Source organism: Mustelus asterias, chromosome 4, assembly GCF_964213995.1.
Source record: "Mustelus asterias chromosome 4, sMusAst1.hap1.1, whole genome shotgun sequence".
NCBI classification, from domain to species: Eukaryota; Metazoa; Chordata; class Chondrichthyes; order Carcharhiniformes; family Triakidae; genus Mustelus; species Mustelus asterias.
Window position 1 is genome coordinate 18,619,225 of NC_135804.1, and position 144,179 is coordinate 18,763,403.

Consider the following 144,179-nt stretch of genomic DNA (forward strand, 5'->3'; position numbering starts at 1 on the left):
AGATTAAATGCAAAGTAATGTGAGACCTTGAGCTCTGCAATGATAATGCTGAAAGCAAATTTTCTGGGTTATTTTGCTATTTTGTGGACCTGGCTTCACTTGCAATAAAACTGGATGGGGCTCAAACATAAGCCTTTAGAAAAAAATGACATGCTCACTGATTGAACTTTGGCTGTGGAAAGTTGCAGTGGGCAGTGACAGTCTAATTTGATCAAAGCTTTAGCTTTGATCAGCTAAAGCCCTGAGTGCTCATTCTTTCAAGCTTGTTTCCTTGCTGAACTTGATGCGAAGGAGAAACAAGGCTCATGGTGGAGAATACCAACAAAGTTAAAGATAGCAGGACGGAACATAAAGCAAATCAAGAGCAATGATTAGGTAACAATGGGTTTGAATTTTAATCTTAATTATAGGATGAAAGGGACAGTTAATGGGCTGAATTTTTGTTTTGGAGTTGGAACCCCGATGTTTAATGAATATCTGGGTGTGGGAGCTGCGCAATATCAATGTCCAAGACTGGAGCAATTTTTGGTGGCCGGAGTGCATGCTTACTGTCCAATTAAAGATGCCAGGTGGTCAACAAAGCCTTTATTGAATCATAGAATCCCTACATTGCAGAAGGAGGCCATTCGGCCCAGCGAGACTGCACCGACCACAATACCACCCAGGACCTATTCCCGTAACCTCACATATTTACCCTGCTAATCCCCCCGACACTAGGGTTAATTTAGCATGGCCAACCAACCAAACCTACATATCTTTGGACTGTGAGAGGAAACTCACGCAGACACGGGGTGAATGTGCAGACACCACACGGTGACCCGAGGCCAGAATTAAACCCGGGTCCCTGGCGCTGTGAGGCAACAGTGCTAACCATTGTGCCACTGTGCTTCCAGCAATATCACATCAGAGATTAGAACTGCCAATGTATGTTGGAGAACGAGAGGGTGCCTTCGGATGGCAGTGCCTGTGAAGAGACTTTTAAAATGTTGTTCAGTAAAGAAGGCTGCAGTTTCCAAGAGTGGTACCTTGTTCTCTGGACAGTCAATGGTGCAGATGTAGTCCACTGGCTATGGCAGTGGGATGCGGGGTTGGAGTATGGGTGTGGGGGTTGTTGCTAAGGTGGATGGAGTGCTGGCTTCATGCGACTGCGTCTGGAAAGTTGCCTCCATCCTTGGCTTGTGTTTTGGCCTCAGTGGTGGTGGTGGGGGGGCGGAGGGGTGGGGGGTGGTTTGGGATGGGGGCATACCACCTGGACAATTCTTCTTTAGCTTCCGGTGTTATTTTTGGGAAGCGTGCTTTTTGCAGTTCCCTTGTCCTGCTTCAGCTTCTGGCAGAGCTGAGAGAGCTGGCCTCACTCTAGCTTCCTCGCTCCATCTGCTATGAATGCAGTTAAACAAAAGCACAAGGTCTGTCTTTTCTAAAGTGGCCCCTGGTTGCTAAGCAACATCACATTCTTTTTCCAAGCTCATGTTTACTTTTCACGTCATAAAACTCTCTCAACGCGATATAGACACAGTTTGCACTTAAACCAAACTCCCCATGCATGCAAACACCTTTGTTTAAGATTAATTTTACCCTTTCTTACACAGCCTCATTAAAGTAAACTCACTTAAATCTATACCTTATTTCTAATATCCAACAATACAACCATCGATCACTTAAAACCACCTCTGCTTCTTGATACTATCTATTGGTTTCAGGTATCCACCTCACTACCCCCCAAATTCCAGAATGAAAATGACCTGCAGGCAGGATCATGATGGGAGACAGCCAGATTGTGCCTCTGTGGCCATTTTAAAAATATTGCCGAATTACTTCCACAATTTTGAGATATTGGGATAGAATAAATTAGAATATGAGATAACGTAATTTGATGTCAACACAATGAGAATGCAGAGAAGAGCAAGAGCTTGTGTGACAAGATTTGCAGAGTTGGAAGAACAAGATGAAAAAGTAAAAGACATGAAAGGGGGCAGAAGATGATGATAAATCCTGAGACAGTTCGGTTTAGACAGCCAGTGATGACTCCAGCTGCTGGAGGCTGAAACAGATACAGTACAGTGTCCAGAAAGAAAGACAGAGTGGAGTCTCCCCAGTAAATGGAGCCTAATTAAATTGAGCAAACTGTTTTCAATACAAAGCTACTGATATGGATGAATACAAAAGCAAAGTCATTGATTGAAGAGTAGGAAGACTATGCGAAATGAAGGAGCAGCAGATTGCACCAGACATCAGAATAAAGCAGCAGTATTAATAAAACATGGCACAGCAAACTAATTTAATTAAGAATAAAAGTGTAAGTCTTAAAGCCTTGTCTGTACCACTTGGATGTGGGAGACACGATTTGCAACCTGCCCATGCTGTCTCCATTGGAGGTAGGCAGCACCCAAACTCATAGAATATCATAGAATCCCCACAGTGCAGAAGGAGGCCATTCGGCCCATTGTGTCTGCACCGACCACAATCCCACCCAGGCCCCACTCCCATAACCCCACACATTTATCCTGCTAATCCCCCTGACATTAGGGTCAATTTAGCATGGCCAATCAACCTTACCCGCACATCTTTGGAGTGTGGGAGGAGACCGGAGCACCTGGAGTGAACCCACGCAGACATGGGGAGAATTCCACACAGACAGTGACCCGAGGCCGGAATTGAACCCAGGTTCCTGGCACTGTGAGGCAACAGTGCTAACCACATGCCGGCAACTCTTTGCTGCCCTCTTAACACCATGATTGTGAAATGCAGTCCTGCATGGCCCATACTGCCGACTGACTACACAGTGAATAAGGGGTCTCATTGCATGCAAGTCTAGTGTGTGTTTCAGCTAATCTCCAGCTCCTAAAGACAGACTGTTCCTCTTAAAGGGAAATTGCATTGGAGCTTGCAAGGCTGGAAACAACAGGAAAGGCAAAGGTAAATGAAACATCAGGTCAGGGAGAAGGCTCCAATATTCACTGATGCTGCTATGGAGGCACTAGCAAATGAGATGGATATAAAGAGGGAAACCATATTGCCTCAGGGAGATGAGTGGGGGTAAGGAACAGGAGGCCCTCAGGCATGTCTTCAGAAGGGATTGGGAACATATAACCAGTGAGGCCAATGCCTGGAATCTGGCCTGGAGGATCTGACAACAGTGCAGAAAGGAGTTTAAATATCTCATGCCCATGATCACTGAATGCATCTTCACATCACATTCCATACCCACCAAATCACTAGCCTTTCACTGGCCTTATGCACTACACCCCTTCACTCATCCCTTCACTGAAATAGTTCAGAACTACTCATGTGCATCCTATAAAGCCATTCTCGTTCAGCGAAAGTTATTAGTCTCCTACTAGCCATTCATGTTCTCACCAACTGGAATTGGTGGATGGCTGATGGGAGAAAGGACCTTCAGAAAGAGTGGAAATGCTGACCTGCTTGATGTTTTGTGAGGCTTCATTATCAAATCATGGGATGCTATTAGTGCACAGAGTGTCATTAGATGGGTCAAAGAATGCAGAAAATCATGTTCTATAGGTGGAGAGGAAGATGATTTGTTGTACAGGGATGAAAGCAAAAGCACCAAATCTGATCCAGAGTTAAATGATGCCATTGGCAAAATGATTCTGAATGAATTCAATCAATTCTTTAGGGAAGGGTTTTACGGTCTCGCTTGGGCGAGACTGGAAATTCTCGTCCGAGGCCAACAGATTTCTGTTGTCGGATGCTCGCCGGCTCCGATTCCATGGCAGGCAAGGTGGTAGAGTTCCGGACATTGCATTGAACGCTGAATATAATGTGTCAGATCTCTGGTGGGTCATACCACAGGTACCTCAGCAGATGCATTGGGGATCCCTCGGAAATCATGCTCATTGGCAGCACTTCATCAGACAGGAGGCAGGTAGACTCCTCCACATCATTTGCCACTCTGTTGAGGGCCTCTGACATCTCGGCCTGATGTTCCCCTGCCTCTGCTTCACCTCAAGCATCCGGTCTCGAACTGCTCCCAAAGGCTCATCACCTAACTTGGACTTTGCAGCAGCCTCTTCCCTAGCAGTCCTCCGAGTGTCAGTCAGCTTGGTTATTGCTGCCTCCTCCTTCTGTGGAAATGTCTCCATGCAGTAGCCATTAGAAAGTGAGACCCTGCTTGAACTAGATCTTATACCCACTGAGATATGTGTCTCTGGGCTGGTGGAGGGTGACGCTTCTGATGGATCTACAGTTGAAATCTTGTTATCACACCCATATCTTCACTCCCAGTGGACTGAAGCTGGTGGTGGAGTCGGGGTCAAGGTTTGCCCTCACTCTCTTCTGGCTGGTACCTGCAATTGCCAGAATGAGTGACTGCATGGTATCCGTCCTTCATGGTACCATGCATGAACCTGAGGTTTCTAGGTAGAGACACCAAGGATTGTTCCTTCCGAATGGAGGACAGATGCCTAACTCGCTGTCTCCACATGCCCAATCCTGATCTTCCCCTGCCAGCTCAGCAGCCCTAACTTTGTATAGTGTGAGCTGTCTGGGTTGAGTCATGCCCCCTTCCGTTTTCTCTCTCTCTCAAACACGATTGTTGTGCACCAACTTGTTATGCATAAGGAGAGAAGATGGTTTGATAGCAGGTGGTGTATACATGCTAAAAATCAACAGCAGCTACCCACTGGCTACTGGTGTGCCATATGAAAGATGCATTGCAGCTAGTCCACTCCATTCTTTGGCAGCACTCTCCAAAGCGGTGGGCTCATGCAGATAGAAGGATAAGGCATGAGGAGGCATGGTGTCAGCTATGTTTGCTGGTTCCCTCTACACTAGACACGCCCCCCTCTCCCCACCCCCACCTTCTACAATGCGAGCTTTCTATGTGGTAGGTTCAAGGACCCGCAATCTACCTGTCAACTACATGGACTGAGTTATGGCAATGAGGCATCAACACATCTTGTTGAGAAGCCCTCTGTGCATGGACAGCACAGCTGATGGCCTGGCCACTGAGGCCCATGTCCCAATTTCCTCTCAGTGAGATGACTTTGTGCAGTGGAGGGTTCACTTATCCAGGCACCGTAGATAACAGGTCGTTCATCCTTGTCCTGAGCTGCAGGGCTGCCCTCTGGTGTGTACTGTTCACCCTGGTGAATGCCTCTCATACAAGGTTGGTGAGTTGAGTGGGCCTCATACTTCCATCCCTCCACTGCCTTCGGTAATATTTCCAGGGATGCATCGTTGAATCTTGGTGCCAGTGCTGCCAGTGTTCTCCGAGCCAATTGCTGGACTGTAGCTGAGAGTGGGATAAAGCTGCAGTTGTCTGGGTGCCTAATTAATGAGCTCAGCATTGCACAATTAGGCATGGGCCCCCAACTTCCAATTCGCAGCGGAAAGCCATGGGCTGCCAAAAATAGAAGAGTTTTTTGCCGATTTACCGGCGCTGAAAAATTGCATTCCAACTCCCGATGGGAGCAGCAGCCTACGGCCTTCAGCAGGACAATCTTTGCAAACACCAGAGTGGTGCAGGAGGACTCTAACCACAGCCCCTTATGATGGGGTCAGACTAGGAACACCCATTGAGGTCTTACTTGGAAAGAGCAGTTTCAGGTGGAGGCAGAGCAGAGGAATTTCCCTGCTATTATAAAACGTATGCTGAAGCTTTTTTATTGTTTGTTTTGCTATTTCTTTTAAATAGTTAATCCTATTATTATTGGCTCATTTAAAGTGTAAGTTTTAATTTTATCTTTATGATTGAAGATGAGTATTATTGAATGCGTATAAATGTTGTTTGTTTTGAATCTGCGAAGCTCCTATTTAAATCTGCATTATATTAATATATAACTTAACGTGCTGCATGCTTATCATGTTCATATGTTCTCATTTTGAAATGGAAATTGAAAATGTAATTGGGAAGAGAGGTCAGGACTTCTCGGACGATGATTTGAATACCTTATTGCATGAGGCTGAGCAAAGGAGAGTTCACATTTTGGACTGTGGAAAAATCTAAATGGTTATCATTAGTATTCTTCTGCCTTGCTTACTTCATTTATAATTGTCTCTATTTAACTGTTATGTTTTGATATTTCAATGAAGCATTTGTATCATTTCATATTTGAATGTTTTGTTTTAATATTTCAATAAGGCATTAGTAGCATTTTGTAAAGTTTAATGGAAAATAATTAACAAAAATAATGTTCTCAATACAAAACCATAATAACATTTAACTAAATATTTTATTTGAGCAGCTGACTGTGACATTTTGTTTAATTGCCTCATCTTTTCAAATTTCTTACAAAATAACGCGACAGTTCTGTTGTCCCTAAACAAGGAGGTAAGGGTGGGAGCGGGGAAGGGAGAGGGGGAAGGGAGGGAGGGAAGGAGGGGCGGGAAGGGGAAGGGAGGGAGGGGAAGGGAGGGAGGGGGAGGAAGGGGAAGGGGGAAGGGAGGATGGGGAAAGGAGGATGGGGAAGGGAGGGAGGGGATGGGGGAAGGGGGGATGGGGGAATGGGGAGTCGGAGGGGATGGGGAAGGGAGGGATGGGGGAAGGGGGGAAGGGGAGAAGGGAGGGAGGGGGATGGGGGAAGGGGGGAAGGGAGGGGGTAGGGGGATGGAGGAAGGGGGAAAAGGAAGGAGGGGGAAGGGGGGAAGGGAGAAGGGGGGAAGGGAAGAAAGGGGGAAAAGGGAGGGAGGGGGAGGGAGGGAGGGGGAAGGGAGGGAGGAGGGGGAAGGGAGGAGGGGGAAGGGAGGAGGGGGGAAGGGAGGGAGGGGGAAGGGAGGGAAGGGGAAGGGGGGAAGGGAGGGACGGGGAAGGGGGAAGGGAGGGGGGAAGGGGGAAGGGAGGGACGGGGAAGGGGGAAGGGAGGGGGGAAGGGGGAAGGGAGGGAGGGGGAAGGGAGGGAGGGGGGAGGGGGGAAGGGGGGGGAGGGGGAAGGGAGGGAGGGGGAAGGGGGAAGGGAGGGAGGGGGAAGGGGGGAAGGGAGGGAGGGGGAAAGGGGGAAAGGGGGAAGGGAGGGGAAAGGGCGGAGGGAGAAGAGAGGGAGGGAAGGGGGAGGGGAGGGTTCAAACATAAAATTTGTATATTTTACATGTAGCCTGACTCTTCTGCACCTACATCAAAGCCTCAAAAGAACTTCAGCTGAGAAACTAAGGTAATGATGTATCAGCGGTGGTGCAATATGATTCCAGATTTTCAATCCGCATTGGATTCTGTAATACCTATCAGACAGAGAGTTCACATCAGTTTACAGGAGACTTGCACATTAAGGAATACACTTTACTCAAGCATTTTAACAAGCCAAGTTGCACACTTCCCACTGTCAATATAAAACTCATTTCACCAAGAGTCTTCTAAGGATCAACACTGCATTAGGGAGACTTGCAAAATTGGGATAGATACTGCTTAAAATTCATAATTTAAAGTTTATTTATTAGTGTCACAAGTAGGCTTACATTAATACTGCAATGAAGTTACTGTGAAAATCCCCTAGTCGCCACACTCTGGCGCATGTTCGGGTGCACTGGGGGAGCAAGATCCAAATGGACTTTAGCTAAAATCTATTCCAGACACTAACAACCACCTTGTTATATAAGAACATACTTTTTACTGGAATTAGTATGTCATGACAAAGTTGTAAAAGATTTTTTATAAAAAATTTTCTTTCAGTTTCTGTCCGTTACATATATGTTAAACATCTTTTTAAAACCTTTAGGAAAAATTAACCCACCCACTGCAGCCATACCCAAATTAAGTGTGCAAATAAGCAAGTGTAAATACTCACCTATCATCAGCGCAAGTGATGGAAGTTAGGGAGAGATTGCAGCGCAGTTCTTCAATGCTGGCAGCTTTACAAAAACAAATCGGAGGATTCAACTTGGTGTGTGATGCGTGATATAACTCACGAGGCTAGAGATGCTCGAGGAAATAAAGGCTTTTATTAACTACTACAATAGAGCTACCATATATAATACACGATCCCAGACTGAAGGGTCCCAGACAGAGCAGTGACCTTTATACCTCTCCCAGGAGGCGGAGCCCGACTGGGATGTACCATAATAACTATAATACAGGTAGAACAGCCCAACCCTAACCCCAACAGTAACATGTAGAACAGCCCAACCCTAACCCCAACAGTAACATGTAGAACAACCCAACCCTAACCCCAACAGCAACATATATACAGACTCATAGTACTGGCCAGACCCTGGCTCAGTACTACCTGGTGGGAACCAACAATGGTTCACCACAGTGTGCTTCCAACGTCCATGCGTTAGGACTTCCGTTTCGTCACGGCATGCATGTGCGGTGCGGTGCACAATCAACTTAAGTCGGGATTTGGGTCAGAAGTTATGGGCCATGATTTCCCACTGGGCCTCATGGAGGGAAATACTCCTGCTTCCTGCCCCTGCCACAGGACTGAGGTCCAAGTGGGAGATTTCAGCCAAAATCGGAGAATTCAGATCGTTCCACAGAATAATTGCACTGGAAAAGTTGGAAGGATTAAAACTAGTTCTAATTGCTAGGTAACTATATTACTGACACCCCCACCGATTCCCTCAACTACACCCCTTGACCACCATCTCCCCTCCCTGACTGGGTAACTATACGACTGGATAACCTCGACTCCATCCCGTTGACCCTCCGATGGCCCTCCTGACCCCTGACTACACCCCAATCCCTGACTGCCCCTCTGACCACAAGACTACCCCCAAACACCCAACCACTCCCGATCATCCTGTAACCCACCTCGACCCACCCTCCCACCCACTTACCCACTTTTCTCCTAGATTGTCAAAGTAACTTTGGGGCATTTAACCTGAATGGAATATGGCAGCCAGTGCAATAAAAAAGGGGTGTGGCTTTGTTCCACCCTACACTCTTGCATCAAATTGGAGGATTCTTGGAGTTGCTACACTTCACATTTCTCAGCAGGCCAAGATCAGAGGTCTGGGTGAGAAATGTGAAACTCCAATCCAAGGTAAGAAAATAGGAGTAGAGTAGTGATGCGACAATGGTTGCATTCCATGAAAGATTTGCCCCAATTCATTTAATGGTTTTAAAATGTTATGATTGTGGTTAAAGGTATCTTTGAAAAATTCATTAATGCAATAAACCATACCAGATTAATTTGATACGAATCACCAGTGTTATGTTTTTCTTTCACATTTCCATAGAATCCCTACAGTGATGAACAAGGCCATTCAGCCCATCGAGTCTGCACTCACCACAATCCCATCCAGCCCCTATCCCTGTTGCCCCATGAATTTACCCTGCTAGTCCCCCTGACACTAAGTGGCCATTTACAAAGGACAAAGAACAGTACAGCACAGGAACAGGCCCTTCGGCCCTCCAAGCCTGCGCCGATCACATTTATCTATCTAGACCAACTGCTTATATTCCTCTATTCCCCGTTTGTTCATATGTCTATCAAGATATGCCTTAAATGTGACTAACGTAACTGCCTCAACCACTTCACTTGGCAGTGCATTCCAGGCCCCTCCCACCCTCTGTGTAAAAAAGCTTCCGTGCACATCTCCTCTGAGCCTTGCCCCCCTTATCTTGAACTTGTGCCCCTTGTAATTGTCATTTCTGCCCTGGGAAAAAGCTTCCAACTGTTCACTCTATCTATACCTCTCATAATTTTATAAACTTCTATCAGGTCGCCCTTCAGCCTCCATCTTTCCAGGGAGAACAATCCCAATTTATTCAATGTCTCCTCATAGCTAATACCCTCCATACCAGTCAACATCCTGGTAAACCTTTTCTGTACTCTTTCCAAAGCCTCCACGGCCTTCTGGTCGTGTGGTGATCAGACGGTTTATACAACTGTAACATAATTTGCCAACTTTTATACCCAATGCACCGTCTGATGAAAGCAAGCATGCCATATGCTTTCTTCACCACCTTTTCCACCTGTGCTGCCACTTTTAAGGATTGGTGGGCCTATATTCCCAAATCTCTCTGCGTGTCTATGCTCCCGATAGTTCTGCCATTTATTTTATAGCTCTCACCTGAATTGGATCTATCAAAATGCATCACCTCACATTTGTCCGGATTAAATTCCATCTGCCATTTCTCCGCCCAATTTTCCACCCTTTCTATATCCTGCTGTATTCTCTGACAGTCTTCATCACTCTACGCAACTCTGCCAATCTTAGTATCATCCACAAATTTGCTAATCATCATTAGTATGGCCAACCAACCTGACCCACACATCTTTGGACTGGGGGAGGAAACTGGAACACCCGAAGGAAACCCACGTGGACACGGCGAGAATGTGCAAACTCTACACAGATAGTGACCCAAGCCGGGAATCGAACCTGGGTCCCTGGCGCTGTGAGGCAGCAGTGCTTACCATTGTGCCACCGTGCTGCCCCATTTCAAAATGACTACCACCACAACCACTTCTGCAATTCACATTTTATACACAGCGTACAAGTCAGCCCTTGTTTTGGGGGATATTTGATGGCTTCAGGGGTCTAATTATATGCCACAACCTACAGTGCTTTTTAAGCATAGTCCCTGTTGAAAGGTGGCAGTCAATATGGGCACAGCAAACTTCCACAAACAATAATGTGATAATGACTAGATCACCTGTTTTTTCTGATGTTGATTGAGGAATAAATATCGACCAGGGCACACATTATAAATTCAGCTATGAAATGATAAGTGAATAGTCAAATTTGATTCAGCATCATTCCATCTTAATATATCAAAGCCTTGTATGACATGATGATAAGAGATAGGATTGTGCCAAGGATAACATCAGAACATAAGAAACAGAATTAGAAGACCAAATGTCCTACAAAACTTGCTCCATCATTCTATGTGTTAATTGCTGATCTTGGGCTTCAACTCCATTTTCCCTACCCCTCATATCTCTTGATGCCCCAAGAGAACAAAAATCTGTCTATATATGCCTTAAATATATATGTTATTTGTCTCAATTTCAATTTATTGCTCAAAGTACATTGTTCGTTCGCTGAAAAATGACAAACAAATTAATTGAACACTAAAAAAAAATTTACCCGCTCACAAAAGTCTAACTTTGATTTTAATATAATAAAAACTATCCCAGTGCATTAAAATAATCAGTCAGTGAATCCCATCATGAGTGCACATCCTGATCCATTCATTAAACTCTTCTTCAAGAGTTCTTTTAGAGAAGGGCACAAACAAGTTCAAGAACCAATTTGTCCTGCATCTGAGGGATTGTAACCTTTTCCCTGAACACATCCATCAGTAATACTGAGAGTGGTGATTCTCAGAGTTCACGTCACTCTTAACTTTCTAAATTCTTTGAGAACAGATTTTATCAAGAAATATCTACTCGTAAAGTACCCTTCCTGTCTGATTCAATAATCTCTGCACTCTTAGACTTTCTACTTTCCTCAGGCAACAGCATCAAGAGAGACATCCCAAAAGGATAGCACTTGCAACTACTGCCGTATAAAAGAGTTTAATGATTGTGGGATCTACTCGAAGGGATTTGACTTTTCTCCAAATATTCTCAACCTTTTGAATGGAGAAATTACTCCTCAGAAACATATCTTGAGATTCCCCAGCTAAAGGAAACAAAAGGGGCAATTCTTCAACCTCACCGTGCAGTGAGTAGAAGTGTTGGATCCGGAGAATAGCATGAACAGAGCTTTTCATGCTCTGCGCCAAACAGTTTGCAATTTGCCCAGGCCCTTTCTAATGGTGCAAACCAGATCATGCCCACAAAGGGCGTGAGTCTAATTAGCATATTTAATATAGCATTTGAATATGCAAAGCCCATGAGTGTTGGAGCCCATTGAAGTCCCCGGTGGAGCGGGGGCATGACTCGGCTCTGCCCCTCAGGCAGTGCCCACCTGGTGCGGGCCAACTGGCTCACTGGTGGTGCCCACCCTGGTGGTGCCAGTTGGCCACTGCCAGTATGTCAAGGGCAGTTCCAAGAGGGTGGGGCCTGAGTGGGGCTATGATGGTGGGGGTTATGATGGGGGGGCCTATGGCAGTGGGGGCTATGATGGGGGGCTTCACACATGGGTGGATCATGTTGGAGGTCCTGAGAAAATACATTTTTCCTTCTAACTCTTTTAGAGTAACTATTAGGGTAAAACTGGCAAAACCATCCAAAGTTAGTGATTTAAACCACTTCTGTCAGAAAGTTCCCAGCCCAGCGCAATTGTGCACAGGAAGGTAGCACTTTTGGGCATTTGCTGGGTAAACCCTTACATGGAACATCCTAGAGATTCCCCAGAGTATCATTAGGGTAGCCCCCCAAGTGCAACGCTGATGAAACAGGAAATTATGGGCCAATATCCAGAAGCGCATGAAGTTTAAAGCAGAAATTAATAAAATAACAATTAAGGATCTGAATTAAGATCATTTATAAAAAATACACATTTACGGATTTTATTCATTAAAATTGTTCTAACAACAAGTTCATTTGTGAACAATTTGAAGAGCTACAAAATATGAATGAAGCTGCTTGTATCAGAACCGAAACAACATGATCGCTAACTGGTAACCAGTTCCAGCCGATGCAGCTTTTAGCTGTATTGTGTGTGTGTGTGGAAAGAAAGACAACAACTGTAGACAACAAAATAATTGCATTATATTAATGTATTCAGTTATCTGTCCTTCCAACCAAATATGCAGTTTAATCAAATTGAAAAGCACACCAATGTTTTGGAAAATTTACACTAATGGGACTTGCATGCTAATTTGCTTTTGTTAATAATATTAAGTTGTTATGATTGATGAATCCAAAGGATTGCCCATTTGTTTCTGTGCCAGTATTGAAATGATAATGCAAAACACAACATTGCTTAAACAGAACCAATCCCAAACACTGCTGTTGAAATGCAATTAATTGCACCAGCCACAGTGTGGTTGCAGACATTCAGAAGGAGAATTTGAACCACAAGAAATGGATGGATTTAGTTCAGGGTGTTGGTTGAGGGGTTAAAGTGTTAAAGATCAGAATTCCACAAACAATTAGTCTACTTCCAGCTTTAACGGAGGCAGTTAACCCGACCCGTTCCAAGTTGGCGAATTGGCTGTGAGCCTCAGTGCTGTACAGCTTTTTGAATGCATCTGGGGCTGGCGAGGATACCTGAGCAATGGGATACCCAGCAGCTGTACCCAGGTGAAAACTATCAAATCCACTGTCCAGACTGCCAACCTGGACAATGCCGCTCCACTCCAATCCTTACCAATGTCCCTGGCCTCCTGCCCACCCTAGGCCTCCAACCGCTTCCTGAGGCCTCAGATTCCGTGTCGCAGGCCTCTGATGAAAACCCAGCACTTTGAACCGCTCCTCAGGTTTAAGAGCCATCCATTGACCACCACGCCGTACTGTGCAACACCCCCCCTAACAAGGCCTAAAAGTTGCACACTTTCCCATCACCGCAGGGCCCTGGAATTGGTTCACCCCACAAACCAGAATGCCAGGATTTGCACTCCTCAGAATGAACCCTGGAATGCCCCCAGCTAGTTCAACGCCCCCAACCTCAAACTGAGCACAGTCCTACTTTGTTCCATGTCCTTTTCTAAACTTCTCCCCAACTAACCGGAAGTTGAGCCTGGTAAACAATTGATCAGCCAGCTGCCGTATGTAGCTCTAAACCACTGAGTGGGAGATCCTGAATATGTTCCAGTCGAGCCCTGGAAGGTGCTGGACATAAGAACTAGGAGCAGGAGTAGGTAATTCAGCTCCTCAGGCCTGTTCAAGGTTGATCCCAACTCAGCCTCAACTCCATTTTCCTGCCCATCCTCCATAACCCTTTAACCTATTGCTAATTAAAGATCTGTCTATCTCCTCCTTAAATTTAATCAACGTTCCAGCATTCACGGTATGCTAGAGTAGTTAATTACACAGATTCATGACGCTTTGAGAGAAGTAACTTTTCCTCATCTCTATTTTAAATCCTAATTCTAAAACTATGACCTCTCGTTCTAGATTGCCCACAAGAGGAAGCATCCATTCTATGTCTACTTTGTCAATACTTTTCATTGTTTTATATACCTCAATTAAATCTCCTCTCATTCTTCTAAACTCTAGAGAGTACAGGCCTAAACTGCTAAATCTCTCTTCATAAGACAAACCCCCTCATCTCTGGAATCAATCTAGTGACCCCCTCTGAACTGCCTCTAATGCCATTACATTCATCCTCAAATAACAAGACCAAAACTGCATACAGAACTCCAGGTGCAGTCTCACCAATGCCTTGTATAGATAGTAGCAGCACCAATTCCTTACTTTTAAACTCTATTCCTTTAGCTATGAATGCCAAAATTCCATTTGCTTTCCTTATTACGTGCTGTACCTGCATACCAGCTTTCCGTGACTCATGCACGAGGATACCCAGATCCCTCTACACCAAAGCACCCTGAGGTTTCCCTCCATTTAGATAATATTGGCCTGTAACTTCCGATCGCCAGCGGAAATGTATGGTCCGCCAAAAATAGAAAACAATTTGCATACTTACATTTCCTGAGCAGTTCTGCCGAAACTCCCAATGGGTGCAGCAGCCTTGGACCCCCAGTGCAGCCATCAGACCAGGCCCCAGTGCATCACAAGAGATTCTTAACCACATCCGCTTATGACACAGCAAGCCTGGAAATGCCCAGTAAGGTCCAGGTTTCAAAAGTTTTGCAGTGAAACTGGGGTCCCCTGCTCTTATAAAAGGGATGTATTCGTATTTCATTTTTTTGCTATTTCTTTTAAGTAGTTAATACTGCTGTTATTGGCTCACTCAAACTGTAATTTTTAAATTTATTTTAATTATTGAACATGAGTGTTATTTAATATGTATAAATAAACAAATGTTCTTTTTGTTTTAAATTTGTCAAATTACTCTTTAGAGTCATAGAATCATAGGGGTGAATTTTCCCGTTCCACCCACCACAGGTATCGTATTCTGCCAAATTCTGTGTGGTATGGTGGCACAGTGGTTAGCACTGCTGCCTCACAGCACCTGGGACCCAGGTTCGATTCCTGCCTTGGGTCACTGTCTGTTTGGAGGCTGCACGTTCTCCCCGTGTCTGTGTGGGTTTCCTCCGGGTGCTCCGGTTTCCTCCCACAGTCCGAAAGATGCGCTGGTTAGGTGCATTAGCCATGCTAAATTCTCCCTCAGTGTACCCGAACAGGCGCCGGAGTGTAGCGACTCGGGGATTTTCACAGTAACTTCACTGCAATGTTAATGTAAACCTACTTGTGACACTAATAAATAAACTTTATATGTTAAAACAATTTTTTAAAACATGTACAAAAAAAAACCAACCCAAAGAATGTCTGCTGCCTCGATGCAAATAAATAAGGACAAAAACTCATCTAACAACAGCGCAAGTGGTGGAGGTTTTGGCACAATTGCAGCTTAGCGCTTCAGGACCGGCAGCTTTCCGAACCTCGATCGGAGGTTCTGGTTTAAAATTGGTGCTCTTTCAGCATCCATGCGCATGCGCCGGGACTTCCATGATGTCCCATGTGCATGTCCGACGCTCAGTCAATCTAACCCAGCATTTCGGGCCAAAGTTACAGGCCAATAAGTTGCCTTTTCATTTGTCTGACCAAAATGGATAACGTCAAACTTATCCATGTTAAACTCCATCTGTCACATTTTGGCCTTCTCACCTAACCTATCTATCTCCATTTGTAAATTTCTTATTTCCTCATTGCAACTTACCTCCTATTTTAGTATCATCTGCAAATTTGGTTAAAATATCTTCTATCCCTGTATCCAAGTGATTAATATAGATTGTAAATAGTTGGGGCCCGAGTATTGAACCCTGTGGCACCCCATTCGTTACATCTTGCCAACCAGAAAAAGACCCATTTACCCTGATGCTCTGCCTTCTGTCGGTTAGCCAATCTTCTATCCAAGCGAATAAATTACCCCTAACCCCATGTGATGCTACCTTGTGTATTAGCCTGCTGTGTGATACCTTATCAAATGACTTCCTGAAGTCCTGATATACTACATCTACAGGATCCCCATTATCCACTTGGCTTGTTACATCTTCTAGGAACTCGAGCAAATTAGTCAAGCATAATTTACCCTTCATAAAACCATGCTGACTCTGATGGATTGTGTTTTGATTTTCCAAATATTAAAGACAAAACCAAGAACATTTTAAAACCCCATTTCTCTAACTTGAGGCTGACTCTCATACCACCTTCCGTCTATCTGACTGCCTTCTGATAGTTATGCAAAGACATTGGTAAATCAAATGTTTCGATTTTTGTACTGCAGAGGAATGCTTTTATGCTGCAATTAACTGTCCTGAAAAGAAAAAAAAGTGACAACATCAATACGCCCCTGTCACGTTTTGGCAGAGTTTTAACTTTTCTTTGTTGTTTGTTACTTCAATTCAGATCCTTCCTCAAAATATTGAATACTACTTCTTATACAATCATTCATGATGAGTCAAGAAACCTCTTCAGCGTGCATTGCAGGATATTATCCCTGCTGATTGCAGTCTGGGGACTATTGGGTGAGAAATGATTGATTACTTTTTCAAGACAATTTTGTGTTAGCATATGACTCTCGAGTGGACATGTCTGCATAGCTACACATTTTTCATATTTTACATGTTTGACTTTAAAATTCCCCATAAGTTGCTTCTCTGTAATCCAGCAAAGAAGTATTTAGAACAAATCCTCGAGAGGATATGTCATACTGTGATATGATAGATATTTCCAAATTGAACAGATCAGTTAATTAATTGCCTTGTGCCCAAGCTACATGTAGGAATGTTTAAAATACAGTATTCTCAATTGAGACCATTTAATCAACTGTCTCGGTTGCTTCCTTCCCTTCCCCGAGGCCCAATTTCTAGTTTTGTCCTGCTCTAACCCTGAAAACACAACTTATGCTAGTTTCAATTTCTCAATTTCTCCCCATGCTCTCTCTGAGCTCATCTTGTACAGCATGCTCACCTCCTACCCCTTCAACTCTATTCCCATTAAGCCGATCACCCAACTTCCCTGGCTTCCATGTTCACAAATAGTCCAAAAGACATGACGGTTAGGTGCATCGGCCATGCTAAATTCTCCCTCAGTGTACCCGTACAGGCGCCAGAGTGCGATAACTAGGGTTTTTTTTACAGTAACTTCATTGCAATGTTAATGTAAGCCTACTTGTGACACTAGTAAATAAACTTTAAACTTTAGTGTTAGTCCCCCTCTCCTCTAAATCTGTCGTCATTACTTCTCTCTTTAAAAAAAGCCTTGTCCCCTTCATCCTTGCAAACCTGCACCCCATCCTTCGCTTCCCTTTTCTCTCCAAAGTCCTTGAATGTGCTGTTGCCTCCCAAACTTGTGCCGATCTTTCCCAGAACTCCATGTTTGAATACTTATAATCAGATTTTCACCCCTACCCAAAATACTGAAATCACTCTTTTCAAAATCATAAAATGACATCTATGTGACTGAGACAAAGGTAAACTGTCCCTCCAGGTCATTCTCAAATTTCTGCAGCCTTTGTCGTGGTAGACCACACAATCCTCCTGCAACACCAATCCACTGTCAACTAGGTGGTTGGGACTGCACTTGCATAGTTCCATGCCTATCTCTACAGTTCTGGCCTGAGAATCACCTGCAATGTTTTTTTTTCCTGCTTTCTGGTGTCCCCTTGGCCTCTTCCTATTTCTCAACCACATGCAGTGACAACTCAGTGATATCATCTAAAAACACAGCCCCCATGGCAAACCAAAGAGTGGCCACTGGGTGACAAGGGCTATCCGCTGACATGACCCTGATGGGCTGCCCACGCACCTAATTGTGCACAGTATTCATACAATGAAATTCAAAGAATGCGATAAAGCGAACAGTGAGTGTGCTGAAACCCATGCTTTTGATGCCTGATCTACTCTGGAGAAAACCTGCAGTGGTCAACTGAGCAGGGACCAAGCTTTATGATTGTCTTGATTTGTAAGAGTGATTGCACAGAGCACGGATTAATAAACTGCATAAAGAACAGAATGTAAAAACTGGAAAATTTTGTGACAGTGGTATTATCTGCAGTGTGCGAGTCTATCTCAAATTGAAGTTTAGTTTGATATTTTAATTGAAGACAGGTAAGGAACTTTAATAATTGGAGGAAGGTTCACACTAGTGGGTGGTAGGCAGTGGTGTTCATACTGGAAGACGGTAGGCAGTGATGTACCAGCTGATAAATGATAAAATGGCAACTCCATCAGATTGTGATGTGAAATTCAGTTTGAGTTTTCCTGACAAATCCTTCGAAAACCCTGCAGGTGCCTCATTTGCAGCTCCGGATTGTTCTCCCAGGGCAAGGCTCCGGTTACCAGCCACCATCATCAGCCAGTGATATACAAACATAGAAACATGATAATAGGTGCAAGAGTAGGCCATTCAGCCTTTCGTGCCTGAGTCACCATTCAATATGATCATGGTTGATCGTTCACTTTCAGCATCCCACTCCCGCTTTCTCTCCATACCCCTTGATTCCTCAGCTCCCTCTTGAGCATATTTAACAAACTGGCCTCAACAACGTGGGTAGGGAATTCCGCAGGTTCACAACTCTCTGGTTGTGAAGTTCTTCCTCATCTCAGTCCTGAATGGCTTACCCCTTATTCTAAGACCGTGACCCCTACTTCTGCACTTCCTCAGCATTAGGAACATTCTTCCTGCATTTAGCCTGTCCAGCCCCATTAGGATTTTATATGTTTCTATGAGATCCCCTCTCATTCTTCCAAATTCCAGTGAATACAGGCCTCTTCATATGTCAGTCCTCTTCATATGTCAGTCCTGCCATTCCACGAATCAGTCAGGTGAAGCTTTGCTGGATTCCCTCAATAGCAAGAATGTCCTTCCTCAGACTAGGAGACCAAAACTGCACACAATACTCAAGGTGTGGCCTCACCAAGGCCCTGTATAACTGCAGCAGGACATCTTTACTCCTATACTCAAATCCTCTTGCGATGAAAGCCAGCATGCCATTAACTTTCCTCACCGCCTGCTGTACCTGCATGCCAACCTTCAGTGACTGTTCCACCATGACACCCAGGTTACGTTGCACTTCCCCTTTTCCTAAACTGCCAGCATTTAATAATCTTCCTTCCTGTTTTTGCCACCAAAGTGGATAACCTCACATTAATCCACATTATATTGCATTTACAAAATATTTGCCCACTCAGCCAGCCAGTCCAAATCACCCTACAGCCTCTTAGCATCCTCCTCACAGCACACACTACCACCCAGCTTAGTGTCGTCAGCAAATTTGGAGATATTGCAGTCAATTCCTTCATCCAAATCATTAATGTATATTGTGAATAGCTGGGATCCCAGCACTGAACCCTGTGGCATCCCACTAGTCACTGCCTGCCACCCTGAAAAGGCCCAGTTTATTCCCACTCTCTGCTTCCTGTTTGCCAACCAGCTCTCTATCCACGTCAATACATTACCCCTAATACCATAAGCTTTAACTTTGCTCACTGGTATCTTGTCAAAAGCCTTTTGAAAGTCCAGATACACAACATCCACTGGTTCACCCTTGTCTACTTTACTTGAAAAAATCCTCAAAAAATTCCAAAAGATTTCTCAAGCACGATTTCCCTTTAATGAATCCATGCTGACTTGGACTGATCCTGTCACTGCTTTCCAAATGTGGAGTTACTGCACCCTTAATAATTGACTCCAGTATTTTCCCCATGATGTCAGGCTAACCAGTCTATAATACCTGGTTTTCTCTCTCCCTCCTTTTTTTAAAAAGTGAGGTTACATTAGCTATAGTCCAATCTACTGGAACTCTTCCAGAGTCTATAGAATGCCAGAAAATGATCACCAATGTGTCCACTATTTCTAGGGCCACTTTCTTGAGGACTCTGGGATGCAGAGCATCAGGCCCTGGGGACTTATCAGTTTTTAATCCCAGCAACTTCCCCAATACAATTTCCTGACGAATAAGGATTTCTTTTAGTTCCTCCTTCATGTCAGACCCTCTGTCCCTTAGTATTTATGGAAGGTTATTTGTGTCCTCCTTAGTGAAGACAGATCCAAAGTATTTGTTCAGCACATATAAATGCAGGGAATTTATGCTGAACCTTTACTATAACTCTGGTTAGGGCACAACTAGGGAATTGCATCCAGTTCTGGTCACCACATTTTAGGAAAGAGGTGAGGGTTCTTGAGAGGATGCAAACGAGTTACCAGAAAGATACCAGGGATGTGAGATTTTAGCAACAAGGTTAACTTGGAGAAGCTGTGGTTGTTCTCCTTGGAGCTAAGAAGATTGAGGGGAAATTTGATAGAGGTGGACACGATTATGACAGGTTTAGAATCGTGAATCCCACCATGGCTGCTGGTGGAATTTAAATTCAATAAAAATTATCTGCAACTAAGAATCTACGGATGACCATGAAACCATTGTCGAAAAAACCCATTTTCACTAATGTCCTTTAGGGAAGGAAATCTGCTGTCCTTACCTGGTCTGGCTTACATGTGACTCCAGAGCCACAGCAATGTGGTTGACTCTCAACTAAGGATGGGTAATAAAGCTGGCCAGCCAGCGATGCTGCATCCCACAAATGAATAAAAAAATAAGGTAGATAAAGAGAAGTTGTTCTCATGAACTGATGGTACAAGGACCACGGGAGCCGGGTTTCTGGTTTGGGATAAGCAATGCAGCAGGAACGCGAGGAAAAACTTTTTCATGCAGCAAATGGTTATGATGTGGAGCTTACCTCTTATGTGGGTGATGGTAGCTGAGAAAATCAATGATTTCAGAAGGAAAAAGAATTGGTATTTGAGGGAAATAGACTTATAGGGCTATGGGACTGGAGCGGGAGGGTAGGACTAATTGCTCTAAAGAGAGCTGCTATGGCCTTATCTTGTGCCATTATGACTTTATTGCCCCGGAGGGACAAGATCTACTTCCCAAAAAAAAATGGACAACTAAAGAGGATTGCGACAACATCAAACTAAATAAAAACACACAAAAAAAAATTCCTACCAAATAAAAAAACAAGAGTGGATAACCAAACAGGAGGGAAGAGCACAAAAAAGGAAAATGAAAATAAACTTGCAAGAAATATATGAACTCGACACATTTTAATCATATGGGGAAAAAGAGAGTGGTCAGGAGAATTGAACTCCTTGAAAACTGATAATGATGATGTTGTCAGTGGAAATAAGGAAAGAGCAGACATGTTGAATAATTACCCCGTGTCCAGTATTTACAACAGAGAAAGATGTCAGTACATCAGACATTCCAAGGGAACTAATACTGGATCTGGGGCAGAGATTCACCAAAATTAATGTACATGAAATAACAGTAATGAAGAAAATAATGGCACTAAAGAGTTTACTTGTTTCATTTCTTCACACTTTTTTTTCCTTTTGGGGAATAGTGAGGAGATGGCTGAATATCTTTCTGTGACAAACAAGCCCTGAAGTGGGGCTTGAAGTGATGATGTGGAGATGCTGGCGTTGGACTGGGGTGAACACAGTAAGAGTTTTAACAACACCAGGTGAAAGTCCAACAGGTTTATTTGGTAGCAAATACCATTAGCTTTCGGAGCGCTGCTCCTTCGTCAGATGGAGTGGAAATGTGCTCTCAAACAGGGCGCAGAGACACATAATCAAGTTACAGAGTACTGATTAGAATGCGAATCCCTACAACCAACCAGATCTTAAAGACACAGACAATGTGGGGGGAGGGAGCATTAAGCACAGGTTAAACCAGAGGTTCTGGCTCAGAGGTAGGGGCACTAACTACTGCAACACAAGACCTCCCACACTAGAGTGACAAATCACCAAATGATTTCCATTCCAGGTTTTAAAATAAGCAGGTGAAAACATTGAAGATACCCTAACTAAATTTGAAAGTTATAGTTCTTTAGATTTGGTAACTATTGCTTCAGGTTAAAATATTGTGCACTTCACTCCACTATTTAAGGAAAGTGAGAGAGGGAAACCAAGGAGTTATAGACCAGTTAGCCTAACACCTGTTGTCAGGATCTAGTTACCAGTTACTAGAATCTACAATTGAGTATATAAATTAAGTGACTGAGCACCATGAAAATCTCCAGCTGATCGGGGAAGCTTGGCATGGATCAGTAAAGCACTAGTCAAGTCTGATGAACCTGATTGAAAATTTTGTAAATGTACTGATGGCAGGTGAATGCCAATAGATGTTACTGATATGGACCTTCAGTAGGCCCTCATTCGGGATCTCTTTTAGATACCAAACAAATAAACTAACTCAAATTAACTTAAGGACAAATTAAAAGGGGCAGCTCCCCCTGTTATCTAAAGCTTATGGAATTGAAAATTACCCTTAGAAATTGGCAGAGTGGCAGCAGATAGAGACGAGGGGTAATGGGCAGATACTCCAATTGACAGGGTGCGACTGACTAATGGTCAGTGTTGGGTACATTTTATTAACAACTTGGATGATAACCAGATAGTATTAAAACAAAATACCGCGACTAGGGAATTTTCACAGTAACTTTGTTGCAGTAAGCCTACTTGTGACACTAATAAATAAACTTTAAAAAGTGAAAATGCTGGTTTAAACTTAGCAGGCCTGGCAGCCTGACCATACACTGCTGCCAGCCCTAAGTTTATGCATCATTTTCTGTTTTTATTTGATGATTATTTATTCGTGGGACATGGGTGTTACTGGCTGGCCAGCATTTATTGCCCATCCTTAGTTGCCTTTTGTTCAGAGGGCAGTTGAGAGTCAAGCACATTGCTGTGGCTCCGGAGTCACATGTAGGCTAGGCCAGGTAAAGATGGCAGATTTCCTTCCTTAAAGGACATTAGTGAACCAGATGGGTTTTTCCTGACAATCAACAATGATTTCATGGTCATCAGTAAGTTCTTAATTCCAGGTATATTTTTTATTGAATTCAAATTCCACCATCTGCCGTGGCAGGATTTGAACCCAGGTCCCAGAACATTCGCTGAGTTTCTGGATTAATAGTCTAGTGATAATACCACTAGGCCATCGTCTCCCCCTTTAAATCTCACACTTTATTAAAATTTTAAGTAAGGGTGAAATAATTCAGCATCTTTCTTTTATTTACCTGGTTTGCGTTTGTCTGTCCATGAGGAGGGGTTTGGTTGTGTGGATGAGGACAGGGTTGGAGGGAAGATTGTCTCTTGGGGTGGCACAGTGGGAAGTCTCACAACACCAGGTTAAAGTCCAACAGGTTTATTTGGTAGCACGAGCTTTCGGAGTGTCGCTCCTTCTTCAGGTGAGTGAAGAGTTCACCTGAAGGAGCGACACTCTGAAAGCTCGTGCTACCAAATAAACTTGTTGGACTTTAACCTGGTGTTGTGAGACTTCTTACTGTGCCCACCCCAGTCCAACGCTGGCATCGCCACATCATGGCATAGTGGCACTACTGCCTCATAACGCCCAGAGACCCAGGTTCAATTCCGACTTTGGGTGACTGTGGAGTTTGCACGTTCTCCCCGTGTCTGTGTGGGTTTCCTCCGAGTGCTCCGGTTTCACCCCAGTCCGAAAGACATGCTGGTTAGGTGCATTGACCATGCTAAATTCTACCTCAGTGTACCCGAACAGGCGCCTGAGTGTGGCGACTAAGGAATTTTCACAGTAACTTCATTGCAGTGTTAATGTAAGCCTTACTTATGACACTAATAAGTGAACTTTAAACTTGAATTGTGCCCAGGGATGCCAGCTGGACTGGGCTGCTGGCGGTTGCCATGGTAATGGGGCCTAGGCCCAGGCTTGGCGCAGCCGTACAGGGCACTCGGGTATGGTGCGCTGGCCGCTGCTGTGGGCGCGGCGCGGGAAGGCGGCGGCGGCGGCCCTACTGAGGGCCCCGGGCCGCGCCTACTGCTCCTCTTCCGGCACCACCGACATGGACGACATCCTCCGCCGCACCGTGGCGGCCCTGCCGCCCTACGAGAGGCGCAAGCAGCCGCCGGCGCTGCAGGAGTTGCCGAGCCGGGAGTTCGTGCGCTTCTACCAGGGCCTGCAGGCCGCCGAGCGGCCAGTCTTCCTGGCCAAGCTGGCGGCCGATTACGGCGCCGACCACCGCCTGGTGTCCGAGCTGTGCGGCCGTGTGGCCGAGGCCCAGGGCCGGGACATGGGCGCCTTGCTGCAGGCTGAGGACAGGGTGCGGTACGCGCTGACTCCTCGGTACAAGCTGCTCATCGGCCACATCTGCCGCCTGGAGGGCGGCGTCAAGTTCATTGTTGACCTGCGGGCGGACGTCCTCCAGTTCCTGCAATCCAAATCCGCAGACAGCCCGCAGCTGAGGGTAAGGGAAGGATTTAAAAAAAAAGACAACTTGCATTTATATGGCGCCTTTCATGAACACTGGACATCTCAAAGTTTAAAGTTTATTTATTAGTGTCACAAGTAGGCTTACAGTAACACTGCAATTAAGTTACTGTGAAAATCCCCCGGTCGCCACACTCCGGTGCCTGTTCGGGTACACTGAGGGAGAATTTAGCATGGCCAATGCACCTAACCAGCACATCTTTCGGACTGTGGGAGGAAACCGGAGCAGCCGGAGGAAACCCATACAGACACGGGGAGAACGTGCAGATTCCACACAGACTGTGACCCAAGCTGGAAATCGAACCCGGGTCCCAGGCAGCAGTGCAAACCACTATGCCATCATGCCGCCACAAACAGTGACCCAAGTACATGTATAGTGTCATGGAGGTTTACAGCACAGCAAAAAGCCCTTCGTGTTTACACTAGCTATCAAATACCTAACCATTTTTACATAGAATCATAGAATCCTTACATACAGAAGGAGGCCATTCGGCCCATCGAGCCTGTACCAAAAAACCCACCCAGGCCCTATCCCCGTAACCCCATGATTGACCATACTAATGACTTGGGCGGCATGGTAGCACAGTGGTCAGCACTGTTGCTTCACAGCTCCAGCGACCTGGGTTCGATTCCCACCTTGGGTCACTGTGTGGAGTTTGCACATTCTCTTTGTGTGGGTTTCCTCCCACAGTCCAAAGATGTGCGGGTTAGGTTGATTGGCCATGCTAAAATTGCCCCTTAGTGTTCTGGGATGTGTAGGTTAGAGGGATTAGCGGGGATGTGGGGATAGGGCCTGGGTGGGATTGTGGTCGGTGCAGACTCGATGGGCCAGATGGCCTCTTTCTGCACTGTAGGGATTCTATGATAATCTCCCTGACACTAAGCAGCAATTTAGCATGGCCAATAAACTTAACCCACACAACTTTGGACTGAGGAATGGGGTGATGCAGTGGGTTAACACTGCTGCCTCACAGTGTCAGGGACCGAGGTTCGATTCTCAGTACCGTCTGTGTGAGAGTTTGTACGTTCTCCCCGTGTCTGGGTTTCCTCCGGGTGCTCTGGTTTCTTCCCACAGTACAAAAGACATGCCAGTTAGGTGCATTGGCCATGCCAAATTGTCAGCTACGACTCACTAACTTTTACAGACGCACCATAGAAAGCATTCTTTCTGGTTGTATCACAGCTTGTATGGCTCTTGCTCTGCCCAAGACCACAAGGATCTACAAAAAGTCGTGACTGTAGCCCAATCTATCACGCAAACCAGCCTCCCATCCATTGACTCTGTCTACACTTCCCGCTGCCTCGGCAAAGCAGCCAGCATAATTAAGGACCCCACGCACCCTAGACATTCTCTCTTCCACCTTCTTCCTTCGGGGAAAAATTTATAAAAGTCTGAGGTCACGTACCAACCAGCTCAAGAACAGCTTCTTCCCTGCTGCCATCAGACTTTTGAATGGACTTGCCTTGCATTAAGTTGATCTTTCTCTACACCCGAGCTATGTCTGTAACAGTACATTCTGCACTCTCTCGTTTCCTTCTCTATGAACGGTATGTTTTGTCTGTATAGCCGTGCAAGAAACAATACTTTTCACTGTATGTTAATATATGTCATAATAATAAATCAAATCAAATCAGGTGCTGAAGTGTGGCGACTAGGGATTTTCACTAACTTCATCACAGTGTTAATGTAAACCTATTTGTGACACAAAGAAATAAACGTATTCTCATAGAAGCCCTACAGTGCAGCAGGAGGCCATTCAGCCCATCAAGCCTGCACCAACAACAATCCCACCCAGGCCTTATTCCCCATAACCCCACGTATTTATCCTGCGAATCTCTCTGACACTAAGGGGCAATTTAGCATAGCCATTCAGCCTAACCAACACATCTTTGGACTGAAGGAAAAAACCAAAGTATCCGGAGGAAACTTGTGCAGACACGGGGAGAATGCAAACTCCACACATATTCTAATCCCATTTTCTAGCACATGGTCTGTCACCTTTTATGCCATGGTGTTTGAAGTGCTCATGTAAATGCTTCTTAAATGTTGAGAGGGTTCCTCTTTTACCACCCTTTCAGACAGAGTTACAGATTTCCACCACCCTCTTGGTGAAAATGTTTTTTCCTTAAATCCCCTCTTAAGTCTCCAGTCTCTTACCTTAAATTTATGTCCACTGGCTAGTGACCCCCTACTAAGGAGAAAATTGTCTTCCTATCTATGTCTCTTACAATTTTGTATACCTTAACCATGCCTCCCTGGTCTTCTGTGCTGTCTGTGTTGCTTTCTTGCATCTTTGTAGAAACTTGATGTCTGTGTTAAGCGTTCTCCAAGGCGGCCTTCGCGACACACGACGGCGCAGAGTCGCTGAGCAGAAACTGATAGCCAAGTTCCGCACACACGAGGACGGCCTCAACTGGGATATCGGGTTCATGTCACACTATTTGTAACCCCCACAGAGTTTCACTGGCTGTCTTGTCTGGAGACAATACACATCTTTTTAGCCTGTCCTGATGCTCTCTCCACTCACATTGTTTTGTTTCTTAAAGACTTGATTAGTTGTAAGTATTCGCATTCCAACCATTATTCATGTAAATTGAGTTTGTGTCTTTATATGCTCTGTTTGTGAACAGAATTCCCACTCACCTGAAGAAGGGGCTTGCAGCTCCGAAAGCTTGTGTGGCTTTTGCTACCAAATAAACCTGTTGGACTTTAACCTGGTGTTGTTAAACTTCCTTCTGTGCTCTCAGGAAGAATGTTGTCCATGCTGGGTGAAGTGTAACACTGTTGCATGAAATGCAGTAGCTAAATTGTGTTTACTATAAACAGCAACTCAATCATCTATTCCTGCAATTTAATTGAAGAATAAATGTTGGCCAGGATACTGGGGATAACAAAAATAGAAGCAAGTTACTGTGGATGTTGGAACTCTGAAATAAAAGAGAATACTGGAAAAACTCTGCAGGTCTGGCAGTATCTGTGAAGAGAGGGACACAGTTAACATTTCAGTTTTTTCTCCAGAGCTGAAGAGAGGGAGAAAAGTAATGGATTTTAAGCTTTTTAAGGGGGTGGAGCAGAGTAGAAGGTCTGAGATAGGTGGGAACTAGGAGAAATCTGACTAAGAGATAACTTCTCTACTCTTCTTCCAAAATAGTACCAAAGGATCTTCATCCACCCAAGTAGCAGATATGGACTCCGTTTCACATTTCAATAGCATAAGTGACACTCCCTCAGTGTTGCATTGGAGTGTCACAGTCTTGATTCTGTCTGTGTGCTCAAGTCCTGGAGTGGGATTTGAACCCTGAACTTTGTGACTCAGCGGCAAGAATGCTGCCAATGGAGCCACCACTGGCGCTGAGTAATGTGGCGTATATACACCCCAGTCATTTCAGAAACCAGACACTGATGTGCAAGGAATGGGTGTAGAGAAATGGCCAGTTACCAAATATATATATATGGGTCATAACTAGCTGTCAGAATAGCAATGAGTTTAAAATGCACAACACTTTAAAAAACAAAGAGCAATTTGTGGCAAGAGATATGCTAGAAGTTGGAAGTCACTACAAATTTCTGGAAAATGTACCAATCTGCAATTGGCTTCACAAAAGCCAGAGCTTGTCATCATCTTTCCCACGAGTTTCAAAAAATGTTAAATTTGCACCTTAAAACAAATATAATTTCACTGCAGGAAGTTAGGGCTGGTATTTCATTGCGTGAGGACCCTTTTTTCCTCGAAAATATATTCTAGAATCACTAATGATGCCAGTTATACTAGGTTTAGTAATGAACCAGTTTAGCTAATAATCTTTACAGCACAGGAAGTTATCTTACAATGATCATGTTTGAAACGCAGAAGCTTAGCACAATTGCTAACTTGAACAAGACTTACTGTAACAAACAAACTAAAAGCAACTTTGTCTAAACACTATTAAGAAGGCAACTAAAGGAAAGTCTCTTCCATTTAACTCTCTTTCCCTCTCTCTCTACCTGTCTGATAGCTATATCATAGATCCATTCTCTCTTGGAATTAATTGGACGGTTTAAAGTATAACTTTATAGAACCCGGTATTCCTATAAAGAAAAGCAAAGGAAGGCAAAAAAGATAGTATGAGCTGCAAGAAGAAAATATGAAAAGAAAGTAATAAATAAGAGTAATGTAAACACAAATTTGGGTAATTTTGATAATGCAAGTATAAGGAAGTTCCATAAGGCATGCTTGTGGAACAATTCCTTGTGTCAGTTTTCACAGTAAAGGAAGGGAATAATCTGCCTCACCTTCCAGGTTAACGAATAATAAATCAAGGACTGCAACTTCCAACTTTCCCAAGAGAAACAGTATTGGGAAAAATAATGTGATTAAAGATGTCAAATCTCCAGGATTTGGTTCCACCTCAGAGTTTTAAAGGAGGTCGGTGAGGAAATTGTTGACGCCTTAGCCATAATCTTCCAAAGTGTACACAATTCAGCACTGTTCCATTATATTAGAAAATTGCAAATATATTTCCATTATTTAACAAAGATAGGAGAGAAACCAGCAAATTATAGATCTGTTTAACATCTGATGTGGGCAAGCTATTAGTGTATATATAAGGAAGAATTAAAATACTTAAATTTGAGCTGATTACAAAAGGCAAACATGGATTTGTAAAGGGAGGCCATGTCTAGTGAATTGAATATTTTGTAGCAGTATCTAAAGTAATAGGGAAATGTCAGTGGATGTGATTTACATGGACAGCCTCATTTAGATCATGAAATTGATGGTAAATTATTGATCTGGTCCTATGATTAGTTAAGTGGTAGCAACAGAGAATGGATTTGTACTGGAATTGGAATGAAATGACTAGTGCTGTCCCAGAATAAATGGACTTAGATAATGCAGTAGAGGGTTTTCTTTTTGGCACTTCCCACATGGTAAGTCCCCTGCCTGCCATTGGATGAAAATGGTGGTGGGTAAGGCCCTTAAGTGGGTTTTAATTGCCCATTTAATGGCTTCAGTTGGCAGTGGGGCAGGAAGGCTATCCACAAGCTTTCCCATCATAGATATAATCAGGGCAGTGGCAAAATGATGCCCACCTACCTGACTAAATGTCTTTCCCTCCATCAAAAATGCCATAGGGAGAACATTAAAATCCACCCAGTCTCTCTGGCCCAATAAAGGAACATTTGAGCCTCGAGTCTCACTCATAGACAGACAGTAAATTGTTCTTGGATTTTAAATGTAATTTTTTTCTTTGCTTTTCCTATCTCTGTCTTCCCTCTCACTAAATCCAATCTTTCTTTCCCTAACTGTATTTGTCTTTTGGTGTCAATTTCTAATTCACCCTATTTCCCTCTCCATCATTCTTCCATTTCTTTCTCTATCCTTAAATCCTGTTGTTTACGGAGTCATTCACCAAATTCCCAGATGGCCCATTGTGCTCACTGCTGTTATCAACTCGCATTTCCAGCAATTTGTGGTGCAATAATTTTTTGAGCTGAAGGCTAAGAAAACAGAAATCAAACTCCAGGGACATGCTGCAAGATGCCGTGCTCAAGCAAATTCTTGTCCATTAATCAGCTTGCGTCGTAAAGTCCTAAGTGAAAATCAGTGCAAATATTAGTATCTTATATTAGTAATTTTTTAACACATTCATGTGTTCATGGGGCGGCACGGTGGCATAGTAGTTAGCACTGCTGCCTCACAGCGCCAGAGACCCAGGTTCAATTCCCTGTCACTGTCTGTGCGGAGTTTGCACGTTCTCCCCGTGTCTGCGTGCGTTTCCACCCGGTGCTCCGGTTTCCTCCCACAGTCCAAAGATGTGCAGGTTAGGCCATGCTAAATTTCCCCTTAGTGTCAAGGGGACTGGGTAGGGTAAATGCATGGGATTATGGGCATAGGGCCAGGGTGGGATTGTGGTTGGTGCAGACTCGATGGGCCAAATGGCCTCCTTCTGCACTGTAGGATTCTATGTTTCTATGTGAAATTATTTTAACTAAATTTGAATGTGTTAGTATTTCTATCAAAATGGATGATGTAGGAATTCAGAATAGTGGGACCTAGAATTCGTGGGTATTTGCCTGAGAAGCAGGATGTTTGAGAAATAGAGAGTTATAGAAAGGCTTGTAACCATTCAGCCTATTGTGTCCATTCTAGCTCTCTGCAGGAGCAATTCAGCTAGTCCCAACTGGCTGCCTTTAACCTGTAGTGCAGCACTTCAACCTTTCAGACAATTAACCAATTCCCTTTTGAAAGCCAAGATTGAATCTAGCTCCTCAACACACTCATACAATGCATTCCTGATCCTAAACATCTGCTGCGTGGGAACGTTTTTCCACATGATGCCTTTGGTTCTTTTGCCAGCCATTTTAAATCCTTTGGATTGTGATCCTACCGCCAGTGGGAACAGTTTCTCCCTATCTGGTGCATTCTGTTCAGATCCCTCATGATTTTGAACAACTCTAAAATATGCTATCAACCTTCTGCGCTGTGAGAACAGCCTCAGCTTCTCCGGTCTATCCTCAGAACTGAAGTCGCTGATCCCTGGAAGCATTTTCATAATTCATTTGCTGCACCCTCTCCAATGCCTTCATATCCTTTCTAAACTGTGCTCATAACTGGAAATAATAACACAGTTAAGGCCGAATCAATGTTTAATAAAGGTTCATCGTGACTTTTTTGCTTTTGTACTCTTTTGCCTTTATTTATAAAACTTAGCATCTTGTATACCTTATTAACCTTATCTACAACCTGACTTTCCACCTTCAATGATTTGTGCACATAAACACCCAGGTACCTCTGCTCATGCATTCATCTTTAGAATTATATCTTTATTTTACGTTGCCTTCCCTGATTCTTCCTCTCAAAATGTATCACTTCACAGCTTTGCATTATATTTCATCATACCCATGATCAGGCTCTGAGGTTGTGCAGCACTAGGTGAGAAGGTTGAACCTACACTGCTGTGCTTTGTGCTAATGATGCAGAACATGCACCCTCTTTATAAGCATTGCTGATGTAAGTAAAGTTTATTTATTGGTCACAAGGCTTACATTAACACTGCAATGAAGTTACTGTGAAACTCCCCTAGTCGTCACACTCCGGCACCTAACCACTCCGCTGGCTAATTAGCTGCAACCTGTGGCAGATCCTTCTCTGAATTACAGACTTCACCTGAAGTTCTGGAACAAATGGGGATGGAATGAAATGCCTCTGAGGTTATAGTTTCCAGATTATGTCTTGGGGCTTTCAAAATCTGATAGTTGTCTTTAGACCAGCTTACTTTGGGTATCAATTTCTAATTCACCTATGTCCCTCTCCAGCATTCTTCCATTTCTTTCTCTATCCTTAAATTCTGTTGTTTAAGGAGACAGATTGTTTGTCCCATTATTTACCCAAGGTCCCAGATGACCTATTGTGCTCACTGCTCACTGATACCTCATACCAGAGGTCCAGAACTCAATGGGATGATAATGACCATGGTCGACTTGCCTGATACTACTATCTCCCAAGACTTCCAGCTTTCCCTTTCAAAATACAATGCCGGAGGGGGTGGGGGGGAGGAGCGCTGGGGGACAGTAGCTCTGGTTCAGGTAGCTGTATAAGGTTCCATTGAACAGTTAGAAGGAGGACAAGTTTTCCTGGTGTTCTGACCAACATTTATCCTCAGCAAACAATGCCAAAACAAAATAATTGGTCATTCATCTCAGCTGGAATTTAATCTCCCCCAGGAGCAGGCTGGGACCCCAGGGGCTTAAAATCGGTCAGATGGTGGGATATGATGTACCTGCCATCTACCTGCTACTGCTGGGAACCTGGACTCCCTATGGGCTCGGGGCCCCCCTTGATAAGCACTCTGTGGCCTGTGGTGGGCCTCCCCTCCATTCTCTCGCAATTGACACATCCTCCCAATCTCTGATCAGGGCCTTCCTGATGTTGATTAACTTTACTCCAGGCCTCCTTGATGGTCGCTGGTCCAGGACTTGCTGCACCCCAGCAGTGGCCTGCGCTCTCAGAGGCACTGCTGGGACTGAAGAGCTGCCGAACCTCCAATTGTCCAGCAGCTCTTGGTGGCAGAACTTCAGAGAACTAATTACCTGAACAATGTAAAATTTAGTCGTAGCTTCCAAAACTGGTGGAAGAGAGCTCACCCCTTAATTTTCAGTTGATGGCCGCCTCCTCCATGTAAAAAAGCTCATTGCTGTTTGTAGCACGAATGCAGAAATTGGCATGTTTACCAGCGTAACAGTCATTTCAAAGTAATTCACTGACTGTGGACCGCTTTGTGTTGTGAGAGATGCTTTTATAAATGCAAGTTGATTTTTTAATTTGAATGGGTTAATGCTATTTTGTAAAGTAGTAAACAAATAATTTTGTGTGAAAGCATTCGTCGCTAATATTGTTTGATGCTTTTGAACCCAACACTGCTGTAAATATGGAAATCTTCTCTTGAAACCAAAGTTGCATGAGATTACCTTCTCAGAAATCATCTTAGATGCTCGACTGAACTCAATATGTTACTTTACACCGTTATCCAGTTTGAGTTATTGTAAAGGTGAAATTACTTTGTATATGCATAAATTGCTTTTAACTAAGCTGCTCTGAATACACGAAAATATAGTTGAGTGATTATATATAGAGTAATGTGTGTTAAAAGCTAAGTTGATTACAAGGGAGCAATATTTCACAGGTTGTAATGATGCACAAGTCACTGAAATCAATTTCAGCAGCCGTTTCAGCTTTAAGATGTGTTCCTGAAGTGGAACACAGCCCCAGAGAGCTCTCTTCCTTCAGTTTGTTTGAGCTTTTAATTGTCAGGGATGTCAGTGATGGATGTTGTTTTCCACTGGTTGAATCACATGACTTGTAGAAGTAGTTTTACTGCTTCAGTTCACTACCAAACCCAGAATTGGAGGAACAGTTGCACTGTTTGAATGAAACTATCTGACCTGCATCAGGTATAAAGTAGCCTCATTGTGCAGTGCCAAATGGGAGACCTCTTAACTCTTGTAATTTTCAAATAACTCCTGAAACTCAGAAATGCATTGTGTGAAATTTAACACTTCTGAAGGACATTGGCATTACCATTTTTGTTTCCTCAGATTTATTTGTTCCCCTTGATTGAAGGGGTCAATCACGAGGGGGCAGAATTTTAGGGTAAGGGGTAGGAGACTCAGAGGGGATTTGAGAAAAAAAAATTCACTCAGAGGGTTGTGGGAATCTGGAATGCACTGTCTGGGAAGGTAGTGGAGGCCGGAAACCCTTACAACCTTTAAAAAATATTTGGATGAGTACTTGAAATATCATAATATTCAAGGATATGGTACAAGTGCAGGAAAATTGGATTAGCACGCCTTTAGTGGTGGGTATTGTCGGTGCAGACTCGATAGGCCAAAATATGACTCTAAATGGCTTCCGAGTTCATTTGTGGAAGCTTTTATAGCTCCTTATCAAGCCAAGATTCAAAACCACAAAAAGAATTACTCTCAGGATAGCTGAACACATAGGTGCCACTGTTACTCCACAAGAATGTGAAAGTTGTATTTTCAGACTTGCACAGCTTCCCAGGTGAGGGACATTAATGGACGGGTTGTGGCCCAGTAGTTGCAGAGCAGGAATATAAAATAGATGTGCACTAGCTTCCTTGCTCCGTAGCTGAATGGCAAGGTCTGATAGTGGATTAGTCTGTGACAGTAGAGTTGTCTATAGTCTTGTCCTTTCTAGTAGTGGAAGACTCAGTATGTTCTTTGGGAGCATTACCCCCTTGCTGGCAGTTTTCACTTTCTTGACATTCTAGAGGAGCCTGGTGATCTCTTTCATGCTGAGAGTTAAGAAATCTGGATGATTGTCATGTAAGTGTCTGGAATACTGATTATTCTTTACCATGAGAATGGGAGGAATGTCAAGGAAAATATTTCCTAAATGTTTTTGTGTTCCCAGCGCACTGGCTCATTAAAGCTTTCAATCCTCAGAGTTTATATTGTAGCCTAGATATTCAAATCCCAATGGCAGCTCTTTGAAGCAGAATTTTATTTTGCCAGTAAAACTTTTGTGTGTCTACATGGAAGACTTCCATCTTTGATTGTTTTAAATTCAGATGACTCAGAATTTTTACTGGTAGTTTATGTATGTCGGGAACAGAGGTGATTTCAAGAACCTGCCTGATATGTAGAGAAAGACATTGCGTGGTCCATGTGAATGTCTTTAGGAAATTCTTCGGTGGTGAGGTGAAATCGCTCATGGCTTGTGAAATTAAAGCCGGAATTGGCTAATTTCACAAGCCATGAGCTATTTCACCTCACCACCAAAGAATTTCCTAAAGAAATTCACATGGACCAGGCAATGTTTTTCTCTCCATACCAGGTTCTTGAAATCACCTCCGTTCCCGACATACGTAAATTACCAGTAAAAATTCTGAGCCATCTGGATTTAAAACAATCAAAGATGGAAGTCTTGCATGCAGACACACAAAACTCTTGCTGGCAAAATGGGACAAATATGATGGATTTAACCAGTTGCTGAATATTCAGCCAAATTCCATTTGGGGAGACTCCATTTTGATTCTCCAAAATGCATTTGTTTTAATTTTTGCTCTTTTACTTCGAGGACTGAAGAGTTTGGCCTTGGATTCTTTTAATTGGGAGGCGTTGGCAAAAAAGAATATCCACAGTGGGTTCTGCATCTTTTCTGATTAAATCGATCCATCTAAATTTTGAATTAACTCAACTCTCTGCAGTTTTACAGGTCATGATTTAGTTTGGCTTCCTGGAGTTATGTTCACTCTAAGCTGAGGCTGGCAGCGTCTGATTGGGTTACAGGGCAGTTTTCCTTGAGCTTTTGCATTCTTGATCTTGCTCCATCTATCTCTGATGTTATGAATTTTCCTAAGGCAGTTTATGTGGAATGCATCTCAAATTGGCTCATCTTGTTTGCTCATAGGTGTATCTTATCCTCAAAGCAAGACAAGAATTGCACGTGCCTTGTAAAAAGGATACCTGATTCGACATGGAAATGCTTGTTTTTCCAAGCCTTACAGAGGCTTCAAAACTTGGTGGAGCATGCCTCATTAGTTTTACTGCCTTGCAAGGAGAGTTATTGCCATCAGGTCTTTTGCCATACCAAGATAAATGAATTCCAGTCCTGTTCTAATTTATCTTCTTCTAATTTTACAGCCTGAACCTTTGTGTGTTTTTAATTCTATGACTGGTTTCAGTGTTAAAAAATTCAGAATTCTGTGCATTTTGATGAATTTGTTCAAACACTGCTGCTGCTACAGATGTTGAGGTGTTGGATGGTACATTGCCTGTATAACCTACATCTTCAATCAACATGTCACCCGGTTTGAAATACAATTTTAATAACTATCTGTTCAGCTTTCTAACATATGCAGCAGTCAGCAGCTACACACAGAATGTGACTATTGATAAGACAGAAGGCATTGTGAATAAGAAGCCGTTTTCCAGCTTTATTTTTATGCAGCACACTCCTAATCAAGAGTCCCATGTTTAACCCTCTGTAAACTTGGGTCCGTCCAAAATTCTGCTACCTGTGTCCTAACTCGCACCAAGTCCTGTTCACTTTTCACCTAACCTGCACTAGCTCTCATTAACTGGCTCAATTGTGAAAATTCTCTCCATTGTATTTGAATTGCTCTGTGGTTTCATTTGCCCCGCCCACATTTTTGTAATTCTCTCCAACCCCATAACCGTCAGCCATCTACACTCCTCCAATTCTGACCACTTCCTATTTTAATAACTAACGCAAACTCTTCAGCTGTCAATGTTCGAAAGCTCCGGAATTCCTTCTTTAAGCTGCTCTGTTCATGAAGGGCAGTTCATGTTTAACTAATTTGGTGGAATTCTTTGAGAACATTACATGCGCAGTGGACAATGGGGAACCTGTGGATGTGGTGTACCTGGATTTCCAGAAGGCATTTGACAAAGTGCCGCACCAAAGACTGCTACATATGATAAAGGTGCACAGTGTTACGGGTTATGTATTAGCATGGATAGAGGATTGGTTAAGTAACAGAAAGCAAAGAGTGGGGGTAAATGGGTGTTTTTCTGGTTGGCGATCAGTGACTAGTGGTGTGCCTCAGGGATCAGTGTTGGGACCGCAATTGTTTATGATTTACATAGATGATTTGGAGTTGGGGACCAAGTGTAGTGTGTCAAAATTCGCAGATGACACTAAGATGAGTGGAAGAGCAAAGAGTGCAGAGCACGCTGAAAGTCTGCAAAGGGATATAGATAATCTCAGTGAGTGGGCGAGGGTCTGGCAGATGGAGTACAATGTTGGTAAATGTGAGGTCATCCATTTTGGTAGGAATAACAGCAAAATGGACTATTATTTAAATGGTAAAAAATTGCAGCATGCTGCTGTGCAGAGGGACCTGGGTGTCTTTGTGCAGGAATCTCAAGGAGTTGGTTTGCAGGTGCAGCAGGTAACTAAGAAGGCAAATGGAATTTTGTTCTTCATTGCTAGAGGGATGGAGTTTAAAAACAGCAAGATTATGTTGCAGCTGTATAAGGTGCTGGTGAGGCCACACCTGAAGTACTGTGTACAGTTTTGGTCTCCTTACTTGAGAAAGGATATACTGGCACTGGAGGGGGTGCAGAGGAGATTCACTAGGTTGATTCCGGAGTTGAGAGATTGGCTTATGAGGAGAGACTGAGTAGACTGGGGCTATACTCATTGGAATTCAGAAGAATGAGGGGAGATCTTATAGAAACATATAAGATTGTGAAGGGAATAGATTAGAAGCAGGGAAGTTATTTTCACTGGCGGGTGAAATTAGAACGAGGGGGCATAGCCTCAAAATAAGGGGAAGCAGATTTAGTACTGAGTTGAGGAAGAACTTCTTCACACAAAAAAAGGATTGTGAATCTGTGGAATTCCCTGCCCAGTGAAGCAGTTGAGGCTACCTCATTGAATGTTTTTAAGGCAAGGATAGATAAATTTTTGAATAGTAAAGGAATTAAGGGTTATGGTGAGCGGGGGGGGGGGGGGGGGAGTGGAGCTGAGTCCACAAAAAGATCAGCCATGATCTTATTGAATGGCGGAGCAGGCTTGAGGGGCCAGATGGCCTACTCCTGCTTCTAGTTCTTATGTTCTTATGTTTCTCTACCCAGCCATCTTTCCTTCAATAAGATGCTCCTTCAAGTCCTCTTCTTTAACCAAGCTTTTGCTCACCTGCGTTACAGCCTGTTTGGCTGCCATCTCCTGCAGTCATTATGGAACAAGTGCTGGGGAACCATTTATATGGAGCTCTCCAATGCTTACAGCAGTTAAGCTGTCGTGGAACAGGCAAATAAGATGGAACATGCCGTAAGTGAGGCATGATACTCGTGGGCATAAAAATTAGTACTAATGAGGCATAAGATTTGGGCCGAAAACACACTGGTGCCGTCGGCAGGAAACACTCTTTTTTGCACTAGAACCAACATTTTTTCATTTTTCGCTAAGATTTTTTCGGTAAGATTTCAAAGGTTGTTGTAATTATGTGGGAATTGGTTATAGTGCATAGTGGTTTCTCAGAGAAAAATGTTCCTCATTTCTTAGAGACCAGAATTCTTTTTTTCTGACGTCAAAAATATGACTTGAAGTTTCACAGGAGGAAATCTAATCTTAAAAGATACAAGAGCATTGCCAATGGGCATGGCAAAAGCTGCAACAAGATAGTAAAAAGTAGAAGCAAGAAATGAAGAGCATTTGGAAATAGGAAAGTAATCATATTGGTTTTGCTTGCAAACTGTTGCAATTTTTTAAAAACATCTCTCTGAAGTCGAGAAACGTTAGCGATTACCAGCAGAATTCTACCATCTAGGATTAAGTCCCTTGATGGGGATAGGGCATTCATCCCCTGCTGAAGAATATGATTTTGCTTTTCCTTACCTGTGCAATAGTTGGAGTAGTACTCTATGGTCAATATGATCAAGTTTGCTAGACAAGGCTCCTTGAGCACAACTAGTATTGTAGGTCACACCACTGGTATCTTTTCAGTTGGGATGACTAGTGGGTGACAAGCATGAGGAAAGGAAGGACAGAAATATATGCATTCCCTTGTGAATTCTGATATTAGCTTAATCAGGGTGCATAGAAAAGGCAAGGCAACCCAACATGCCAATGACTGCTTTTTGAAGGAACTATCTAGGTAGTCCCTCTCCTCTGCACACCCTATATTTCTTTTGTTGCTTTTCATGCATTTATCTAATTGCTTTTTAAAGGTTACAATTGAATTTGTTTCCATCACCTTTGCACAATGCTTTTCTTATCAATGGTCTTAAATCTATGTCTTCTGCTATTGACCTCGTCACCAGTGAGAAATGGTTTCTTCTTATTTACTTTTTCGAAACCCTCTCGATTTTGAGCACCTCTATTAAATCTCCCCATGACCTCCTCTGCACTAAGAACAATCTCAACTTCTCAGGTCGCCTCATGTAATTGAAGTCCTTCATCCGTAGTATTGTTCTAGTAATTACCTGCTCCTCCTCCAATCCTTTTATTCTAAAAAGGTAACTAGAAAATTTTGCCTTTGGTATTTTGTAGTTTTGCCATTAACTTATAAATCTCTTGCTTTCTACTGAGCTGAGTGCTGCATTAAAATGTATTCATCTTTGTTCTACATCAACAATGCTGATTGATTGACACCATTAGTAATGTGGTTGGACATACAATTATACAATGTTTCTTTTTCTCTTGGCAAGACTTTGAGTCTAAAATGAATACTTCTCGTTGACACATCTATGGTACTTGTAGAACCTGCTGCAAGCTGAGAAGAGTATCAAAGCATTGTTAGCTGTAAATGTAAATTGTTCACCCTATGTTAATGAATGCAGTCTCACATATTTTCAATGAGGTTTTATCATTCTGCAGAAAACATAGGTCAATTATAGTCATTCACAAATTGGACTTTTCTTTAGCTTTGCAATAGATTCCATGATGTGATGCTTTTTTCAGAGCATGGAAACTTCGTTTTTGTAGGTTGTATGAATTTACAACGTTGAGCCGTTGGGGTGGTACCCCATACCTAGAATACAAATGAATTATAGTTGTGAAATGATGTCTCTCCCAATGCAAGACTAGAAAATATGGAAGAACTGTAGGTTTAAAACGATGAATGAAATTGGCATGCCCAGAAAAGGCATGCTATATTCATAACTTTAAGCATGAACTGTATTCTGTGTAGAATTTTCTGAAGCTGCGTTTTCTTTTGAAAATAGACAGGCTGCTGCGATGGTTGCCGAGAATCAGGTGACTTTTGTAATTTCTGCAGAGACTTGGAAATATCTCAAGCCTCTGGAAAGTTCCTAATCGAATGACCCATGGGTGGAATGCCTCCCTTGAGTGGAGTAGCAAGGCAAACTGTTTGTGGAATTCATACCTCCTATTGTTTATCAAATTATCTAAATCTATGGACTCTCAGACTTACTGGGTGAAATTCTCCAATTTTGAGACTAAGTGCCATGGCAAGGATGGGAACATGGAGCGTTTCCTGCAGCGAAGACCAGTGGGAAAATACACCAAATTCTCCACCCTTAATCTCATTAATTACGCTGCCGGGTGTTTCCCAATGCACTCTGGTGGGGAACGCTTGGATGGCATGTTGTCTACCGTCATGTCCATGTGCCATATTGAAAAGGCAGCCAATATCACTGACCCAATATTGTGGACCACCTGAAAATGAAGATAGATCTCCAGGAGCACCCTGAGACCAGATGATGTTCCTCCTGAGAACAAATATGGATCTTCTGGAACGTTCTGAGGCTGGAAGATGGACCCCCTAGGATACCAAATCAGGAAGGTCCACCTCAAATGGTCTCCAGACCCACGGCTATGGTGTTCCATGGTCCAGGGTGGGTGGCCCCCATATTGAACTCCGAAGACAGTTCCTGGCATTTTTGAGATGAGTCCCAACATCCGCACATCCTGTTGTTCTAAACATGTTTCATGCCGGCTTATTTTCACAGTGACATCATGGAGAATCTGAAGGGGGGTCAGACCTTCATTTGACAGGATACAAATGAGGTTCATGCTGGTCTGGTGCGTTTTGTGACCTGCCGGTAAAATTCCAGCCAATAGTGTTCGATTTTCAGGCTGAACTTGTGAATAAAAAACCTCTGTTTAAATCACAAAAATTGTGCTGCTGGTTATTCAAATTGACTACACACTTGGGTTACAAAACACCCCCACTTTCCATTTCAAAAACACAGATTATGGATAGTAAAGAGAGTGCACAGGGCTTTCAGTTCCCCCCTCATGCCTATCCATAACAAAATGGTCTTTGCTTTAAAAAGATAATAAAAATAAAATGATGGATATGCAGATTCCATGAAGAATGTTATGAAAGCATTGCAGAAGTATAGGAACCTTTAAGTCTTTGTGGTTTGGATTTGATTTTTTGAAGAGATCAGATTGAAAAATATGGACATGCCAGCATTTATGTACTTTTAATACAGCCCATACTTCAGACATAAACATCAGATACTTTTGTATCTATCGCACACAATTCAACAGTGTCTATTGAAAAGATGGTGAAGATCAGCAATTTTTAAAATTAATTTTTATTTATTTTGAGCTTTTACTTATACTTGATTTCTAATGGATAGCTTGAATTGTTAAAACAAATTAAAAATGTTATTGACTCCATTTAAATTGGCTAATCTGTTTTATTGGTCAATAATGATTCAGTATATTTCTGTTTTCTTTTCTCAAATGGATTTATTGTCTCCATTAGTTTATGTTTCGGGTGCCATGCAGAGATTGAAACTGTTGATGATGCAGGATGTTACAATCTTTCTTAGTCACACTGTTATTCTGGCTGCAGTTATACTGTAGTTGCCAGCTGGGATGTGCATTCAGTAGAGGCTTGTTACATTGCAAACTGGCTTTAATCTCATGTGCACTGAGGTACATTAACAATGTGTATCATCAAAGCACTATTAACTGTGGACCTAAATAATTCATCCTCCATGAATCACTGAAAGACCATATGTGAGAGATTGCAATGTGGAACTTCTCTACAGGAGTTTATTTTTATGGTTAGTGAGGCAAGAGTTTTGCCCTTGCATTTAAAAATGTTCCAAATAAAGTTTTGAAAGTTCCTAAAGGCTCAATAACTTTTTTTTAGACACAGTTAGCTGTGTACCAGGCTGGAGTTGTACTGTAGCTGGTGTGAACCTGAAACAATTTGGCGGATTCTTGCATCACTCAGCTTTAATGCGCTTGAGTGTCAGGATCAGGACCTGACACTGAGTTGTTGCCACTTTCTAGGCTTGAAACACATCAGGATCCCTTTGATTCAGTGCCAAATGTTCATAACCTGTATTGCCAAGGTTTGTTTTCCAAAACATTCAAAAATACAAGCCTCAGTGATTGTGTATAATCCAATGTATTTTTATTTCTGGAAGAAGCTATTTCCATCATTTATTAACTTAGCAAATGGTACAAATTTCTGGATAGCACATATTTTCATCTCACTGACCCTCAGAAATAGCAACCAGGATACAGGAAAGGTCACATTTAACTACAACCCTACTACATTCTTTCATAGTGATGCTCTCTGCACAGCAGGAGTGTACACATATACATACTGTATACTAATAAATTAAGCAGTGTTTTTACTAATTTAAGACAAATGTATTCAAATTATTGCATCAGCTTTCCCAACAGTGCTGCCGAGTAGAAGATATTTTGACAGTCAAACTTTAAATCCATTGAAAAGTCGCAGTCCTGAAATGCTAACTTTGTTTCACTCTGCAGATTCTGCCAGATCTGCTAAGTATTTACAGCACATTTTGTTTTTGTTTTAAATTTCCAGTCTCCACAGTATTTAGTTTCTGTTTATATTAAACTATGATGTGGAGATGCCGGCGATGGACTGGGGTAAACACAGTAAGAAGTCACACAACACCAGGTTAAAGTCTAACAGGTCTATTTGGTAGCAAAAGCCACAAGCTTTCGGAGCGCTGCTCCTTCGACAGAACTTCTACTTACCTGACGAAAGAGCTGCGCTTCAAAAGCTAGTGGCTTTTGCTACCAAATAAACCTGTTGGACTTTAACCTGGTGTTGTGAGACTTCTTACTGTATTTTAAACTATGCATGGCACTTAGAATCATAGAATCCTATAGTGCAGAAGGGGGCCATTCGGCCCATCGAGTCTGCACCAACCACAATCCCTCCCAGACTCTATCCCCACAACCCATGCATTTATCCTAGCTAGGCCCCCTGACAAGGGGCAATTTAGCATGGCCAATCCACCTAACCTGCATCTTTGGACTGTGGGGAGGAAACAGGAGCACCCAGAGGAAACCCACGCAGACACGGGGAGCAAACTCCACACAGACAGCAACCCAAGCCGGGAATTGAACTTGGGTCCCTGGCACTGTGAGGCAGCAGTGCTAACCACTGTGCCACAGTACCGCCCTACTTGCCTTGCATGTATCCACACCAATTGAAGTTTTCTTTGGGTTGAAGGACTGATTTACAATTAACATTTTCAAAAGCAGTGTGTTTATATAGTGTGTTTGCAAAGTAATGTGACTTTCCAAATTGGACAAGATAGTTCAGGGCAGAATTCTCCGATCTTATAACTAAATACAGCGGTGAGCAGCTTTCAAGGTGCCTTTCCCATTGGCAAGAATGGCAGGATCCTGCTCCAGATTCTGTGCTCCTCCAAGTCACTGGTGAACTTGCAGCTGATTTGTCTGCTTGCCATCAGATTGTGGGTTTGAAGATCCCAGCACCATATTTAAATACCAGCTCAGCACATTAGTAGCACTTCCCCTGCCCACCTGTCTTCACCAGACCTTGCAAGATGTCAGCAACCTGGAGGAAAAAGGCTAACAGCCTCAAGAAGTCTGTTTCTTAATTGAACCACCCTCCTTTCCCCCAAGCCTATCACCTGCAAGGCATCCATACCCACTTGGACCGCTATCTACCGCATCTGCAGTCTTTGTGCATCCCCTTCCATTAAACAATGTGATACGCCTTTGACCCCCTTGTTTGAGATCTTTTCACGCAACCTTGTCCAGCTTCCCTCCCTTCAATCTTCCCTTTGCCTCCCATTGTTTGTCATCTCCACCCACCTTCTTGCCCCTCTGCCTGTCATCGTAAGCCTTCAACCTCCCCCTTTTGCACAGCCCTCCCACTGCACTGCCCCCTGTCTTCATCAGGCCATTCCCCCCCCCCCCCCCCCCGGCCTCACCTTGCACTTCACCCCACATCGAATTTCGGACCTATGTTGTGGTGACTGCATGAGTCCCGCATCACTGTCCTGTTTGGATAGACACTGATGTGTGGCACCATGGGGAAAGAGCTTGTTGTAGGGAAATATCCCTAATTCGCGCGGGAACATTTGATTATGCTTTTTTACACAATGTATAAAGTGGTCTGTCAGTTTCAAAAGTCCCTAGGAAGTTTCATCGATTAGCATTTGTATGGTGTGTGTTCGTGTTAATGGGATTACTTGGTCCTGCCCCGGTGTCTAAATGCGTTTCCCATTATCATCTCTATGTGTCCTCTTATTTGAATTGATCCTATTGTTCCGTGTCTGTGTTTCCTGCTTGTGAGATTGAGTGTTAATGTCATCCTGTCCTGTTGGGTGTCTGGAGTATTTCATTCTTAACCTTTTATCCTTATCTCTTAGTTTATCAGATTTTTATGTCTGCCTTGGCCGAATTGGTAATATTTCAGTGATAGCTTGGTTTTGATAACCCACTCTATGTCTCGTTTCATAGGGATCTTGATCGTCCTTGGCCAGTTTAAAATGCAGCTGCGCGCTGTTGCTAGGCAGATTAGGGATCTTCCGTAGTTTCTGAAATTCGTGAGTCTCTCAGCTGTGCAGGGGGGGACCCGATCGAATATCCATCCGGGGGTGCCCCTCTGCATTGTTGGCCCGTTATGAGTGGTGCCAATTAGTCCAATATGTAAATATGTTTGATGATACAAATATGGTTTTCTGGAAAATTTCCTCCTTCAGTCCCTCCTCTCGTCCAGGGGGTGCCATTCATGGCTGACCCCCCATGGACGACCTTCAGAGGAACAGTGATTTGTACAGCTGTTGTCCTTGCCGTTGTTCCTCTTCTTCTGTGTCATTGTTAAGTTCTTGCATCTGGATACTGGCAGTGGGTAGCATTCTTGATGTAATATTTGCACATATCACTTTAATACAGGTTAGGCCAAGGCAGAGTGTGAACAGGATGGCTACTACTAGGATTAATCCCTTCATAATATATGCTCCCCAAACTGTGTTAAACAGCCATCCTAACCACCCATCAGTCCCTGTTAACCCCTGTTTAAAGTTATCCAATTGCTTTTGTATCCCGGACATGGCTGCTGTTATGTTTAGTGTCTCGTCGTGTACGTATGTGATGCATTTTTCCTTGATGATGGTGCATACCCCCCCTTGTCTGGCTAGCTGATAGTCCACCGCATATCTCGTTTGTTGTGTGTATAGTCTGAGTTCTGCGAGTTCTTGGTCAATTGCGCCTAATGCTTGTAGGGTGTTGTTTCCTAAAATGGTCAGTCCACATATGAAGAAGTTCCTATTACTGGCACTGATCACCCCTGCGGCGCCTCCCAGGGATAGTGTCCCCAGAAATCCATATCCTAAAGAAGACCCTAGTGTGACAGGGGCCTGCCAGTCGGAGCAAAATTCTGCGCTGATGGCCCTGGTCACTATGCGTTTCTGGACATGCCCTTCGCTTGGGCATGGAACCGTGAGAGGTCTGATTGTCCCTACGGAAAAGAACCTTGGAGGCCTGTCTGTGGCCGTCATATATACATTTTTAAATAAAACACGTACCCGTCTTTAACCCGATAACATGCATTACCCCGGTGTCGTTTGACCGCATGGCTCCATCTTGTGGAACCTTCCCTCCCCCTGGACTGTCCACTTGATTGTACCTCTTGGTGAGAATCAAATGGATATGTCCCTGAGGCTGAGACGTGGGTGCTGTTGCACTTGCCACACATAAGCTGCCGACCCGCGGTGACTGCAATGCATTTTTGTTGCTTGCAGTCACAAGTGAAGTGTCCTTCCCGGACCCGGCACTCCTGGAGAGCACAATGTGCCTCAGCGCACGAATCATTTTTAGGGACAAAGGCATGCACGCACCCCCATCCCTCTCCCTTAAAACATTGTGGGTAGTTCCCATGTGTCCCGTCCCCCTTAGAATTCCCGGCTCAATGAGCTCTACACACCTTCCTTGTATCCCTTGCTTAAAGTACCCAATATGTTCTTTGCAGGGTGCCCCCGATGTGTCAATAGTGAATAACTCTTGTGGGAGCCACCCTGGTGTTGCGATGAATAGGGAGTTTACTGATCGCGCTGAGGGGTAACAAGCGGTCCTATTCCCATAGATCTGGATGTGTGTTTTCAGGAATAGGTTTCCTTCCATGATTGGTGGTTCTGCTCCCCTAACCCCCATATGTTGGAGTGTATTTACAATGGTCAGGGTTATTATCAGATATGTCCCTGTTCCCATATCGCTCTTTTTTTTTCAACAGTATTTTACAATTACAGTATATACAGAAAATAAACAGGCAATCAAATTAAAAGTAGTTGGTTCCGACGTCTTGATAGTAGATCTGGTCCTGGTTCCTGTGGAAGTTGAATGAGCAAAACGGTATTTTTTAGTTCATTTGTCCTCATATAGTTTTAATTGGGTCCAGTGTTTCCAGACCCCCTGTCCCCTTATATCTATACAGGCACAGGTATCTCCGCTAACAATGACCTCGTAAGGTCCGTGCCATCTTGGGGCAAATCCTGGTTTTGCAGGAAGCACTTTTGTTAATACCCGGCTCCCGGCTTTTGGGACTTCTGGTAATATTTCTGAGTCCCCCTCTGCGTCGACCTGTGCCTGATTAGAAATTACGGACCGGCGCATCCCCTTCAATTGGGTGCTAAGGTCTCGGATGTATTGTCGGATCCTATCTTTTATCGGACCCACATCTGTCCAGCCTGTAATAATGTTTTCGGGTAAGTGCATTGCTCGCCCGGTCATCAGCTCGTATGGAGTCAAGCCAGTAGTTCGATTTGTGGTCGCCCTAAGCCTCATCAGAACTGCAGGTAGGACTTCTGTCCAATTTCTACCTGAGGATTGCATTGCTTTTGCCATTGTTGTTTTTAGAGTCCGATCCATCCTCTCCACCATCCCGGAACTTTGCGGGTGATAGGGGATGTGAAATTTTTGTTTTATTCCTAATAGTTGGCAAATGTTTTTCAGAACCTTTCCTGTGAAATGTGTTCCCTGGTCCGAATCAACTTGGAATTGGCATCCCCCATCCATAGCAAGCTTAGTGTGAATTAAATAACACTTTGTACTGGCCTTTTTTGGCTGCAATTGGACATCCATTCATTTGTATGTAATCTTATCAAAAGACATCGCTTTCCCCATTAAAATCACATGCCATACGGTTCCGATCTTTATATGAGTACTCTTACACTATCTCTAATTTGATCATTTGTTTGCGTGCAAGCGCCACACCACAGTACTTCACAAAATAATTATGTCTTTATCAATACCCAATATAGTATATGAATATATCATACAAAGTTGGTTAAGGCTTTTCAGGATTTGATGTTATTCTTGTGTCTATATGGCAGTGCTATACTGTATAATAAAAATAATCAAGCGGCAGTTGTATCATACCACTTTACACATCGTACCCGTGATATCCAAACCCTTTTAATTTAAGCCGTTTCTTTTTTTTAAACTGAGCTCCAGATCGAAACCCCCGCACTCTAGGAAAAGTAACAGGCGCCGAATCAAAATCAAAGCAGGTACAATACATACCAGTTATTTGATTAGGAACATTTTGGTTTCTTAACTGGCTAGGTTTTAAGCTTTGCAGTGCTTTTATATTTGGCAAACCTTGAACCTTGATGGCTCATGAAATTCCGACGGCAGTACATAATTTTAACTAGTTCAGAATACTAAACTATCTGACGTTCGCAAATCGCGATATTCTGCGATTAATACTGTATTTCACTGACTTGATACACTTTAAACTAATTCATAGACCTCAGTCTTTTGTTCCTGCTTTTCTACCTTTCCACAAAATAACTTATTTTCTTCTCTTAACCCCTCAACTAACTCTTATAATTTCTACTTCAAGACAAAGGAAAGAGCACATGCTTCCTTCCAAGGTTTAAATCCTTTCTTAACATTAAAACAAACAACAACAAAGCATCCACGCAACCACTTTGTTTAAACACACACACACACACATGGAAGCTTCCAAAAGTCATTCCACAGTACATCCTTTTTCATTCAAACTTATCATTTCAGACTGGGATGAGTGTAAAACATTCAAAGAGAATACAGAACATTGATTAAGACAATCGCTTTTATTCTTCTTTCTTCCAAACTGTAATTAACTCAAAGCAGAAGTAAATTCAAGAAATCCTATCACTTTAATCTTTAACAGTTTTAACACTCTCCCAGCCCCCTGAGGCTAAACCAAGGTGCAATACACTGCACCCACTGCCTGTAGCAAACATTCCACAGGAACAAAGAGCTCCCTGCTCTCAATCTAATTACAACAACAACCACCTACATTCGACAAGCTACCAGATCTCACAAACACACTGAAATACAAAAACTAAGATCTCTCCTATCCATCTGCTGCCTTTCCCCTGGCGTAAAAGGCTTATAGGTTGCCTTTGGTTGTGCTAACGTCCCTCCTCTCGTGACTGGCGCTAGATTATAATTTTCTACGTTTTCTTCTGATGCTGGAGTGGCTGTATGTTTCTACACTGACTCGTATGGGCGCCGAGGGTCCGTTTCCTCTGATCTCTGCGTTATCTCCGCAGTGTGTCTTCTGTGTTCTAATTCCCTCACTCTCTCCTGTAATACTTTAATTTGTTCTGTCTCTTTGTGTCTCTCCTCCATTGAGGCATTTACTTCCTCAATTAGTCCAGCTAACTGGGTCACTAATATTACTCCCATTACTTTTGTTTTGTCCCGTTTAACTCCGTCTACCCACTTTCTTTGATCTTCTAAAGTTTGTGATGCGTTCCACCCGTTCCGTTTCATCTTTGCAACAATCGCTTCTCTGGCTAACAGATACTTCAAAATGAGAGCTACTGCAGTTTCTCCCTTAACAACGTGGTCTGCCATTTTTCTGTCTAGCAGTCCTGCAACCCCCGTATGCTGGCTGCTACAGTAAAAGTGCCTCAACTCTCTCCCTTATCTCCTGTCACTGATACTGCCCCAGCACCGTCTGTATTGCTGTAGGGCCTCGTAGTGAGGTTCCAGTGGGTCTCTTTCCCCTGGGCTCCCCCAACTATTCCTGACACCTCACGCTTGGACTATTTTGTGTTGTCTTATTGGGATGTGTGCTGGTTGTTTAGTGGGTTTGTCCGCCCCTGTTCCCAGCCCCTCTAAGTACAACGCCTCCCGCTCGGCCACCACCCCCACTAGCAGGGTTGATCCGTTACCCCAAAACCGGGTATCCTGCTATGGGCTGTGGTGTTCCCTACAGACGAACAAGGTTATCAAACTCCGCCCGGGTCCCTAATGGATCCTCCGTCGTCGTGTCTCTTGGTCAGGATGGATCGGGTCCCCTTTTCCTCAACACTTACACACATGTATTCTGTTATCAAAGCCCCTGTTATAGTTAGTAACTGTATCGACTCTGAGGTTGTTCGTCCCTTCAGAGTCAGTGTTGTTACCCGATTTACACTGTCCGTGCCTTGCACCCTGAGTGCCTGTGCCTCTTAGCGCCCGCTTCAAAACCCAACCTTAGCGTGGGAGATTTCTCCTCTTAACGTCCAGTTTAGGGTAGGGCACCTTGAGTCAAGCACTCCCTTGTCCTATTGCCTTGGCACAGACAGCGGTTTCATTTACAATCCTGGGTTAGTTACACCAATTAGTTCTGCATGCGGTACTTATCTTTATATTAGTCTTAATTCCTGTTATCAAATAGCCCAAAACCTGTTATCTTTACCTCTGGTCCTTTACTCCTATTAAAGTTAAAAGTTACTTACCTTCTTCCACGCGGTCGTTCTGACCTGTACCTCTTTAGTGCGGACTTCTGTTTCAATTTAAAAACTTAGGCAAGATTATACAGTTCTACAAGACAACAATACTTAAAACAGACAAACCCTAACCCTTAAAGGTACCTCACTTTGAACGGAGACCTGCACTCGCCTTTGACTGCTCTGGATTTGTATCAGATTCGTTTAAATTTGATCCCGACTTTCAAACTGTGGCCATCAGTCAGAAGTCAGATATCAAATCCTGCCGTGACTACGCCATTTTGTTGTAGGGAAATATCCCTTACCAGTGCAGAATAGAAGTTGAGTCGCAAATCAAGGTTCAAAGCGTGTCTTTATTGTACAATTACTGGGATCCCAGGGAGACCCCCGTAGCCAGCTCAGAAACAGTGGCTTGGCCACGTTGATCTCAATTAAATCACATCAGCTCTGGATCTTTATAGGGATCCAAATTCGCGCGGGAACATTTGATTATGCTTTTTTACACAATGTATAAAGTGGTCTGTCAGTTTCAAAAGTCCCTAGGAAGTTTCATCGATTAGCATTTGTATGGTGTGTGTTCGTGTTAATGGGATTACTTGGTCCTGCCCCGGTGTCTAAATGCGTTTCCCATTATCATCTCTATGTGTCCTCTTATTTGAATTGATCCTATTGTTCCGTGTCTGTGTTTCCTGCTTGTGAGATTGAGTGTTAATGTCATCCTGTCCTGTTGGGTGTCTGGAGTATTTCATTCTTAACCTTTTATCCTTATCTCTTAGTTTATCAGATTTTTATGTCTGCCTTGGCCGAATTGGTAATATTTCAGTGATAGCTTGGTTTTGATAACCCACTCTATGTCTCGTTTCATAGGGATCTTGATCGTCCTTGGCCAGTTTAAAATGCAGCTGCGCGCTGTTGCTAGGCAGATTAGGGATCTTCCGTAGTTTCTGAAATTCGTGAGTCTCTCAGCTGTGCAGGGGGGGACCCGATCGAATATCCATCCGGGGGTGCCCCTCTGCATTGTTGGCCCGTTATGAGTGGTGCCAATTAGTCCAATATGTAAATATGTTTGATGATACAAATATGGTTTTCTGGAAAATTTCCTCCTTCAAGCTCTTGTAACCCCCCCAGCCCCAAGTGCTGCACTAATCTGACTTGGTGACACAAAAAGGTCCATGTACCCAGTTGCATGGTGCTGTCCATGAAGATCAACTCCGCATGGAGATGAAGGGCAGGAACTGGTCTACCTTTGCAGAGTGGTGGACAACACATCAGGACCAGCACAAAGTTACAGCAGAAAGGCCTTCTTGCAGTCACCTCAAAGTCTCTAGTAAACCGAGGACTGCGTTATGCATACCACCCTTTATTCAATCTGGTTCACGCTGGCCTGACGCAAGATTGGAAATCCTGACAGGATGCTGGTACGAAGCTGAGCACTCATGACCAAATGGCGTTCACAGCACCTGCCACTAACAAGACCATCCAACCATTAATGCGCCATTGAGAGAATTACAACGTGATTTTATGCTGGCGAGTTTCAGACTTTTGGCTCCAATAGCGAAGAGCATTGTCGGGCAATAGAGCAGGATATAGATAGGCTGGAAAATTGGGTGGAGAGGTGGCAGATGGAGTTTAATCCGGATAAATGCGAAGTGATGCATTTTGGAAGAAATAATGTCGGGAGGAGTTATACAATAAATGGCAGAGTCATCAGGAGTATAGAAACACAGAGGGACCTAGGTGTGCAAGTCCACAAATCCTTGAAGGTGGCAACACAGGTGGTGAAGAAGGCATATGGTATGCTTGCCTTTATAGGACGGGGTATAGAGTATAAAAGCTGGAGTCTGATGATGCAGCTGTATAGAACGCTGGTTAGGCCACATCTGGAGTACTGCGTCCAGTTCTGGTCGCCGCACTACCAGAAGGACGTGGAGGCGTTAGAGAGAGTGCAGAGAAGGTTTACCAGGATGTTGCCTGGTATGGAGGGTCTTAGCTATGAGGAGAGATTGGGTAAACTGGGGTTGTTCTCCCTGGAAAGACGGAGAATGAGGGGAGATCTAATAGAAGTGTACAAGATTATGAAGGGTATAGATAGGGTGAACAGTGGGAAGCTTTTTCCCAGGTTGGAGGTGACGATCACGAGGGGTCACGGGCTCAAGGTGAGAGGGGCGAAGTATAACTCAGATATCAGAGGGACGTTTTTTACACAGAGGGTGGTGGGGGCCTGGAATGCGCTGCCAAGTAGGGTGGTGGAGGCAGGCACGCTGACATCGTTTAAGACTTACCTGGATAGTCACATGAGCAGCCTTGGAATGGAGGGATACAAACGATTGGTCTAGTTGGACCAAGGAGCGGCACAGGCTTGGAGGGCCGAAGGGCCTGTTTCCTGTGCTGTACTCTTCTTTGTTCTTTGTTCCAACTAGATTCTCTGCTCCTGCCTGTCACCAAACCTGCTGTGGGGGCGGATGGGAGAATTAAGCCCCCAGTGTCAGTTATGGCTCAGTCATAGTACTCTCGCTTCTGACCCCTATAGTTGTTGGTTCAATCCTCATTCTCAGACTTGAGCATGGGAGATTTTCTAATCGTCATTCCCAACCAACAACCAACCAGAAATAACTAGTTATTCATCGCATTGCTGTTTGTGGGACTTCTATGCACAAATCACTGTGCACAAAATACTTCTCCATTTGTACACACAAAAGTGAAGTCATTATACCGTAGAAGTACTTCTTTGGCTGTCAAGTGAGATAGAACATCTTGAGAAACTGCCTTATAAAATGCAAGTTCCAGCTTTCTGGTTCCTTTTTGAACCATCAAATCGATTTTTAACATTGCGTTCAGAAGGGACAAATCAATTGAGGAATAATTTTAGACATTGAAGTTTTGTTTCCAACCCTGTGCAACTTTACCCTTGGAGACTTGAGCAGCAGAAAACTATATTGATACTGTGGTTTGAGATTTTTCATTTTGAAACTACCAGGTGGTGAAGGTTCCACAGGGTCTGGAGATGGAATTGACTTGCCTTCAACTCTGTTTACCCTATTTTACTGCAAGATCTTACATTTTTATTGATGTGGTTGAGAAAAAAGAACCACAATTGGACGAGTATGCCCTTGACGTTTGATACTTTAATTCAACACAAATTGTTCTCACAAATAGTGGCACTGCTATAATCACACATACTTCACCCTGATGTTAGATACTGTTCAATATTCTAAGGAAGTTATACACAGATTCCTCGCAAACCTATTAGACGTAACCCAGATTTGGAAAGCTAAAATCAATAATTTCATTGAAAAATACATTTTTTGAAAAAACAGTTCAGCGGTATATGTACAAACATTCCTCACATCCATTATTCCATTTTACTAAAATTACAATCGTAAAACTTCCTCAGAGCACTAAGATGTGAATTGTTAACTTGCAGCTTATTCTGACATTTTTCACATTTAAACTTCTACAAATTAAGGAACATTTTCAAACTTTGAATACTGTTTTCTTCAATCTCCCCCTCCTGAAATGAGTTTTGCATTTAACATTTTAAAACAAATTTGAAGCTGTCAACCCATGTGATAATGGCATGGTGAAAGTATAATTCTGATTCTGAGTATTCAGCATTGTCTCCACTTTTACTCTGCATGCACAATTTTGTTAATCATAGCATTGCTGAAACCAGCAGACAGTAGGTGACAGCATTATAGTCTATTTTACTGGTCCTTTCCATATTAGCGCTAACATCAGGAGCATAACCCAAGGCGCCTTTATACAGCACAACCTATGGCATGCAACTTGCATGCACAGGAAGCGGAGTGGGAAAGGTAGATCCATTTTTTTAAAAAAAAGGTTCAACCGTGCCAGGCTACTGTTGCTTTCTTGCAAATGATTATATAACAAAACACTTTGAGTTAATTCATAGGTTAGAAGACATTGTTGTTAACACCATGTTCACAGGATTATTCATGACAAAGTTAAGAAGCTATTGTCATCTTTGAGTGTGTCAGAATGTATTCATAATATTTAAATGGCCAATATTTATCCCTCAAACAACATCACAAAAACCAGATTATCTAATCATTATCACATTACTGTTTGTGAGAATTTGCAGAGCGAAAATTAGCCGCTGTGTTTATTGCATTACGATAGTAACTACACTTCAAAAAGTACTTCATAGGCAGTAAAGCGCTTTGAGATGTCCAGTGGTCATGTAAAGCACTGCATAAATGCAAGTCTTTCTTTTGTTAACTGCTTTTGAATATTATATGTAAAAATAAGCATCTATAAAATTGTGAATCCTTGATCATATAGGAAAATTAACATACTTCATTGAAACTATTCAATTTATCTTTTTATTCATTTGTTTATATGTTATAAATAATGAAAACACAAAATGCAAAACAGTTAAATGTTTTTTGGCAATATGTTGCTTTTAACTGTCTGCTTTGAGATTTGTTTGCACTCAAATCCTTGTTTGTACAGCTTTTCCAAGAAGCTACGATACAGGTGCTTCTGTCCAAATACACTGGACATTACACCTTATTGCAAGTAATGGCACGACTGTATTTATGCTCGCAAATATAATTCATCTTGAATATAAATCACACAGTTCCAGAAGTATTTGCTTAAATGTAACCATCCAGCTATGATAAAATATTGGTTTTAGAAGCAGTACCTATCTGTTCCTATTCAAAATGAAATCAATTCTTTATGTGTGAGTACTCCATTAGTTGCTGGTTTGTATAGATTGTAATGGTATCTGAAAGGGGTATATTAGTCAAACTGTATGATCGATTATTAGAACACTTGGATGCTGTTATTGTACAAGTAATGAAAATGCTAATGACAAGACCACCTCAAAGCAGTCTACATGGTTTTACTGAATTATTTAATCAGAAATAAATATTCCTTCTGAAGTTGGTCACATTTGCTTACTAACTTTGTGTTGAATCTCAGGAAATGAATGGAATATTGAAGATGCTGCTTTCAGATTGGTTTTCTATAGGATTTTTAAACCTGGAACGCATCACCTGGCAATCCTCTTGTGATCTGCTGCAGAAAATTAGCGAGTAAGTGTCTCTTAATCACTTTTTTTTGCACTAGTTACTAAAACAATCCTATTTTTAGTTTGCTCTCAATATAAAATCAAGTAATGTTCTTATTGCACTCAAAGCTGACCATCAGTTGCTCATTTCTGGCCAATTGAATCAACGCATGATACAACACAAATGGAAATCATTTGGTCCATCATGCCTGTGTCAGCTCTCTAAGCCACTGAGCAATTAGGTCCAATTTCCTTGTCCTTTCAAATGTAATATGTTTAGAGGTGAGAGCAAGAATCAATTGGTGTTGTGTTATACTTTGACTTTCTGTACCTCTGAATGTAGACAGAAAAAAAACTGCAAAAATATTGTACTTGTCGGTAGCCTCATATGTACTGATGTTAAGCTGACCTGCCAGAAATTGCACAAAGAGGGCATTTTCCCAATCTAACAGTGAATTGAGTAGGAAGCCCTCCTGAGAGCTTGTAATTAGGCCCTAGAGTTAAAAAAAAACTTGGATTGATTTTTGGTGCATTGGGCGAATTTCTAACTCGCTCCACTGCTCACTCAACTGGTTAAAATCAATGTAATTACTTTTAATGCACTTTTAATAAATTATTAGGGCTCAGAACATGTCCTGCACAGTTTGTATATTGTTTCCTACTGGACAAGAGATTAGCTTGAGACCTGATTATTTGCTGCACTTTTTTTGCTGAGGCAACTTTTTTTTAATATCAGCTACTTCAGTTCCAATCCTCCAGTGAATGCAGCTCAATTACATTTATTTATCTCAGGTATGAGGCGGTTCATCCTATCAGAAACTGGACAGATATTAAACGCCGAGTTGGGCCTTACAGAAGATGCTATGTTTTTACACATAATGCTATGCCAAGGGAACCTCTGGTAGTCCTACATGTGGCACTAACAGATGAGATCTCCAAAAACATACAGGTAAGCTCATTAGAGTTGCTGTTAGCCTCCAGTGTATATTAGCTAGTGCCCAGCTTTTATGGTAAATAGAATATTTACTAAAATGTTAATGCTCAAAAAACAGTCATGAAAATTTTCCCATGGAAAATTGTTGCTTCATTCCAACCATGGCTCAGTGATACCACTCTTGCCTCTGATCCCACTGCAGAGGCTGGAGCTATAGATCGAGGCTGACTAGATTAGTACTGAGAGAGTGCTGCACTGTTGAAGGTGGCATCTTTTGAATGAGATATTAAATCAAGGCCCTGTCTCCCCTCTCAGGAAGATGCTAAAGATACCATGACACTTTTGCAAAGGAGCAGGGAGTTCTATGAGGAAAAAAAAAGCCAAGAGAAAAAATGATAGATTGTTCATTACAAACCTGTTGTAGCTTTTGTTTCATGTTATCTAAACTTCAAAGCGTATTCAGCTGAGAGAGAATGACTTTCCTAATTTCAATTGCTTTTGTTCAGATAAAAGTTTAATTTTGAAACTAACCTATCTCTAATTATATAACAATTAGAAAATCATTGAATGGTTTCAAGAAGGAAATAGACGTGTTCCTAATTTTAAAAAAAAGGGAAAGAGGGATATGGCGAACAGGTGGGGATGTGGATCTGAGACCAGGGAGAGTTCAGCCATGATCTGATTGAATGGCGGAGCAGATTCGAAGGACTGAATTTGCCTACTTCTGCTTCTAATTCCTATGTTCCTAAAAGGTAAACATTCAAATTGCTGCCAGACTAAGGGCAGAATTTTCCTGTCCCGCCTGCCATGGGAATCGTAGCGGACGAGGGGCGGACCACACAAAGATCCGTCGATCTTGGGTGGGATTTTCCGGTCTTGGGGTGAGCATAGCCAGAAAACCCCACCCAAAGTCAGAGATAATACATTTTCTTCACTTCATTTAGAAAAATAAAAACAACCTGAAAACTTTCTACCTGTGTTTTGTTGAGAGCAATTTACGTACTTTAAATTTCTTACAGCTGAGAGTGGGAGACAAACAGAGATATGAACAATAACCATTCACATAACACATGTTCATTGTCTGCAGAAAGCATTTAGATAGTCACAGACCAGTTCTACAGTACATGAGATTTTCTCCAATTTAGGCCCATTCCTGCTCAACTGCTCATGCAAGCCTGGATTTTCGTATCTCTGGTTACATCAGGACAGAGACAGATTGATTTTTAAAAAATGGATAGGACCCAATTCCAGGATTCCTGCTCTCATTTCCATTGCCAGTAATTGTTAGCAGCATGAGATAAAGGGTACGGGTAACACACCTGCATACTGCCCTCTCACCCATTTCAAACACCCTACCGTTCTGATGGGTGGTTTCTGAAGGAGACGTAGTTCATGGCTCCTCAGGGAAGTCAAGAACTATAGGGGAACCCTAACCTGGAGTCAAGAACCTTTTGACAAGTAAGTCCAAAAGTTATCACCAACTTTACATGTTATAATGTCTTGGGCTCTGTTGTGAAAGGTGAGTAATAATTACATTGGCCAGTACTCTGAAAGTGAAAAAGTGTCCAGATGCATTGGGATACATTATCCAATGAAGGAAAGCAGTGTCATGGAATCATAGAATCCCTACAGTACAGAAGGGGGGCCATTTGGCCCATCATGTCTGCACCGACCACAATCCCCCACAGGCCCTATTCCCGTAATCCCACACATTTAACCTACAAATCCCCATGACACTAGGGTCAATTTGGCATGGCCAATCAACCTAATCCGCACATCTTTGGACTGTGGGAGGAAACCAGAGCACCCGAAGGAAACCCACGCAGACAAGGGCAAAAAGTGCAAACTCCACACAGACAGTGACCCAAGGCCAGAATTGAACCTGGGTCCCTGGCACTGTGAGGCAGCAGTGCTAACCACCGTGCTGTTCGCCGTACACGTTGAACAGTATTGATATTTGAATTTGACTTTGTCAATATACCTTGTGATTTAATCTCTTCTTTCAGTGATGTTCAGACTGTTTGAAAGGTGAACAGTTGATTGAGGTCTTTCAAAGACATCAAGGTTTTAGTGTACTCCACTCTGGAGGATTTGTTTATGCAGCTGTTCAATAGAATGCCATTATGAATGCTTAGCTGAACTCCAAGCATCATTAATGCAATCAGTGCAGCATGGATAGTTGACACAATCATTCAGTAGAATCTCATTATGCATACTTGGCTGAGTTCCAAACCCCATTAACTAATTAAGCTCAGCAGGCACTGAGGAAACCAGAACAATATTATGACTAGTTAAAAGGATTTTTTAAAAGTAGTTTTAAAAGGTTTTGTTTATTTTAATAATTTCTTGAGCATCTCAAAGACTTTACAATGTTATTGTAAAGCTCAAACGTTTTGTACACAAGAGATACAAGGTGAGTGGGATGGAGGGAGTGAGGAGGCATGGGGTTCAGTGGGAGAATGTAGGAAGCATCGAGGTTTAGGGTATGCAGTGAGCATGTGTATATAGAGAGTATGGGGGCATGGCTTTTGAGGGGTGAGGAGGAGATTATGGATGGGTGAGGGAGGTGGGGTGTGTTTACACTCAGCTAGCAGCCTAAGCTGATGTTCTAGGAAACCGAAGAAGGGGCAGAGTTCTCCTATTTTGAGACTAACTATAGTGGCGGGTGGCTCCAGCAATACCTTTCCTGCTGGCCAGAATGCCCAGATGGACACTGGTATGTAACACCAGGGTCAAGGAAACCCTGTGCTCTCTAACCCCAGGAACATTACTGATCCGAGCCATTGACACGGGAGTGTCCATGAATCCAGCAGCACGGTGCTGTCCATGAAGACCAGCTCCGCATGGAAATTGGGGGCAGAAACCGTTCTGCCTTGGCTGAGTGGTGAACAGAGCATCAGGATCAGCACAGCACTCTGGCAGAGCTGCACTCACCCCAAAGTCTCTTGCGACTGAGGACCAACTCATACATGCCATTCATTAGCAATCAGGTTTTAGACCAACGCAATTTCATACTGGCATGACGCAAGATTGGAAGACCTGATGGGATGCTGGTGGGCAGCTGTTTTAATGACCATTCATGAGGTGCAAATGACGTTCACGCCACCTTACAATGGGAAGACTGACCTGCCATTGGGTGAATTAGATTTTCCACTCCTGCCTGCCAGCAGACCCACTGGATGGGATGGGAAAATGCCGCTCAAGGTGTTCAAACCTGGCCAACTTGGCATCTGCCCTCCTCTGTTTCCATGTTGGGCCTGATTTGGGAGGCAGCATTCCCAGCTTCAGCCCTGCCCCACTGCTCTACAGTGAAAATAGTGTGGGAGGGCACTGCCAGGGAGGAGGTTGGATTACAACGTTGGGAAATGACCTGGCTCATGATTCCCACCTTGAAGATCAAAACGTGGTCCTAGGAATCTACTGGTAAGGCAAACAACATGTTCAACTGCAAACCTCAGGATCAGCTTTCAGTATTCTGCCAAATTCTGTGCAGCACGGTGGCACAGTAGTTAGCACTGCTGCCTTACAGCACCAGGGACTCAGTTCCGGCCTTGGGTGACTGCCTGTTTGGAGTTTACACGTTCTCACCGTGTCTGTGTGGGTTTCCTCCAGGTGCTCTGGTTTTCTTCCATAGTCCAAAGATGTGCAGGTTAGGTGGATTGGCCATGCTAAATTCTTCCAATATGTGTAGTTTAGGGGTAAATATGTGGGGTTTCTGGGATGGAACCTGGGTGAGGGGTTGCTCTGTCGAAGAGTCGGTGCAGACCCAATGGGCTGAATGGCCGCCTTCTGCAATGTAGCAATTCTATGATTCTAAATTCCAGGTCCTCTTCAGTGATACTAGATCAAAGACTACCCACCACCCACCTAATAGCCCCACAGCTGAACTATTTAACTCTAGGACCATTTCATGTTACACCATGTCAAAAGAACATTTCCCATTGATCCTAAAGCACAGGATTGTGTCCCAGTGCAGCTCAACTCCATTTCATTCCACAGTATGGCTAAGTATAGCTGCAAACTTTGGTTTATGAATCCAACATACCATTTTGCTGCATGTATTCAGTTTTTGAAATGGTAAAGAGAGCACATATTTACAGTTTTCACTGAATAATGTATTGCGTTCTGAAATCCAATTCACAAAGCACCAGTAAAAATCTCATCATAAAATGAAATTTGATTTATTCACTTGTAAATCAGCAAGCTTAATGCTAATGTCCACCCGGCATAAACACTTGTGTTGTTCTAAATATCCTAAACATTATCACAGGACATCCACTGGTAATATTAAAATAGAAGCTCTGTTTCTTTATATTCAAAAGCCCCTTGCAGTCAGTCACTGATCGAATTTTTTAAATCTCCACGATACTAAGAGCTTTGGCACCAGATGGCATTATGGAGCGATTTTGTTTTTCATTCTGAAGGATAACTGACTCTTCCAGCTTGATTTTCCTCACTCCCAGCTCTGGGGTTGAGGTTTTTCGCCCCAAGCTCCTGCTGAAACTTGGGGGAAGATCAGTGAAACACCATTCAAGGACATTTCCATCATTTTGTGGTGTTTCCTCCAAATTTATGGCACATCAGTCGGAGAAATTCCAGTTACCCTTTTATAAAGAAAAATGTTTCAACCATGAAACATTTTTCTTTCTAAAATATGTTAGAAATGTTTTCCGTTAGAATTTGTTTTGAGCCTCTCCTTTTTACCACACAATCACTATTGTGTGTGGAAATGAGCTTGATGGTGAAAAGGTATCCACCCGTATTTGACATTAAATAATAATGCTTTTTAATTTTTCTCCCCAGAAAACAATAATTGGTTAAAGTTTATTTATTAGTCACAAGTAAGGCTTGCATTAACACTGCAATGAAGTTACTGTGAAATTCCCCTAGGTGGGACTTCTGGTTATGGTGTTAATTAGTGTATATTCTATTTGCGTTGTATTTAAATAAGAAATAAAGTGCTGCATTAAATGAAGTGGTTCAATAAACCTATTTTCAGAAACAATCATCACTATGTAATCTTTGTCTTCTGAAAAATGTGCAATATATGATGGAATATCTATGTAACTTCTAAAAGCTGAATAAGGAAATAAATAACTTTAAAAAAATATGAATTGTATGTGTTGTTTAGGCTATTGTGCGATATGGTCCTTCTCCTGAGATGGCTGAGGATGTTAACAAGATCACCACAGCTGTTTTCTACTCTATCAGCTCCTCACAGAAAGGGCTACAGGGAGTGGAGCTTGGAAATTACCTCATCAAGCAAGTAGTAAAAGAGCTTCAGGTAGGTCTTCATCACATCAAATATAAAGTCTGTAAGGATCGGTGTTAAATGTGGCTGGGATCAGCAACTTTCTGTGGTCAGCAACCTGCAGTAACAAATTAACTTGCAGCAGAACCCATTATGCCACCACACGATGATGATCTCTTGAGTTGAAAAAATGTCCTCAAGACTTTCACTGTCTTACTGTAAAAATAAACATTCCCCCTACATTCTATGCAAAAATCTCTTAAATGCAGGATCGATTATATTTTTAAAATATTAACTTGCACTGGCTCTCATCTACACCATGGCCATAATTTTACTGCACCCCACCACCTCCCCCACCCCTTCACACACACACACACACACACACATACACACACAACTCATTGTGTTTTGGGAGACAGCATTAAATTGCATGGACAGGATTTCCTCTGGGGGCCTGCCCACCCTGAACTGGAAGTAATTTTTTGGGGTGGAAGCTTGCCCTTGCCCCAATTAAAGCCTTTAAGTGGCCACTTACTTTGCCGGAAAAGGTGCATTTCCCACCCAGCCTAAATTTTTAGGCTGACTGGTGAATGACAGACCTTGGGGAAATGTGTAAAATTTACCAAGGTTACCCTCCCCTCCTTGGGACCCCTGCCACTTACTTTCACTCCACCTCCCCTGCCTTCCAGGCACGTGACTGCATTGCCTCTTTCAGCTACTGCACTGCTGGGCCTGGAGAGGCTGGAGAGCTGCCAGTCAATTTGATTGGCCACTAGCTCTCCAAGGTGGGACTTCTGCCCATGTGAGAACGGAGTCCTGTCTTCTGCCAACCAATGCTCGTCAGAGCAGTGGGCCTGTCAGGGTTGGTGGGGATGTGTTCCCCACTGACTTTTTGGATAGTAGGGGAATAAATCGTATAGGCCTGAATTTCTATGCCATAGGGCCCATAACTTTTTATGCTCCATCATTCTTCTTTTTCACTTAATTTCTTTGGTTTTAAATAAAAATATATCAATATTTTCCCATTTATCAATCTCTAAGATACCATTAACCCAGCTTATGGGTGGAGTTAACATAGAACTGTACAGCACAGGAACAGGCCCTTTGGCCCACAATGTTGTGCCAACCTTGACACCAAATTAAACTAATTCCTTTTGCCTGCCCTTGGTCCATATCCTTCTGTTCCTTGCGTACTCATGTGCTTATCTTAAAGCCCCTTAAACGCTCCTATTGTATCTGCCTGCAGCACCAGCCCTGGCAGCGCGTTCCAGACTCCTACCACTCTCTGTGTAAAAACCTTGCCCTCACATCTCCTTTGAACTTTCCCCCCACTCACCTCAAGTGCATGTTCGTCATTTAAATTTTGGGGACCATTAACGTTCCTTTAAAAACTGCAACGTAGAGTCCTGGAGTCACAACATTCAACTGTTTGTCACCGTTTCCAGCCTCAGCTGTTATTATGTTGTGCTGACTCAGTTACTGAAGTAATCCACTTTTTTTTTTGTTTGTATCAAGATGAGGCATGTCAGTACTGTAAAGTTTTTCTTTGTATCAGCTGTCAGCAGTAAGCTGTTGAAGGTTTGCTGCAGCAAAGGTTAAATGCGCTGTTAAGCTCCAAGTTTTCGAAGAACACCTCCTCTTTCACCATTGTGACATTTCAATTTCTCACACCGACCATCCTTCTCAACTCTGAATGAGGCCATCGGTTTAGACACACGTTGTTGGCACTTTTGAGCTGTGGCTAAATTCCCCATCAGATAAAGTGAACTCCTGATCAGGAGACAGCCAATACTTCTAATTTTGCTTAAAAGCTTATTTTTATTGAAATGCAATGACTAAAATTAATTAGATCCCTGGATATTAGGCAAGCTATTTGAATTAATGAAAGGAATGATGTTCTAATTGTTTTTGACAGGCTTCATCAGTTGCAATATCCTTGTAAAGTTGAGTTGGTATGAGAAATGGTTTGTGATAATGAGACAACTCGTGGCACCAGTATAATGTTCCTGTTTATTCAGGGTAAAAGTTCATTCAGTAGCTTTGTATTTTAGAGATATGTGTTGAAATCCTAATCTTTCTAGCAGGGCTTTGCAAGCTAATCAACATTGAATTTCAATTCTGACATTCAAGTCATGTTGACAGGCATACAGATTATAATGCTGTCAGTTGACTTTCATACATCAGCAACCTCAATGCTAATTTCCACCACCTTTAGCAGGACGATTGACATCTCCGTAACATGAATTGTTTAGTTGTGTACCAGTCTAATAATTTTTTAACTCTACATGAACATTCAGCAGCTTTCTGAATTGAGCTTCTCCCAGTCTCTTCTGCTGCCTTTTCTGTTTCTGGTTGTGGTTTCTGCGGTTGAAACTGTCTTTGACTTCCACTCAGGTGCATGTTTGGGAATTCTGCCCTTTTTTTTTAGATGACGATTGACACTCTTTGCCCTGTGAGTGGGCCTAGATCCCACTCTGGAATTTCCCTCCTAAACTTCTCCATTTCCTCATCCTCCTTGAAATTCCTCTTTAAAACCCACCAGTTTGAACAAATGTTTAGTCACCCCTCTTAGTATCTTCTCCTTTGGCTCAATATGCCATATGAGGAGAGACTTAAGTCAGTTAGGATTGTATTCATTAGAGTTTAGAAGAGTGAGAGGGGATCACATAGAAACTTATAAAATTCTACTCGATTAGATGGGATAGATTCAGAAAGAATGGGGGCGATTCTCCCAAAAGTGCTGAAAAAAAGTGGTGGGAAAACTGTTCCATACCACGACTGTTTTTTTAGTGCAGCTTCAGACCTAAATCTCCTCACTCTAGTGCACTGCAGAGGTCACAATCGTGAATATCATTAAAAACCCAGGGTGGCGGAGCCTATTCATGCTGGAGCCTGACAGCTCCGGAACTCTGCGCACGCGCAGTGGTCCCGATCTGTCAGTCTCTCCGTTTGCTGGCCAGCTCAATCACTGGCCAGCCCGGGACCCCCGCAGTGCTGCCCCTCCAGCTCTTCCCCCCCCCCCCCCCCCCCCCCCCCAGGCCAGATCGCGGCTCCCACACAATTCCCAGGCCAGCCCCAACCCCCCTTGCCCTGGAGTGCCCCGATGTCTAGCCCACTCCCCCTCAGCAGTGGTGATCCCTCCACCTCTTTTATCCCAGCAGACCCCGGCCCCCAGGTCAGACCCCTCCCTCAGAGGCAGGCTCCCCCAGCCCACCCCAATTGCTGCCCTCCCTCGAGCCCAGACCAATCCCGACAGCGGGACCCCCCACCCCACTGATCGCACCCTAGGCCCCGCCCCTTGGCATTGCCCCATGCCCATTGGGCAGTACCAAGGTGTCCCCAGGGCATGGACACTTTGCCCCTTGGGCAGTGCCAGGGGGCACAGGCTGGCACTGCCAGGGTGCCCATGCCCAGGGGGCACCACCCCCGACCCCCTGGGTGGCCCCGTTTGCCCCTCCCTTCATTCCGGCGGGGTCGCCCGCTAGTTCCCAGAACGTGGAGAGCTCCTCTAAACCCCATCGGAATGAAGTACTCCTGAAGGGGTGGGAGATTCACTTGGGCCCGGCAAGTTCCATGCCGGGCCCGATAAGCACATGCAAGGCATATTTAAACTACATTTTAAAAAGATTCAAATGACTTACCTCTCTTCCCACCGGTTTCCAGCACGGTCTCGACTGCGACTGTTCTCCGGCTCTGGGAGATGCACATGTGTTCCCAGCGCATGCGCAAATCCCGCAAAATGGCCAACACGCAATTCTGCCGAATGGACCGCCAGAAAAGTTGCGGGTCGCGATGGGAGAATCGGGCCCAATGTTCCCGATGGTGGGGGAGTCCAGAACTAGAGGTCATAGTTTGAGGTGAAGAGAAATTTCTTCACCCAGAGAGCGGTGAATCTGTGGAATTCACTCTCACAGAAAGCAGTTGAGGCCAAAACGTTGTGTGATTTCAAGAAGAAATTAGATATAGCTCTTGGGACTAAAGGGATCAAAGGATATGGGGGGGAAGGGGGATCAGGATACTGAATTTGATAATAAAATTGCCATGATAAAAATGAATGGCAGAGCAGGCTTGAAGGACCAAATGGCCTACTCCTATTTTCTATGTTTGATTTTCCATACACCTTTCCAAAACACATCAGGAGTGATTTTTCTGTTAAAATCCGTATATAAATGTAAGCTGCCTCTGATGCTAAATTCTCCCTCAGTTTACCCAAACAGGCACCAGAGTATGGTGACTAGGGGATTTTCACAGTAACTTCATTGCAATGTTAATGTAAACCTACTTGTGACAATAATAAATAAACTTAAACTGTATATGTTCTGACTGAATTGCTTGCAAGCACAGTAGTAAAACACAGACACAGTTAGCACTCTAGATACAGTTGGCAAGTGCATTGAATGGAGTGCAGAAACAAACTGGACACATCCCAATTGTGAAGACTTCTTTTCTATAAATGATTCCCTTGACAAAGATGAATTTGCTATCTTGTTTGCTCTGTGCTCAACAACTATAATGTCACACTCTGCTTTTGTACCAGATGTCCTAACATCCAGGCTATTTCTATGTACTTCATCGATGAAGCTGAGTGCTGAAAAGACAAAACACTCACCACCTGCACTACTGCAGACTGCTCAGCTCCGAGTGCTGTTCATTCAGTACACACAAATATTCTATTTGAAACCTTCTGCAAAGAGGGTTTCAGTATCTGGCATGCTTCATTGGGTAGGTGGACTGATCCCTCTACCTGCCAACTACTTGGTGAATGCTGAAAACACGAAATCAGCCACGCAATGCCGTACTGGGGCGGAATTCTCTGATCTCGTCCATGTCCGCTCTGCTGCAAGTGAGAACAGCAAAATTGCCATTTGAAGAATCTCAGCCACAGACGAGGTCGGTGGTTTTCGGCACTGATTTCTTTATTGCAACCTGCATCACAATAAAATAAATATTTGTATTTATATAACCCTAATCCCATCGCAGCCTCAGAATGTCCCCAAAATGTGTTATAACCAATGAAATACTCCTGAAGTTTAATCACTGTAAGAAACACAGCAGCCAATTTAATCACAGCAAGATCCTACAAATTCAACATTGTGCTCTGTTTGATTGATGATGATTGCGGGATAGCCATTGGCCAAGACACTGCTAAGAACTCCCCAATTTTGCTTCAGAATAGTGCGACTGAATTATTTGCATCCATTCTTTGGGGGCAGGTGGGGCCTCAGTTTGTCTAATCCGAAAGGCAGCGCAACCGCAGTACATGCTGGGGTGGCAATCGAGATTTTGTCCTCGTCTCTAGATTTTTTTTTCCTGTAATACATTTATCTGTAGAGGGTTAGCTTCAATCAGCATCTTGTGTCCTTTTGTACTGTCCCATGAATTTTCACAAGCAACGCAGCCTGGTACAGTTTTACAGTGGTCAGCACTGCTGCCTCACAGCGCCAGGGACCCGGGTTCAATTCCCGGCTTGGGTCACTCTGTGCAGACTCTGCACGTTCTCCCCGTGTCTCTCTCAGTCTGAAAGACTTGCTGGTTAGGTGTATTGACCCGAACAGGCACCTGAGTGTGGCGACTAGGGAAATTACACAGTAACTTCATTGCAGTGTTAATGTAAGCCTACTTGTGACTAATAAATAAACTTTATTTTACTTTACAATATACTCAGCCCACACTCTCAAGTGGCTCTGACTCTGGATGAGTTCTTATTCACCTTTCCATCAGAAAGGAGTATTTAATTCAGCATTTCAGGAATTTCCTTTCAAAGTCACTTTGTACCATCTTATCTCCCTACTAATAAAAGTCTCTCAAGCCCCACACTTTTTACTGTGCCTTTAGTTACTCCACCTCTAAAGACTTTGACTTACTGTTTGGTGTCTTCTTCTCTTGTAAAGTGCTCTTGATATATTATTCTGTCAGAGCTGTTATGGGAATGTAAGTGTTGATGATTTAGCAAGAGACAGATGGGAAGACTTCTACCAATATAAATAGTAATTTCATGTGTATGCATATATATATTTGCTGGAGTGGTGATGTGTTTTGTGCGGAGGATTCCTGCATACTGAAGGCTATAATCTAAAGTGATATGAGTACGGGACCCAGCACCAAAGAACATCCAATACTCCAATACAAAGACATTCTGAAAGTCAATCTCAAAGTCTGTAAGTTGAATTCCATGACATGGGGAGAAACAACCCTGAGCAAAATAAAGAAATCTTTGCCATTAAACAATCACAACATTTTGAGTAGAACAGAGTTACAGGACAAATGAGCATGCTGCAAAGCCACTGCCTTCATCCACCCCTCTTCCAGTGACTTCATATGTAGTCTTTGCAATCAGATCTGCAAATGAAGATTTGGCTTAACATATGAGATGACACTAACCTAGACCGTGAACAATTGGCCTCCTTGCTCATTACTCATCCGTCGAAGCAACAGGAGAATCCATCATCATCATATATATTCAAATACATAATTATTTTTTGATGGATAATTTGTTAAATTAGCAGCATCTGGCGATCTTTTGTAATTGCATTTAAAATAGAATGAGAATTAATTAAGTTGAATTTTGTGTCAATCTCATAACTTGTTATCCTATAATTAATGGAGCGATGGAGAGTGCCCATGTGCCTCTTTGGGAAGACCCGTCAAATTAAGTGCCACACAGGCATTTAACTGGAAGTTGGCAGGCCTTCCCTAGATCAAGAACTCAGAAGGCAGTGGTCCTGCCCACTGAAACCTGTTGGCCCCTCGGAGGCTGGGTGGCAGCACAATCAGGAGGTTGTGGCTGCTGCCCACTTGAGGCCCTGGATTGTTGCTAAATCCCGGCCACAGATAAATTATGATGTGAAGTGGGGTAATGGCAAAAGGGGAGTTGGCAGCAAGGGTAGGGATGACTCTCAGCAGACCTGTCCTTCCCAATGCCAGGTTCCTGATCAGTCACGGAGCGCCTTTGAATGAAGGGCCGCTTCTAGAATCCAGCCAGCAGCTCTGTATGAGTTTGCTTGTCATGCTCCCCACACACACGAGTCCCCTGCCTGCACTGGGTTTAATACTAATATTGTCAGGATGAGGCTTTTAAATGGGCATTAATTACATACTTTAGAGCCTAAAGTGACTATAGCATGGGAAGACCATCCACAGGCCTTTCTGCCACAGACTTGAGGGCAAAATACTGTTGATGCTGGAATCTGAAACAGAAATGCTGTAAAATCGCAGCAGGTCTGACAGCATCTGTGGAGAGAAAATAGAGCCAACGTTTCAAGTCAGGGTCATCCTGACTCAAAACGTTGGTTCTATTCTCTCTCCACAGATGTGTCAGACCTGCTGTGATTTTCCAGCATTTCTGTTTCTGTCACAGACTTAGTTGGGTTGGAGGAGGGAGAGCATCAGTTTTGCCACCCGCCACCGTCCTGCCCAATTAGATACTCCCCTACTCCCAACTTGATCATGCGGGAAGGCAGATGATTCAGTCCAAAATTTCTAAAAGGAGCATGCCTTGTATTAAATTTAAATTTGCATCCCTTCTGATTTGTATTACTTCCTCAATACAGTGTAACTACATATCTGTGAGCATTTTCTTGTATGATTGCGTAACCATTGCATTGATTGAATATCTGTGAGCATGGGTGTAATTCATAGAAATCATAGAAACCCTACAGTGCAGAAGGAGGCCATTCGGCCCATCGAGTCTGCACCGCCCACAATCCCACCCAGCCCTACCCCCACATATTTTACCCGCTAATCCCTCTAACCTACGCATTTTAGAATTCTAAGGGGCAATTTTTAACCTGGCCAGTCAACCTAACCCGCACATCTTTGGACTGTGGGAGGAAACCGGAGCACCCGGAGGAAACCCACGCAGACACGAGGAGAATGTGCAAACTCCACACACACACTGACCCGAGCTGGGAATCGAACCCAGGACCCTGGAGCTGTGAAGCAGCAGTGCTAACTACTGTGCCACCGTGCCGCTCAATTAATCTAATTGTTGATCCCACAAGTCCTTCATTAAGTTTGAAGCCCAATCCTCGGCAAGTAGTTTTTTTTTGCAGTTTCTTGTTAGTTTTAGTTGAATGTTACTGTAATAAGACATTAATATTGCAACCAAATACCTCCCCGCTCCTCTCCCCACCGCCCCAGGCTGGAAGATTAGGTACAGGAAAAAGCGGAATACTACTTAACTAATAAACGACTTAAATGCTCAGTTCAGGAGAATCACTAGATCAGCGGTGGTAAAGTGATGGTGTGCCAACATGCATTTGTTATTATCCATTCCTCATCTCAGATGTCCTAAATGAGAATATCAGGAGTTGAGCAAGTTTGTGATGAGGGATGAAATTCCCCAGAAGGAGAGAAAACAATCACCATATGGCAATATTCATGAATGTCATGTGGTTAATCATTTTGTCATTGGCAGAAGCCTGTTGGATTGTCATTTGCTTAATCCCTTGATAAGTATACTGGAAGAGTTAAGAAATGAACAGAAATAAACCAATCAGGTGAATATCTACAGCTTGCAGTCTACTGCTTCACAGGATTTCAATTCTGTTTTTTCTGTTGTTTCTTAAATCCAAATTCCTCATAATCTTTCTTGCAAACAAGACTGTTTTGAATGATATATTATGATACACTCACAGTCTGGGCACTAATCCATTTTTATTTATGAGGTAGAAATGTTTATACGGCCTCAGCAGGTGAAAAATGACAGGCTGTCACTTGCTCTGGGAATGATTGTACATATGATAAGACAGTTGTGTTCTCTGCCAAAAGAGCTTTCATAAATCCTTACCCGATTCTGAGGTAAGTGTGAAAAATGGGGATAACAAGAGTTCCAGGTAAGGAAGTACCCAAAACTAGTTTTTATAGACTCCTATTATTTTCTACCATCTAACTGATTATCATCCTTCCTTGTAGTTTTCGCAGATGAGATATAATCAGGCAATAAATGATGCGTATACAATGCACAAACTGCACTTTGTGGGTGTTGCTCATTCAAGAACTGAGATGTTAATGCCGTAAAATTGCACTCTGCAATATTAATGACAGAAGTTTTTATGAAGTTCCATTGTTGGCTATTTTAACAGTCATTAGTCTGTGTATGTTATTAATATTGCAAAATGTGTTTTGAAGTATATATCACTGACTGTTCTGTTTATGAGATTGCGTGTCTCTTTACCAGCTTGCCAATGTGCTATTGCCAAAAACTACACAATTTCCCTTGTCAGTTAGTGAATGTTGAAACTTGATCAATTTTTATCTAGTTCTGGAAGGTCTTGACAGATTGGGTGTGGATTGGACATTTCCTCTTGTGGGAGAATCTAGAACTAGGGATCACTGTTTAAAAATAAGGGGTCGCCCATTTAAAACGGAGGTGAGGCAATTTTTATTTCTCGGAACTCTTCCCGAAAAGGCAGTGGAAGCAGAGTCTTTGGATATTTTTCAGGCAGAGGTGGATAAATTCTTGGTAAGTAAGGGGATGATAGGTTACCGGGGATAGGCGGAATGCAGATTTGATGTTAGTATCAAATCAGCTATGATCTTATTAAATGTCAGAGCGGGATTGAAGGGCCGAATGGCCTACTCCTGCCTCTTGCTTGTACTTTTGTAGATTCAGAGAAAAAAATGCATTGCAGCACATATCTATTGCTGGTGTTGCCAACAATTTCAAAGTAACAACTTGGCAATATTACCACCGTAGTTTTCTGCAGTCTGCATAAGAACAAATGAACAAAAAGAACATTTTATATTTTCCCACTGAAAGACCACTTGTTGAGGAACCTAAGTGTAGCACTTTAGTCTACACACTACAGAATGGCAACCTACAGAAAGAGTAGGTTTGGTGATGCAGACCAACAGTCATAGGATATCAGCAGTTCTGTTTTGAAATTAATATGTTTTTTGTCTGTGTAATCTGCAGGGTGAGTTTCCTCACATGAACAAGTTCTCCAGCCTATCTCCCATTCCTGGCTTCACAGAGTGGCTGCTTGGAATCCTCAATATCCAAATCAAGGAAGGGAAATCAAACAAGATCTTTACAGAACTTGAATACAAAGAAATCCAGGCCATCATTGAAGAGCCTGTGCTAGAATCATTCAAGCGCCTACTCAGCACGAATGAGTGGGTGAAGTCTGACAAATTAGTTCGAGCTCTTGAGACGCCACTAATGCGACTTTGTGCCTGGTACCTGTATGGAGAAAAACATCGCGGGGCTGCCCTTAATCCAGTAGCTAACTTCCACCTCCAGAATGGCGCTGTGATATGGCAATTAAACTGGCTGGCTGACATTAGTCCTCGTGGTCTTTCATCATCCTCGGGAATGATGGCAAACTATCGATACTTCCTGGAAGATACCAATCATAACAGTGTCCAGTACTTGAAGACAAAACACATTGAAGCTTCTGAGCAGATTCTGAGTCTTGTAGCTCAATGTCAGAAAATCAGTAAACTTTAACTAGAGCTTTGCAGAGCAATGAGTGTTCTCAAATGGGGAAACTTTAATCAGTTAATTATTACTCACCAGTGTTTAAATAAAAATAAATTGCAACGAGAAATGTAACTTAAGGAATTCATTATGGAACAGGCAATTTTATTTTGCTAATTTTATTGATAATTCATCATATATATCATTATTTATTATCTATGTTCTACTAATGATGAGCGACATGAACCTAAAGCTCATTCAAAAATTCAGTCCAAATATTTAATGAGAGTAAAATGTATTAATGTCTGACATGTCTAACTACATGTGAAGTTGATAAGCCATTAACATACCTTTTACAAGGTGACTTTCATGGCACAGGATGTCCCAGTGCCAATGAATTAATTTGGTATGTAGTCACTTCTACATACCGTACATCTGCCAGCCTGGGAGAAAGAGATAGTTATTTTCCACTGGACATCAGTATGCCTCTCCTAAGTTAAAAAGCCTTCAGAACCAACTGATTGCTCAGTACATTGGTAATTTTCGCTGATTAGTTTAAACAGTCAATTTAACTGAGAAACTCCTATGATGGTGACTGCAATCAAAAGCATTTGTAAACCACTTCTGAAAAGTCTACCTCAGAGATAGTTTGCCATCATTAGTATATGCCTCAGTTAGAGAATTACTTGCCAACTCAGTGGGGTCATGCTGCCCTTTTTAGTCTGTGCTGTAACCCAATACCATCTGTAGTCATTGGGACTCATCCATCGCCCCATAGCCCACTGACTGAAGACAGTTCCCAAGTTATTTGCAAAAGCACATTACTCTGTGTGGCTATTTTTATGTATTAGAAAACAGGACTTTCTCCAAGACAAATCACTGCCTTTATTACTACAGATACTTTTCAAGCTGGATATATAAATTATTGTTTCGTCAAAATCCATTCAAGTATTGTTTGATTTTTTAGAGGGAATTTCCTGCTATGAAGATTTTGAAATCAAATAAAATTGGAATGTATAGCCTGTCAGTTGTTTGCTTAATTTCTGAAATTAGCATTTGCACTCTAGCTTGTTGCAACACTTATTATGGACCAGACTCTCTCTTGTGTCACTGTCCTTCTCTCCTGGACTGTGTCATAGAGTCACAGAGGTTTACAGCATGGAAACAGGCCCTTTGGCCCAATTTGTCCATTTCACCCAGTTTTTACCACTAAGCTTGTCTCAATTGCCCGCATTTAGCCCATATCCCTCTATATCCATCTTACCCATGTAACTATCTAAATGCTTTTTAAAAGACAAAATTGTACCTGCTTCTACTACTGCCTCTGACAACTCGTTCCAGACACTCACCACCCTCAGTGAAAAAATTGCCCATCTGGACCCTTTTGTATCTCTCCCCTCTCACCTTAAATCTACGCCTTCTAGTTTTAGACTCCCCTACCTTTGGAAAAAAATGTTGACTACCTTATCTATGCCCCTCATTATTTTACAGACCTGTATAAGATCACCCCTAAGCTTCCTACACTCCAGGGAAAAAAAGTTCCAGTCTATCCAGCCTCTCCTTATAACTCAAACCATCAAGTCCCAGTAGCATCCCAGTAAATATTTTCTGCACTCTTTCTAGTTTAATAATATCCTTTCTATAATAAAGTGACCAGAATGGTACACTGTATTCCAAGTGTGGCCTTACCAATGTCTTGTACAACTTCAACAAGACATCCCAATTCCTGTATTCAATGTTCTGACCAATGAAACTAAGCATGCTGAATGCCTTCTTCACCACCCTGTCCACCTGTGACCCCACTTTCAAGGAGCTATGAGCCTGTACTCATAGGTCTCTTTGTTCTATAACTCTCCCCAATGCCCTACCATTAACTGAGTAGGTCCTATCCCAATTTGATCTACCAAAATGCATCACCTCACAGATTTCTAAATTAAACTCCATCTGCCATTCATTGGCCCACTGGCCCAATTTGCAATCCTGGATAACCTTCACTGTCCACTATGCCACCAATCTTGGTGTCATCTGCAAACTTACTACATGCCTCCTAAATTCTCATCCAAATCATTAATATAAATGACAAATAACAATGGACCCAGCACCGATTACTGAGGCACACTGCTGGTCACAGGCCTCCAGTTTGAAAAACGACCCTCTACAACTTCTCTCTGTCTTCTGTTGTCAAGCCAATTGGCCAACTCACCCTGGCTCAATCCTGTGAGATTTAACCTTGCTCAACAACCTACTATGTGGTACCTTGTCAAAGGCCTTGCTAAAGTCCATGCAGACAAGGTCGACTTCACTGTCCTCATCTATCTTCTTGGTTACCCCTTCAAAAAGTGGGGCAAAAGAATTAGATATCAGTGAGACATCTTCCCCTTGTCCCATATCTTTTGTGGATGAACTGTAATAATCCCAAAAAATGGCAGAAACAGCAACTGAACAGATTCCAACAAACGTGCACCGCAGCCAGGTCAAATTTGCTATCTTGTCCCATACTCATACACTTCCAGGTGTAGTCACCCATCAGCCAGTAATTGGGTAATTCAAGGTATAAATTATAGATTCATAATTTGCACAAAACGCAAATTGAACGTATCCATTAATTTGAAATAAGCAATTTAAATAACAGAAAAATCAAGTTACCTAATCATTCCAGTTAAGCAGGTTTCAATTAAGCAGAATTGATTGTGTACTGTTGCATTCATTCATTCCTACATTGAATCAGTGAATACACTTCAGAAGTACTTCAATCTGTAAAGTGCTTTGAGAAGTCCTGAAGTCATTAAAGACACCATGTAAGGCAAGTCATTCTTGTTGTTGATTGTAAGTTCTGAATTCCTGTACCAAGTGAAAAATGTAGCCCTGGATTTGCCAATGCCAGTGAAAATGGAGGATTTGATGCTCAGCCAAATCTCCATTCACTGCAGTGGGATCGGAGAATCCCAGCCGTAGGCAAGGCTGGAGAATTTCAGCCGTGAACTAGAAAAAAGGCACGATGATCTGTTATTACCTTCAAGAAAGATGAAATGCTGAATTGCCACCACTGATACTGAGCTGGAGTTTCACACTTCAATTTAGAAATGCCTTACTTTGTTCAACCCACCCTGAGGCTTTATAAGGCGCTGGTCAGACCACATTTGGAATATTTGTGCGCAATTTTGGACCCCGTATTAATGAAGGATTTGTAGTCCCTAGAGAGGGTCCAGAGGAGATACACGAGAATGATCCCGGGAATGAAAAGCTTGACATATGACAAGCGTTTGAAGACTCTGGGTCTGTACTTGATGGAGTATAGAAGGATGAGGAGGGATCTCATTGAAACTTACAGAATACTGAAAAGCCTGGATAAAATGGACGAGGGGGAACATGTTTCCATTAGTAGGAGAGACTAGGATCCGACGCACAGACTCACAGTAAAGGGATGACTTTTTAAGAACATAAGAAATAGGAGCAGGAGTAGGCCATCTAGCCCCTCAAGCCTGCTCCACCATTCAATAAGATCATGGCTGATCTGATAGTGGGTTCAGTTCCACTTAACCCGCCCGCTCCCCATAACCCTTAATTCCCCTTAATGGTTAAAAGTCTATCTATCTGTGACTTAAACACATTTAACGAGGTAGCCTCTACTGCTTCATTGGGCAGAGAATTCCAAAGATTCACTATCCTCTGGGAGAAGAAGTTCCTCCTCAACTCTGTTCTAAATTGACTCCCCCGTATTTTGAGGCTATGCCCCCTAGTTCTTGTTTCCATTGTAAGTGGAAATAACCTCGCTGCTTCTACCCTGTCTAGCCCCTTCATTATCTTATATGTCTCTATAAGATCTCCCCTCAACCTTCTAAACTCCAATGAGTACAGGCCCAGTCTAGTCAATCTCTCCTCATAAGCTAACCCCCTCATCTCCGGAATCAACCTGGTGAACCTTCTCTGTACCCCCTCCAAAGCTAATATATCCTTTCTTAAATAAGGGGACCAAAACTGTACACAGTACTCTAGGTGCGGCCTCACCAGTACCCTGTACAGTTGCAGCATGACCTCCCTGCTTTTATACTCCATCCCTCTCGCGATAAAAGCCAACATTCCATTTGCCTTCTTGATTACCTGCTGCACCTGCAAACTGAGTTTTTGTGATTCATGCACAAGGACTCCCAGGTCCCTCTGCACAGTAGCATGTTGAACTGTAGAACTGAGATGAGGAATTTCTTCAGCCAGAGGGTAGTGAATCTACAGAATTAATTGCCACAGCAGGCTGTGGAGGCCAGGTCATTGAGTGTATTTAAGACAGAGATAGATAAGTTCTTGATTGGTATGGGGATCAAAGGTTACGGGGAAAAGGTGGGAGAATGGGGTTGAGAAACTTATCAGCCATGATTGAGTCTGCTCCGCCATTCAATGGGCCGAATGGCATAATTCTGCTCCTATATCATCTGGTCTCATGACTAATTCCCAGCAGTCAAACAATATGGCAGTCATTTCAAATGGACTTTTCCACCCAGAAAGATCATGTTGGAATGTTTAATTTAGTCAACAAGTATGTTAATTAGGAAATTGTGTAGTTAATAATTCATTATTAACCCTTAAAACCTCTAATTAATGAGAAATTAACTATTTTGAATTAGATGTTTTACTGGGTAGCATAACTGTTTTGTAATCTTTTCTGATGCTTGGAAAACGAAAGGGGGACAAAACTATCTGCTTCCCAGAAAGAGGGAAACGTGGAAATGCAAAGTATAGTTTTAGTAAAAACCATGCTTTAACAGAATCTCATGTCTGAGAACAGATATGGATACATGGTTAGGAACAGTTAGGAAAAATAAGGGGTGTTGCAAAGACCCACAACTTGGGCTGAAGTAACCTTTGAGCATATAGAACATAAGAAATAAGAGGAGTAGGGACATTTAATAAAATTATTATCTGTCTCAACTCCATTTTTGCACACTATCCCTATACCCCTTAATTCAGTTGGTATCCAAAAATCTATCAATCTTTGTCTTGAATCTACTCAATGACTGAACGTCCACAGCTCTCTGAGCTGGAGAATTACAAAGATTCACAACTTTGGCGAACATTTTCCTTCTTTCAGTCTCCTTGTTCCAGACTCTCTATCCCAGGAAACATCTTCAAGTAGTAGATGCGATGAAAGTAATAGCATAAAATAGTTTTGTTTGGTGCTGAGTGTAATTGGTGTTTTGTGTCTTGGTTTTTTTTTTGGTTCAAGAGACTATGAATTAGTTCCAGACTCTATCCCGGGAAACATCTTCCAAACATCTACCCTGTTAAACCTCTTAAGAATTACATATGAATCACCTCTCATTCTTCCAAATTCTAGGGAATAAAGCTAGCTGTATTCTATCTCATAGAATAATCCCCTTGTCCAAAGGATCAGTCACAGAATTGTGGAACCCAAAAGAGAAAATGCTGGAAAATCTCAGCAGGCCTGGCAGCATCTGTAAGGAGAGAAAAGAGCTGATGTTTTGAGTCCAGGTGAAGGGTCATCTGGACTCGAAAAGTCAGCTCTTTTCTCTCCTTACAGATGCTGCCAGACCTGCTGAGATTTTCCAGCATTTTGTCTTTTGGTTTCAGATTCCAGCATTCACAGCAGTTTGCTTTTATATAGAATCCCTACAGCGCAGAAGGAGGCCTTGGAACTTTGTTGCACTCGATCCAAGGAAAGTGTGTGGCTGGAATTTTCTATCCGTTCATGTCCCGCCACTGCTGCCGCTGCCAGTGAGGATGGAGAATTTGGCGCTGAGCCAAATCTCCGTTTACTGCAGAGGGACTGGAGAATCCGGCCCTATATTTCTTTTGGTAAGGACACATTAGACATCAAAGACCTCTTTTCAATTAGGCACCAAGCCCTTTTTAATAAAGGCAAATATACAATTTGCTTTCCTGACCTACCCTAGGCCCTATCAATGGTCACCTTTGATTGATCTTTAGTTACGACAAATGGAGAAGCAGCTTGTATGGATTTATGCTTGTTGATCACCAGGCATTATTTTCTATGTTTGGAGTAGGGAAACAGTGCAATGAAGGCACTGTAGCCTACAAAGATACTGGTTTGCTACTCTACCCCATGTGAGTTTTGTCTTTTTTAGTATTTGATTGGTGTTTGGTGTGCTGTTTTGTTCCAAATAAAAATACACGTCATGTGTTGTGTCAGAAATTCCTGGCCCTTCCTGCAAGGAGACATGACAGCCTTCTGTGACTATTTAAATTTAAATGGCCTGCTCCTGCTACCAGTTCGTATGTTCACCTGTGAATACATTGGTCTGTATATGGAGGTTCCCCAGAACCTTCTTGCTACTCAGCAGGCCAGCCTTTCTTATGGCCTCCGTTAGAGAAGTTCACACTGCAGTATTCTTGATAATAACTAATTTGTCCTCCTATTACTATTGTCAGTTTGAAAATTCATTTTGACTGACCAGCAGAATTGTGCGTTACATTAAACATTTAATGATTTGAGCAGTGAAAACTGTCTAAATGGGGGAAGAGAACATTGTGTACCTTGAAGAAAATACAGATAGAAGATTTGCAATTAATTTACCTGATGTACTGTTGTATTGTACTCGTGAAGAGCCAGCATCCAATTGTTATGTGAATGCAGGTACATATCCTGAGGCGACACTTTTCACTGCTGCACTGCAGTCATCTGCTGAGTAAAAGTTTTACCAGTCTACCAACTACACAGAGAGCAGCAACAAATTCACTCGATTAAGCATCAGCATTTTGAGTCTAAAGTCTGATTATTTCTAACATACAGAAACCAGAAGACATAACACATGACCCTCCTTGCAGAATCCAGAGTAGTTGAACAATTCAATATCCAGCAATTCAATATTCAACGTCCAACCTGATGAACTGCAATTAATATTCTCCATTTAATTTTATTACCATTATTCACGTTTAATTAGATTTTCATCTGGAGGGGTTCTTTTAGCAATGATATTTCCAAATAGTACGACGTTCCTTTTGGTTTACCATAATTTTCAAGACTAGATTGCATGATGTTCAAAGAGGCCAAAATCAACTAAGTTAAGAAAATAATTAAACAGAATCTACAGACATTGCTGGAATTTTAGCAGCACGCCTGCCCCGGAATCAGGGTGGGCGAGGCTCACAGAATGGCATTCTCTGTTGGCCTCAGGTGGAGCTCATGAGCCTTTGGTGGGTGAGGCGGTAAAATTCCAGAAATGGTATCATTAATAGATGTAATAAAATGCAGTTTTATGTCAAAAGAATGCTGGCTGCGATTTTACTGGCTCGCCCTGCCCTCTCTGTCAGACCTGTCAGGACTCTGCTGGTTGCCGTTGCGCATGTGCAGCCATAGAGGTCTGCACGTGCGCAAGCTCCCTCTGCTGCTACAGCAGGCTGGCTGACAATTTAAGCCCCGCCCCTTCCCCAACAGGTGAGGAATGGTTTAGGCCATTTTTTTAATGCACTAAATGCATAAAATACAGGATTTGAACTCGCCCAAAAACGGGTGAGCAATTTGCCCGTTTTTCCACCTGTTCTGGGCTTAGAATATTTTTGGTAAAATCACCCCCGTTGTGTACATCACATTAAATAAAGCATGATTTGTTTAAAAAGCATGAATTTGATGATGTAGTTAATTACAAAATTAACAATGTAAAATAGAATTGTCTTTTGTCCATTGAAATTTCCAGTACTTTTCTGTATGAAATTGCATTCATATTGAGTCAAGAAAAATGTCCTTTTTTATTTGTTGCTGTGTTGATATGTAGGTAAATGCAGCCCCAGTGTGGTACTGACTCATACTAGGGAGATCCCAGGGAGGGGGGAAGGGGGAGGGGGGAAGGGGGAGGGGTTTTTCAATGATGCTTAATTACTTGGTCTAGGTCTTGTCTGGGAGGGGTTAAGGCTGTTGGAAGGCTGTCGGTAGGAAAGGGAAGGGTTCACCCTCCAGGGTTCCTACCTCTGATTATAGTCACCTGGAGTCCGCTGGGAAGTGTATATGTGGGGAAAGCATATGTGAAGACGGGGTCAGTTTTGGCTCTGACATTCCCATGTTGAATAGTCTGAAGAATCAGATATAAAGAATGCCTACGTGAATGAGATATAGGCAAGTTCCTGCCACATTCGAAACTAGCTCAGAATGTGACACCGCATTGAAAAGGAAGAACTAATAGATTGAAAAATGAAAAAGAGAATTTTGTATATGGTTTCAATATATTCTGCTGGCTATGGAGTCGAGGACTGGTGGCGCAGAGCGTAAAAGTTAGAGCCAGCCATTTCTTGATAATACGTGGATTAAATTGAGTTGTCTGAAAATTGACATCTGTGATGCTGGGGATTTCAGGGGAGGCTGAGTTGGATCATCCACTGGTCATTTCTGGTTGTAAATAGTTGCAAATACTGCAACATTGTCTTTGCACTGATGGTTTGTGCTCCCCCGCTCTGAGTTTCTGCTTAGTCATTTAGATATGGCCAAGTGCAAAATATATAAGCTGAAATCCTGTTGTGTTAAACATATTCCTTGATGTCTTTGAGAATGGTAACTTTTAGGTTTGAATAATACAATCAAAAATCAGTTTCTCACGATAAATAAGCTTTTTAAATCAGTGACAGTTCATCACCTTTTATTAACTTGATTTTAAGTTACTGATGACTTTTAAAAAGATCCAAAACTATTTTTCTCGTTCGATTATGGTACAGCAGTCAGTTCCTTAGTACTTTTTTCAAGATAATGTTAAACTTTTCAAAACATGCATATTAGTGTTCTTGTGTCCAAAAGACCCAGCTTAACTTTTGGTGTTTCCTCAAAGACCTGTAAATGATATTAGCAGAAACTCCCAGCGGGTGCGGTCAGTTTTGTGGGTTGGGCCTGCTCGTAGTGCGATGTTTATACAATTAATGCATAAAACTACAGCGTTCTACTGAACATAATTTGCATTTAAAACTGCTCTTCTGCAATGATCATGCCAATATTGGGGACTTCTGCCCAAAAGTGTCACAGTTGAATGGAAAAGTGCGTATTTATATATATGCCAATCAATCTGCTCCCAACTTTTTTTTATCCATTTGTGGGACATGGGCATCGCTGGCTGGCCAGCATTTATTACCCATCCCTAATTGTCCTTGAGAAGGTGGTGGTGAGCTGCCTTCTTGAATCGCTGCAGTCCATGTGCTGTGGGTTGACCCACAATGCCGTTAAGGAGGGAATTCCAGGATTTTGACTCAGTGACTGCGAAGGAACGGCGATATATTTCCAAGTCAGGATGGTGAGTGGCTTGGAGGGGAACTTGCAGATGGTGGTGTTCCCATGTATCTGCTGCCCTTGTCCTTCTAGATGGAAATGGTCGTGGGTTTGGAAGGTGCTGTTTAAGGAACTTTAGTGAATTGCTGCAGTGCATCTTGTAGATAGTACACACTGCTGCTACTGAGCATCGGTGGTGGAGGGATTGAATGTTCGTAGATGTGATATCCTTTTCCCCTTCTACAACAATGTTACATGCCTCATTAACTCAAATCCTCACTTTCTCTTGTCAACATTTTTTCATTTATTTTTAACTAAACTTTCTGCTTCTATCAATAATAGTTTTCTTAATACAAAACAACGGGCTGGTCCATCAAAACTATCCCAAGCAGCCATGTTCCAACATGACACCAATGTTCCCATTCACTTTTACTCATGCAAGTGGCTGTAAAAGGCAAAAATATAAATTAAAGAGAATAACCTAATCCATTTAGGAAAAAACACGGGAAACTCCTCTCTGACCTCCAAAATGCATATCTAATGTTCCACCTTAATTTACTATGCAAGGCATAAGCGATAATGAAAAACCCATACAACTATTGCTAGTCATAAAACTAGAAAAAAACAGGAAAATGCTGGAAAATCTCAGCATGTCTGACAGTATCTGCGGAGAGAAAATAGAGCCAACGTTTCGAGTCTGGATGACGCTTCATCAGAGCCGCTCTGACGAAGGGTCATCCAGACTCAAAACGTTGGCTCTATTCTCTCTCCGCAGATGCTGTCAGATACGCTGAGATTTTCCAGCATTTTCCTGTTTTTGTTTCAGATTCCAGCATCCGCAGTATTTTGCGTTTATCATAAAACTCGACTTACTCCATTACCTGCCATTTTAGTTTAATTACAGCAATTCACCAAATGATCCAGGTGGGCTCAGAGGAAGTGTTGGAAGGAAGAGATAATGAAACAGCTAACTAGTTTCAGAAGTGGGAGATCTTGCCTAAGGAGCTTACTGGAGTTCTTTGAAGAATTCAGGAGGCGTGCTAACAACCCAGTATTTGCTGAATGTTATGTATTTAGACCTTTTTTCAAGGCTTTTGTACCAAACAAGTAAATGATCCTAAGTATTAAAGCATAGAATAAGAGGCAAAGCTCTGACAGAAAACTGTTAAACCAAATAAAGCAATGATCGGTAAGGAAGTTGCGAATGGGGCTGCAACAAGATGGCAAATGATCACTAATGGGTTAACACAGGGATTTAGCGCAGAAGCCAATTGTGCTAATGGTATACACAAAGGATTTGTATCTGGAGGTCAAACTAAAGCTATCTTAATCTGCAGATACACTAAATTAAGAAGCTGGTGAGGTGAACATGGGGGAGCATTGTGAATACAAACATAGGCTAATCTAAACAAATCTAGTCAGGTTAGATAGTCAACTGGTCAGTGGAAAATTTACATTTCATAAGCATATCCAAGATACTGAGACTAGCAAAGGAAAATAAGTAGTGAGAATATAAACTCAATGGTTCGAGGCTAGAGGACATAACACAGCTGAAGCATCTGAAGGTATTAGTGCATAGCTTACTGGAACAAACAGTATGGTGTGCAACAACAGTAAACAAAACTCAATATGTATAAACTCCTGGATAACATGTAAATCTGAAGAGTTTATAAAGAACAAAGAAGAACAAAGAAAAGTACAGCACAGGAACAGGCCTTTCAACCCTCCAAGTCCGTGCCGATCATGATACCCTAACTAAACTAAAAAGAACCTCTGCCCTTACTCGGTCTGTATCCCTCTATTCTCTCCCTATTCATGTCCCCATCCAGATGTCTCTTAAATGTTGCTGATGTGCCTGCTTCCACCACCTCCTCTGGCAGCGCGTTCCAGGCACCCACCACTTTCTGCATGAGAAACCTCCCCCGCACATCTCCCTTAAACTTTCCCCCTCTCATCTTGAACCTGTGCCCCCTTGTAATTGACACTTCCACCCTTGGAAAAAGCCTCTGTCTATCCACCCTGTCTGTGCCTCTCATAATTTTGTAGACCTCTATCAGATCTCCCCTCAGCCTCTGTCTTTCGTGTGAAAACAATCCTCATTAATCCTAACCAATTCTAGTTAACAATCCTAAGCAATGCTGTAGCCAAACTTGGAATTTTGAACTTTAAATTAACTCTGTGCAAGTTCTATTTTTTAAATTCTTTCCTGGGATGTGAACATCACTGGCTAGGCTACAATTTATTGCTCATCCCTGATTGCCCTTGAGAAGGTGGTGTTGAGCCACTTTCTTGAACGTAGATACACCCATAGTACTGTTAGAAAGGGACTTCCAGGATTTTGATTCAGCCACAATGAGCATAACAACTAGGAGCAGGAGTAGGCCATCTGGCCCCTCGGGCCTGCTCCACCATTCACTGTGATCATGGCTGATCTTTTCATGGACTCAGCTCCACTTGCCCACCCACTCACCATAACCCTTAATTCCTTCACTATTCAAAAAATTATCTATCCTTGCCTTAAAACATTCAATGAGGTAGCCTTAACTGCTTCACTGGGCAGGGAATTCCACAGATTCACAACCCTTTGTATGAAGAAATTTCTCCTCAGCTTAGTCCTAAATCTGCTCCCCCTTATTTTGAGGCCATGCCCCCTAGTTCTAGTTTCACCTGACAGTGGAAACAAACTCCCTGCTTCTATCTTATCGATTCCCTTCATAATCTTATATGTTTCTTTAAGATCTCCCCTCATTCTTCTGAATTCCAATGAGTATAGTCCCAACCTACTCAGTATCTCCTCATAAGCCAACCCTCTCAACTCCGGGATCAATCTAATGAAACTCCTCTGCACCCCCGGAGTGATTTGGTTCGAAGTTAGGATGGTGTGTGCCTTGGAGGTGTTGGTGTTCCCATGCACCTGCTGCCCTTGTCTTTCTAGATGATAGATGTCACGGCTTTGGGAAGTGTTGTCAAAGGAGACTTGGTGAATTTTTGCCATGCATCTTGTAGATGGTACACACTGCTGCCTCTGTGCATTGGTGATGGAGGGAGTGAATGTTTAAGGTGTTGAATGGTGTGCTATTCAAGCAGGCTTCCTTGCCCCGATAGTGTCAAGCTTCTTGAGTATTGTTGGAGCTGCACACATCCAGGTAAGTGGAGAGTATTCCATCACATTCCTGAACTGTGCCTTGTAAATGGTAGGCAACGTTCAGGTTTGACTTGATTTGATTTACTATTGTCACATGTATTAGTATACAGTGAGAAGCATTGTTTCTTGCGCACTAGACAGACAGAGCATATTATTCATAGATAAGGAAAGAAGAGAGTGCAGAATGTATTGTTATAGTCATAGCTAGGTTGCAGAGAAAGAAAGGGAGGCAAGAGGTGAGTTACTCACCACAAAATTCCCAGCCTCTGACCTGCTCTTGTAGCCACAATTTCTATATGATTAGTCCAGTTGAGTTTGTGGTCCATGGTATCCCTACAATGTTGCTTGTCGGGATTCAACGATTGATAATATCATCAGGTGGATATTAAATGGCTTAAAATCAGAGCCAGATTTCAGCATCTGCAGTATTTTGCTTTTATGTTGTGTTAAAATCACACTTTTTCCTGGTAGCTGTATCCAAAATGCAATTGATATCTATAAAAACATTTAAGCATTAATGTTTAAAAGGTTATTTACTGAAGAAAAGAGTATTTAAGATATTGAACTCCTTTAGGGCAGGAAATCTGCCGCCCTTACCTGATCTGGCCTACATGTAACTCCAGAGCCACAGCAATGTGGTTGACTCTCAACTGCCCTCCAAGGGCAACTGGGGATGGGCAATAAATGCTGGCCAGCCAACCAGCGATGCCCATGTCCCACGAATGAATTAAAAAAATGTAAAGATTCAACCTTCTTGAAGTCTCAACAATCTTTTAAGATGTTTGAGATTGACACAATCTCTAGGTCCAGTGGACTCGGGCTCAAGTTTAGAAGTGGGAATGGTGCACAGATCTAACTGTCTTGTTAAAGGACAATGAAGATGTATAATGGATTACCTAATGAGGCAGTGGAGGAAGATAATGTGGAAAGAGAATTAAATAGATATTTGGTGGAGAGGTGATTGAAATCTAATTGCTTTTAGGATTATTCAAGTTGACTATAGAGACTCCCAGTCTCGAACATCCCTATCTTTTATGTTCTCAAATAAACACAATAGTCTTCATCCCACACATATACTCCTGTTTAACTCCTTGTAATTGATTTTAATCTCATACCTGCTTCCACTGTTTTCCCTAAAGTGCACAGAGTGTATGCTGTAAACACAATGAGATGTCAAGGGGGCATTTTTAATCTAATATGCCTGGCAGGTATCAGCACGGACCAGATTGAGAGATGTGTTTGCACCTTCCATGTTTACTCTCCATTAAAGTTAACAGAGAAAAGAAACCGGGCTGTCAGCCCAAACTACCTGGTCAGCTTTCCTGGTTGGTATTACAATGACCTCCATGTAGAACATGCTGTAAACAGAAGTACAAACAATAATTTTGAACTCTCTTGGGACATTGTACTGTGCTAAAGGTTGATAAATGAATTTAAGTTGTTGGTGTTACAGAGTTGCTGTTACAGTCCTCAAAAGTTTGATGTCCTATTCCCCTAAAGCTACTCATTCCTACCTATTCTGTGGAATTCATTACCACAGGAAGTAGTTGATCCCAAAACATTGAATGGATTTAAGAGGCAACTAGATATAGCACTTGGGGCGAATGGGATCACAGGTCGAGATCAAATGGGAGAAAACAGGATTAGGTTATTGAGTTGGATGATCAGCCATGGTTGAGATGAATGGCGGAGTAGGCTCGAAGGGCCGAACGGCCTCCTTCTGCTCTTATCTTCTATGTTTCTACATTTCTGTGAGAAAGCATTTAGCGGGAAAGACAGACCCGTTGCCATGGAAATTCTAACTTGTCAATCGCAAAATGCATTGCTGTTCTTAACATACTCCCTAACTTTATGAATCCATGCTACCTTTCCATTATTAGATTATACACTGGAAATGGGCACCCTAGTACCCCAGTTTAAATTTAAGTGGCTATCCCACCTTGGCTGGTTCACCATCACCGTCCATCTCCAGGAGGAAGTCCTGCCCCATATGGATGCCAGCCAATCTGAGGGCAACAGCTCTGTGCCATACCAGAATTGGTGGCCCTTGCCCTTAATTCAGGATTCCCGGAAGGGTGAGGAAACATGCATTCCACCAAGCCCAGGTAACTCTGGGTTCTCGCTGGGGGCTGGTATGGCTGGCTCTCCGGCAACAAGGGCATGTTAAATGGCTGCGGAAATGGGGTTTGGGACTGTCCTGGCAATCGGGATGTGGGGATCATGTTTAATTGGGCAGGGTGGTGGGGACAGGCAGGCCAGCAGCATTGACTCTGCTGATGGCACAATGCCCTAGTTGACGGATCCAGCCACTTGTTGTACTGCCCATTGGCGGCCTGTAAAATCCAACCCCTTGTTTCTTCACCACATTCACAGGGTCCGAATCTGAATCAAAAGCCAGAACTATGATGCTGTCGGGTTTTTTTGTGTTTTGTCCACCACGAAAATGAAAATTTGAATACCTGAGGCTCTTTTGTGTTTACTCTGGATCATTTTCGAATGCAATATGAGGCTGAACACTGCCTCATTTGCATTTTACCCGAGAAGGTCAATTGAACAGACATCAAACAAACATCGCTATTGAATACTTCAGCCCCCTTATTAGGGATGTGCATTAATTCATGCTGATACCTGCTTCAGTTTTTAATCGAATGCTGCCTTCTCTTTTTTTTGCAAGCGAATAGAATTTCAAATTATTTTAACAAGTGGCTATTGTCTAGTCAGTCTTCAAAGGAAAGATGAGCAAAATACAGCAACAATAAACTCATGCTTAGTACTTCTTTTTTCCCAAAACAAGGACCAAATCCTTTCATCAATTCATATTCAAAATATATGAGAATCTCTCAAATTTATATATTAATAGTCATTTACTTTCTGCTATGACTTGATTCCTAATGGTAATCTGTGCTTGCTTGTGCCATGGGAGTTCTTTTCAGTAAAGGATGTACCATTAAGGGCACTGGGAGTAAGGAGGGAAGCGAATGTGCGTCTAATGAGATATTGTCTCATGAGAACCCAAAAGGTTAAACACAATGCTACCTGCCCTGCATAAACCTAGGTTCTATTTTGCCGGTTTAGCAACCACAAAATAATGAATGGTTTAAGATCCGTTAAATAGGTGCAAGACGACGCATAGTTTTAAGATACCTTTGGGGTTGGAAACAATAAATAATGTTACACAAAACCAAACTTAACACAATTGCTCAGTGAGCACAATTGGAATATAATGGACTGGATAACATTGCACAGAAAGGGGCTGATTAAACTAACTCAGTAAGATAATCACATCTGCTGAAAGCAAAATCCTGCTGAAATCAAAAGACTTGTCTAAATATGTTGCCTTTTCAAAACAAAATGGCACAATGGGGGCAATTTTGACTGTGACTGATGGTGTAAAATAATGCTATTGATTCAGCCATCTGTTATACACTGACCTCGATGGAAATAAAAATCAGGTGATTGTGACACTGTGCCACCATGGGGTGGCACGGTGGCACCATGGTTAGCACTGCTGCCTCACAGCGCCAGGGACCCGGGTTCAATTCCAGCCTCGGGTCACTGTCTGTGTGGAATTTGCACTTTCCCCTCGTGTCTGCGTGGGTTTCCTCCGGGTGTTCCGGTTTTCTCCCACAGTCCAAAGATATGCAGGTTAGGTTGATTGGCCATGCTAAACTGACTTTAGTGTCAGGAGGATTAGCAGGGTAAATGAGGGTTATGGAAATAGGGACTGGCTGGGATTGTGGTCGGTACAGACTTGATGTACTCCTTCTGTACTGTAGGGATTCTATGATTCTATGACATGTATAGCGGGCAGTTGAACTGATATTGCTCATCTCATTCTATCACGGAAAGCCAAAATTGCCCCCAGATTTGTGTTGGATTGAAATTGATTTGAACTAATAAGCACTTGGTAAAATGAACCTTTTATTTAGAAGAAAATTGACTTATTGGGGAAGTATTTCCAACCTTATTTTAACATCATTACATGGTGGAAAGTAATTTACAGGAGAATATAGTGCCAATTCCCCATTCGAGACACACCATTACATATAAGGAGATCGGCACTCACGCACAACCTGAGTCAATATGTGTCTTCATGCTTTTTCAGATACTTATTCGAGTTGGGGCTGAGATAGTTGTCTGAATTTTGAACTGAAAACAGAAATCACTGGAAATTCTCAGTTAGTTCCAGAATATCTGTGAGGAGAACTGAGGAATTAATGTTTTTGGTGCAGGCCCACTGTAAAAAAAAAGAAATCCTATCTCGAACAGTGGCGAATTGTTGAAACCAATTATCTGGTAATCAATAACAAAATTACACTTCTGCACAACACCACTAATGAACCCAAAACTTTTATCATTAAAACTTCTCCAAGTGTCACATCCTTTAAACTGTTAAACATTTATGTGACTGAGTGATTAGCAGTAACTGTACTGTCTACTTGTTCCTACTGCGGAATGAACAAAGGTGGACATTGAGAAACACTTAAAAGATATCAGTAGGATCTTCAGATCCTTTCTCAAAGCTGGATCTGCATGAAGTCACTGAGTGAAAGAGATTATCTTGGAGAACCAAAAGCCAGAGAGTATGAAAGATTTTAAATATTTTAATGGTTTTCACTCCCCATATAGTATTGGCTGTTTTTTTCTCCAGATGTAGAAGTTGGGTATCAATTGAAAGACATAATTTGTTTTTATTAATTAAAAAGATAATCTTTAAGGAAAAGATAGATCTGTAACTTTGAATAACCTGCAAATGACCTATCAGTTCAGCAGCTTCGAAACTGTGGGTGGCACGGTGGCACAGTATTTAGCACTGCTGCCTCACAGCGCCAGGGACCCGGGTTCAATTCCCGGCCTGGGTCACTGTCTGTGTGGAGTTTGCACATTCTCCCCGTGTCTGCGTGGGTTTCCTCCAGGTGCTCCTGTTTCCTCCCACAGTCCAAAGATGTGCGGGTTAGGTGGAATGGCCATGCTAAATTGCCCCTGAGTGTCAGGGGGACTAGCTAGGGTAAATACATGGGGTTGTGGGGATAAGGCTGGATGGGATTGTGGTTGGTGCAGACTCAATGGGCCGAATGGCCTCATACTGCACTGTAGGATTCTGTGATTCTATAAAAACATTTGACCTAGCTCCAAAAAGGTGGCAGTTCAAAAACTATCTTGAATACAAGTGAAAAGGCACTCAATAGAGCGTATATCCCCACCACACTTAACGCCTGGGATTTTCTGACCCTCCCGCAGTGGGTATTTTGGCAGCGGAGGCGGTTAACTATTGGCCAGTAGTGGGACCATCGGATCCCGCCAAAGACAATGGCATTTTCTGTTGCGCGCCAGCTACACTGTAGGGAATCCACCAGCCAATGGCAATCCACCTCTGCTGTTGGGTAGCCCGCTGCACAGGGGCTGAAAAATCCCTGCCAATGTTACTACAATCATGCAGTTCTTAATTGAGGCTTTTCCCTACCTGGCTGTTGCTCTTAACTATAAAGCTGAAAAAATAAATCTTTTTATTAAGAGCTTCTATCTCAACGAAGAAGCTGCCCTGAAAACTCTGCTCACACTTTAACAGCTTTCTCAAATTACATCACAGCAATTGAGACAACCCATAATATTCTAAAACAATCTGCAACATCTTAAATAAAGCAATGCACAACATTTTTTTAAAAATCAATTCGCTCTATCTCCCAATATTAATAGATCATTAAAAAAATTCCAGGACCCACATCTTCACCCAAAACTAATCAGTTCTTCCTTGAGTGTTCTTCCTTCCTAAAGTTTTAGTTTATTTATTCACGTCACAAGTCGGCTTACATTAACAATGCAATGAAGTTATTGTGAAAATCCCCTTCTTCCACCTTCTTCCGTCGGAAAAAAGATGCAAAAATCTGAGATCACATACCAACTGACTCAAGAACAGCTTCTTCCCTGTTGCTATCAGACTTTTGAATGGACCAAACATAGGGTGGCACGGTAGCACAGTGGTTAGCACTGGTAGCACAGTGGTTAGCACACGGTAGCACAGTGGTTAGCACATGATAGCACAGTGGTTAGCACTGCTGCTTCGCAGCTCCAGGGACCTGGGTTCGATTCCCGGCTTGGGTCACTGTATGTGTGGAGTTTGCACATTCTCCTCGTGTCTGCTTGGGTTTCCTCCAGGTGCTCCGGTTTCCTCCCACAGTCCAAAGATGTGCGGGTTAGGTTGATTGGCCATGCTAAAATTGCCCCTGAGTGTCCCAAGGTGCGTAGGTTAGAGGGATTAGCAGGTAAAATGTGTAGGGATATGGGAGTAGGGCCTGGGTGGGATTGTGGTCGGTGCAGACTCGATGGGCCAGATGGCCTGTTTCTGCACTGTAGGGTTTCTATGATTCTATGATATATTAGATTGATTTTTCTCTACACCTAGCTATGACTGGAGCACAAGATTCTGCACCCTCTCATTTCCTTCTCTATGAATGGAATGCTTTGTCTGTATAGCGTTCAAGAAATGATACCAATATATGTGACAATAATAAATCAAATCAAATCAGAAGGGTGATAGCTAATCTGTGTGCCCAGCTCTGTTGAAATCTGTCCATTAGCTTTTGAGATCCATTGTTTACTACAGACAGACAAACAAAGAAACACACAGGGGGAAAAATATTACCCCTGCCCACCTTTAATGTCAGATAAGAAACTTTCTGACATTGCAAAAGCAACAAATTAATTGAAACTGTTGCAAGATATGAACTTGTCATAACATAAGGTGAGGGTCTCCCCAATAGGCAATAGGTCAGAGTTTGCTTTCAACTTTTGATTAGACTTGCATTTGTCCAACAAACTATGGGTTATTGCACTGGAACTTACTGAAAATTAGAGTACTAAAACAGTGCAGGGCCCTCTCCAGAGGATCTGAGACCTGTGTGAATAGCAACTGTGACTCCCCTTACCCAATCAGATGAAATAATTAACAACACAGAATCTGAAATAGGGAGCCTGAGTTAGAATAGCAAATTAATGTCAAATCACAGACAGAGTGCAATTTTTTTAAGAAAGAGGAAAAGAAGGAATTAAAAAAAGAAAGTCTCAGAAAAATAAAGTAAATAAAAAAGTTTTTTTAAAAACCTGATGGAATGAGACTCCACATTTAAAAAGTTAAATTTTCGGTACCAGAGATGTTGGTTGATAATAATTAAACTGAGCATGCCATTAAAAGCGTACTTAAATTGTAAAACCCAACCTCTGGTTTCCACGTTGTGCTGCTCATGTGTGAAACATAGAAACTAGAAGCAGGAGTAGGCCATTCGGCCTTTCATGCCTGCTCTGCCTTTCATTATGATAATCAAATTCAATATCCTGATCCCACTTTCCCCCCAAAGCCCTTGACCCCTTTAGCCCCAAGAGCTGTACCTAATTTCTTCTTGAAATCAGACAACGTTTTGGCCTCAACTACTTTCTGTGGTAGTGAATTCCACACACTCTCCACTCTGTGGGTGAAGAAATTTCTCCTCACCTCAGTTTAGAATCATAGAAACCCTACAGTACAGAAAGAGGCCATTCGGCCCATCGAGTCTACACCGACCACAATCCCACCCAGGCCCTACCCCCATATCCCTACATATTTACCCGCTAATCCCTCTAACCTACCCATCTCAAGACACTAAGGGGCAATTTTAGCACGGTCAATCAACCTAACCTGCACATCTTTGGACTGTGGGAGGAAACCGGAGCACCCGGAGGAAACCCACGCAGACACGAGGAGAACGTGCAAACTCCACACAGACAGTGACCCAAGCCGGGAATCGAACCCAGGTCACTGGAGCTGTGAAGCAGCAGTGCTAACCACTGTGCTACCGTCTGAAAGGTTTGCCCCTTATCCTCAAACTGTGACCCCTAGTTCTGGACTTCCCCACCATTGGGAAAATTCTTTCTGAATCTAACCTGTCTAACCCTGTTAGAATTTTATAACTTTCTATGAGATCCCCTCTCACTCATTCACACCTTTTTCATCATTTCCCTCCACTTCCATCTGAAAACCTAGTCAGGGTTTTCCTGGCATAATGGTGTTGCAGCAATTACAGTTTCTGGGATGTTCTACAAACTGTGAGAAATGTACTGTCATAGGTAAAGTAACCATTGTCCCAGATCACCGTAGGCTGCTCTCCCCTTTTGAAGGAGATGGCTGACTGATGCCGATTTAACCTGAAGATCACCGCACCTCAGGGTGAGCAGCAAGGTTGGGAAGGCGGGGCCTTCATAAGTAACCTCAGCCGGCACTGGAATTGAACCTGCGCTGTTGGCGTCGTTATGCATCACTAGCCAGTCTTTCAGCCAACTGAGCTAAACTGGCTTCTCTTCAGATGTGAATTGTGCAATCCTCCCACTTATTCATCATCTCAACAATATACAAATCTCTGCTTAAATTAGAAGGACATCTGTCTTCATTAGTGCATACCCAATGAGAGGTCTTCGTTGAACTGGTCTTAAGATGGCTGCCTCCAGAGGCAGAGTACCTCATGGCAGAGTCACATGACTATGAGAGTTAGTCAGTGCAGGATAACAAACCATAAATCCAATATCATAGATTAGGAGGCCATACGGCCCATCGAGCCTTCACCCAGAACAATCCTACCAAGGCCATATCCACATAACCCTACATATTTACCCTGCTAGTTCCCCAACACGAAGGGGCAATTTACCACCTAAACTGCACATCTTTGGACTGTGGGAGGAAACCCACGCAGACACGGGGAGAATGTGCAAACTCCACACAGACAGTGGCCCAAGGCTGTAATTGAACCCGGGCCACTGGTGCTGTGAGGCAGCAGTGCTAACCCGCTGTGCCACCGTGCCGCCCCAACAGACTCTTTTTACCAGTGGATTAACACAATTGTAAATGGGTTATCATTTCCACTAATGTCAATGGAAAATGCCAAGGTAATTTAAAAATACTTCTGTCTTCATCCGTCAGCTGATTCTTTTAGTACAATAAAGGATCCTAATGCAATCATTAAAGATCCACCGCACCAAGTAATTACATTTTGCTGATTTACCATATTTGCAAACCTCTGTTTGCTATTGTAAGTACATTGCAGGTGCATGATTAATTTGTACTTTGTGGTGCTCAATCCTAAAGTCTAAGTCTAATCACTGTAATAAGAAAAGGTTTCTAACCATTTCATATATTAAATTAAGTTTATTTGCATGAAACCTGACTGCGTAACTGGCCTGCATTAGTATGTGTAATCCTGAAAATGATATTCTGTAAAAGCCATTACTCAGATGTCTACTTAATACAGACTAAAGTTAATTTGCAATACAACTACAAAAGCAAAATCATGCGGATGCTGGAAACATGAAGTAAAACAGAGAATGCTGGAAATGCTCAGCAGGTCTGGCAGCGTCCACGAAGCGAGAAACAGAGTTAACGGATGGAATTTTCCTGTCCCACCCTCCATGGGAATTGCAGTGGGCGGGGGTTAGACCGTGCAAAGGTCCGGTGACCTTGGGCGGAACGTTTTGATCTTGGGCAAGCGGGGCTGGAAAGTCTGGCCCAACATCTCGAATTGTGTCAGTATATTCTTACACCTTTCATTGTTGAAACACTATTCCAGCACGGCAGCGACTTGTTGTGCAATAAACATTTTCTTTTGCAGTGAAGGACAAGCAAAGCATGAAACACTTTTAGAAATAATGATTTAAAAAGATTGCTGAGGCACGAGCACAGGTTAGTACTGTAACTATTTACACTTTCCTGGACATGTTAGATACACATTATGCAATAGAATGATGGATAAGGTTAGCTCTGGCCAGTTAACAGATGAAGCAAACTCAACAGTTTTAGCCCTTTTCAATAGTAGGACTTGAAGTGATTGTTAGCATTTTATTCTCTCTGAAAGCTCGCCAAATGATAGAGCACACCCAATACACCAGGGCAGAGCTTTGCTTAGTGGTTATGTCGTGGGACTGGGTCCCCAAACACTGACAAACAACACTTTCTTCACGAGCTGAGCAGTTACTCCATGCTTGCGCTCTGCTGCGCTCCGGGGAGCGCTCCCGCGAAGAACTCTCACACTCCTGACCATTTGTAGCCACGTCATCACATGACCACACACTCAAGGGCCGGAATTCTCCCACCCGCCCACCACTGCAATTGTAGCGGGCGGGTTGCGGACAATGTGAAGGCCCATTGACAGGCGGGCGGGAATTTCTGGCTTTTAGACCAGCGCGGCCAGAGAATTCTGCCCCAGATCTTCCCCGTTTAAATTGGGACAAGCGATGGTAATGGGATGTAACAGTGTGTGAACAGCAACTGTGTACAAACCATTTTATAGCTCACAAATCGAACAGGCTAACAATACGTAACTATTTACATATGGTGAGATATGGATTGAGCTGTTACAGCTGGTGCACAGTCCACTGTGTGTCCTTTCCCCTCCCCAGCCTGTTTCTGTTGTGTAAAGTTGAGATTCAAAGGCCAGTTGCAGATTAGGTGGTAACAGAGTCCAGAACCTTGTGTTCAGTTTGATCACAAGCTCTGAGCATGTGGTTATGCCAGTTGCTTGTGTTGTAGTTTTTCTCAGGCTGATGCCCTTGGTGTGGGTGACCTGGGGCATTTAATCAGTGTGGTCAGTGGGTGCAGGGCTCACTGCGTAAGCCTCTGCAGGAGTCTGCATGTCCACTGGTGTCAGAGGCCTGTGTTGGAGGCCGGATGACTGGATTGCTGTTGGTGCTGGTTCTAATACCTGTAGTGGGTGACGGCGGTTGCGTACATAGTGGGCACTGTCTGAGGCTGCCGCGTTACAGCCAGGTTGTGGGGCGTGGATGTGTACCATTACAAACTGGTCATGGACACATGTGGTTTAGATCCTGACCATGTGACCAAGTATTATGGGGCGATGCTATGGGAATTGTGATCATAGTGTATTTGGTTTCTCAGTCGGCATTGCACGAGTTGGGGCTGCAGCAGAGCCTTAGCATTAGGAATTGTGGTGGATCTGGAGGCCCTGTTGTGGCAGATTTCATAAATCATAGAATCCCTACAGTGCAGAAAGAGGCCATTTGGCCCATCGAGTCTGCAACGATCACTATCCCACCCAGGCCCTACCCCCATATCCCTACATATTTACCCGCTAATCCCTCTAACCTACGCATCTCAGGACACTAAGGGGCAATTTTAGCATGGCCAATCAACCTAACCCGCACATCTTTGGACTGTGGGAGGAAACCGGAGCACCCGGAAGAAACCCATGCAGACACGAGGAGAATGTGCAAACTCTACACAGACAGTGACCCAAGCCGGGAATCGAACCCAGGTCCCTAGAGCTGTGAAGCAGCAGTGCTAACCACTGTGCTACTGTGCCGCAGGTTGCAGAGTATAGCATAGTGATTTTTGTAATCCCAGGCGCATTTCTCTGGAAGATGTTTAGTTCCCCAGCTGGGCTGGCTGGTTAGCACTGCTGCCTCACAGCGCCAGGGACCGGGTTCAATTCCCGGCTTGGGTCACTGTCTGTGTGGAGTTTGCACATTCTCCCCGTGTCTGCGTGGGATTGCTCCGGGTGCTCTGGTTTGCTCCCACAGTCCAAAGATGTCGGGTTAGGTGGATTGGCCATGTTAAATTGCCCCTTAGTGTCAGGGGGCTAGCTAGGGTAAATGTATGGGGTTATGGGGTTAGGGCTTGGGTGGAATTGAAGTCGGTGCAGATTCGATGGGCCGAATGGCCTCCTTCTGCATTTCGGATTCTATGTTTAGCTGAACATACCAACTATTCCACCAGGGGAGCTACTCGGAATACCTTCAATGTCCCAGGTGTTTTGAAAGTTTTGAAGTTCAGTGAAGACTAATTGGCGAGGATTATCTGTCATAAGTCTCTACCAGCCAGAGAACTGTCGCTATAGAATGCGCAGGAAACATTACTCCTCCTATTTTATACATTTTTGAACATCCCTCTTAACCTGTACTTGCTCTCTCCCCGTCCCAACCCCAATCCAGCAAGTGCTTAGAGAGCAATTGTCGTCAAAATAAGTGGCTTAAATTAAACTGTGGCTATTTAGTGAGCTACCTGTGGAGAGAATTTGTCTACTGGTAGTTATGTTGAAATAAAGGCAAGACCCAGTGTTGGGTGAGCATTGGTTCTCCCAGTTTAGGCGTGCACTGAATGTGAGCCATCAATTATGTGTCTGAAAATAGACCCTAACTATTTTTTCCCCTTAGAATCCTTAATTCAGGATAAAATTAGTGAGCGAACTGTTCCATACCACACCCCACGACCCCAGCATTCCTTCCCCTTCCTGTGGCATCTTTCCAGGCAAGTGCCAGAGATGGGCAGGGGATGAGCAGGGTAAATACATGGGGCTACGGGGATAGGGGCTGGTGGTCGGTGCAGACTAAATGGGCCGAATGGCCTCCTTCTGCATGTAAGGATTCTATGAAGTGTCAACATAGATACTATCTTCAATCTCAGCAGCTACAACTGAGCCAAGTTGAGTGAAAGACCCTAAAACTTTGCCCCAATGATACTGGGTGCAAATCATGGAAATTCTATCAGAACCTAGGATCATCTCCCTTCAGACAAGAGGGTTGCTTTTCAAACTAGAGGCCTGTAACCAGTGGTGTGCCTCAGGGATCAGTGCTGGGTCCACTGTTATTTGTCATTTATATTAATGATTTGGATGAGAATATAGGAGGCATGGTTAGTAAGTTTTCAGATGACACCAAGATTGGTGGCACAGTGGACAGTGAAGAAGGTTATTTCCGATTGCAAAGGGATCTTGATCAATTGGGCCAGTGGGCTGACGAATGGCAGATGGAGTTTAATTTAGATAAATGCGAAGTGATGCATTTTGGTAGATTGAACCAGGGCAGGACTTACTCAGTTAATGGTAGGGCGTTGGGGAGAATTACAGAACAAAGAGATCTAGGGGTACATGTTCATAGCCGCTTGAAAATGGAGTCACAGGTGGACAGAGTGGTGAAGAAGGCATTCAGCATGCTTGGTTTCATCGCTCAGAACATTGAATACAGGAGTTGGGACATCTTGTTGAAGTTGTACAAGACATTGGTAAGGCCACACTTGGAATACTGTGTGCAATTCTGGTCACCCTATTATAGAAAGGATATTATTGAACTAGAAGGAGTGCAGAGGGGAATTGCTGAGATGCTACCGGGACTTGATGGTTTGAGTTATAAGGAGAGGCTGGATAGACTGGGACTTTTTTCTCTGGAGCGTAGAAGGCTGAGGGGTGAGCTTATAGAGGTCTATAAAATAATGAGGGGTACAGATCAGCTAGATAGTCAATGTCTTTTCCCAAAGGTAGGGGAGTCTAAAACTAGAGGGCATAGGTTTAAGGTGAGAGGGGAGAGATACAAAAGTGTCCAGACGGGCAATTTTTTCACACAGAGGGTGGTGAGTGTCTGGAACAAGCTGTCAGAGGTAGTAGTAGAGGCGGGTACAATTTTGTCTTTTAAAAAGCATTTAGACAGTTACATGGGTAAGATGGGTATAGAGGGATATGGGCCAAATGCGAGCAATTGGGATTAGCATAGGGGTTTAAAAAAAAAGGGCGGCATGGACAAGTTGGGCCGAAAGGCCTGTTTCCATGCTGTAAATCTCTATGACTCTAAATCCAGTGACTGTCACTCAAGGGACCTGGGGCAGGACTGAAGGAATGCAATCCACATCCCAGTTGGCTGAGACCGTGGTGCTCAAGGTGCATCCATGTAAACAAGGAAATTAAGTGCCTCACCTGGATCTCTTGGCTCAAGAGCAGAGGTCATTATTGCTTTACTAGCCTTCTGTCTATGGAGTGAAACTGAAGAATTTCAATTCCTTGTCTGGAAGTATTGGGCAGGAATGAGTAACCACTTATGGACCAACAAGGAAGCTACAGAAAGAAGCCGTTTTTACTCATACGTAAAACAACAATTACAAAATTAGGTACCCAAATTTGATGGCAACCATCCACTTGTTATAAAAATCCATTAGGAGTGAATATGAATCTTGCCCCATTTTGCTATGCTTACATCCAAACAAGCAGCTCCCTCCAACTGAAACAATCTTCTATACTAGATTTGCTCAATCAAATCTGTTTTTTCAATCCTTGTCCTTGCCATCTACTGATCTGCTAATACATTTTAAGCATTTTAATTAAATATTGAACTGTAGGGATGACATATGCAAAAAAACATCTGTCTATTTCTATGAATGTTAATAAGGTCACTCAACATTCTAATCAGGACTTTCACATAGTGCTTTAGAAGAATTTGACCCTGATAGTAGCCCCTTTTTACTCATTATTCTATTGTAGAATTTGAACATGTTGCCTAATTGTCAATTAAATGCTACACAAGCTGAATCTTGCAAACTGCCAATCTCCATATGTGTTAACAGATTCCCTTACCACCTGGATAAATGTTTACTTGACACTTCAGTGACCAGCATAAGAAAGTTTGACCTTGCCTTGGTGATGTTTCTTTTAACCCTACTGCTGTTAAGTTTCAGGTTTCCAATTAACATGTAATCCTTCACTAATATTGAGATAATCCGCAGTATGCTTAATATATTTCTCCTATAGAATGATTTACAACTAACTTCTAAGTTCAGCCTGTTTAGTTGTATTTAGTTGTATATAATTTAGTTGTATTTAAGTCCCGATCATTTAGGGTATGTTTTACATTACATGAAGTGGAACTAGAAACTAGATGCAGAGTAGACCATGCAGCCCTTCAAGCCTGCTCCGCCATTTATTTTGATCATGGCTGATCATCAAATTCAATGTCTCTACTTCCCCCCATATCCCTTGATCCCTTTAGCCCCAAGAGCTATATCTAATTTCTTCTTGAAATCGAATGGTCAAGAGCTTCAGGTTTCTAGGTGTCCGGATCACCAACAATCTGTCCTGGTCCCTCCACGCTGATGCTATCGTTAAGAAAGCCCACTAACACCTCTACTTTCTCAGGAAGCTAAGGAAATTCAGCGTGTCCGCTACGATTGTCACCAATTTTACAGATGCACCATAGGAAGCATCTTTTCTAGATGTATCACAGCTTGGTATGGCTCCTGTTCTGACCAAGACCACAAGAAGCTACAAAGGATTGTGAACGTAGCCTCCCATCCATTGACTCCATCTACAGTTCCCTCTGCCTCGGAAAAGCAGCCAGCATAATTAAGGATTCCCCACGCAGACATTCTCTCTCCCACCTTCTTCCATTGGGAAAAAGATACAGAAACCTAAAAACACGTACCAACTGACTCAAGAACAGCTTCTTCCCTGCTGCCATCAGACTTCTGAATGGACCTACCTTATATTAAGTTGATCTTTCTCTACACCCTAGCTGTGACTGTAACACTACATACTCCCTCCTTTCCTTCTTCCCTATGTACTCTATGAATGGTATGCTTTGTCTGCATAGCATGCAAGAAACAATACTTTTCATTGTATGCCAATATATGTGACAATAATAAATCAAATCAAATCAAAACATTAGATGCCAGTGTTACGAAACCAGGGGGAGAACAATTAACCTGTATCTTGATTTTATAAGAAGGCATTTAACACAGTCTATACGCAGCATGTGTAATGTGTGTCTGATTAATTGTCAGCCAGAGACTAGTAAGGAATCATTTGTAAAGGAATCTGCAAATGATAAGCTGTGTGTAGTTAGTTCTGAAATGTATATTTAGTCATTTATGGTTCTAGTTTTTTTTAACTGAAAACTTCACAAAAACTTGACGGCAGTAAAAAAAAAATTGCAGTTTTATGAAAGCTATCAACAAGTGCTTAAAACAAAAGCACCTCATAAACTAACCAGAAATGTTTAGTTGTAGAGTTCAGGTTACATCTGTAACACATCGACACAATCTAATTGATACTGGTGTACCATTTATATCCCATTAAATTTTGTGCATATAGAATAATAGAAGACAATTCAGCCTATTGTTTCCATGCTGGTTCCTTGCTAGTAATATCCAGAACTAATAGCTTATTCTGTTTCAAGTGTTCATCCAGTTTTCTCTGAAAGACACAATAGTCTCTGCCTCAATCAGAAAGAATTATATGTTCCATAAGATCTTTATGAATAAAGATTTCTCCTCTTTCTCTTCCTGACAATTTTAAATTGGAGATGCCCCCTCCCACACACTGTCACACCAGCCCTAATCAAATTAGTCTTTCCATAGTCACTCATTCAAAACCCTTTATAAAAGGGAAAACCTCCCTTCAATATCCTTTTATCTTGCTCTGCCTGTGTGACAATGGTTCCTCAAATCTCTCTTCCAAAAATTATTTTCTTATCTCTTTCAAAGTGCTTTTGGTCTCTATTTTATGGATTTATCTTCCTGTACTTAATTATGTATTTGAGCCCCGAGGTTCTGAGGTTCATCCAAGCCTTTCAGAGTTTATCCACTGAGGGTACACTCGCATTCTTTATTTTTCATTTCAAAATGTATTAACCCAATACTCATCCACACTAAATTGAATCTTCGATCTATCTGCCCATTCTGCTAACCTATCTGTCATTCTGCAATCTTTTATTGACCTCTCTGCTCTTATCTAATCCCCCAATTTTTGTTTCATCAACAAATTTCAAGGTTTTGCTTCCTATATCTAAAGCTGGGTCAGCTCCAACTACTGAGAACAGACTTAAGACTGTGTCATTTCAACCCTTTCAATCCAAATAACACCTATTCAACCAAACTCTTCAAAAAGAACAATATCACTGCAGATGCAGGAAATGTGAAAATAAAAAATGCTGCAAACACTCAGCAGGTCAGGTAGCATCTATGAAGAGATAGAAAAAAAAACATTTACCTTTTCAAGTTTGCGGCAAAAGTTAGAAATGCAGCTGGTCTTAAACAAGCACCGGGGCAGAGAAAGAGGTGGGAGCGGGAAAATAACATAAGGGAAGATCTGTGATTGAGTGGAAAGTTGGAGTGATTAAATGACAGCACAGTTGATGGGCAAAGCAAAAGGAGATGGTTATGGAACGAGTAAAGAAATGAAAGATTTATTTGATTTATTATTGTCACATGTATTGGGGTACAGTGAAAAGTATTGTTTCTTGTGCACTGTACAGACAAAGCATGCCATTCATAGAGTATAAAGGAGAGAAGGAAAGGAAAGGTGCAGAATGTAGTGTTACAGTCATAGCTAGGGTGTAGAGAAAGATCAACTTAATATATGGTAGGTCCATTCAAAAGTCTGATGGCAGCAGGGAAGAAGCTGTTCTTGAGTCGGTTGGTATGTGTTTTCAGACTTTTGTATCTTTTTCCCGATGGGAGGTGGAAGAGGGTACGTCCGGGATGCGTAGGGTCCTTGATTCTGCCGGCTGCTTTTTTGAGGCAGTGGGAAGTGTAGACGGAGTCAATGAATGGGAGGCTGGTTTAAGTGATGGGCTGGGCTTTGTTCACAGCTCTTTGTAGTTTTTTGTGGTCTTGGTCAGAGCAAGAGCCAAAGATGAGCGTAGAGGAGCTGAAAATGGTGATGGCAACGTCATTAGCAATCGCTGCTGTCCAAATAAATTGGAACAGTATTTAAAAACTGAAATTGTTGAACTCTGCGATGAGTCTGGAATGCTGTAAAATGTCTAATCGAAAGATGAGACGCTGTTCCTTAAGCAGCCATGGAACTTTATTGGAACAGTGTACGAGAATGAGGACAAAGAGGTAGGAATGGAGGGGTAAATTCAAATGACAGTGGCCATAATCTCTGCTTTGGAGAGTGAATGAAGGTGTTCTGAAAAATGACCACTCAATCTACATTTCTCTCTGCAATATAGAGCTACATTGAAGGAAATACAAGGAGATTGTCGTTTCACCTGGAAGTGTGTCAAGATGGTGGGAATGGGGGAGGGTATAAAACTGATTGCATAGAATCCCTACAGTAAAGAAGGAGGCCATTCGAACCATTGAGTCCATACCGCTCACAATCCCACCCTATCCCTGTAACACATTTGCTAATCTCCCTGATACTAGGGTCAATTTAGCATGGCTAATCAACGTAACCCGCACATCTTGGGTTTGTGGGAGGAAACCGGAGCACCCAGAGGATACCCATGCAGACACAGCGAGAAGTGCAAACTCCACACAGACAGTGACCCAAGCCGGGAATCGAACCCGGGTCCCTGGCACTGTTAGGCAGCAGTGCTAACCACTGTGCCACCATTCCGCCTCTGTTGGCTTAGTGCACTGTGGGAGTATTGTGCGGTTGGAGGCATTCCCTTGGGTCAACATGTTAGGCCAATTGATAATGTACCTCGTCAGGTAACATCCCATGCCATTATTTGAAGATGAGCAGTGAATGGTCCACGTTTCCGAGCCAATTTTGCTCTCTTAATCAATACCAACAAAAATAAATTATTCATTGGCTGTTTATCGTATCTTGCTGTGCAGATTGGATGCCATTCTTGCCAACATGACAACAGTCAGTGACTGGAATTCAATAGCAACCCGTTAGTTGGGAGGTGTTTAAGGACATTGTAGGTTGTGAGTTTTGTTAAATACATGCTGATGTTTAAGTTGCTTACATGCTTGCTGTTCTAAACCATTCAGTGATATATTCTATATTCCCTTTTCATAGCTGAAGCAAAATATCAAATAAAACGCCTCAAAAGAGATGAAGAGAGACCACCGCACCACAAAAGAATTCTCAACATCATAGCAGACAGGAAGGGCATCCTGTATCATTTGAAAAGGCACTTAACTATCAAAAGAACAAATGAATCTATTTATCACGATCAGAAGGATCCAGTACTAATTTAACTATTCTGTTATTTATATCACTAAATATTGCCAGGTATTTTGTGTTATTCTAACAGCTTTGTTGCAATACTTTTCAGCTCACAGTGGTAATATTGGTAGCTGATTTGTTATTGTGCCATTTTAATTCTCCAAAGCTCCAGTCTCCCTATTCGTATGGCTCAGTTTTTCTCATGTTAACAGCATCTATTCTTGGTCCAGCCTTAGGCAACAACTCATTTCCATATAGGACGTATCAATCACATATAGCCAATGCTGGGGCCAAATCTTCAGCAATGGCAAATTCCAACTGTAACTGGATTCAATGCAAAGATTAATTCCTCCTGCAGCCAGGAACCAAGCTTGCAGTTGACAGTCCAGGTCTCTTGTTGTAATATAAAAGCAAAATACTGTGGATGCTGGAATCCAAAACAAAAACAGAAAATGCTGGGAAGTCTCAGCAGATCTGACAGCATCTGTGGAGAGAGAGAGAATAGAGCCAACATTTCGAGTCTGGATGACCCTTCGACAGAGCGAGGATTTGAGATTTTCCAGCATTTTCTGTTTTTGTTCTCTTGTTGTTGTGTTGCCTCAGTAACATGTGATTGAAAGCAAATGCACTTTTAAAAGGAAAATATTAATGTTTGGAATGTTTTAGACAATAAAGGAAAAACAAAACTTGCATGTAACAATTTCCAAATTTCCTAAAGTACTTCAATTAAGTATTTTTGAAAAATCCTCAAGTTGCAGTTTAGCCAAGTGTAACATGCAGGCAATTTGTGCACAGTAAGATCCCACACACGATTAAACAAGTGACCGGTTAATGTGTTTTACTGATTGTGGTTGAGAGATAGATATTGGTCAGGACACAAGGAGAACTCCAAAGAGATTAACTGGTTATTCATTTGTGCATCAAAATTAGCTGCCAATCACAAGCATTCATTGCACTTTGAATACAATATTTTGATTGGAAAGCACTTTAGCGACATCCAAGGATCTTTTACATCGAGTAGAGATGAGGCCCCCAGTGAAATGTTTTATCCTAAAGATAACTCCTTTGTCAGAATATTAATCTTCCGAGTCGATTCAATGGGTGCTGCTGAAAGTCCAGTGGGCCAGAACTTGCAGGAACCATGATATCCCAGTTCCCATCCCATTTTAAATTCCAGGTCAGCTAATTAGAGCATGCAAATCCAACTAACAACATATCGAATACATTTTGGTGGGGAGGAAGAAAACAGCGGAAGAGCAGCATTAAGGCGCTAAAGACGTCCTGAGTGTGGTGATTGTGAGGAATGATAATTAAATTTATTAGTGTCACAAGTAGGCATACATTAATACTGCAATGAAGTTAATGTGAAAATCACCCAGTCTCCGCACTCCAGGGCCTGTTCGGGTACACTGAGGGAGGATTTAGCATGGCCAATGCATCTAACCAGCACGTCTTTCGGACTGTGGGAAGAAACTGGAGCACCCGGAGGAAACCCATGCAGATGGGGGAAGAACGGACTCCGCACCGACGGTGACCCAAGCCAGGAATTGAACCCAGGTCCTTGGTGCTGTGAGGCAGTAGTGCTAACCACTGTGCCACCGTGATTCAGGTACTTAGAGGAATGCAAATGATTAAGTGCGTAGAATTTTTTTTTTGGAGCGTTCAGGGAATCCTCTTGTTCTGGAACCCTTACTCATTGGAAACAGTTTGTGCCTATTCACTCAATCCCAATCTATACTAATCAACTCATCTCCATCAGCCCAGAATTTGGAGCACTACATATTGCACGGTAGCACAGTGGTTAGCACTGCTGCTTCACAGCTCCAGGGTCCCGGGTTCGATTCCCGGCTCGGGTCACTGTCTGTGGGGAGTTTGCACATTCTCCTTGTGTCCGCGTGGGTTTCCTCCGGGTGCTCCGGTTTCCTCCCACAGTCCAAAGATGTGCGGGTTAGGTTGATTGACCAGGTTAAAAATTGCCCCTTAGAGTCCTGAGATGCGTAGGTTAGAGGGATTAGCGGGTAAATATGTGGGGGTAGGGCCTGGGTGGGATTGTGGTTGGTGCAGACTCAATGGGCCAAATGGCCTCCTTCTGCACTGTAGGGTTTCTATGATTCTATGATCGGCAACCCTGGGCTAGGGGGTGGGGAGGGTTGATTCTGAAACCCATGCAATGATCTCTGCCTTAACTATATAGTTAGAGGATAAAGAGAGAATGGATGGATATAGCCTGTCTGAGTTGATTTACTCCTGGCAGCCGATGAGAGGAAGAGGAAAATCTATTCGGAAAGAAATCTATAATTTAAACAGAACACAAAGGAAGCAGAATGGTTTCCAGATTTAAATGCACTGTTCCCAATCAGTATAACAGTCAAACAAATTCAAAGGCGGCTGAATATTTGGCCTGATTCATTAGTGTATATAAAATGCATAGTAGTGATGCCATGTTATTAAAAATTTAAATCAGCTGACAGCTTTCTTAGATAAAAAGTGGTTTGAATAGCTACAAAGGACACCGGTACAGGGGAAGGTTAAAGAGACTGATAATTTTTTGTAATTCTACTAAGTACCACAAATCATGTTCCCCTCTCTTTCTATTGTGCAGAAAAATCTTGGAAGGCTTCCAGTCACTTGGTTCCTTATTCACATCATCAGCATAACATTAAAATATTTCCACCAAATCCTTACACTCCCTGGAAACCCCTTCACCAATATGAACCGGTTTCTATTGACAACATCTGTTCGAAAGGAAGTACTGGAGGAAACAAATGCAGGCATAATCATAGAATCTAATAATGCAATGCTTGATTCTATTTAAATATTTACTTTAAACCATTAGAAAGTAAAGCTCTCACAGAATTTATTAAATTCCTGTGTTAAATCAGAGGATGAATGCTTTTCATTTGCATACAGGAGCAAAGCTAAAGTTTCAAAACTGCTCTGAATGCTATTATAATGATTAAATCAGGACATTGAAGTAGAAAACAACTTAGGAGGACTTTTGGCGATGCAATTTTTCAGAGAGTTAAAAACTGAAATGTTGTTTCCATTAGTTGGAAAAAAAAGTGACAGGGAATTGAAGGAGTTTATTCATATTATATTATCATAAATATTGATTGTATTACCACAAGTGGCATAGAGGCAGAAAGTATTACGTTGTTTACAAGAAAATTTGCATCCCAAAATGAAGAATATAAAAATATATGCGGAAATGAGAACAAAGGATAAGGAACAAAGAGAAGTGCAGCACAGGAACAGGCCCTTCGGCCCTCCAAGTCTGTGCCGATCATGATGCCCTAACTAAACTAAAATAAACCTTCTGCCCTTCTGGTCCGTACCTCTGTTCCCTCACTATTCCTGTACCCATCCAGATGCCTCTTAAATGTTGCTAATGTGCCTGCTTCCATCATCTCCCCCGGCAGCGCGTTCCAGGCACTCACCATTCTCTGCGTGAAAGACGTCCCCCGCGCATCTCCCTCAAACTTTCCCCTTCTCGCCTCGTACCTGTGCCACCTGTAATTGACACTTCCACCCTGGGAAAAAGCTTCTGACTATCTACCCTGACTATGCCTCTCATAATTTTGTAAACCTCTATCAGGTCTCCCCTCAGCCTCCGTCTTTCCAGTGAAAACAACCCTAGTTTATTCAACCTCTCCTCATAGCCAACACCCTCGAGACCAGGCAACATCCTGGTGAACCTTCTTTGCACTCTCTCCAACTCCCCACTCTCTCCATTCTTTGTGCCTTCTGAGGCACAGAAATGAGACCAGAAAGCTCCGACTAGAGAGCAACTGCAAGCATGGTGATCTGAATGTCCTTCATGCATATTACAAATTCGAATACTGGAACGTGTTTGCTGGTGAAAGTTGGCTGTGCCGACACTTATAGGACCATGTTCTTATCACGCTTTAAATTGCAGGGTCAACTAATTAGATTAATTCTCCCTCAACCAGAATGTTACAGTGAAGACACCAATGTGTGGCCCCAAGGAACAATACTTTTCACTGTGTACTGATACATGTGACGTTAATAAATCAAATGATATCAATCAAATATGGAAAGGTGTGCAAGCTTTGCAAATCCAGCTAATAACAAATCAGATACATCAGATGGGGAGGGAGATAATAGTGAAGGAGCAATGTTGAAGCCCCAAAGATGTCCTGATTGGTTGGCGTCTGGGTTGGGGTGGGAAATGGTAAATCGATTTTAAAATATTCACTAAGCTACTTGAAGGGGATGCGAATGACCAAAGGCGCAAATTAATTTTTTGAAGAGTTCAGGGATGTATTTCTTTCCTCCTCTCAAAAAATATTGATTTTTGATGTTTTATTTGGCGATTTTTCTGCGTTTTGGAGAAGCGTAGTGTCAGGTAGGGACAAAGGCAATATGAATTTTCTTACTTTTCCAAACCCACAGCATCCACTGCCGAGAGGAACAAGGGCAGCAACTTTGTGTGAACACCATGAGCTGCAAGTTCCCCTCCACGTCACTCACCATTCTGGCTTGGCAAGACAGCTGGAATCTCGTTCTGGAGCCTACATTGGGTGGTGGGCACAGAAGTGCGAGTGATTCCCACTGTGGTGGGGAAATGGTTGACCATGCGTAATCACGCACTGATCAATTCATGACTTAAGCATCTGTGAGGAGCTCACCGAATCTCACGACGAGGATGGTCTTTGTCCCCGCTGGTACTCCATTGGGTTGAAGGTCCAGGTGCCACATTTAGACTGAATAACTGGATCAGTTATTCATTCACTGCAAACCAGGAGCTTCATACTCTCCCTCAACCAGAATGTCACAGAGAAGACACCAATGTGTGGCCCCACAGTTCAGCGATTCTCCTCCAGGCAATCCAAGGAAAGTGGGAGGTCGTGTTTCCCTGGGATGGCAGCAAGGGGCCCTCCCACCTGACCATAATGGCCATGGCAAAGATTGCAACAGAGGTTAGCACCCATGAGGCCCACCAAAGAACCGCCCGGTTGTGCAGGAAAAGAATGAATGATCTACTGTGCTCTGCAAGGGTAAATGGAACCATCTAATCATGCGAAGTGGCACGCATATGGGCATCAGGCAGTGTAAGTGTGCAGATACACTGGAGATATGCTTGTATAAGTCCCTCGTAAACCCAGAAGTTAAAGTTAAAGCTCAAAGCTTAAAATTAAATGTTTAAACGTTGAATGCTACTATGTTTATGAGTTGGGCGCCTATTACATTGAAATGTCTTTGATTTTATATATGTACAGGTAACAGAGTGCGACTCACACCTGCTGTAATGAGAGCAAGCGACATTCTGAAATCCTGGGGGGGCTGGTGTTGGCAGCTTACTTAACTAATGGTTAATTGAGTCCTGCCATTGGAGAGGCAGATATACTGGGAATGGGGGAAGGAGGCAAGGGTCAGAGGTACCTGGAACATTTGGGAAGGCTGTTAAGAGCAAGGCACGACTACTGTAGCCTCTGTTAGTATTAACTATCATCCAGTGATGGCATTCATTCCAACGACATGAGCATGTAATCTCGCCTGACCCTCCTGTGCAGAACTGAGGGAGTGTTTCACTATTGAGAAGGTGAAACATTAACTCAAGGGACCTTATCTGCACTCGCAGTTGAGTGTAAAATATCCCATTGCACCATTTCAAAAGAAGAGTAGGGGAGTTCTCCAGCCAACGTTTAATTTTCAACTAACATTACCATAAATCTGATCAGCTGGTCATTATCTATTTGCTGTCTGTGAGGAATACTATTCACATATTGGCTGCATTGTTTCTCGAACACCTCAAAAGTACTTCGCTGACCGTGAAATACTCTGCGATAATGCTCTCAGAGGTGCTGCCATGAAACAAGAAGAATGTTAAATACAGAAAAGTTCTGTAGGAGGGTCATTTGGATTCAAAATGCTAACTGTGTTTCTCTCTCCACAGATGCTGCCAGATCTGCTGAGTTTATCCAGCATTTTCTGTTCTTACCTCATGCCTTGCTCAGCAGCAGATGATTCACAGCAAGCAGGTGTATGGAAGAAGGTTTTAAGTTTAAAGCTAATTCATTAGTGTCTCAAGTAGGCTTACATTAACACTGCAATGAAGTTATTGTGAAAATCCCTTAGTCGCCACACTCCGTCACCTGTTCGGGTACACTGAGGGAGAATTTAGCACGGCCAATGCACCTAACCAGCACATCTTTCGGATTGTGAGAGGAAACCGGAGCACCCGGAGGAAACTCATGCAGACACGGGGAGAACGTGCACATAGCCATGAATACAACGCAACTCTCTGGTGCTGTGAGGCAGCAGTGCTAACAGTGCCCCTATTGATAATAATCAGAGCGATTAAGAAGAAGGAAAAGATCTTACCTGTTGAACGAAGGTGGTGAAGATGATGTCCTCAACGCTAAAACATTCAGTCGTTGGTTTGAAGTTATAAGCAGTTGATTCCAAGTCCTGCCCTCCTGTGAATCACGAGTGTTTTAAAGTTGTCAGCTTTAAGGGAAGTTTGTTTTGCTCAGTGAATATTCTGAGTACAATGCTGGTGATTATATGGGACCATTGGAGGCCACTGTTTTCACAATATCGCTTACAGTATCATTTTCATCCAACTTATCTATTCTACTGACAGCCTCAGATTTTCATCCTGAGGTGAGGCAGTGAGGGTATTGCACAACATCAGCCTCACTAAACAGCTGTGAAAGTGGCAGCTTACCATCAGTGACAAATTGCTGCGTTACTATCCTGGGAAACACAGCATCTGTCAATCAACCTGAGCTACATCATCTGTTCTGGGTGGCCATTGATTTAATGACTCCCACTTGCTTGTTGAAGGCCTGCCAGTTCCCCAACTCGTCACGCACCTTCCTATGAAGAAGGCGTATTTATATAGCACCTTTCAGAACCACTTCACACCTAAAGCAATTTAAAACCAAGGAAGTACAGGGCTGAGTTTTACGAGATTGATTCTAAGGCCGGGATTTTACTGGGCACGCCCGCCCCGATTCTGGAAGTGGGCGAGGCTCGGAGAATGGCATTCTCTGTTGGCCTTGGGTGGGATCGTATGAACCTCAGGCAGACGTGCCAGTAACATTCTGCCCCAAGTGTCCAGCTAATGTGAAAATGGGAGGATTCCTGATCCGTTTTTTGGGCGGGTTTTCACGCCCACCTTATGCAATTAGTCGCTGACAAGATGAGCATGTCAGTTTCCAGTCACTAGAGCTGTGAGCTGGGCTTAATTTGCCAGCCAACCTGTAGAGGGAGGTATTGTGTATGTGCAGACCTCTGATGCTGCAGATGCGTATTAGCAGTAGCAGAGGTTTGACAGACAGAGAGAGGGAGCTGTCAGGCCTCTGCTACTGCAGGCAGCCTCAACTAGCACACCACCCCTGCAATTGCGGGGGTCCATGACCCGAGATGCAGCCCCCGCTGCCTCCACCCCCCACCCCCCACTGCCCAGACCAATCGCGGCGCCTGTTTCCTTCCCCATCAATCACAGGCAGAGTGGCAGCGGGACCCCCCATTTTCCCAACCCTCCATTAGCCCCACCCCCATTGGCCCCAGCCCACAGTCCCTAACCCCCCCATTGGCCTTACCCCCGGCATTGTCCCCATTGGCCCTGCCCCCTGACACTGCCCGGTGGACAGTGCCAAGGTGCCCAGTGGGTATTGCCCAGATGCCAGACTGGCAGTGCCAGGGTGGGACTGCCAGTCTGGCACTGCCCAAGGGGCACCCCTGCCTTGCCCTCGGCCTCCCCGGGGGGCCTCTCAATGGCCTCCGGTTCCATTGGCAAGGCCAACACGGTTGCTCCCCGTTCATGGGGAGTAGGTGTTTTCCTCGCTGGAGAGAACTTCTCCCGGCGAGGCCATAAAGGCAAACGAGCTCGGATGATTGAGCGCCAGGCTTGCTAAGAGGATGTAAAGCAGCATTTAAATAAAAGTAAATAAATTACTCAGCCTCTCGCCCATTTCTGGCAAGAAGCTGACTGCACCGGAAATCCGAGTCACGTAAAATCGTGAGAGCTGAGAAATCGAGTATGACCCTGATTTCTCGCACGATTTTATTGGCTCACTCTGTCCATTGATGGGCGGGGCAAGCTGGTAAAATTCTGCCCATAGTCACTGTTGTAATGTAGGAGAAACAGCACTCAATTTTGTGCTTAACAATCTCGCACAAACAACAATGGGATAATGACCAAGTAATTGGTCTTTGTGATATTGATTGAAGGTTAAGTGTTGGCTGAGACCTTGGGGATGACTCCCCTGCTATTCTTCAAAAGAGTGCCATGGGATCTTTTACATCCACTTGATAGGCCAAATGGGGCCTCAGTTTAATGTCTCATTGGAAATAGAGCACCTCTTACAGTGTAGCACACCCTCTGCAGGATTGTCAGCCTGGACCTTTGTGTTTGCGTGAGACTTGGATCCATGACCTTCTAATGGGAGGCAAGAATGCCACCCAGTAATCCATGGACAAGGAGCCAGACATGGAGCTGGAAATGAGTGAAAATTCAGTGTTCCCCAGGGGAGACATCTTCCGTTGACTGAGGAATCGTTGGATCCAGAGCTCACAGTGAACTGAAGAACCAAACTTGTACCTATGTACAGATTGCTCTGTTGAAGTTAACAATGGTTCCAATTTGCCCCACTCAATTCACAAGCAGCATATGAGGGGAGCATAGAATCATAGAATCATAGAAACCCTACAGTGCAGAAGGAGGCCATTCGGCCCATCGAGTCTGCACCGACCACAATCCCACCCAGGCCCTACCCCCACATATTTTACCCGCTAATCCCTCTAACCTACGCATCCCAGGACACTAAGGGGCAATTTTAGCATGGCCAATCAACCTAACCCGCACATCTTTGGATTGTGGGAGGAAACCGGAGCACCCGGAGGAAACCCACGCAGACACGAGGAGAATGTGCAAACTCCAACACAGACAGTGACCCGAGCCGGGAATTGAACCCAGGACCCTGGAGCTGTGAAGCAGCAGTGCTAACCACTGTGCTACCATGCCGCCCAAATGTGCTGGATTTAGGCATAAGCTAAACAAGCTACAGCCTTAGGCCCTCACAATCCGCAGGGGCCTCACAAAATTTCAGAAGGTTTACAATGAAGAGAACATTTAAGAGCGGATACCAGAAAAGAAAAAGAAAGCACCAGCTTGAAGAGCAACTCAAAAAATTACCAAAATTACCAAATTCTGAGAGAGATCAAGCCAGCCAAATGATAAATATGTAATCAGTAAATGAATTCATTTGAAAATAATTTGTATTTTTCACTTTAAATACCTTGCTATTAAATAATTAAAAGGCATAATTATGTTTTCAATTTTTTTGTGGTGACCCAAGGTCCTGTTTTGGTACGCACCTTTGTGAGACCTTTTGGTGTAACTTTTTAACAAGGGGCCTCCAAGCTTTATATAGCTTAGGGCCTCACCAAGTCTAAATCCAGCACTGGAGGGGAGCTTTATCCTCATTCCAGCGATAAATGAAGTTGTGTTCAGCTTCCAGTCTGTGGCTATTCTTCCCCCACCTCTCAGCAGTTTCTCATCATCTTCCAAACCTGCTGCCTCCACCCCCGAGAAGAAGGGCAGCAGATGCCTTGTTCCCATAACGATAATTAATCTAATTCTGTTTTTATTGTAAGGAATAAATTCATAGATGTGTTTGTTTAGAAAATGGACTGATTATACCTTTTAAAATTTAATTCATGTAATTTTTAATTTCTGTTGTATACAGTCTATGTTGTTAACAGTCTAGGGTCTTAATTAATTCATGAGTATTGGTACAATGGAATGGTAATGTTGGAGGTCACTTGCAATGTGCATCGACAATGTCACATTAGCTGTATTGAGCCTCACTAAACAGCTGTGAAAGTGGCAACCTACCATCAGTGGAAAACTTACGTGTTACTATCACTTCACTCACCTGATGAAGGGGCAGCGCTCCTAAAGCTTGTGCTACCAAATAAATCTGCTGGACTTTAACCCGCTGTTGTGAGACTTCTTACTGCACTTGATTCTTGAAAGCCTGCAAGTTCCCCTCCTAGTCACTCACCTTCCTTACTTGGAACTATATCGACATTCCTTCACTGTCGCTGGGTCAAAATCCTGGCACTCCCTTCCTGTACCTACACCACATGGACTGCAGCGGTTCAAGACGGAAGCTCACTACCACCTTCACAAGGGAAACTAAGGATGGAAACTAAGATATGGATAAAGTAGACCTGGAGTGGATGCTTCCTCTTGTGGGGCATTCTAGGATGAGAGGTCATAGTCTTAGGATAAGGGGTAGCAAATTTAAAACAGAGTTGAGGAGAAAACACTTCTCCCAAAGGGTTGTGAACCTTTGGAATTTGCTACCCCAAAGTGCGGTGGATGCTGGGACAGTGAGTAAATTTAAGGAGGAGTTAGACAGATTTTTAATTGGTAATGGGTTGAAGGGTTATGGGGAGAAGGCAGGAAAATGGGGATAAAGAGCATATCAGCCATGATTGAATGGTGGAGTGGACTCGATGGGCCGAATGGCCTAATTCTGCTCCTATAGCTTATGAACTTATGGGCAAAAATGCTGACCCTGTCAATGATGCGCACACCCAGTGAAAGCATACATTTTTTAACAAAGGCTGATTTTCCTGCCTTACCCCCATTAGGTTCAGAGACTGCAGCCCTGGAGACCTTGGGGGAATAAGAACATAAGAACATAAGAATTAGGAGCAGGAGTAGGCCATCTGGCCCTTCGAGCCTGCTCCGCCATTCAATAAGATCATGGTTGATCTTTTCATGGACTCAGCTCCACTTACCTGCCTGCTCACCATAACCCTTAATTCCTTTACTGTTCAAACATTTATCTATCCTTGCTTTAAAAACATTCAATTAGGTAGTCTCAACTGCTTAACTGGGCAGGAAATTCCACAGATTCACAACCCTTTGGGTGAAGAAGTTCTTCCTCAACTCAGTCCTAAACCTGCTTCCCCTTATTTTGAGGCCATGCCCCCTAGTTCTGGTTTCACCTGCCAGCGGAAACAACTTCCCTGTTTCTATCTTATCTATTCCCTTCATAACCTTATATGTTTCTATAAGATCTCCCCTCATTCTCCTGAATTTCAATGAGTATAGCCCCAGTCTACTCAGTCCCTCCTCATAAGCCAACCCTCTCAACTCCGGAATCAACCTCATGAATCTCCTCTGCACCTCCTCCAGTGCCAGTATATCCTTTCTCAAGTAAGGAGACCAAAACTTTACACAGTACTCCAGGTGTGGTCTCACCAGCATCTTGTACAGCTGCAATATAACCTCGCTGTTTTTAAACTCCATCCCTCTAGCAATGAAGAACAAAATTCCATTTGTCTTCTTAATTACCTGCTGCACCTGCAAATCAACTTTTTGTGATTCATGCACAAGGACACCCAGGTCCCTCTGCAAAGCAGCATGCTGCAATTTTTTGCCATTTAAATAATAGTCCATTTTGCTGTTATTCCTACTAAAATGGATGACCTCACATTTACCAACATTGTACTCCATCTGCCAGACCCTCACCCATTCACTTAGACTATCTATATCCCTTTGCAGACTTTCAGCGTCCTCTGTACATTTTGCTCTGCCACTCATCTTAGTGTCATCTGTGAATTTTGACACACTACACTTGGTCCCCAACTCCAAATCATCTATATAAATCGTAAGCAATTGCGGTCCCAACACTGATCCCTGAGGCACACCACTGGTCACTGATCGCCAACCAGAAAAACACCCATTTACCCCCACTCTTTGCTTTCTGCTAGTTAACCAATCCTCTATCCATGCTAATACATTACCCGTAACACCATGCACCTTTACCTTATGCAGCAGTCTTTGGTGCAGCACCTTGTCAAATGCCTTCTGGAAATCCAGATACACCACATCCACAGGTTCCCCATTGTCCACTGGGCACGTAATGTTCTCAAAGAATTCTATCAAATTAGCCAAGCATGACCTGCCCTTCATGAACTCATGCTGCATCTTCCCAATGGGACAATTGAAATCTGGACGTCTCGCTATTTCTTCCTTGATGATAGATTCAAACATTTTCCCTACTACAGAAGTTAAGCTAACCAGCCTATAGTTACCAGCCTTTTGTCTACCTTTTTTAAACAGTGGCATCAAGTTTGCTGTTTTCCGATCTGCGGGAACCATCCCAGAGTCCAGCGAATTTTGGGAAATTACCACTAGTGTATTTGCTATTTCCCCCGCCATCCCTTATAGTACCCTGGGATGCATTCCATCAGGGCCAGGAGACTTGTCTACCTTTAACCCCAACACTACCTCTTTAGTGATAATGATAGTTTTTAGGTCTTCACCTGCCATAGCCTTCTTGTCATCAATTTTTGTCATGTTATTTGTATCTTCCACTGTGAAGACCGACAAAATACCTGTTCAATGCCGTGGCCATTTCCTCATTTCCAATTATTACATCCCCCCTTCTCATCCGCTAAAGGACCAATGTTTACTTTAGCCACTGTTTTTCATTTTATGTATTTGTAGAAACATTTGCTATCTGTTTTTATATTCTGAGCTAGTTTACTCTCATAATCCATCTTACTTTTCTTTATAGTTTTTTTTGTGGCTTTCTGTTGACCTTTAAAGATTTCCCAATCCTCTAGTTTCGCACTAATGTTTGCCACTTTGTATGCATTTTCTTTCAATTTGATACCCTCCTTCATTTCCTTAGATATCCATGGCTGATTATCTCTTTTTCTACGGTCCTTCCTTATCACTGGTATATATCATTGGAATTGGTGTGGAAAAAAGTACCTTGCATTTGGTCTTCAGGCTCTTGAGGCTAATTACAGGAAATACTCCTTTAAGATAGATAGAGTGAACGTTCAAAGACTATTTCCTCGGGTGGATGGAGCTATTACAAGGGGGCATAACTATAGGGTTCATGGTGGGAGATATAGGAAGGATATCAGAGGTAGGTTCTTTACGCAGAGAGTGGTTGGGGTGTGGAATGGACTGCCTGCAGTGATAGTGGAGTCAGACACTTTAGGAACATTTAAGCGGTTATTGGATAGGCACATGGAGCACACCAGGATGATAGGGAGTGGGATAGTTTGATCTTGGTTTCAGATAAAGCTCGGCACAACATCGTGGGCCAAAGGGCCTGTTCTGTGCTGTACTGTTCTATGTTCTATGTTAAGCTTTCACGGATCAAGTGGGTGCCATTAGATCCATTGCTTAGATCAATGGCCACCCAGAACAAATAATGTGGCTTGTGTTGATTGACAGGGAGCTGCTTTTTCTCAGGATGTGGAGATGCTGGAGATGGACTGGGATGGGCACAGTAAGAAGTCTCACAACACCAGGTTAAAGTCCAACAGGTTTAGTTGGAATCATGAGCTTTTGGAGCGCTGCTCCTTCATCAGGATAGTAACACGTGAATTTGTCACTGATGGTGAGTTGCCACTTTCACAGCTGTTTAGTGAGGTTCATACAGCTGCTGTGGCAGTGTCTACGCACATTGCAAGTGCCCTACAATATCATTACCATTAAATTGTACCAACGCACATGAATTAATTACAATCCTGAATTGTTTAAAAAAGACAGCATATAACAGAAGTTGAAAATTGCATTTTTCAGACGCATAATCAGTCCACTTCCTGAGCAAATATGTCTAGTGATTTTATTTCTTACAGTAGATTCAGAATTAGATTAATTATTTTTCCCTGTTAATGACATTCTTCTAAATTTAATGGCACAATACCTTAATCAAATTACATCGCGAAATCACATAGCAAAGTTTCCAATTTGCATGCCATCAATATTCATCACTGCGTGAGCAAACTGACGCAACAAAAGGACAAATTGCTGTGTTACATGAATTAATTTAAAAGGATCATAAGAGTTTTTAGATTGGTTCGCAGCGAGATGTGATTGTGTATTTGGGGGAGTCAAATGATCATGTGCGATTTCTGAGTACACTCATTTGGTTTGATATTTCTCTCAATATTTTGAACTTTTCAGAGATTGCAGCTGTAAAGCTGGTTACTGCATGCGATGCTGTTAATCCGCTCACCACTGGCAGACTGAACCGGCGGAATTTTTCTGTCTGGTGGTTCAAAAATGGTGACAGCGTGTGGTGCCCGTAAAGCTGCTATTCCAGGATTGCAACAATCATTGTGAAATAAGCAACTCAGAGAGTGTCACTCACAGCTTTTGTCCATGTCCAATGCAATCTTAGCTGAACAAATAAACACCTTACTTCTGCAAAGAACACGGGCTTAAATGACACCAGGATCTTCACCTTTTAAAGTCCTCAGTATGAAATTGTGTATTAACTTTTTCATAACGCTATTGTATGATAATAATGAGACACAACAAATCCCAACGTTGCAGTACAATAGTCAAATGAATGTCACAATGTTTAGAAAAGTTGTGAAATCTTTGTTTGTGCCCTTTCATTTTGAATCAGCAACATTATCCTTCTGAGCTGAATATTATGGTGATAGATATAAATACTTGGGCTAGTGTTTTTAATTTAAGCTATCATTAATTACACCTCAACCCTGAAATCCTGTCACATTATTACTGATATCACTGTACAAATGATATTTATCGCTGTGATATTTAACAGATAAATTCCCTGAGTCTATTATTTTAATGGATGTGTGAATGTATTTTGTCAAAAACACAAGAGATAAAGGAATTAATTTGCATAATACATTCAAAGAGTATAATTTGAGGGTATAATTTGTAATATTACAAAGCCTAAACAACATATAACACAAAACATCCCTATAATACACCAGGAACGAAGTACAAGGTTAAGTATGAATCTCAAACTGGTCATTTTGTTGTCAGCAGCATTTCGATTGGAACGTCCCATTATTATGAGTTGTACTGTTTTTTTACAGTTACTACTAATGTTCATGGTTTGTTATTTGCTTGTTGTTCTGTAGCAAATAAGATCTGGATCTTTTATTTATTTATCAGATACAAGTAGGCTTACATTCACATTGCAATGAAGTTACTGTGAAAATCCCCGAGTCGCCACATTCCGGCACCTGTTTGGATACACTGAAGGAGAATTTAGCATGGCCAACCTACCTAACCTGCACATCTTTTCCTTTGATTTGATTTATTATTGTCACATGCATCAGCAAGTATTGTTTCTTGCACGCTATATAGACAAAGCATACCGTTCATGGAGAAGGAAAGGAGAGAGTGTAGAATGTAGTGTTACAGTCATAGCCAAGGTGTAGAGAAAGATCAACTTAATGCGAGGTAGGTCCATCCTGATGGCAGCAGGGAAGAAGCTGTTCTTGAGTCGGTTGGTACATGACCTCAGACTTTTGTACCTTTTTTCCGATGGAAGAAAGTGGAGGAGAGAATGTCTGGGATGCGTGGGCCCTTAATTATGCTGGCTGCTTTGCTGAGGCAGCGGGAAGTGTAGACAGTTAATGGACGGGAGGCTGGTTTTGGACTGTGGGAGGAAACCGGAGCATCCGGAGGAAACCCACGTAAACACGGGGAGAATGTGCAAACTCCACACAAACAGTGACACAAGCAGGGAATCGAACCCGGGTCCCTGGCGCTGTGAGGCAGCAGTGCTAACCACTGCGCCACCGTGCCAACCTTAAAGAATAAGAATATTCTTATTCTTTAACAATATTTTAAACTGAATAGTTCAGTTTGAATTTCTCTTAGTGAGATAATGGATAGTCAATGTTGTTGGGATATTTTGCAGCCTTTTTTTGTGAGAAGGTACACTCTATTGTTTTACAGCTTAAAAGATTCCTGAGAGTTTTGAATTCAGTATTTCCAAGTTGTAATTAAGAGGCTTTCTTTAATCAGATTTGAAGGAATGGTTAGAAAGTAGTTTGAACTTTGAATGACTTTATTTTTAAATAAACCATGCATTGCTTTAACCGATGTGCGCTAGAGAAAACCTTTATTTTCTGACATTATGGTAGGAAATATTATTTACATTTGTTCTGTATAGTTTTCGCATCTGTAGGAATGGGTTAGAGTATGTCCATGTGAATGTTTGCTATTGCTGCATTATTGAAAAGAGTATGTGACTTTGGGCGGGATTTTCCGGCCATGCTATCCCCAAAACCGGAAAATTCAGCCCAAGGTTGATGGACCTTTGCATGGTCCGCACCCCCCCCCGCCCCCCCCCCCCCCACCCTCCCCCGTCCCCCCGTCCACATCCACTACGATTCCCATGGCCGGGGAGGGGATGGGAAAATTCCCCTTTGTGACTGTTCTGTATCTAAGGGAAATGTGTTATTTGTTCACGATAAAATGTAAACTCTGATGGCTCAGGGTAACAAGGGATGGACATTTGGCTTTAGTTGATATGGCTCTATGTTACTGAGGTGGGGTGACACAAAATGACCCACAGCCGAAGCCAACAGAAGAGATGAATTCCCAAATGAGGGATTCTGGAACAATGAGAAGTAGGCATAAGAATTGGAAAAGTGGAATCTTTGGTGGCACAGTGTTACCATGGTTTCTGGGATAAGACTCTGTGGACACAGTTCAACATCACTTGAAAAATAGCTGTGCTGGCAATGCCCAAGGAATCTGAGGAACTTGAGGAATAAAAGGCCTCCATGTTGTCATTCCTGTTTTTTGTTAAGTATATGTAAAACCTTGCTTAATAAATGCTACTTGATTCATAAATATTAGTTATTTGTACCTTTAGATAGAGCTCTCGGGGCTAAAGGGATCAAGTTGGGATCAGGATATTGAATTCGATGATCATCATTGATCGAAATGAATGGCGGAGCAGGTGCGAAGAGCTGAATGGACTGCTTCTGCTTCTAGTTTCTATGTTTCTATGTTTTAGATGAGGCATAACTGAGGACCTTAGTGTTAGACATTAAGAATTTGGAACATAATTTTCCACCTCAAAACTCTAAAATCATTCAAAGGTCTTATGTCAACTTCCTCCACGGTGGCTCAGTGGTTAGCACTGCTGCCTCACAGCGTCGGGACCCGGTTCGATTCCCGGCTAGGGTCACTGTCTGTGTGGAGTTTGCACATTCTCCCTGTGTCTGCGTGGGTTTCCTCCAGCTGCTTCACTTTCCTCCCATGATCGAAAGATGGGCGGGTGTGATGACTTCAGCCGGCTAATGAGGTTGGCTTGCTAGAGTATGAACTACCTGATTTGTCCTAATTGACTGTCTAATCAGGGAGCCTCATGCTCCCTATTTAAAGCAGGTGTGTCAGTCTCTCAGCCTGCATTCAGCAGGGAAGCTACCAGGAGTGCTAGCTATGTACAGATATTATTGTGTAAATAAATAAGCTTGGTGATGGGAATTTTGCCTCTGTGGAGTTATGACAGCGGGTTAGGTGGATTGGCCATGCTAAATTGCCCCTTAGTGTTAGAGGGGGACTAGCTAGGGTAAATGCATGGGGTTATGGGGGGAGGGCCTGGGTGGGATTGTGGTCAGTGCAGACTCAATGGGCCGAATGGCCTCCTTCTGCACTGTAGGATTCTATCATTCCTATATAGGCTGCAAGAAGAAGGATTCATATACTATTATGTGCAGATGCCAAAACTTGAAGCCACATTTGATCTTCAGTTAAAAACAGATGACAATACAAATGAATTCCCCAGCAATAATTAGGCCTCTCCTCCAATTAGAGTGCCACTTAGCAGATCATTCCTGTTATCAAAAAATAGTTTTTAAATGATCTTTTTTATTGTTGCGGTACCAACTACGGACAAACAAACAGCTGTCTCATTTCCTATCATATTAGAAAAACTTGCAGTGGAAACTGCAAAACGGCAGTGCCTTGTAACAACCCACCCCACATTCAGCTTTTAAATCTCTGAGATGAAATTGCCCAAAATGCAGAAAGCGTGTAAGCATTCAGGAAAAAAAGTGCAGGAAGACTCAAGGAAATGTTTCAATTAGATCTTACTTTGAAAGGAGGATTTTGTGAGTCCACACTCCCTGCAGAGAGACATGCTCAACTGGGGCTGCAGATCAGAAAGTTCGGGTTGGATTGCATATGATTTTCCAACCATCTGAATTAAGTGAGATACTCAATTTAAAGTGCATCCTTAATAAAGCCAAGAGTGGTGAGGATCCTCATCAGAGTTGGTGAATGCAATATTATGCCTCTGCACCCAAACCCTACAACTTTATTTCTTTCCTTGAAGTTGCATTATTCTGTCTGAAATCGTAAAATATAGGAACATGGGAATGGAGGAACAGGATTAGGTATTTAAGCCTCTCAAACCTGTTCTGCCATTCATTGAGAGCATGATCTGCATCTGTATCACCTTATCACCAGCAAGAACTTGGCAACACAAATGTAAAGGACCAACATTACGATTATCAGTGTAGTGCAGGGCAGCTGGACTCGAAATTCAGACTGAATCCATGGGATGGCTACTTACTGTCAACTGTATTATATTGACTGGGGACTTACGTCTGCTGAGAATTTGGTTGAGTTTCATTTTTTGACAACGATTGGTTAGAGAGAAAGAAAGAATAAAACTTCACTCCATCCATCTGGGACATGAAAGGTTTCTGGAATGGGCACACACTCATTTTTTAACTGGTGTTGCTATTATGTGTTATTAAGCAGAATAATGCAGGTTGGAGCAATGAGAAACAAGCCACTGGTATTTTTATCCGACCACAAAGGCTATATTTTTAAGATATGGAGATGCCAGCGTTGAACTGGGGTGGGCACAGTAAGAGGTTTCACAACACCAGGTAAAATTCCAACAGGTTTATTTGGTATCAGGTGCTTTCTGAGCACTACTCCTTCATCAGGCCCACTCACCTGATGAAGGGACAGCGCTCCGAAAGCTTGTGATACCAAATAAACCTGTTGGACTTTAACCTGGTGTTGTAAGACTTCTTACTATATTTTTAAGCTTACCCATGCCAATTTTCTTGGCTTTAATTATGACATTTTAAATGATGATGGCTCCAGGTAGGCCAGAGTAGGCTGTGCCAAGTTGTGGGAGCATTTGCATGGCAATGTTGGCAGTGCCTATCAGCGTCCATGAGGAATGTGATATTCAGGTGGGATAAATAAATGACAGCAGAGAAAAGAAAGCAGCAAATTGCAGTTTGACCTTCAGAAATCAACATCACTAATTTTTTTCTTTAAAACTGATATATTTGTCTCAAATAGCACCCATGGGAGGCGTTGGCCAAATGGCATTATTGCTAGACTGTTAATCCAGCAACTCAGCTAATGTTCTGGGGGCCTGAGTTCAAATCCCACCACAGCAGATGGTGGAATTTGAACTCAATGCAACAAATATCTGGAATTAAGAATCTACTGATGACCATGAAACCAATGTTGGAAAGACCCATCTGGTTCACTAATGCCCTTTAGGGAAGGAAATTTGCCTTCCTTATCTGGCTTGGCCTACACGTGACTCCAGAACCACAGCAATGTGGTTGACCTTCAACTGCCCTCTGAACAAGGGCAACTAGGGATGGGCAATAAATGCTGGTCAGCCAGTGACGCCCATGTCCTACGAATGAATTTAAAAAAATCTGGGAGTGATTGTCTGAATAAAGGTGTGCTTTATTATGGTGGACCATTCCAGGATCAGAAATATAGAAACAAGAAGTAGGAGTAGGCCAGTCAGCCCTTCGAGCCTGCTCCACCATTCATTTTGATCATGGCTGATCATCAAATTCAATATCCTGATCCTGCCTTCCCTCCCATATCCCTTGATCCCTTTAGCCCCAAGAGCTATATCTCATTGCTGGCCTTTGAAATTAACCTTAAAACCCCTGGCGTTCCACTCTGTCAGTTGTTGTGCGGTGTAGTGGACTTCCTCCACCTTTGAAGATAAACAAAACGACAATCCCCAAATTGTAGCGGGAGAAATCATTACCGTAATCTTTGGTTGTGACATATATTCTGAAATAGGACATTTTAGTTCCCCTGTTCCCCCAAAAGGCAACTTTACTGAAATTGCTCTCATGAGAATTTCACCTTGGAGGACAATTTCCTTGCTGGATTAGACCAGCGCGCATTGGAATGATCTTTATTAAGGATCATGTGCAAATGTTTGTGTGTTTCAGGGTGCAATTATCCTGCACTTTTGAATCAATGCAAACTGGTTGATACGAAAGTGGCAACAAAGACTGAATCGAGTCCTGATTGATTTCACTGAGCTCACTTACAGGGTATGGAGGTAGGAGCTGGAAGCTTGATGCTGTGATGTTGATCTCTGCTGCAATTTAAAACCAGACTGGAAAAGTGCTTAGGTGCTCTGTTGGATATCGTGGGCACATCCTATCCTGCAGATCTCGAGAAAGTAGGTTCAACTATCATTTTAAAATGTTAAAATATTTATCAGCTCGGGAGATCTCATCTGCTGGGTGGTGTACGGCTCTCAGTCTGTCGAATATTGTTATCTGCTGCACTTCTTTATTCTGAAGCTTTCATGTCTCAGACCATTTTAACAGCAACAACATATATTTCTCACATTGGTACCAAATTCTGAGCGGGATTTTATGACGAATTTCTTCCCATTAAAATGATATTGAAAGGAAGCATTTGTAACAATGCCACAATTAGATCATTTATCAGGAGAAATATGTGTGCATTGAAGAAATAGACATTAAAGGCCAACGTTATTGCGTGCAATGAGTGTACTGTCTTTCAAACTATTAATTAGATCTGCAAAATTACATTTTTCTTCTAAATTGGCTGCCAGTTATACAATTGATTTAGTTTTCTCGAAGTCATTATCGTGTAAATGTTGACGCTTCATTACACATCTCCGGAATCAAACACACACAGTGCAGTTTTTGCCCACTTGGTCTATTTCCACCACAGATGCAATATCCAATCTGCAGACAAATATAGATGGGCTGCAGTAAAAAATCGATGAACTGTGCTGAGTTGTGAGCAAATGGATGACTTATGTGCATGAACTGCAGCGAAAATAGATGACATGTAGTAAAGCGAGCAGGAAGGGAAATTGGTGCAATAAAAGGGACAGTTACACCCAACCTGAACAAGTGGAGCCACACTGTAAAATGTCACCTCACCAAGACTGCAAGAAACTACAAACGTAGTCCAATCCATCAGGCAAACCAACCTCCCATCCATTGACTCCATTTATACTCCCCACTGCCTCCGAAAAGCAGCCAACATAATCAAGGATCCCACGTACACTGGACATACTCTTTTCCACTTTCTTCCATGAGGAGAAAGATATAAAAGTCTGAAAACATGGACCAACCGACTCAAGAACAGCTTCTTCCCCATTGCCATCAGACTTTTGAATGATACTATCACACATTAAGCTGATTTTTCTCTTACCCTATCAGTAAGTGCAACACTATCTCTGCACCCTATCCTTCCCTTCTCCCCTATGAACAGTATGTTTTGTCTGTATAGCGTGCAAGGAACAATACTTTTCACTGTATCCTAATAGAATCACATAACCCTACAGTGCAGAAGGAGGCTATTTGGCCCAACGAGTCTGCATTGACTCATCCTATCCAGACCCTATCCCTGTAACGCCACATATTTACCCTACTAATTCCCCCCCCCATACACCAAGGGGCAATTTAGCATGGCCAATCCACCTAACCTACACATCTTTGGAGTGTGGGAGGAAACCAGAGCACCCAGAGGAAACCCACGCAGACACGGGGAGAATGTGTAAACTCCACACAGCCAGTCACCCAAGGCTGGAATTGAACCCAGGTCCCTGGAGCTGTGAGGTAACAGTGCTAACCACTGTGCCACCGTTGTGCCCTAATGTGACAATAATAAATCAATCCAATATAATTCAATTCAATCCATGTACCTACAAAGGCAAAGGCATACTCAAGAATTGTAAGGACCACATTTCCAAATTTTGGGAAGTTAGAGTTGGGAGGACCAATTTTCATTTATGATCCCTCACTCCTGATCTTTCCCGGAAATGAACCAAATGCCAAACTGGCAGCTGATGGTTTCCGTATAGTCATGATGTGGTGATGCCGACGTTGGACTGGGGTAAACACAGTAAGAAGTCTAACGACACCAGGTTAAAGTCCAACAGGTTTGTTTGGTAGCAAAAGCCACTAGCTTTCGGAACAGGCTGTCCCTTTGTCAGGTGGGTGGGAGTTCTGATCACAAACAGGGGAGCCCTGTTTGTGATCAGAACTCCCACCCACCTGACGAAGGGACAGCCTGTTCCGAAAGCTCGTGGCTTTTGCTACCAAATAAACCTGTTGGACTTTAACCTGGTGTTGTTAGACTTCTTACTGGGTTTCCGTATACCCAGAACACACACCAAAAAAAAAAGAAAACTCGTCCTTTTGAATATGCTATCAGTCCATTAACACTACCAAAACTTGGATGAATGACACTTCTTGACGATGCCTTAAATTTTCCAAAATTAAATACTGATTAAATTAGCTATTAAATTATGACCTGAGGTAAACTGTCAAACTCATGGATCTGGCAAAGTAGGCTTCCCTAGTATCCTATACAAGAAAGGTAGAATGATCGCACCAGACAAACTATTGGGTAGATTCTCCTCATCCTGAAGTGATTAAGTGACATTATCTACACCCATTATCTGTGGAACGTTCATATTAATTATAGCCTTGGGCTATGGCTGTCCAGGCAGCGTAGTTAAACTACTCTTGCAGAACACCTGAAGTGCAGTTGAATTTGTCACATTCTGAACATGATTTTAGCATATTTAGAAGTGGTAGTTTTACCATATTTTCAATCTTCCTCTTCCTTGTGGAGTTTCAGCATTATGCCTATATACATGCTAAAAAGAATGAGTGTGTTTTTGCAGAATGGTTAAGCAAATGACTGCCAAATAGCTGACTCTTATGCATGAATCTATCTTATTCATGTCCTTCCCTTGAATCTACCAGACGGATTTTTTTTAAAAAGCCAGTGTTTCATATTTTTTTCTTACACAGTGGATAATTCCCTGTAGGCAAACTTTCTAAGAACCAATTTGTTTACTGGGATGGCACACACTGAACAAATAAGTGGAATTACATTAGCAATCGACAAGGGAAGTTCTCAGCTGAAAAGTTAACTCATCTGGAATTTCAAGTATATATGTGTAATGAATGATGTCCTAAAATGTACATTAGAGAATGATTATTTGAATTCTCCAAAGACTGAAGACTTTTAAGTTCTTCCTAAAACAGACAATTGAAAAGTCTAAAACTGCTTTGACATAACTAACTGGCCAGTAAAGGTTATTGTGGTGCAATGATTAATACTGAATGTGGTATACGGTATAGGGCCCAGTAGCATGTCAGAAATAAGTTTAAGGTATAAAATAAAGGAGGCGATAGCCTGGTGCTACTATTACTAGATTATTAATCCAGAAATTTAGTGAATGTTCCGGGACCCGGGTTCGAATCCCACCACAGCAGATGGTGGAATTTAAATTTAATTTTAAAATATCTGCAGTTAAGAATCTACTGATGAAATCATTGTCAATTATCGGAAAAATCCAACTTGTTCACTCATGTCCTTTAGGGAAGGAAATCTGCCATCCTTAACTGGTCTGGCCTACATGTGACTCCAGAGCCAAAGCAATGTGGTTGACTCTCAACTGTCCTCTGAAGTGGCCTTTCAAGCCATTCAGTTATATAAATCTAAGGGCAACTCGGAATGGACAATAAATGCTGGCCAACCAACGACGCCCATATCTCATAAATGAATAAAAGAAACAACATAATTGTGTTATGGGGTTTGATAGGTCTGAAGGAGTCTTTGCAATTATACACAAGCTAATTGTGAGTCTTTATTGACTCTTAGAACAATGTACAAATATACAGTAAAGAGTACGCACAAGGAGTTGTTTCCATGCTTGCTGGTACACATGGCTCTGTCCAACTGACCCTGGGTGTGGGGTAAATGCTCCCTTACATCACTGCACTCTGTACTCAGTCCCACATTAACCCTTTTTGTACCAGACCCTTCTGCTGCACCTCCCCAAAAGTTACTTTAGTTTACTTCAAGTCTCACATTGTTAAAAATCTTGTGTATTAACCTTATTGTTACAACCTTAATGCTGGTCTAACATTATTTTGATGGCCAGTGCAGACATGATGGGCTGAAGGGCCTCTCTCTGTGTGCTGGAAAGCTCTATGACTCTATCATTGCCATTGCAATATTAACATCAACAACATTTTCACCACCCCATCTCCCTCTTTCAAGTCCTTGAAGTTAGAGATTCAGGCAGTCTGGAGGCCTTTTAATCCTTCCACACCTTGTATACCGTTCTGTCGGGAGAGTGGTAGGTTCTGGTGGTACTGGTTCTTGTCGTTGGCCTGAAGGTTGGACTGGCATTTGGATATTGTTTCATCTGTTTTTTCCATTGCTTGATGTTAAACCAAGCCTGATTTTCATAGAATCTCTGCAGTGCGGAAGGAGGCTATTCGACCCACCAAGTTTCTACCGACTCTCTGACAGAGAATCTTACTCATGCCCACCCCTCTGCCCTACATAACCCACACATTTTTCCAACGATTCCCCCTAACCTGCACATCTTGGGACACTAAGGGGCAATTTAGCATGGCCAATCCACCTAACCTGCACATCTTTGAACTGTGGGAGGAAACAAAAGCAGACACAGGGAGAGCATGTAAACTCCACACAGTTACCCAAAGTCAGAATCGAACCCGGGTCCATGGAGTTGTGAGGCAGCAGTGCTAACACTGTGCCACCGTGCCACCATTGCAGTGCATGGGCATTGTTACTCTTGATCATTTCTTATTTTTGGATGAAAATGGTATTCATCTGTTTGGCAGTACCTGTTCTTCTGCTTTTCCCATTGCCACCAGAGGTAATCTCATTTGCGGGAAGTTGGCCTGAACACTGGGTACTTTCTGGGATGTAGGCACCTATTAATCAGGATTTTAGCATTCCAAAATGAAGAATCACATTCATAGAATCGTAGAACCGTACAATGCAGAAAGAGGCCATTTGGCCTATCGAGTCTGCACCGACCACAATCCCACCCAGGCCCTATCCCATAACCCCATGCATTACCCTAGCTAGTCCCCCTGGCACAAAGGGACAATTTAGCATGGTCAATCCATCTAACCCGTATATCTTAGGACTGTGGGAGGAAATTGGAGCACTCGGCGGAAACCCGCACAGACACGGGGAGAATGTGCAAACTCCACACAGACAGTGACCCAAGCCGGGAATCAAACCTGGCTCTCTGGAGCTGTGAGGCAGCAGTGCTGAACACTGTGCTACCGTGCTGCCCATTCTCTGATGTCGCCCAAGAGGAAAGGGTGCGCATCTTCTGGGCCTTCGATCTTGGTCATGGATGACCTTTGGGATGGCTGTGCAGTGCTGGGGTTTTAACTGGCAGTGGAAGCATTGGGTCGTACTCGCAGGACACTGATCTTTCCTGTGAGGGCACCTCACACCACAGTGCGGACAAGGTCACTCTGCTGGGTGGTTCAAGGGCTGCTTTCCCCAACTTGGGTGGTCCCTGCAGTTTAGTGAATTGATATGGTAGATTGAGGGTTGGTTTCTGCCCCATGAAGTGTTCTCTTCCCTTAGGATGGCTCAGACAGTCCGGCTAGCTGGATAGCCTTGTTGAGGATAAGATTGTCTTTAGCTTGTAGGAGGTCAGAGAGTGAATCATCTACAACACCCACCACATTTCAATCATGAATGAGCTCAGATGTTAGATCACCATATTCACATCCTTCACACATGACACAAAAATTGGTGCCGTCGTCAATAGCGAGGAGGAAAGCCTTAGATTACAGGATGACATAGATGGGCTGGTCAGATGGGCAGAACAGTGGCAAATGGAATTTAACCCTGAAGAGTGTGAAGTGCATTTTGGGGGATTAACAAGGGAAGAGAATACATAATGAATTGTAGGATGCCAGGAAGTACAGAGGACTAGAGCGATCTTGGGGTGCATGTCCAAAGATCCCTGAAGACAGCAGTACAGGCAGAAAAGGTGGTTAATAAGTCGTATGGGATATTTGCCTTTATTAGTCGAGGCATAGAATATAAGAGCAGTGAGGATATGATGGAGCTGTATATAACACTTGTTAGGCCACAGCCAGAGTACTGTGTGCAGTTCTGGGCACCATACCATAAGAAGGATGTTATTGCATAAGAAAGAGATTCACCAGGATGTTGCCTGGACTGGAACATATCAGCTCTGAAGAAAAGTTTGTTAGGTTGGGGTTGTTTTCCTTGGAGCAGAGAAGGCTGAGGTGGGACTTCATCGAGGTGTAAAAAATTATGAGGGATATATGGGGTAGCCAGGAAGAGGTGGCCGAAATGTTAAGGCAATGGACTGCTAACCCACTGTTCTTTGCACGCGTGGGTTCGAATCTCATCCTTGTTGGTAACTTATTTAGGGGTCGATTAGCTCAGTTGTCTGGACAGCTGATTCATGATGCGTCTGAGGTGTGGTGACGCTCAAAAGGAGAGAGCAGCCTGTGGTCTTTGGGGAAGATAGTGACTTTCAGATAGGAAGAACCTTTTCCCCTTAGTAGAGAGGTCAATAACCAAGGGGCATAGATTTAAGGTAAGGATCAGGGGATTTGAGGAAAAACTTTTCACCAGAGGGTGGTGGGAATCTGGAACTCACTGGCTGAAAGGGCAATGGAGCGAGAATCCTCACAATATTTAAGAAGCATTTAGATCAGTGGTTCCCAAACTTTTTTCACTGGGCCGCACTTTCGGAATAAAAATTTGCTCGCGCCACACCGAATTTATTATTGATAAGAAATACATTCAAAAACAAAAAAAAACAACTCCGAGCAGTGCTTGATTCATAACATAGAACACAACTACTTTATAATATGATCATGGGACATCCAGAAAGTATAAAACAATGCTTGTTTAAACCATGTTTAAATGTTTCTTTGATTGTCCTTGAATCTTCCCGCCACACTTGCCATCCTCTCTCACCGCACCAGTGTGGCGCGTCGCACCCTTTGGGAACCACTGATTTAGATGAACACTTGGGGCCCTATTTTACCATTTTGATTCTAAGTGCTGGGCGGATTTGAAACTTAGACCTGTTCTCAGGCACCTCCATACGCACTCTGCCTGACAAAATATCAGCGATTCCGAATCGTTCCGCAGAAGCTGGTGGGCGGGGCTTAACGCGCCCAAAGCCTTGCAGCTCTGATCGGCACCTCCAACTGCGCATGCGTGGACAAAAAAAATGATAAAATGCAGCTCCCTTGCCACATCCCTCCCGGGCCAGATAATGCCTTTCCCTGGCCCCAACAGACATTACCCCACCCCACAACATTACTGACCCCCTTATCCCCCACCCCCCACCACCCAGACCGATCGCGGCCCCTTTCCCCCCCCCTTTCCCCCCACTGATCTCAGGCAAAGTGACAGCGGACCCCACTTTCCTCTCACTGATCTCAGGCAGAGTGGCAGCAGACACTCGGCACTTACTCCTCACTAACTGGAGCATCTGAATTGGACTTTTATGGAGCATGTCTGTTTCATGCTGATTCTGGATGGGCGAATGCGGTGGTAAAGGGGGAAGGGTCGGTAAAGTTGGGCGTGCAGCCCATTAAGTCAATTTGAATGCGTTTACATGGCCGTCACACCCGCTTCAGGCGTGGTCCCGATCGTGGTCATTTTCGGGCCTTGGTAAAGGGGAACTTGGTAAAGCAGAGGCGGGCGCAGCTCGCGCTACTTGCCTCACGCCCGACTTTACCAAGTTTCCACGTCCGAAAATGGGCGCAACGCAATGGTAAAATCGGGCCCTTGAACTACCATAGCATACAAGGCTATGGACCAAGTTCTAGGAGAGGCGGTGGTGTAGTGGTATGTCACTGGACTAGTAATCCGGAAACCCAGGGTAATGCTACGGGGACCTGGGTTTGAACCCCACCAAGACAGCTGGTGATACTTCAATTCCATAAAATTCTGGAACTAAAAGTCCAATGATGACCATGAAACCATTGTCGATTGTCATGATAACCCATCTGGTTCACTAATGCCCTTTAGGGAAGGAAATCTGCCATCCTTATCCGGTCTGGCCTGTCATGTGACTCCAGAGCCACAACAACGCGGTTGACTGAAATAGCCTCGCAAGCTACTCAGTTTACGGTAATTAGAGATGGGCAATAGATGTTGGTTCAGCCAGTGATGACATGAACAAATAAAAAAAATGGGATTAGAATAGATAGGTGTTTGATGGCTGGCACAGACATGATGGGCTGAAGGGCCTCTTTCTGTGCTGTAAGACTCTATGGAATTTTCCCATCCTGCCCACCACAGGAATCGTAGCGAGCAGGAGGGCAGACCGTGGAATTGTCCATTGACCCCAGAGATTTTCCTGTTTTGAGGCTGGAAAACTAGACTTTATGATGCCCGATGACTTTATGACTCTGGGCATCTTGTTTGTTACTGGCCATGTTTGTACAGCTGCTCCACTCAGAAGGATATCTCATTCCATGAGGCTGCAGATGTGACCAGTGACAAGCCATGTGTGTTTGAACCTCGTGAAGCACTGGCGCTTAGCTATTTCAAGAAAGCTGATTCTCCACTTGCAGAGCATGCGTTGAGGCCTCTTCTCTTCCCAGTTAGGAATCAGTGGATCTCGGTGTCCATCCCCTCTGCCCTGGAAGGGGCATGTGGCTGAGGACACGGCAGCTGGTGCTGCTGCTGCTGGAGCTGCCATTGGAGCAGTTGGCAGTGATGTGATCTTTGCTCGTGACCCTCAGCAGAGATGGAAGGTAGAGCTGTATAAGCTGATCCTTTGCTGTGGTGCTGTCTGGCAACAGAGAAGTGCAGCTTAAGGTGAGTGCGGCTCTAGACAGATGAACTGCCTTCCAAAAGGTTGGCAACCGCCTGTCAATCTGTGATAACACGGTCTGAGAGAGGACGTGCTTTAAACAATAATCTCTCACCTGACCATGGCTGCAGATCTTCAGTCTAACTGATCGAAGACTTGATACAATTCCTACAGTGCAGAAGGAGGCCATTCGGCCCGTCGAGTCTGCACCAACAATCCCACCCTGACCCTAACCCCGTAACTCCAAAATATTTACCCGGCTAATCCAATGCATCCTGGGACACCAAGGGGCAATTTACCATGGCCAATCAACCTAACCCACTGTGGGAGGAAACCGGAGGCAACCCACGTCGACACAGGGAGAATGTGCAAACTCCACACAGACAATGACCTGAGACGGGAATTGAACCTGGGTCCCTTGAGCTGTGAGACAGCAGTACTAACCACTGTGCCACCTGAAGAAGCTCTTTCTGCTGTGCACTCATCTCAGGCATCCTGCAAACACAATGTGGAAGCCAGGAACAGTTGGGAAGAAAAGATTTCATAGGTAAAAAAGGGGTTTCCCCACTGGACTTGGATCTCATCTGGGATAACACAGAAGAGTGGGAATGATATTGGGTTGGGATCAGTTAATCAGTTGAAATTTCAGAGCCTTTACACCCCAGCATGGGTCAGATCCCATGTCTACTTGGCTGGAAAATGCTGCGCAATGTCTACACCCATTATCACACCTTCAAATCAGATTTAACCTGTTTTTGCTGCCTCAGGACATGTCACAGAGTGTGGCATCTGCAAGCTGGTCTGCAAAGAAAATCCACAAGAAGGGTATTTATTCTGATACTAGAGCAGGTTATCAAAGCATTATGCTCCTGGTAACAGCATCTTTCTATATCTCCGGCAGATCAGCTAACCTGGAGTGTGTGTCTGCATCCTGCAAGCAATCACCTTGCAATTCTACAGGTCTTATCACTGTTCCCATTGATGGCAGGGTCAGAAAGCTGGAGGACACCAATTTAAAGTGACTGGCAGAAAAAACAACTGCAACATAAAGAAAGCATTTTTGAACAGTGAGTGGTTAGCACCTGGAATGCGTTGCCAGCGATACAATTGGAAAGCTTGGAGCTTTCAAAAGGTAATTGGATAAGCACCTGAGGAAAGAAAATTGCCTTGCTGCAAGGAAGGCTGGCGGGGGCAGCAGGACGGGAAGTAGAACCAGCTCTGTTTTTATTAATCTTTCATGGGATAGTGCCAATGGCTAGGTCAGCATTTATTGCCCATCCTTAATTGCCCTAGAGAATGTGGTAATGCCTTTCTGACCGCTGCAGTCCATATGGTATAGGTACACCCACAGCCCTGCTCAAGGGCGGCACGGTAGCACAGTGGTTAGCACTGCTGCTTCACAGCTCCAGGGACCTGGGTTCAATTCCCGGCTTGGGTCACTGTCTGTGCGGAGTTTGCACATTCTCCCCGTGTCTGCGTGGGTTTCCTCCGGGTGCTCCGGTTTCCTCCCACAGTCCAAAGATGTGCGGGTTAGGTTGATTGGCCATGCTAAAAATTGCCCCTTAGTGTCCCGGTATGCATAGGTTAGAGGGATTAGTGGGTAAATATGTAGGGATCTGGGGGTAGGGTCTGGGTGGGATTGTGGTCGGTGCAGACTCGATGGGCCGAATGGCCTCTTTCTGCACTGTAGGGTTTCTATGATTTCTATGATTTTCATCCAGCAACAATGAAGGAACAGCAATATATTTCTAAGTCAGGATGGTAAGTGGCTCAGAGGGGAACTTCCAGGCGGTGGCATTCCCAGGTATCTGCTGCTCATGTCCTTCGAGTAAGAAGTCTCACAACACAAGGTTAAAGTCCAACAGGTTTATTTGGAATCACAAGCTTTCAGAGTGCTGCTCCTTCATCAGGTGAGTGTTGATATGCACGATCTTCTTGGAGATCCTCTCCACTTTGAGCCGGCAGCTTGCTGGTGTTGGTGGTAGCCATGATGTGAAGATGCCAGCGTTGGACTGATGACTCACCTGATGCAGGAGCAGCGCTCCGAAAGTTCATGATTCCAAATAAACCTGTTGGACTTTAACCTGGTTTTGTGAGACTTCTTACTGTGCCCACCCCAGTCCAACGCCGGCACCTCCACATCATGGCTTGTCCTTCGAGGTAGTAGTGGTCATGGGTTTAGAACGTGCTGCCTAAGGAGCCTTGGTGAGTTCCTGCAATGCATCTTTTAGTTGGTACACACTGCTGCTACTGTGCAACAGTAGTGAAGGGATTGAATGTTTGTGGAAGGGGCGTCAATCAACTTCCTGCTTTATTCTGGATGGTGTCAAGGTTCTTGAGTGTTGTTGGAGCTGTACCCATCCAGGCAAGGGGAGAGTGTTCAATTATACTCCTGTCTTGTACCTTGTGGATGACAGACAAGCTTTGGGGAGTCAGGAGATGAATTACTTTCCACAGAATCCCAGCCTCTGATCTGCTCTTGTAGCCACTTTATTTATCTGACTGGTCCAGTTCAGTTTCTGGTCAATGGACACTCCCCAGGATGTTGATAGTGGGGGATTCAGTAATGCCATTTAACATCAAGCAGCTCTTGCAAAGAGGCAGTACAGACTCAACACACATGGGTGGCATGATGGCACAATGGTTAGCACTGCTGCCACACAGCGCAAGGGACCCAGGTTCAATTCCGGCCTCAGGTCACTGTCTGTGCAGAGTTCGCACGTTCTCCCTGTGTCTGCATGGGTTTCCTACGGGTGCTCCAGTTTCCTCCCACTGTCCAAAGACTGTGCAGGTTAGCTGGATTGGCCATGCAAAATGACCCCTTAATGTCCCAAGATGTGTAGGTAAGGTGAATTAGCCATGGTAACTTGCCCCTTAATGTCATTACGTGGGGTTACGGGGATATGGCCTAGGTGGGATTGTTATTGGTGCAGGTTTTATGGGTCAACTGCCCTCTTTCTGCATTGTAAGGATTGTAAGGAAATGTAATAGTTTTTCACTGTGTTAGTGAATAACTCAGATAGGGTGGATAGTGTGGCAGGGTGGGTAGTGATGCAGGGTGGGTAGTGATGCAGGGTGGGTAGTGTGGCAGGGCGGGTAGTGTGGCAGGGTGGGTAGTGATGCAGGGTGGGGAGTGATGCAGGATGGGGAGTGTGGCAGGGTGGGTAGTGTGGCAGGGTGGGTAGTGATGCAGGGTGGGTAATGTGGCAGGATGGGTAGTGATGCAGGGCGGGTAGTGATGCAGGGTGGGTAGTGATGCAGGGTGGGGGGTAGTGTGGCAGGGTGGGTACTGATGCAGGGTGGGTAATGTGGCAGGGTGGGTAGTATGGCAGGTGGGAAGTGTGGCAGGGTGGGTAGTGTGGGGAGGATGGGTAGTGTGGCAGGATTGGTAGTGATGCAGGATGGCTAGTGATGCAGGTTGGCTCGTGATGCAAGGTGGGTTGTGTGGCATGATGGGTAGGATCAGTCAGGTCGGTTTGGAAGGAGCCAGGCCGTCATTGGAGTCAGAGGGTAGGAGCCGGGGAGGTGAGGGCAAGCCAGGAGGGCTGGGGTGGGATTCAGAAGGCCGGGTGGGAATGGAGGGTTGTGGGGAGTCAGAGAGTCACACAGGAGTTGGAGCAATGGCAGTGAATCAGAGAGTCAAGAGAGAGTCAGAAGATTTGAAGTTGGGGAGGTATTGGAGGGCTGAGGGAGAGAGTCGGAGCGTTGAGATAGAAGTCAGATTGACCAGGATGTCGGAGGGTGGGGTGGGGGGTGGTTACTGAAGGTTGGTGGTGGGAGGGGTAGTTGGTGAGGTCAGTTTGAATGATTATGTATAGTTACCCAGGCAGTAGACATATTTTTATCTGTCTATCATTTCCCGGATTATTATACAGGTAAGTAAAGCAGAACCATCCAAAGTCTTCAACTCTAACTGAGAGTTGGAGACTTTTCCAGAAGGTTCTAGATTCAGGGGAATTGCCCATCGGAAGTCCAAACTTCCCAGGCAACTCCCACAAGGTCTGTGTGTCGGGACTTTGGAGGGGTCCTGTAGGCCATTTTGGAGGGTACGCTCAGGGTAGGACCATCTGAGAATTGGAATTGTTGGCTTATGATTCCAAGATAATGCTGAAATGGCTAGCCTTTACTGCAGACCTAAACTCTTTCCCAAATCTTTCGCAGGCTGGCGGTCTTTTACTCCAAAGTTATCCACCTCCCTTAGCTGTAACTGTTGGAGCTGGACATGCAGGGCATCTGCAGCAAATATGGAAATTTTCCCTACATTCCTACGCGTACATGAACATGAGTGAATTAATTAATTGCTTCAGACTGTACAAAATCTGGTTTACTGGATGATAATTACTCCCACCTGACAGACAGGATGGAGTGGCACACTCATTTAAATTCTCGTAAGCAATTTGCTGCAATGAAGAGTAATTTTCAGGACTCTGTATCACAAGGGATATGGTTCACTTATGGTAAATGTCAATAGATGATGTGACTGAGGAAAAAAATTGTTTTTAAAAACTTGATCTTTAATCGTAGCTGTAATTAACAGTTATAGATAAATATTTCCTAATGCTTGACATGACCACAAACTCTGACAGTGGAAAAGAAACTGGGTAAATGTTCCTTTTCTGAAATTGTGTGTTAAGCAGCTTTAACGTGCCAAAACGTTAAGGCATCACATCTCTGATTTCCCTCAATAAACTCACAGCAAATCACCAAGGTTAAGTCGAAAGGCTGAGTTTTGTTTTTAACTTTACACAATTGTCTTTGATTGTTGCAGGATTCCCTGCAGAGATTCAACTGATCCTCCAAATCAGAACAGTCTGACCTAGTGTTTGAAATGAACTATTCACTGTGCACATTATTATGAACCACAAGCTTTGGGGTCAAGTCTTACTGGCTCGCCATGCTGCTCGATCAGGGTGACGAGCCGGTAGGATTGGGCAAGAGGCGAAAAATCGTGCTCGCGCCCGGAAAGGGCGCAAGGCTCATTTAAATATTCGTAAGTTAATTTAAATATTATTATTGCGTCTGTGCTCACTTGTCCTTACCTGCTTGCTGGGATGAAAATTCAGGCCTCAATGTCTATCCATGGTAAATTCAGAGACTGCTGCCATTGCCTCTAAATGTGAATACCTTTTCAGTAAAATGATCGAACTCTTGCTTTGGTCTCTAACTATCACATCAGCCAGGCTTACTGTCAGGCAGATTGCAGTGCAGGTCACATAATCCCCTTCATTTAGCCTCAATTTAAAGCTACAATCCCAAAAGAGAATAATCTTGTGAACCTCATAATTGTAACAAAAGACATACATCAAAGTCTAGAATTTTGATTTCTCAGAGAATTTCAGAAATTAACTCAGGTAAAGTTGTCTGTCCCTGTGTCTGGCTGCTTATATATAGGATGAAATTAGTGGGAAAGGATTGCAGCTGGAATTCTCTGACCGTTCTCATCCTGCCGCCGCTGCCAGGAAGGACGAAGAATTTGGCGCTCAGCCAAATTTCCGTTCACTGCAGAGAATCCCATAGGCATAAATGGCCTGAGAATCCCGCCCTGCATGTCTCTAAGAGTACCTGCCTGAGTTATTCCCCATTTTGTCCCCTTCTGCTTCACGTACCTGCAAATAGAGGAAGATGCCTGTAAAAGTCCCTATCCATAGTTCCGAAATAGGCACCAATAATGTGGGGTTTGGGCATAGATGGGATACAAGTCCAGCAACCTTTGGATGAATCATTTTTTTGGAAACATAGCAAAACAGAAATGAAGCAGTGACAATGGTGAAAGCCAATGGCTAAAAAAAAGATGAGGTTTAAATTTATTTTGAATGGTCGCGCCTAGCAGATGATAGTGAATCGGCAGTTTGTTTTCAGTTCCTTCTTATTTTCTATTGAAGTGAAGGTAAATAAAAATTGGGTGCCGTACAAAGCTTGATTGCTTGTCATCCAACTTGCTGTATTGCCCAGACACATTTTTACTCCAGGAGTCCACTGGAAGGGATTGGACCCAACATGGTAATTCAAATATAATGGTTGGGATTCTCCCAGCCCACTGGGCTGCTCAAGTAGTCAAGATGTGGAGATGCCGGTGTTGGACTGGGGTAAACACAGTAAGAAGTCTCACAACACCAGGTTAAAGTCCAACAGGTTTATTTGGTAGCAAAAGCCACGAGCTTTCGGAGCACTGCTCCTTCATCAGGTAAGTGGGAGAACTCCTACTTACCTGATGAAGGAGCAGTGCTCCGAAAGCTAGTGGCTTTTGCTACCAAATAAACCTGTTGGACTTTAACCTGGTATTGTGAGACTTCTTACTGCTCAAGTAGCTCAGTAGGCCGGGAGACATTAGTAGGGTGCCTGTAGCAAGACACCCAGGCCCTTTTCTTCTGATATAATCAGTCCATGCCGGAAATTGGTGCGGGGCCGATTACCATAAGGAAATCCCAATTTCCATATGACTAGCGGGCCTAATCTCCCGTTTTCCTGCCCTTTGGGCACTTGGGTTTTTTTGGGACAATCCCAGCCAATGAGTAAGTTAACCTCCAGAAAGTCCTTAAAAATCTTTATCCCGGATTTCCCCTGTAGGAAGAGTAATGACTAAATTGTTTCCTCCAGTATTTGATCTTAAGCTTGTCCATCCTGAATTGTTATATATCACTCAGCTTTGCTTTGTTGTTGCCAAGCCACTGAAGCAGCTTTGACCGCCTGTCATTTATTTTTTTCTGTTGTACTTTGCTATATTGCTTTTTTTCAAAAAAATCTTATCTCTGTCAGTTTTCAAATTGGCAAACTAAGCTTTTAAGTCCAGGACTGCCAATTTGATAACCATATTTTTTTCATCCACTAGGGTTGCAATATTCTATCTGTCAATCACTCCCTTACCTTCTCTTGATTACAGTGTAACCCATTCCACTTCCCTCAAGCTTTGCTTTTTTGTACTGTTGAATCACCTTGTGAAGTTTTCAAGGTTTCAGTTCCTCAAGGATGCTTAACTGTTGCACAGATGCTCTTAAAGTTGGTTTAGCTCAGTTGACTGGATGGCTGGTTCAACATGCAGAGTGATGCTAACAGCCTCTGGTTCAATTCCTGTACCGGCTGACATTATTCATGAAGGCCCACCTTCTCAAGCTTGCCCCTTGCCCGATCCTCAGGTTAAATCACCACCAGTCAGCTCTCCCCCTCAATGAGAATCATTTAAAACTACATGGCAAATGGAACATCAGTTTAACTTTTCAACTGAAAGGCAGTACCTCCGATAGTGGCAGCACTACAGTGAAAGCCTAGATTATATGTTCAAAGTCACTGTAGCGGACTTGAAGCCACAACCTACTGACACGCAGGTGAGTGTGCTGCCATTGAGTCATGTCTGACAGCTTAATGCTTGCCCTCTTTAAAAAGTGTGCATTGTGAAATAAAGAGATAAATAATTCAGCGACTAGGCAAATGGCTCCCAGTCCAACAAGCCCACTCACTTCAGTTATGATAGTTAAGTTGCTATTTAAGACTAATGGCTACTGGTCAGAACTTTAGGTTCACCATATATTAGTGACTAAAAAGTGATTCCTTGATTTGATTTATTATTGTCACATGTATTAGTACACAGCGAAAGTATTGTTTCTTGTGTGCTATACAGACAAAGCATACCATTCATAGAGAAGGAAAGGAGATGGTGCAGAATGTAGTGTTACAGTCATAGCTAGGGTGTAGAGAAAGATCAACTTAATGCAAGGTAGGTAGTCGCATTCAATAGTTATTGCAAATGATGAATAAATAATTTCCATCACTTCAGTTGCCTTTGGATTGATTTACTGATTGTAGGTTGGTATAGGTTTGTAACATAAATTATTGAGCTGGTTCAAACTTGTATTTTGATAAATTGCTACTGTCGACTACCGTAAAAACCCCCAGAAAAATACTGGAAATACTGAGCAGTGTCTGTGGAGAGAGAAAGTAAACATTTTGGGTGGAATTTTCCCATCCCGATTACCACAGGAATCGTAATGGGCAGGACAGGAACATGCAAAGGTCCGTTGGCCTCGGGTGGGATTTTCCACTCTTGGGGTGAGCACAGCCAGAAAATCCCACCCTTCATATAAGAACATAAGAACATAAGAAATAGGAGCAGGAGTAGGCCATCTAGCCCCTCGAGCCTGCCCCGCCATTCAATAAGATCATGGCTGATCTGACGTGGATCAGTACCACTTACCCGCCTGATCCCCATAACCCTTAATTCCCTTACCGATCAGGAATCCATCCATCCGCGCTTTAAACATATTCAGCGAGGTAGCCTCCACCACCTCAGTGGGCAGAGAATTCCAGAGATTCACCACCCTCTGAGAGAAGAAGTTCCTCCTCAACTCTGTCTTAAACCGACCCCCCTTTATTTTGAGGCTGTGTCCTCTAGTTTTAACTTCCTTACTAAGTGGAAAGAATCTCTCCGCCTCCACCCTATCCAGCCCCCGTATTATCTTATAAGTCTCCATAAGTTCCCCCCTAATCCTTCTAAACTCCAACGAGTACAAACCCAATCTCCTCAGCCTCTCCTCATGATCCAAACCCCTCATCTCCGGTATCAACCTGGTGAACCTTCTCTGCACTCCCTCCAATGCCAATATATCCTTCCTCATATAAGGGGACCAATACTGCACACAGTATTCCAGCTGTGGCCTCACCAATGCCCTGTACAGGTGCATTAAGACATCCCTGCTTTTATATTCTATCCCCCTCGCGATATAGGCCAACATCCCATTTGCCTTCTTGATCACCTGTTGTACCTGCAGACTGGGCTTTTGCGTCTCATGCACAAGGACCCCCAGGTCCCTTTGCACGGTAGCATGTTTTAATTTGTTTCCATTGAGATAGTAATCCCATTTGTTATTATTTCCTCCAAAGTGTATAACCTCGCATTTCTCAACGTTATACTCCATTTGCCATATCCTCGCCCACTCACTCAGCCTGTCCAAATCTCTCTGCAGATCTTCTCCGTCCTCCACACGATTCACTTTTCCACTTATCTTTGTGTCGTCTGCAAACTTCGTTACCCTACACTCCGTCCCCTCCTCCAGATCATCTATATAAATGGTAAATAGTTGCGGCCCGAGTACCGATCCCTGCGGCACGCCACTAGTTACCTTCCTCCAACCGGAAAAACACCCATTTATTCCGACTCTTTGCTTCCTGTCGGATAGCCAGTCCCCAATCCACTTTAACACACTACCCCCAACTCCGTGTGCCCTAATCTTCTTCAGTAGCCTTTTATGGGGCACCTTATCAAACGCCTTTTGGAAATCCAAAAACACCGCATCCACCGGTTCTCCTCCATCAACCGCCCTAGTCACATCTTCATAAAAATCCAACATGTTCGTCAAGCACGACTTTCCCCTCATGAATCCATGCTGCGTCTGATTGATCGAACCATTTCTATCCAGATGCCCTGCTATCTCCTCTTTAATAATGGATTCCAGCATTTTCCCTACTACAGACGTTAAGCTGACCGGCCTATAGTTACCCGCCTTTTGTCTCCTTCCTTTTTTAAACAGCGGCGTAACATTAGCCGTTTTCCAATCAACCGGCACTACCCCAGAATGCAACGAGTTTTGATAAATAATCACTAACGCATCCACTATTACCTCTGACATTTCTTTCAATACCCTGGGATGCATTCCATCCGGACCCGGGGACTTATCCACCTTCAGTCCCATTAGTCTACCCAGCACTGCCTCTCTGGTAACATTAATTGTATTAAGTATTTCTCCTGCTGCCAACCCTCTATCGTTAATATTTGGCAAACTATTTGTGTCCTCCACCGTGAAGACCGACACAAAAAACTTATTTAAAGACTCAGCCATATCCTCATTTCCCACTATTAACTCCCCCCTCTCGTCCTCCAAGGGTCCAACATTCACTCTAGCCACTCTATTCCTTTTTATATATTTATAAAAACTTTTACTATCATTTTTTATATTAATTGCTAGCCTAGCTTCATAGTCTATCCTTCCTTTCTTTATCGCTTTCTTAGTCTCTCTTTGTTGTTTCTTAAATTTTTCCCAATCACTTGTTTCTCCACTATTTTTGGCCACTCTGTACGCAGCTGTTTTTATTTTAATACTCTCCTTTATTTCCTTCGTTATCCACGGCTGGTTCTCCCTTTTCTTACAATCCTTGTTTTTTGCTGGAATATATTTTTGCTGAGAACTGAAAAGGATCTCCTTAAAAATCCTCCACTGTTCCTCAGCTATCCTACCTGCCAGCCTGCTCTCCCAGTCTACCTTAGCCAATTCATCCCTCATCCTATCATATTTCCCTCTGTTCAAACAGAGGACACTGGTTTGGGACCAAACTTTCTCCTCTTCCATCTGAATCAGAAATTCGACCATATTGTGGTCACTAGACCCAAGAGGGTCCTTCACAATAAGATCCTTAATTCTACCTACCTCGTTACACAATACCAGATCCAAAATAGCTCGTTCCCTCGTCGGTTCCGTAACATGCTGTTCAAGGAAACTATCCCGACAGCATTCTAAGAACTCTTCCTCCATTCCACCCTTACCGACTTGAGTCTGCCAGTCAATGTGCATGTTGAAGTCCCCCATGATTATTGCCGTTCCGTTTTTACACGCATCCCTTATCTGCTTGTTTATAGCCCTCCCTACCTCAACATTATTATTTGGGGGCCTATATACCACACCTACTAGTGTCTTTCTCCCTCTACTATTCCTCATCTCTACCCATAATGATTCCACGTTTTGTTCCTCAGAGCCTATGTCATCCCTCAGTACTACCCTGATATTATCTCTTATTAATAGCGCGACCCCACCACCTTTTCCTTCCTGTCTATTCTTCCTAAACGCCTGATACCCCTGGATATTCATCTCCCAGTCCTGGTCACCTTTCAGCCACGTTTCTGTAATGGCCACTAGATCGTACCCACTCGTGCTGATTTGCACCATCAACTCATTTACCTTGTTCCGAATGCTTCGTGCATTCAGGCAAAGTGTCCTTATTCCAGCTTTTATCTGGACCCGCTTTGATGAGTCGCGAACACCCTCTCCCTCTACTCCCTTATCTAAATTACCGCCTTCATTCACTTGCACCCTCTCCTCTACCATTAATTTTGTAATTCCCCTTACCCCTGCATCCTCCACCCCATCAATTAGTTCCTTGATCCTAGTCAACTCTTCTAGCTCCCCTCCCCCCAACCTATCTAGTTTAAATTCTCCCCAGTAACCTTAGCCAACCTACCGGCCAGGATATTGGTCCCCGTGTGATTCAAGTTCCACCCGTTTTTTGTATACAGATCACCCCTGCCCCTAAAGAGGTCCCAATGGTCCAGGAACCTGAATCCCTGCCCCCTGCACCAGTCCCTCAGCCACACATTCATCTTCCACCTCACTCCATTCCTGCCCTCACCTTCCCGTGGCACAGGCAGTAATCCTGAGATTACTACCTTTGCTTTCCTCTTTCTCAGCTGTCTCCCTAATTCCCTGTACTCCCTTTTCATGACCCCTTCTCCCTTCCTACCCACATCAGCGGTACCAATATGTACCGCTACCTCAGGCTCCTCTCCCTCCCACCTCAGGATTTCCGGGACGCGACTAGCGACATCCTGGATCCCGGCCCCAGGGAGGCAGACCACCATGCGAGAATCCCGCCTACCTCCGCAGAAACGCCTGTCTGTCCCCTTCACCATCGAGTCCCCGATTAATACTGCCTTCCTCCTCTTTTCCTTAGCCCTCTGAGTTACAGGGCTGGACTCCACTGCGGAGACACGGCCACTGCTGCTTCCCCCAGGCGGGCTGTCCCCCCCAGCAGTACTCAAGCAGGAGTACTTGTTGTGCAGGGGCAAATCCACTGGGGTGCTCTCAACCACCCTAGCCTTACCCTTCCTGGCCATCACCCACTTGGCCTCCTCCCGTTGCCCTGGTGTGACCACCTGATGATAGCTCTTGTCTATCACCTCCTCATTCTCCCTCATCAGCCTAAGATCCTCGAGCTGCAGTTCCAGCTCCCTAACACGGTCCCTCAGGAACCGCAGCTCGACACACCCCTCACAGATGTGGATGTCCGGGAGGCCAGATGCCTCCAGGACCTCCCACATCCTACACTGGGAACAACACACTGGTTTCACACTCATACTGGACACTTTATGTCAAGTAAGACAGTGAAAAGTTAATAAGAGTGTAAGGAAACAAAAACTCACCCCTGCTCGTCCAAGCCCTGTGAGCCAAAGCCCTGACAGCTCACTCAACTTCCCACTCACTCTGCTGCCCGCTACGATGCTGCCCGCTGTATACTTTGGTGCGCTTTTAAACCCTCCAAAAACTTCCCCAGGCCTCTCCTGGCCCGACTTCCGGTTTTGAAAAAAACCTCCGATTTTAAACCCAAAATTAACTGAAAAAATAAATAATTAATTAAAGTCAGAAAACCCACTCTCTTACCCTCAGCCTGCTCCTGGGAACAAATCCCTGATATTAACAACTGATATTAAACCCAAACAACTGAGATTAAACCCAAACAACTGAGATTAAACCCAAACAACTGATATTAAACCCAAACAACTGAGATTAAACCCAAAACAACTGAGATTAAACCTAAACAACTGAGATTAAACCCAAACAACTGAGATTAAACCCAGAACAACTGATATTAAACCCAAACAACTGATATTAAACCCAAACAACTGAGATTAAATCCAAACAATTGATATTAAACCCAAACAACTGAGATTAAACCCAAACAACTGATATTAAATCCAAACAACTGAGATTAAACCCAAACAACTGAGATTAAACCCAAACAACTGGGTTTAAACCCAAACAACTGAGATTAAATCCAAACAACTGAGATTAAACCCACAACAACTGGGATTAAACCCAAACTGAGATTCAATCCAAACAACTGAGATTAAACCCACAACAACTGAGATTAAATCCAAACAACTGATATTAAACCCAAACAACTGAGATTAAACCCACAACAACTGAGATTAAATCCAAACAACTGAGATTAAACCCAAACAACTGAGATTAAACCCAAACAACTGAGATTAAACCCAAACAACTGAGATTAAACCCAAACAACTGAGATTAAACCCAAACAACTGAGATTAAACCCAAACAACTGAGATTAAACCCAAACAACTGAGATTAAACCCAAACAACTGAGATTAAACCCAAACAACTGAGATTAAACCCAAACAACTGAGATTAAACCCAAACAACTGAGATTAAACCCAAACAACAAATATCACTGACATCAGAACTGAACTATTAGAAATTTAACAAATACCAAAGCAGGAAAATAGAGAAGGGAAGACTAATGGTTAGTACTATTGCCTCACAACGACAGGGACCCAGGTTGGATTCTGGCCTTGGGTGCCTGTCTGTGTGGAGTTTACAGGATCTCCCTGTATCTGCATGGGTTTCCTCCGGGTGATCCGGTTTCCTCCCACACTTCAAAGATGTGCAGGTAGGTGCATTGGCATGGCAAGTTGCCCCTTAGTGTTCAAAGGTGTGTAGGTTAGGGAGATTGGTGGGATAAAAAGACCAGAGGGCATGGGTTAAGGGTGAAAGGAGAAAG

At 43.3% G+C, this 144,179-nt stretch overlaps 1 protein-coding gene across 1 annotated transcript; it reads left to right on the forward strand.

Moving 5' to 3' along the window:
- The first annotated feature begins 23,660 nt into the window (after window positions 1-23,660).
- mlycd (malonyl-CoA decarboxylase) lies at window positions 23,661-71,842 on the forward strand. Its single transcript, XM_078210619.1, has 5 exons — window positions 23,661-24,199; window positions 54,128-54,240; window positions 55,008-55,164; window positions 60,281-60,433; window positions 70,317-71,842. The coding sequence occupies exons 1-5, from the start codon at window positions 23,693-23,695 to the stop codon at window positions 70,848-70,850; spliced, it is 1,464 nt and encodes a 487-aa protein (XP_078066745.1). The 5' UTR covers window positions 23,661-23,692; the 3' UTR covers window positions 70,851-71,842.
- Window positions 71,843-144,179: the final 72,337 nt, after the last annotated feature.

Excerpts from the sequence above, each read along its gene's own strand:
- mlycd (XM_078210619.1), top strand. The coding sequence starts at position 23,693 with ATGGTGCGCTGGCCGCTGCTGTGGGCGCGGCGCGGGAAGGCGGCGGCG. Across the intron at positions 54,241-55,007 it reads CTGCTGCAGAAAATTAGCGA|GTATGAGGCGGTTCATCCTA; the intron begins GTAAGTGTCTCT and ends TATTTATCTCAG. Across the intron at positions 60,434-70,316 it reads AAGTAGTAAAAGAGCTTCAG|GGTGAGTTTCCTCACATGAA; the intron begins GTAGGTCTTCAT and ends TGTAATCTGCAG.